The sequence below is a fragment of the Sturnus vulgaris genome, chromosome 3 (genome assembly GCF_052056855.1).
Source record: "Sturnus vulgaris isolate bStuVul1 chromosome 3, bStuVul1.hap1, whole genome shotgun sequence".
NCBI classification, from domain to species: domain Eukaryota; kingdom Metazoa; phylum Chordata; class Aves; order Passeriformes; family Sturnidae; genus Sturnus; species Sturnus vulgaris.
In genome coordinates, this window is record NC_142245.1 from 15,691,536 (window position 1) to 15,835,714 (window position 144,179).

At 41.2% G+C, this 144,179-nt stretch overlaps 1 protein-coding gene across 4 annotated transcripts; it reads left to right on the top strand.

Moving 5' to 3' along the window:
* Positions 1 to 7,529: 7,529 nt before the first annotated feature.
* On the top strand, positions 7,530 to 85,896 carry FSHR (follicle stimulating hormone receptor). 4 transcript variants are annotated; one of them, XM_014883248.2, is made up of 10 exons: positions 7,530 to 7,767; positions 36,426 to 36,497; positions 59,014 to 59,088; positions 59,478 to 59,552; positions 67,084 to 67,155; positions 69,353 to 69,430; positions 73,015 to 73,083; positions 73,202 to 73,276; positions 77,915 to 78,100; positions 83,921 to 85,896. In XM_014883248.2, exons 1-10 carry the CDS (start codon positions 7,616 to 7,618, stop codon positions 85,170 to 85,172), a joined length of 2,106 nt encoding a protein of 701 aa, XP_014738734.1. In that variant the 5' UTR covers positions 7,530 to 7,615; the 3' UTR covers positions 85,173 to 85,896. The 4 variants fall into 4 exon arrangements, with proteins under 4 accessions (XP_014738734.1, XP_088017159.1, XP_088017156.1 ...); XM_088161033.1 differs by lacking the exon at positions 77,915 to 78,100; XM_088161030.1 differs by lacking the exon at positions 69,353 to 69,430 and having other exon boundaries at positions 7,531 to 7,767.
* Positions 85,897 to 144,179: the final 58,283 nt, after the last annotated feature.

The window sequence follows — 144,179 nt, forward strand, 5'->3', positions numbered from 1 at the left end:
AAGGGAAATGATCACATCTCTCAATTTACCAGCAGATCTGCTCCCTGAACAGGCAGTGCCCAGCCTGCATCACTGCAGGGAGTTTGTCCTCCACAGGTTTGGGGCTTTGTGTTTGTCCCTGCTGGATCCCATGGGTTCCCCTGGTGCTGACAGCAGTGCGTGGTTATTGATGTCCGTGGGCAGGGCTCCTTGACTCCACAGTCACGCAAGGTTTTTCCTGCCTCACATCTCTGACCTTCAGGTAGCTTTTGCGGGCTGGGAAAGGCGTCAGAGGAGAATATATGATGCAAAGTGTGATCCTAGGCAGGCTTTGGTGTCTCCTGTGCATTATTTTGGTCTAGTCAAACCCACTCATGGACAGTGCAAAGAAAAAGTACTTCTATAACTGTGCTTCTACAGACATGTGATAGAAACCTAGCAGATGGGCTGCGTCTTTTATTATCGACTGGGGATGAACAGACCTGAACCCGAGGAGCAGCACTAGCTGGAGTGACAAAGATTATTCTCTAACTTCACTCTTGTCTCTTGCATATGTCTCCTGTGGTCTGAAAATACATGAGGTGCTTATATCCTCAGATTGCCTCAGAAAAATCACACAGATAAAGAGCTGAGTGGGAGCTTGTTAGCCACTAAAGCCGTACAAGTATTGGGACAGAGTGAAATAAAGTCACAATTCCCCTGTTCCTTCAGTCCATAGCACAAGCTCACTGCTGAGAAGGGTCAGCAGAAACATTAGAAGTGTCTGAGACACTTCCATGCTGGGCAATGTCCTTCCTGAGCTAAATAGATAGGTAGGACTGTTCACACAAGATCCTAATTTGCCTCCAAGGAGGAGGGAAGTAAGAGCCACAGTGCAGCTGCTTACTGCTGCATTGGATGTGCTCCATGTGATGTGCAGCTCTGGTTTCTGCAGGAATGTAGTTTAATAAGGGAGCAACTCATCACAGTCAGGTTGGGAAGCCAAGAGTCAGACAGTCACAGGAAATCGTGCATAATTTCATGCAATCTGTAATCCTTTCCCTTACTCGTGTGTGTTCTATTCCCGAGTCAGTGCACTCCCTCTGGTGGCTGATTTACCGTCTCAGCCTCGCTCCGTTTTGGAGTCGAGGTTTCACACGAGCAGATGGCTAAAGGAACTGAGAGAGCAGTAACACTGCCTTTATTAGGCTATTTTATCATTTTATGTTCTCGACACCGAGGGCACAGATACAGTCTGTACATTCAAATGTATTTAAAAATAATCCCCATTCACAGAAAAAGGTGAAGCTAAAAATAGTCTGCTCAGAACGGCTGTTTCTGGAAAGCACCTAAAACATTACATTTTTATCAGGTCAATGACCTGTTTGCCGCAATGATCTGCTGTTTTAAGACCCATGTTGGTCATTCACAAAAGGTAAATCAGTGATGTGCCAAAGTCCTTTTTAGTGATTTCCTCTAATTTCCTTTTAGGATGTGCTCCAGCTCACATTGCCGGCTTTTCTGGATAGAAAACACCTTTTTCTTCTCATAACATGGCAGTCAGGACAAAAGAATCCATCGCTGCTTGTAAAGCCACAGGGAGAAACTATGTGCTGGAAATCATCAAAAGAGAAAGAAATACCCACTCTGAAAGGATAAACCTCTTTTGGATGTGTTTTTTGTCATCTGTTCATGCAGGTGATTGATTTGCCTACACATTTTTAGACAATGCTTATTGTTAAGCAAAGCCGCTGATAAAGAGGCATTCAGTAATTAAACACTGTTCTGAGGCTGGGAAACATCAGTAGAAACAGTATTTACTTAATTAGCTGTCATGCTGTGTTTCAGAGGAGAGAAACACAAGCAGATGCTGCTGTGAACTTGCTTGCCTGTAGGCTGGTGCACTCCAGCACCTGGTGACCTTCCTGCCTTAAGAAAAAGAGCTGTTCCCACACATTCAACAGTCACATTTAGGTACTGACCTGGCCACATCTACATTGTGGTGAAAGGGCTCAGCAGTGCCTTTGAAGCAAGTTTGTTGAAGGCAAGAGAGAGAGAGAGAGAGAGTTGGGATGGCTCATTTTATTTCCCACTGTAACCTCATCAATCCAGGTGACAGCATGGCCCAGGACAGGCACTGCTGCTTGGTCAGAGGATGGAGTCTGCAGATCCCCTGGGTTCCTCTGGCTCAGTGCTTGCAAAATTCAACCAGAGCTAATTTTAGAGGCCAGTGCTGACTTTAGAGGCCAGTCTTATCAAGCAGACTCCCTTACTACCATCTTAAAAAAGATCCCCTGTTGACTATATAACCTTGAATTAACTGTTTGTCCCAGACACCATCTAATTTCGTAATCTGTAACATCATCATTGACTATCTGTCATAATTCACTTAATTGCATCTCTGTTGCTACAGTGCTTCAATTTGGGAAAATTTCTGTTTTCTTACTCACGAAAACAGTTTACACTCTCAAGACCAATTTGCCAGCTGGAGCATAGTTCTTCTGCAAATGGATGCGAAGATAAGGCTCTCATAAATATCTGAAAGCACCATCATCTCTGCATTTACACATTCAACAGCATGAATCTCAATGACAGTGCATCCTTGCTCCTAGCACATGATGCTCTGATGGTGGTCCCCCGTAACAGGTCCTGTGGGTTTTCAGGCATGGTCGTAGCTTCAGTCTGGCACTCAGGAATGACTTGGGCGTGCAAGTTCCAGGAAAGCTACCAGTAAGTTTTTTTGCCCCTCTTTTACAAGAATTTTCTTCCCAAGAGGAGATAACTCTGCTCCTGAACTGGAAGTGAGAGGATCACCAGCTGATTAATCCATGCAGGGGACTGTGCTGATGTGGCTGTGTGCCATTTGACAGTCATGTGCCGAAATAGGACAGAGTTTCTCAGTTCAAAACATTAATAGACACCAGAATCTATTCTTTAAGAGCTTGGATCCTATGTTTAAAACAACTCAAACATCCTTCTGAATCTTCGTGTCTCCTCAGGGAGTTCATTGTGGTCCTGATTTAAAGCTTGTTCCAATATGAATGAAATGTCAGTTCTGTTTAGCATACTAGCCTGATTTTATTGAATGTAATGATCCTTGCATATTTCCATCAAAGTCTTATCTCCACGGTATTGCAAGAGAAACTTGTAATCTGGATAAGGGTTTATATTATTTAATAATTGTCATCTCATTCTTAACTGATGAAAGTGAAAGTGGAGCAGTGTGTACTCTACTGATAAAATGGCCTCACCAGACAAAAACGGAAAAGAGACAACTTCCTTCAAATTTTTGTTCATTATGTTCATGATTTGCTACCAAGCCTGACCTGGTGTTTTAAAACATCTCTGTCTTACTAGTTGTATTAAAATAAAACATACTTATTATAATTCTGGTTTCCACTAATAATTAGAAAAATGCCTTGTAATCCTTGTGATATTTTTTATCTCCTGACTTTTACGTATAGAAGAATTATTGCTATCACCTGAAACAACTTTTGTGGTTTGATATATGAAACCCAAAGTTAATCAAATTGTGATGTATTCATATCAGTGAAAATTGTTTTGACATTCTGAGAATGTTACTACTTTTTCAACTATGTCATAAATATTACTATCCATTTCATCAGTATAACATGACCATTTATACTGATGTATTTTGGTATGAAGAGATACAGCTTAAATTCCTCTGTATCCAAATACTGTGCCCTTTATATTCCTCAAACAGTACATTTTGAATTTTGAGATTTTTTCAGCCTGCTTTTAGTCTATGACTACAGGAGTTAAAGGCTTTGTATTGAAAAGACAAAACCCCAAAAATTATTTGTCTTCCTGGCATTTGTTTAAATCCTGAAGTGTGTCGTTATTCCAACTTTAAGTGGGCTACAGTAAAAGTTTAAATAAATAGGAATTTGTTTGATCATAGGGTGCAGTTCTGCAGTTTTCATCCCATTGAGGATGAAGGTGGCTGAAGGTTTTACTCATTTCAGAGGACCTTGTAGGTTTAAGATCTTTCAAAGGAAAGGGAAGAGAGAGATAAGGAAAAAGTCACTAAGGTTGTAGAAACTCTTTTTCTGGCAGTCACTGTCATTCTCATGAAACTTATAAAAATGGACTCTGTTTAACACATAAAACTGAAAAGAATACTCTTACAACTCATTATAAGCCTACCATTGCTAGAAAAAAGATTGTCGTGATTTTTCCTTACTTCTTTTTCCTATGTGAATATAAATTCTCATCTTGAGTAGGCTTAAATGACTGGGGGGAAAATAACAAATATTTGGTACAATTGAGACAACTCTTAAATTAAGAGTTATTGAAATTATTAAAAAAAATATTAGTTTCCTTAAGGAACATCTATATTATGAGGCTTGTTTTAAAAGTGAGAATGCTGGAAACTGTCCCTGTCCCCGTGAACCAAAAAATGAGTCAAAGAAGCAAATGTCCAGCCTAGATGGGCAATGAGGTTTTGAAGGAACTTAGGAACAAAAAGAGGATGTATCATCTTTGGTAGGAGGGTAAGGTGTCTCAGGAAGAGGGCTGCTAGGGCATGTAGGAAAAAATTAGGGAGGGCAAAGCTCAGTATGAACTTAAAATGGCAATTTCTGTAAAGGATGATTTAAAAATGTTTATACAAATATATTAATGATTAAAGGAAGGATAAGACCAACCTTTGTTCTCTACTGGATGAGGAAGGGAACTTGGTAACTGCGGATGAGGAGAAGCCAGAGGTGCTTAACACCTTCTTTGCCTCAGTCTTTAGTGGGAAGACGGCTTGTCCTCAGGATAACTGTCCTCCTGGATTGGCAGATGGTGCCAGGGAGCAGAATGGTGCCCTTGTTGTCGAAGTGGAGGCAGTCAGAGAACTGCTGAGATGTTTGGAAGTTCATAAATCTATGGGACCAGATGGGATCCATCCCAGGGTGATGAGGAAGCTGGCAGATGAGTTTGTGAAGCTCCTCTTCATCATTTACCAGCAGTCCTGGCTCACTGGTGAGGTTCCAGATGACTGGAAGCTGGCCAACATGATAGCCTTTATAAAAAGGGTGGGAAGGAGAATCCTAGTAATTATAGGTCGGTTAGCCTGACCTCAGTACCAGGTAAGGTTATGGAACAGTTTATGCTAAGTGCCATCATGCAGAATTTACAAGATGGCCAGGGTATCAGACCCAGCCAGCAGGGATTTGGAGGGTAGGTCCTGTTTGACCAACCTGATCTCCTTTTATGACCAGGTGACCCACCTGGGTGGGTGTGGGAAGGGCCGTGGATGTTGTCTATTTGGACTTCAGCAATGCCTTTGACACTGTCTCCCACAGCACACTCCTGGAAAAGCTGGCAGCCCACGGCTTGGACAGGAGCAGTCTGTGCTGGGTTAAGAACTGGATGGATGGCTGGGCCCAAAGAGTGGTGGTGAATGGTGCTGCATCCAGTGGGGATCAGTCACCAGTGGTGTCCCTCAGGGATCTGTGCTGGGGCCAGTCTTGTTCAATATTTTTATTAGTGACATGGATGAGGGCATTTAGCCTTTCATTAGTAAATTTGCAGATGACACTAAGCTGGGAGTGTGTGTCGATCTGTTGGAGGGTAGGAGGGCTCTGCAGAGAGACCTGGAATGGTTGGTTGGATGGATGGGCAGAGTCCAATAAGATGATGTTTAATAAGTCCAGGTTCTGAGTCCTGCATTTTGGCCACAATAACCCCCTGCAGTGTTATAGGCTGGGGACAGTGTGGCTGGACAGTGCCCAGGCAGAAAGGGACCTGGGGGTACTGGCTGACAGCCAACTGAACATGAGCCTTGCTGGTGGCCAGGAATGGCATCCTGGCCTGGATCAGGAATAGTGTGGCCAGCAGGAGCAGGGAGGTCATTCTTTCCCTGTACCCAGCACTGTGAGGTCACACCTTGAGTGCTGTGTCCAGTTCTGGCCCCTCAGTTTAGGAAGGACCTTGAGACGCTCTGAGGAGGCACGAGGCTGGTGAGGGGCTTGGAACACAAACCCTGTGAGGAATGGCTGAGGGAGCTGGGCTTGTTCAGCCTGGAGAAAAGGAGACTCAGGAGTGACCTCATCACTCTCTACAACTCCCTGAAAGGTGGCTGTAGCCAGGTGGGGTTGGTCTCTTTCTCCAGGCAGCAACTGACAGAACCAGAGGACACAGCCTCAAGCTTCACTAAGGGAGATAGAGGTTGGATATTAGGAAGAAGTTTTTCACAGAAAGAGTAATAAAGTATTGGAATGTTTTGCCTGGGGAGGTGGTGGAGTCACCATCTCTGGATGTATTTAAAAAAAGACTGGATGTGGCACTTGGTGCCATGGTCTAGTTGAGATGTTAGGGCATGGGTTGGACTTAATGATCTTGGAGGTCTCTACCAACCTAGTCATTCTGTGTGATTCTGTGATTTGTTAATGCTTTTTGATTATGAAAGAAAAAGAAACAAACCCACACAATTTAAAAATCCATTACAAACAAGCTAACAGCAGCTTTTAACAAGATTAAGAAATCCTTCCAAGCAATAGGAAGGATTAAATGTGAGTCAAGTTCAGCAGAATCACCCATGGCTCCCTCACTTATTTAAAATGCACATGATTTATGAGCTCTGTGTGTCTGAAACAGCTATTTACAGTTTAAAAGAAAAACAAATTAACAAAACACTAAAAAAACCCGAAAAAACAACCATAACCACTTCCATGTCAAAATGCTCATTTCAGGTGTCTTGTAGACAAGTGCAGCTTGACTCAGTGACAGCAAAGAGTTCACAGGGCCCCTTCCTTAAGGATTAATATTTGTAGTAAGATGTTTTAGATCCATCAAAAAAGTAAATACAATAAATAGGGACTCAAAGACAAGATTCAACATCTTTGTCTTCTGATTATATTCTTGAAGCGGTTTTCCTCCTATTGTGTCACAAATAATCATTTGGCAATATTTCTGGGATTTCTGTTCCAGATGATGAAATTAGTTTACCAGTCCACAGGGACAATTTGGATTGTGGAGTTTTCTTCTGTTTGGGTTCCAGTAAAGGTGCCAAAGAAAAAAAGGAGATGAATCAGCAACTGCATGAAAAATAACCATAGTTTGTGGGGGGAAAAAAAAAAAGTGTTATTTAGCTCTGGCTCCAGGTCTAAAGAGCTTTTACCCTATGAAGTAGACTATATAAAATAATAACATCTTCCTTTTGCCTAGAAGCAATACAAAAGCAGGGGCCTTTGGATCCATGAATGGGAGCATAAATAGTGCCATAAATAGAGTGTTTCTCCTTCAGGGACAAAAAGGGTCTGGGCTGTAGAAAGTAAAAATGCTTTGTTGTCCTTTGGTCTCACCAAGCAAGACATGAAAAATAGTGTAGCTGAGAAGGAAGAACCTTTTCTCAGCATATTAAAAGAGCCCTGGTTAGTACAGCTGGGCCCCCTGATTTCAACACCACTTGAAATACAAAATGCTTGTGTCATTAAAAATCAGCCTTGCTCCTCTCTATCCCCACTCCAACGCCATAAGGAATTTGGGGTCATGGAGTCTTAATGACTTTGCTGGGAAGCCATCCCCTAAGAGCCACATGGTTTGTCCCAGCTTTTTGGGCGGATCTTCCACCCAGGGAGCTGGCCTGGGAGGTCTCCGCGTTCTTCCCTCTCAGATAAAGGAGCCGGGCACAGATGTGGAGGCAGAGATGTCTGCAGCCCTTGCCTGCGTGCTGCTGCTCCTGGCAGGCTGCCTGGGCTGCCAGCAGCGCGCCTGCCGCTGCCTGGGCAGGGTCTTCATCTGCCAGGAGAGCCAGGTGGTCCAGGTTCCCCGGGACATCCCTGCCAACACCACCGAGCTGTAAGTAGGGAAAGGGAGCGGTTGGGAGCAGCAGCCTTGTGGCTTGGCAAGCCAAAGGCCAGGTTTGCAGGGAGTCACCTGGGACGCTCCGTGCCAGCTGTTGGCAGAGCACAGCCCTCCCTTCCTCTGATGCTCCCTTAATTACACCTTGAGACGCCTTTCCATTTCTCTGGTCGTGCTCATTGAAAGATCCCTGTTAAGAAAGGATCTTGCACGTTATAAGGCAGAGTGCAGGCTAAATTTGAAGCAAGCATCCTTGGTGCTCTGACAGTAATTTGAAGCGTAAAGCCTAAGCTTTCCTTACAGCTTTGTTTTAGCATTGTCGGAACGTGCAGAGCAACTTGTCTGCCCCAAACAACTTGATGATGAGTGTTTGTTTGTACTGCAGGAGCTTTCCAAAGGTTTGTGCTTGTTTGTGAAGAAGCAACTTAATGTTTTCCCTTTGAAATCTCAAAGGCATTGCAGAAAGGACTCTGATAAACATTCAGAGAGGGATCCTCCTCCAGCAGAGGAGCAGTGTGGCTGTGGTTGGAGGGAGTGAACAACGTGAAGATAGAGGAGGGGTTTTGTCTATCTTAAAGTTTCTTACTGTTTTTCATAAAAGTAATGTGAGCAATAGTGTGTGGCAGCTGTTTTCTGTGTCAGTAGCACAGGCAAGCAAAGGAGTTTGCGCAATGGCAAGTATGTAACTGTAAGTGATTGTTTTCCTTTTAATAGTTTTAAGGCAAGTTATATCACCCTTTGCCAACACCCCCACAGACATCTGGGATTGTTACAACCTAAAGCAAAACCAAAAGGAGTAATCCTGGGTAAAGCCTTTGATTAATAAGTGGAGTGGCAAGTTTGAAGTGAGAATACAATGAAGAATGATGTGTCACTAGGTAGAAAAATATACCCCATGCCAGTTTTACACACCGCAGTATAGCCATGGTTATTGTGCCACAGTTTTCCTAGGGCAGAAGTTTTGTTTTGTTCAGAAGGAGGAGTTGTTATGCTCACCGACTAAGCAGACTGCAGTGAAAACTTGAGAGAAATGTCTGAATTAACCACAAAAGGTCAGTAAAAGTTTAAATCATTCTCACAACTAGAGGAAAAACTAATCCATCTGTGATTTAGGTCATCTAAATCCTGAGTGAACTGTGCTCCAGGCATATACGGCTAATTTTGTTTAATTTTGCTTTGATTGTTTCTTTAGATTACACAGTTAAGGTCTGCCTTCTAGGGATTAAGCAAAAGCATTTTTAAATTATTTCTGCAAAGAAGTAGAGTATCGCTGAAAAGCACCTGTTAGTAAAATGGGATTTGTTCTCTCCTTGTTAACTTCTCAAGAGTTTGTTGAGCATCCTAATCTGTGGGTTCTTAGCACGAGTGAATGTTATTCTCTAAAACAGGCAGTATGTAACATTAGTGTGACTGAAAACAACAAACAAGTCCTTTCTTCTGCCAGTGCTGTGTAAATACTGGAGTTAGAATCTCTCAACTTCACTCTCTTCTCACTTTTTCAAAATAAACCAACTTTTGGTTTCTCAGTAGGTAATTCAGGTCCCATTCCATCAGCATAGCCCTGGGAATGATTTCAGCATGCCTCAAAAATTTGGAAACTGCCTAGAGCAGCTTTGAATATACCAAACCTTGGCATTAGCAAAGCTAGATACATTAGCTGAAGAGCTATCAAGTGACAAATAAATCTTAGATTTTTCCTTCAGGATCAAAGAGGAACTTTAGAAAAGTGCTTTCCTCTGCATCTCTCCACTGAGTGCCCAGTGGGGTGATTCAGGTGACTAAAATAGGTTTTACTGCTCCAGATGACACTGCAGGTTCACTCCTGGTAGCAGAAAAATCTTGCTTTATGTTTTCTCAAAACGTCTCAATGAGTGAAAAGGGTTATTAAATCAGTGCACCAACTTAAGCACAGAAGACCATGGTGTCTATACAGGACACAAGCAGAGACTTCTTGCTACATACAGCTCCTGCAAGGTACTTTTTTCACTTAAGGGCTCATTCTGGGAGTCTGGATGCAGTTTGTTTTTATTTAATATAAAGGAGAGCGTTTCTTCAGTACACTTACAGCTCTTCACCTTCCCTTACATGATCTTGATTGCTTACCTAAGTTATCTTAGAGTCCTTCCCAAGTGCCTTTAAAATGTTGAATAGCCTACTGGTGGATGCTTTAACGTGAGAACAGGAGCCTGCTCAGCTTCAAGCTGTGTTTCTATTTCACTACAGCTGTGTCTGAAGTTGGGATACTGGTATGTGGCAGCCAGCTCTGACACTTGGCAGGAAAACCCATGATAAAGGTAAAAATTGGGCCCTCACTAGCAATTATCTCTTTGCCGTTGCAGATTTTTTTTAATTGCTGTTGTTTTTTAGTGTTTGAAGGTGGGTCCTGAACTCATGCTGCCATGAGGGTTTTCTTTGTGATTGGCTTCCCAACAGAGAGAGCTTAGGCTCCAAAGGAAACGTGAGCTCTGCAGTTTGGTGCATGAGACAGGGGTTTGATCCTGGCTGGATTGGCATCTGCTTTAGCAAGGGTGTTGCAAAGGGATAGCCTCTTACCGTGAGTGATTTCATTTTGTACTTAACCTTGTGGAAACAGAGCAGGGATCAGAATCCACAGGCTTTCATCACTCTAATTTCTGCCACATCTACTTTTTCACTTACAGGCCAAAACCTCATGAGAGGATAATTACAGCTTGGTTTGTACCTTGCTTTTTGCAAATTTCCAAGCAGTCTGCAGCTGACACATTCTGAGTGTTTACAGAGGAAGCTGTAGTTATTAGCTGTTTTGCTTTATAATCTTTGCCTGGTATTTTTTTATAGATACCAAAATGCCTGAGAGATGGCTCTGACTTAAAACTTTGGAGTCAATCCACTAGAAACCAGAGGCTCACCTTTGTCAAGTATTACCAATTAATTGCCTTGGGGGAAGAGGGGAGGGAGTAGACTCAGTAACAACTGCACAGTTTTCTCCTTGAAGATCTATTCTAGCCTTAACATCCAGTGTTGAGTTTTGTAATCCATCATCAGTATTCAGCAAGATTTCATTTATTTGAGGTCTTGGAAGTATTTGAATAGCACCAAGTAACAGGATAAGAGGAAATGGCCTCAAGTTGTGCCAGGGGCAGTTTAGGTTGAATATTAAGAAAAATTTCTTCTCTGGAAGAGTCTTCAGGTATTGGAATAGGCTGCCCAGGGAAGTGGTGGAATCACCATCCTTTCAAGTGTTGTGGATGTGGCACTTGGGGACATGGTTTAGTGGTGAACAAGGTGGTGCTGGCTTCATGGTTGGACTCAATTATCTAGGAGCTTGTTTTCCACCTCTAGTGATTTCATGATTCTAGGAGGCAGTTCAGCTATTGTCAGAGCAGTTTAGAGGTATGTTATATAGAGTGTTTTCTCCCAAGCATCTGCAAACTATAAACAGCAGGGTTTTTTACTTGCTTGCTGCATAGGTGTTTTTGTACAATTGCTCAAGGATATTTACTTTATACTATCAAGTCAAGGCTGAGTAGATGTCTGAGCACTAAAACATCAGCTGCCTAGAAATAGCAAGTCCTGTGTTATGTTCTGAGTCAGATGTGCTTCCCAGCGACTGAAGCTGCAAATGATGTGAATTGTAGCTGCAACACTGTTACTGACAGCTGCAATTAGGATTTTTTTTTTATTATTCTTTCACACTCAGAGTTGAAATTACACTGAAACCTGAAAACAGCTACACTTCTTGCTTGGGTGTTTATACTGATGGACTGACCTTAACTTAAAGGCAAGGTGTGAGAGGATAAAGTAAACTCGGGCAATGAAGACCCATGAAGCTTTGAACTCTCTGTGTTGTGGTGGTTAATCATACAGTTAATCAATAAACCCACATTTTTCAGGAATGAGAAGAGAATGTTTGCAGCAGAGCATATTAAGAACATATTACATACTGACTAAAGCCTTTTAAATTATTTTAGTTTTTAATTCAAACCAGCTTTGCATCCGTTAGGGTTACATTATTCTCTTCCTGAATTTATGTTCAGTTCCTGCTTTGAAAGAGAAAGCAAGAGAGTTGCTGTAAGATTTCTGTCTGTATATCAGTGCAGTGGTCCAATGCTTAGTCCGGATTCTGTATCTGACATTTTAATTTGGAGGATAAAAAGAAATAGATCATAAGAGAGGAAGAGAAAGAAACAGAAGAAAATTACACAAAAAGATAATAAACTCAGCAGGACAGATCTTGGCTGGTATAAATGACCAAATGTATATCTTTACAGAAATGTTCCATTTCAGAAGCTTTTGAACACAAGGAGTTATCACACAATGGAAGCTGCTTTGCAGTGCAGTACTCTGCTGGCTTATTCTTGATGTTACAAATAAATTCTTGCACGTGGCTCTCACCTTACTTACAGAGTCTGCAGCTTGATGCATGTATGAGAGGGGTATGGCCAAGTCTGAAGATGTACAGCTGTGTGTGTGTATATATATATGTATGTATGTATAAAATATATCTTTGAAACAAATGTGCATTAGCTTAAAATTTAATGACTTGCTAAATCACTGAGCTTTTTGCAGGGAAACACTGAAAGCCAAGACTTGATTTTGTTTGCATGCAGTATTGGGGGGGTACCAAGCTGATGCCCTTCACTGGAGTCAGCTACAGAGAGATTCTGTCAATGTATAAAGTCGGTTTTTTCCAGTAGTCTCTTTTACACACACACACACACACACACACACACACACACACACACACACACACACAAACCAGCCTGTGTCATATCCCCACACATCTGAAACCAGGCAAAATGGGCTCCTGGCCTGATGGGCTCCATATCTTGAAATAAAGCCCCCCTGTTAGACGTTTTAGATATGTCCTGCTTCAGTTCCTGCAAAGAATCAAAATGTGCCTACTGAATGAAATAATAATAAATTATTTTCTAAAATGTTTGGAAGATTTAAGTAGTAATTTTTAGGAGATATATTTTCTTGTCTCAAATATGGTGTCTTCATCTTGTGTGTCTCCCCATTCAAGTCATGAATTTAGTTAAAATCCCAGGAGAGTTTGACAGTAATGTTATTCACGAGATGGGATCTGCTAAATACCAAAGTTAGTGTTGAGGAAAGAAAATCGCTACTAAGATCTGAAATTAGTAGTTTTAAACTAAAGTGTGGTAAAAATTGAGAAACTGGTAAGCCTAGGGGACATTGCAAAGTAGGATGGAGGTCTATCTTTTACTTCTCCAACGAGAACATGAATCACTAAGCAGATTTGAGGAGTCATGAATTCACTGGTGTCACGCAGCAGTTAATTTCCTTTGCTCTGAATGCTATGTTAGGCTAAACACTTCAACAGTATAGATGATTTCCTAGCTTCATTTACTCCCCTTACGACAGTTTCTTACAACTCATCAATTTTCACTCTGCAGAAGTAAAACACTGAATTTCAGACTTTGTTGCCTTCTCGTGTCTAATATTAAAATGTATTAACTCCATTTCTCATCCCATGCAGGGACACTTTGGCACAGGGAATCCTATTGAGTATCACTCAAAGATGACTACTGCTAGCTGGGAGAGCAGAGCATAGTCAGGGCTCTAGGGAAATGCTTTCAAGAGTTTGAGTGACATTAAAGTGCTTGTGTGGTTCAGCCTCAGCTTCAATGAGCTGCCTTCCCATCCCTTACATAGGGAGCTCAGTGTATTTATGAAGAAAGGATGCAGAAAGGAGTATGTGTGTGGCTGCCACTCGTGCTCTGACAGCAGGGAACAAGTTGCTGTATTGTAAGAGCTGCCAAGCCAGGACAGTTCACCTGTTATCCCTGTATTTGTCCATGCAGTTGTGCTTTCAGGTCCTCAGGTTTATAAACGGCATCTTGGGAATTTGAGTTCATAATTTCCTAGATCAGATACTTAGCAGATTCATTTCAGCATCGCAGTCTTGAATAGTAAAGCTTATTATCTCCCTCAATATCCCAGGCCATGCAACTTAAATAAAAAATGAAATTTAAAAAAAGTTTCTCAAATACTTGATAATCCCAGATACATTTCTGAGATGATTTCTGAAGAAGAGATCCCCAGTGAGATGTGTTTTTAAAAGCTGCAAATCACATTCCTCTGGAAGAGTGTCACACATAAAATATGTCACCTGATAAGCCAGCAGAAGCAAGTCTGCTATGCACCTCCAGGGTTTTCTTTGCAGATGCTGGGGGGTCTCCTCAGGCTGACATGTCACTGTGAGAGTTTAACAAGTGTGACAGTGGAAGAGAGTGGATGAGGAGTGCCACAAAAACAGGAAAAGAATGGCCCAGAGGAGAGGTGCTAAGTAAGAATATACATCCCAAAGGGAGAGCTGCTCTAACTTCCAGCAGTTTGTGTGCAGGAGGGGGTCCTGCAAAGCCAAGCAGAGATATCTGCTGAAGAAAAATAAGCAAACCTGTGAGACACCCAACTGAGGAGCCAAAGAAACCCGTGCAGAGTTCAACATGCCTCACTCTCCCTCTCTTGTTGGCAGTTTAGTTCTTTCTGCTTAACTTTCCCAAGTCCTTGTGCAGGCAAGTTAACAGATAATTGGGGTAGACTCACAGTTAATTTAAATTGTCATAGCTTCATTAACTTCAGTGGAAAGAACTCTGTTCATTTTCACCATCTGGCAATGGGAACCTCTCTCAGCCATGTGTTGTTCATTTTGGCAGCAGCTGATTGGGAATGAGTGTGTGTGTCTCTCTGTGTGTATGTGTGTGTTCAGTAAACAAGATAGTTTGGGCACAAAAGACAGGTATTATTTTTCATAGTAGTTTATTACTTTTACACAGTGAGGGGCAAGCACGCTGGTAGGAAAAGCCACTTTGCTTTGTTTAAAACCTTGACCTTTTCAGACAAAATCTGTAAATTATTTCACACACTTTGCCTGTAGTTTGATTGGGCTGCTCTTATTAGCAAGGAAATTTAAGTCATTAAAATAAAGCTTATTTCAAATTATAGGTCAGACCAAGCATGGATTTCTTCTAATTGTCTCACATACACTATAATAAAGAGCCCAATTTCTGCCATTTACTTAGGTGTAATTTCTTTGATCTTGAGGGTCTAGGGTCAGAAAAACTTGTGGTTTGTTTACTTTTGCTTGATGTTTTTCTCCAACTCTTAAGTCTTTTAGAAGCTCAGCCTGGAAGGTAGGGATGCTTTTTATCTCCCATTACCTTATCAAGCCACCTACAATCATTTGCTCCTGGGTAGCTAGAAGAGAATTTACAGACTGTTATTATATGCAGAGGGAGATATGTGTCTGAGTGAAACAAAAACAGCCTCCAACCCAACTCAGCTGAACGAATCCTTGCTTTTCATAAATATATTGAGCTTGCTGAGCCTCCCTCTTTGCTTGGACTAACTAAATAATGCTGTATCCTTAAATGTAGCATACTCAGATCTTCCTATAGACAGGACAGCCTCAATTTTAAGCATATACCCACTAGGTGAGCTGCAAGCTGAAGCTTTCAGCTCTGCTCACTCTCTTATCTATTCAAGAATGCTATTACTAGTCAGCATTTTAGCATATTTGCCCGGAAATTCTGTTTTGTTAATGTCTATGGAATAAGATTCTGAGAATGGTCCTATCAACATAAAGTTTCCCCATATCCACATACATGAGGATGTACTTTCTGATATGAATCCTTGTCCAAATACAGACAGTTAATTGGAATTAATTTGTAAATATTTATTAGTCAGGAATCTGTGAATCTTCAGTGATTTTCCAAAAACACCATGTGCATAAATATGCAGTGGGGAAAATGTCCAAGTTTTCAGTGTTTGATTCATCTTTTGTTTGAGAGTGGAGTAAGGGGGGAATATACTTTCAAATGAAGATCAGAAGATTTTTTTTTTAATTTGAAATAGTAGCATGCAATGAAGAACTGGATGGACTGTGTGAAGATGGGAAAAGAAGCTGGTGCTGCTTTTCTCAGGAGAGTTTCTGGTGTCCTATATTTATGTTCTAAACGTAAAACTTTGGGATAGTTATAAAGACATCTTCCCTCCCTCTTACCCCAAAACTAGATCCTACCCCAAGAAGTGTGTCCACACATACCTGTGTATGTGCACAGGGTCTCTGTCCTTAACTTCTTCTTCCACCAGTTTGGCTCTGGGCAAAGAGGATGAGATTGGAAAACAGCAGCATGGATCTATAGTTGTTACTCCTAAAAGGGCCCAGGCTAAGGTGAGAGAGAGTAATAATGGAAGGAGGGACCCTCTGCCGTCCCTTTTTCCCAAAACCAGGAGCACAGGATGGGAAGAAGTGATACGTGGTTATTTGAGGTTGGTTTTCTTCACTGAAAAGGATTGTCACATAGGCAGGTTCCGAATTTTATAATGGTTTTCTTTTGAACACACCTTTGAAAGCCTCTTAATGGTTTCATATTCTGTGCTGTGTCTTGTGCTTAGAAATAATCTCTGGTGTAACAGTCCTGCCTACACTTGGCTTTGAGAGCTTTGGATTTCGGTGCTTACCTTCAGGCTAAGCTTTGATTTCTTTTTTTCACTTGTACCATCACATAGTATAAACACATTAGGCTATTGCCTTTAGTAGCCCAATAGGCATTTTTGAGGGCCAGGCCCTTTGTAAAAGTGGGTATCCTATTCCATGGGAAACGTTCATGACTGTGAGAGCCACAGATATTCACTGAGGTAAGAAAGCACATCTGTCTCCTGCAGTGGAAGCACCACCTGTGCTGCTTTCTCTGGTGTCTCCAGTGTCTCCATAGCTTTAAAAAAAAAGGAGCACAGATCAGCCAAATCCTTTTTTTCCTTCGTGATAACTACTGGGAAGCAATCAATTCTGAAGAGTCTTTCCTTGGAGTCCAGCCTCCCAGCAGGAATATTTATAGACACACATAAATCTCTGAACAAGCAAGGTATAAATAGAGGGGATATAAACCCATGGAAAGACAGTGGGTTGATGCTAAAAAAACTTCTCTTTTCCCCAAAGTTTTCTTTGGCCAACAGCGCTGCTATGGAAATTTTTGCTTTTCATTTTTGGTAAGTGAAGAGTCATAAAAGAAGCACAGACTGTGCTAGAAAATGACAGCAGACCAAGAAATGCCTTGGAAGAACAATTCTCTCTAGGTGGAATTACTGGTTTGGGGAAATACTTGCTGTATCTGAATCCCACGAGCTGTAATTTCCTATCTGCAGTATATTGTTGCCATGGCAGATGAAGCCCAGACCTCATTCTCCAGTCCTTTGAAATCAGCATTAGTAGCCCCTGTGAGGGAATACCCTACGAGAAAATCCAGGGTCTGATTCCACAGGCATTCATACACATCCTAATTGCTTGCCCAGGCAGCTCCACTGCTTCCCAGTGGGACAAATTGCAGGTGTGAAAGTACCTGTCTGCACATATTTGCAGATTCAGGACTTTGTGCTATTGCAGTAGACAGGAAACCACTGTGGGCAACAATAAAATGGGCGTTTTTGAAAGCACACATGAAATAGGTTAAAAAAAAGTTTGCATTTATTTTAAATTATTAGGGGGGATTTTAATTGTTTTGAGGGGCCACATGGAATTGATAAGACTGTCTTAGGGCTCACAAAGCTTTCTATAAATATTAACAGATTTCACAACATTCCTGGTAAGTATGTAAATGTAATTTTATCCATTATAGTAATAGCAAAGCTATAGGTTGCAAGAGACAAACAATTTCCCAAGAGTACAGGGTTTAACCCAGTGGCTTAACCCCACCTTATTCACCAGACTGTTCTCCTATGGCAAAATGTTTCCCTTTTCCAAATAGCAAACAAAAAAATTACCTCTTGCATATTAGTTTTTGTTTCTAATAACTATTTCTCAGCAGAGAAAGTTATAACTCTACTATTTTTTAATGTCAAGTGAGGCGTAAAGTTTCAGGGTTTTTTCCCTCAAATGCATTTTTATTCACTTGGTACATCTGCATCATCACCTTTTCCACTTTCTTCATTTCTGCACTTTTATTGTATCAGTTTCTGTCACTGTATTAGAAGAACAGCATTTCACAGTAGTGTTACAGTCAGTAATTTAAAGACAGCTGAGGTGGAGATTTTTGTGAGTATTTCAATTATGGCTAACTGTTGGCTCTGTTATGGTCAGTAGGGCTGCCTATGGAGCACTAATTGGAAGGTTTTCACCCTTTTATGAGTTTAATTGCTCTCTGTATATTTCTCCTTAGCTAAAGATCTTCACAAATACATGAATGTTGCATCTACAGGAATTTTAAAATATATATTTGCAGTATTCATATAAAAAACAGTATTTCTTTGACTTCCTTCACTTCTCGGCAAGTTATTGCCGTATTATGTCCGTGTGGCCGAGCACACTGCCTGGGCCCACACCCCAGACATCACGCTGGGTTTTGAACACTTTACCCTAGAAACTGGAGTATGTCCATCCAGAGCTTAACAGAGCACTGTACAGGCTGGACATGGAGCCAGCAGTCTCCATGAAATTCCCACTGAGGAGTGCTTGCCCTTGGATGTACTGATGCCCTGGTCTGGTGGAGACAGCTTGTAGCCTCAGGGCTGTGGACCACCCCTAGCTCAGGCTTTGCCATTTTGTTTGTCTGTCAGAGGCGTGGACACTGTCTGGAAGAGAGGCTCTGGCGGCATTGGAAATCAGGGAGACGGGGTCTTTGTTCAAGGCTTTGAAAGATTTTGCTTTTTTTTCACCCTCTGTGTCAGGCTGCCAGGAGCCGGCCTTGGTTCTAGGTGTGGATTCATCTCTTTAGTGTCCTCCAGGCTGAGTGCACACCGTGGTTATCAGCTAAAATAGGCAATGAGGCAAGGGGTGCCTCAGAAGCTCCTGCTTGCGTCTCCTTGAAGATTTTCTACATTCCACGGGAAGCTTCTTAACCTCTGATCTGGTGGGGTGGCAGACTGCTATTTTTATTAGCCTAACTTGCCAGCTAGAGTACATCTTAACAATGTCCATTGTATAAAGGAGTTTATAGATTTCCATAAAACACCACATGCTGGTAGCCTACTTTTATGAACAGCTTTGGGCTTCAGCCTATGTTGCATAGCAACATAGTTTTGTTAGTCTGAACTCAAGTGATTCAGGATGGCTCTCAATCCTAGAAACCCAAAAGTCCCAGAAGCCTTGAGCTTCAATGAGATGCCAAATGCATTTCTAAAAATGGCCCAAAGAAGGAAAAAGGGGCACCCAAACTAAGTAGAGGTCTCAATTTCACCTTCGACATCAACTATAGCATCAGTGTAGGACTCTCTGTGGCTTTGAATTCCTCCTAGAGGAAGGTCTTTTCCAGCCTCAGTGTCTGTATTTCAGCAGCTGCCTAACAGAAGCTACTGCCCATTTTCCTCTGCCAGCCTGCCTAGGAGCATGCTTTCCAAGTTATGCTTAGCTTGCATGGTCGTCTGAATGGTCTTTGCCCTTGCTGATCTTATTGAAGAAGTGGTGATGTAAAATACATTTCTTTCCATTTTCTTTCCAGAAAGAAAACAGTGTCAAACCAATCACTAATCATTCCCTGCTATCTCCATGCTGAAATAGCAATACTCACTGAGAGGCTACTTCTGCCAGATAAAGGAAAATCAGCCAAAACATCTGTGTGCCTTAGAAGATTACCCTTGAGTGAAGGAGATAGGAAAATCAAAAAGCATACACAAAGTGCAGAAAATATTTTGGTTGTGGCTTTCTATATTTCCAATGCTTACTATATAGGATGAAGAAGAGGCTGTGATGCTTAATTTCTTTTTTGCCTCTTTTACAGTAAGACCAGTTTTCCTCAAGGTAGCCAGCCCCCTGACATGGTAAACAGGGATGAGGAGAAAACAGACCCCCTCTGATCCAGGAGGATTAGTGATGTGCTGGGCCACCTAGAAACTCACAAGTCTTGGCACCAGGTGTGATTCACCCAAAGGCACCAAGGGAGCTGGTGGAAGGGCTCACCAAGCCATTTTCCCTCATTTACCATCAGTCCTGCTTAACCAGGGAAGTCCCAGACAGCTGGAGGTTGCACAGTGTGCCACATCCATCCACAAGAAGGGCTGGAAATAGCATCCAGGAAACCACAGGCTTGTCAGCCTGTTCTCAGTGCCAGGAAAGGTTATGGAATAAATTATCTTGAGTGTGATCACAAGTGCTCACAGTGTGAGCACATACAGGATAACTAAGGAATCAGGCCCAGTCAGCAGGGCTTTAGGAAACGCGTGTCCTGTCTGACTAGCCTGATCTTTTATGACCAGGTGTCCTAACTAGTGGATGAGGCAAACCCTGTGGATATGGTCTGCTTGGACTTCAGTACAGTCTTTAATGCTGTCTCCCACAGCATTCTTCTGGAAAAGCTGGCAGCCCACGGCTTGGATGGGAGCACTCTTGACTGGCTTAAGAACTGGCTGGACCTAGGGAGGGGTGGTGAATGGTGCCACATCCAGTAGGTGCCTAATGGTGTCCCCCCAGGGCTCAGTGTTGGGCCAGTCCTGCTGGATATCTTTATTGATGATCTGGATGAGGGTATCAAGGGCACCCTCGATCACAGATGACACCAAGCTGTGTGGGAGTGTTGGAGGCAGGAAGCTCTGCAGAGGGGTCTGTACAGGCAGGATAGATGGGCTGAGACCAGCAGTATGGGGTTCAGCAAGACCAAGTGCTGCTCCTGCTCCTAGACCACAACAATCCCATGCAGAGCTACAGACTGGGGGCAGATTAGCTGGGAAACTGCTCAGCAGGAAAGGACCTGAGGGTGTTGGTGACAGCACTGAACATGAGCCAGCATGTGCCCAGGTAGCCAAGAAAGCCAATGGCATCCTGGTCTGCATCAAGAATAGTGTGGCCAGCAGGACCAGCAGTGATTGTCCCCCTTGTACTTGTTGAGGCCACACGTGTGTCCAGTTCTGGGCCCCTCACACCTGGAAGACATTGAGAGGGTGGAGACACTCCAGAGAAAGGCAATGGATCTGGGGAAGGGGCTGGAGAGGGAGTCCAAAAGCAGCAGAGAATATTCTTTTAAACACTGCAGCCTTATAAACAAAGCCCTTGGAAATAAACATCCTTTACAAATGTCAAATTCAGAACAAATATTCATTTTCTCATTGCCAGAAGCATTCCTTAATCTGAGAAAGTGAGAGAGAATGACTGTGATCATACCTACTCTTTGAACAATCTATTTGCAAGAATAGATACGAATGTCATATTTAAAAAAAAAAAAAAAAGTGGTTGGCAATTGAGGTGAAATAATCAAAAGGGCTGAAATAACAAGCACTGAATCTCACCCAACAGGTCAAGGGGCATAAATTAGCAGCACATTTTCTTGACGAAGTAATCAGCTACAAAATCCATGCATTCTCACATTTCTTTGCAAGGCCAATTTGTCTTTGAAACTTAAAAGACTTTTTGCCATGTAAAACATGGAAAAAGAAGATTCTGCAAGGAAGCTGCAATTAGAGTAGAGTGATGATGCAGACCTTTGAAATAAATCTGAGGGAACACATAATGATTCTGGAAGGGTAAGTGTGAAACTTTGCAGAGACATTTCAGGTTTAGTGGTTGATGCTGACTGTCATTTTTGCTTGCCCTTAAGCTAAACCAAACATGGTTAACCAAGCATCTTGCAGCAAATTCTATCAGCTAGATAAGATGTGCAGCACTTAATGTACGGAATGTTGGCTGATTGTGGATGTCGCTGGAGAAGAATGTGAGGCCAACTCATTTTTTTTGTTAGAAACTCTGACTGGGACAATTCCATCTCAGCATGAAGAGATTATCACTGCACCACTGATTGGTTAACCTCTGTTCCCATTATTCAGGTTTCTGCATGCAATAAATTGTCTGTCCAATACATATTGAAAAATCAGTGGAAGAATTCCTATTGATTTCCATTAGATTGTGTCGTAAGATTGGGCCCAGTCTTTTACTGCATTGTTTTAGCACTTGGCCATCAGCACTGAAGGGTCAGCTAACAGAAGCCAAGGAGTCGTGGCAACGTTTTTCTCGTGTGACTCATGAATGGATGTTTAGAATTAAATGAGAGGATTAGAAATAGCCAAGTTCTTATACAACTTATACCCTTTAATTACCTTCTGTCACAGCAAGTTATCATTGTTTTTAATTTAGCAGACAGCCTCAGACTGGCAAGATGTGCTGTTTCATCCCTGCTGGAAATGTTGGTTTGTTGTTTTTTTTTTAATTTTAATATGAGACATCAAGGAGGTGGAAGGAGAACAGAGGTTTTAAGTACCCTGACATCCGGTACTCTATCTCATGTTTCCCTAATTCCGTCTTCAAGGTGAGCAGTTGAGATAAGCCAACGATCTGCAGCCCATCTAATTTGTTTTTCCATCATTTTCTTAAGTTGTCTTATGTGCAATAATCATTACAGTGTAAGTGACACTGCTGGGAAAATCAATTCTTCCTCACTGAATAGAAAATAAATTACACTACACTTGAATCATAATTGGTATTTTGTTTATTTTGTTGGACTTGAAGTTAACCACTGGGTACTTGCCCAGGAAAGTTCTGTGTCTTCTGGCAAAGGCACTGCTTGCTATAAACATTAACAAATCTACTTCAGATCGAAATATAATAAAAAATGTTTATGGATCTACACTGAATTTCCTGTCAGATGTTCAATACTAAGTCCTTGAAGACTATAAAGTCTCTGAATATTTATTAGCAAGATGGAAGTCTATTCCAGATAGGCTTTGAACCATGCTCACTACTGGAGCATGTGAATGACTTTCAGTAGTACACCTGTCATATATTCTATTATTACAAGATTACTATTCCTCTTCTGCTGTTTATCTATAATTCAACCACAACAATGAAAAAGACTCTTATGTGCTCTACATGAGCACAAAGCCCACATAACTGATGCCAGCTTTTTAACCTGAGGATGAATGGGAGCTAGCAGAGGTTATCAGCACCTTGCATTGTTCTCACACAGCTAGGGTGTTCTCCCAGAGTGTGTCAAAAACCTCTTCAGTTTTACTCTATTTGATAAAATAAATTCAGAACTGTGTAGTTTGTACTTGGCTTAAATGTAACAAAAAGTTTTATTGGAGGGGGAAAAAGGTGGGGGGTGTTTAAGTGCTTTAATTTTTCTCTTCAGAGCTGATGCTGGAGTGTTCAGGATAAAACCCCTGTGATGAAAGGGGAGCCTCAGTGACCAGGTCCTCCCATTAATAAACACTCCAGCTTCTCAGAGCAAAGTCCCTTTGGAAAAAAGAAACCAGCTAAGCAAACAAAAAGCATAAAGGGGAAAACAAGGTGCCTGTGTGCATCTATCCCCTCCCATTTCCCAAAGCCCGATTGAAGTTAATAGCACCTCCCTTGTTCCCCTCCCATGGATAACCTTCTGCTGAGCACTGGGGTTAGAGAGAACTTCTGAGTGTTCTCCAACACCCTTTCCTGACCTGCTTCTTGGAAAAAGCACATTTCCAGGGATCTGACCTGGAATCTCTTCACCTGAGAATTAAATCCTGTATAAAATGCAGGATACTTGGTGCTTGCTTATCTATTTAGTTCTGCCCTCTATGTAAAATTCTGCATTTATCTTCAAGCGCAAAAAAAAAAAAAAAAAAAAGGAAAAAAGGATTATTTTTGGCTTTTATTTATTATTTTGGGTTTGATTTTTCCTTCTGGGGAAAAGGAAAGGGAGTCTGTGTTTATGTTTGGATAACCTGGAGTATTTTCAGTATCCAGCTCTGTGTACAGCTGTTCTGGGAGAGATACTGAAAAGCTGCAAGTGGATTCTTTTGCCATCTTATCACATTCAGACAAGAGAAGACACCCCTTGGCTTATAATGATAAGCTACAGCCTTGATCGATTTGATCTGTGCTTTTGTTCTTCTTCATAATTTGAGCTATTGATTCTATTTATTAAAACTAATTTAAAAAACACAAGCCCTGAGTGCTCTGCTGTTCCAGATCAGGCTGCTCCAGGCAGTCTGATCTGAAGCTAATCCATTCACTGCTGATTTATTTTCACTTTGTTTTCAAGCAGAGTTCTGTTCTGTGTTTCATTTTTTTGGTCCTCTGTTTCAAAGGCATATTGTTTCACACCTCCAGTGCAAGCAGGGCGGTTTAGATTCCTTTTTCTGATAGATGAAGTGAACTCAGGAAAGTTTATCTGACTCTTTTTCATGCAGGTTTTGTTCAGAAGGTGGCCCACTGTGTGTTGTTCTCTGTTGTCTTAAACCAAAGCACTACCTTTATGCTAGGAAAAAAAAAAAGTATTTACTTAAATGCGCTCAGTCTTGCCATCTTGCAGTTCCTGGGAGTCACCATGTTCCTAAACTAAGGGCCAGCAGAGGAAATCCTTTCCCTGGATTCCTTGGGAAGCACAGGTTTGCCAAGGGCTGGTTGATAGTTCTCTAAAAATAAATACCTTTATTTAGACTTAGATAAATTGAATGAAGACCTTATTATTCCAAACAGGTTAAAAGAGGGACCTGAAGGAAATAGACACCTTTCAGCACCAAGCTGGCTTTGAGTTTCTGGGCAAAGATCAGCATTTAGTGACTTAGTGATATTTTGTTTACTGTTAGTGCATTTTTAGTGATGCTATTAGGCCTTCTTTCCCCCAGTTTAACACAATTATTTAAATCTTTAACCTCCAAATTATTTGGCTGGTTCAAAGCTCTTTGAGTGTCCTGCTTGTGCAGGGACTGCATTGTGCCTACTGCATCTTTCAGTGTTTGATGCTGCAATGTATTCTTTCCACGGTAAAAAAAAACAACTCGTAGTCAGTTCCTAATTTATGCTGAGGTCTGCTTGGTCATTCTCACAATCTAAAGCCTGCAATTTCTTTTGCAGTATGTCAGGACTATCAGCTGGAATCAATCAGGCAAAACATAAGCCTTGATATTGTCATGAAGGAAACAGGCACGAGGTAATATAGAGTAATATCCTTTGAAGCCTTGGTCTGGCTTCAAAACATTCTGCTTTGCTTCAGAATCAATATGGGCACAGCAAGATGAAGTCAGTGTTGCTGAATATTTCTTTGTAGGTTAGAAATGCCTTATGTAGTGCATTAGGAAGGTATCTTTGTTTTGACTTGAGAGCCACAGGTAGATTATTGATGGGATACTTGCTACAACCAACATTTAAGCAAAACCACAGTTGTTCAGATACAGTAAGAAAGAAACTCCCTGCAGCTTGTTTACAACATGATCTTGCCCCAAACCTTCACAGAGATGTCGCCTAGCCCAGAGAGCATCTTCTGCAAGGGGTCAGCAGCCCAAATTTGACCCATCAGCTCCAACTAAGGCCATGCTATTCCCCAGGTCTCCAGGCAGGGTTACAGCCCAGCAAAGGCAGATCATGCTAAGTTTTTCCTTCTGCAGGAAGGGACCCCCTCCTTTGCCTGCTCTCTCCTTGCAATATCAGCTATGTCTGTAAGTGAATCAAATATCCTATGCACAACAGGGAGTCTTAGGGTCTGCTAAGGTTAGCTTAACAATCAGACAAGCATTCAAGCTATGTTAACACGGTACCCCTCCAGCCTCCACGTAATTCCAGCCCAGGGGGTTGCCTGAAATTTGTGTTGAAGCATCAGTCCTTGCCCACCCTCTCCAGGACTTCTGTGGACCTGTAGCATCCCTTTGGCTTTCCATGCCAAAAAGTCAGAGTCAAATTGGTTATTCCTTTTACAAAAGTCTCATCGTGTCTTTGATCAGCATTAGTGCCCTCATCTTTACCTTTCCCAATCTCAAATACCCTTTTTGAGATGGAAGGGATCAGAACTACACCCTCTGTTTTTACAGTAGAGAAGAGAGAGAAAGGCTTTACAAAAGGAGTGCACCAAACAAGTGACACAAAACCCATAAGCATTTAGAGTATTATGAGCCTCAATTTGACTTCTAGTCCCCCTCCCAAAGAGGGCCTGGGAGAAGAGTAAGAGACAACTTGAGATTTTGCACTGGAAGTTCAATTTGCCTGATTTTACAAAGATTATCAAAAGTACGTAGGAAAAGAATTTGTGGCAAGCTGAAACACTCTTTTAATATTTTCATTATTAAGGAATGCTGAAACGTTCTTGTCACATTTATTTTTGGTAGTATCTTGTGGAGCCAATTCTGTGCAATGAAATGGGAGTCTGAAAGAGGTGCTGAAAGCATTAATTCCTATCAGCAAGTGCCACATCCACATGCCTTTTTTTACCCAGTTTTATGCAAGGAGATGCCTATCACAGTCATTTAGAGAGCTGATGTCACAGTCAAATCAAGAAATATGATGGAAGGGTGTGTAGGAAGGGGGCAAAAGTCTCATCCACTGAGGTTAGATGTTGAACAGAATATATTTTCCCAGGCATAACTGCTAAACTCTTTCTTAGAGGTCTTCCATAATCTGCAGCTGTGCCATGAGCAGGTCAAGTTTCTCCCATCTCTATTTCACTCTTCTATCACCCTTTTTAGGAGGACCATGTATGTTTATTATTTTTAAGTGTTCTGTGGAGGGTTCATGTTTGGGAAGCACTCTGAAGGTGAAAGCACAAAGCACATCTTTATTCTGAACACAACCTAGCATTTCAGTTGCCAGTATGGTCAAGGTGGCCTCTTTCTGAAACAATACTACTCACTTTCAAATGCAGTAAAGATCCATGCTTGACAATAGTGCAGGCTTTTTCCTGTGTATTACCTGTCAGTCTTAAAGGAAACAGTACAGTTAGTATTTTTAAGGGTAGTGGCACACTAGCTGCCATGCTATATTTAGTCAGGAGCATCATTTTAATATGTGAAAATAAATCCATTCCTAATGGAAGGTAGATAGATAAATTCAGCTTTTTGCAGTGGCAAGGTAATTCCTTTATTTGGTTTTGTACAAGGAGAAATAAGGAGAATTCCTCGCTTTTTCATTCCCTATCAAATTGGTGATGTCTATGGGGAAGACACTTCAATAACAGAGAAAGACTGTGAGGGAGAAGAGATACTCTTGGTAGAATGCAGGACAATATTGGAAGAGTCCAGGCACCTGCAGCTGATATCCTTGTTATTGTTTCCTGCAGCAATCTCCAAGAGATGAGCTGAGAGAAGTTCTTGACATGTGTGCTCTGTGATTGGGAAAGGACCAGTGATATGGGAGTGTGTGGTGAGCAATGGCAGTGAACAGGAACGTTTACAGGACTTGAATAAAATGTACAAAGTGCATTAAAGTGTAAGGACTGTGAGCTCTTCTGCAATCACAGGAACCTGTTCCTCACTTTAATCTCATGGTTACTCCCATTCTCAGTGTGCTCCGTGGTTCACCCGCTTTCACATGGAGCAGTAATTCCAAGAGCCAGCCCCTGAAAGAGTCGGCAGAGACATTCAGATTAGAGAAAGGCATGGCCAGAGGAGATTTCCTTTTTTTGCATGGTGCTGGAGTGACCAAAGTTGGGGATTTTTTCTGCTTTGTCACTTCTAGTGTTACTTCAAAACTTAAGCATTTAAAATTTAAATGTGTGCTTCAGTAGTTAAAAAAGAAGTAAATTCTCTGCTTGCTATGGTGCTGAAGAAGCAGGAGCATATGGCAGAGGCCCAGTTCATTTCTGTATTTCAGGATAGCTGTGTTAGCACAGGTCTGGCTGATGCCCTGGGAGAGCAGAGTAGGTGCTGTTTGCTTCTGGGACCCCTCTTTCCAGAGAGGCTGTTTTCCCAAGAATTCCAGTTGAGTTAGTTGTGTTTGACACTCATGCCGCTCGTTGGAAAATACAGCACGTAGTAGATAGCAGGGAGAATATTTACTTTTGCAAGGCTTATGTTCAGATAGGAAAGAGGAGTACAGTCGAGTCTCCAAGCACTGTTTCTTAAATGGTTTCTGACTGCTCTGGCATCGGGAGTATCTGATATCTCATTACAACTTCAAACAAGCCTTTGCATGTATCTAAATTAATCCAAATATTTGGTGGGGACCCTGTTACTTATTAGACTGTGTGCTAAGTAGGGAATGTAAAAGTGAGTGTCTTTCTTTTTATTTCATTAATATTCTGGGATATTTTATCTGTGTCCCATTAAGCAGCACAAGTAGAGTTCCTATGAAGGTATGGATAAGAAAGGAAATAAAAAGCACTCCAGCTGTTTCTAATGAATTTATCAAGATAAAGTGACACAGGTAAGTTATTTGGTGTTTTGCTATTCAGTGATGGTCCAGCGAGTTTTGCAGAAAAGCTTCCTTTTCTCTTTTACCTTTCCTAAGGCACCCAATTTAGGGAATTTTGTCTCTGGAGGATTTGTCTCAGTCCATAAAAATATTGTCATGTATGGTGGGCCTGCCAACACAGAAAGTCCCAAAGTCTTAGATGTAGAAACACTATGCACAAAGAACACTTGTCACCTCTTGGTACGGCCTCAGACAATGAACAAACCCCTGTTCTCTCCCTGCTATGAAGTAAGATCTTTTTTGACACATTCTTGGGACAGGAGGAGTCTAAGTGACTGGCTATGTATGAGCAGGATGGCTATTCTTGCACTGAATCAAAAGACGGGAAGAAAGTTGTGAAGACAATACCTAAAAAGCCTCCCATCTGATTTGACTGTGGACATTTTCCAGAACAGTATTTGCCTTGACAAGTTGCCCATGGGAAAGAACACAAAGTAAAACATTCTTTTTGGAAGAACAAAATACCCAGTACTTGTACAATGTTCCTTTTGTTAGGAAATTATGCAGAGATATTAATATAAATAGATGTAACACCAAGAATGTGCTCGGAGTGAATGAATTTTTAATGGCTCCTCCTCACCATAAAGATGGTGCAGATATCAAGGTCAGGTTTTAAAGAAGCTGTACATTCATCACATGCTGTACGTTTCTCAAAGGTCCCTGTGAGTAAGCTGTGAGGAGCAAGGATGTGCTCTTCTAAAAGTAGCATAGTGTCTTACAGGATAATCAATACTAATAAAAGCATAGCTATTTGTAAAAATAAAGCAATCATCCTGGCTCTCTGTAACCAAGATGGGATAACTTCATTCACTTGTGTTACTTATCTTGCACAGAACACTTTTCACAGCATGCCTTTGACATTAATAGAAGCAATTTTAACTGTGCTGTCAAGCTTACTGCTGGCCTTTTTTGTGGTAACTCATTCCAAGCAGTTAAACTCTTCCCAGATGTGAACATGACTGTGATTCTTCTCAGAGGCCTAAAGAGGACTTGTTTGTTGCAATTTGTGCTCGGCAGCAAACCCTTTTTCTTTATGTGTGTATATACTGTAGAGGAATCCAGAGCTCCAGCTTTGCTTTACTACAGCTCTGGGCAAGCTTAAAGCAGGGAAGAGAAGCTTTCTGCCAAAGTAATGCTTTACAGCATTACTTTGCCTGCTTTACCTGATGTCATCTGTGTTTGGGACACACCTTGTGCACTACTGCTACTTGCACCTAAATCTTCAACAGAGTTTATTTTCAGGAACTTTACAAAATCAGTTAACACATACAGGCAGCTGGTCTGAATAATCACAACTTTTGTGCCTCTCCAGCTTTGCCTCAGTGTAAATCAACCCAACCTAAATACACTGAAATAACTACAATAAGTATAAACCATTAAATATGTCAGAACGAGTAAAAGTCTTAGTGTTGCATTCCTTTTTCTAATTGTGAGTTTTGCCATACTTTTTTTTTCTTCTGTCCTTTCATATCTAGATTCCTCCCACCCTATTCGAGCAGAGCTATTTAAAAGCACCTTGGAGTTTTATTTTTAACTGGCTGCACGTGTGACCTCAGCAGGAAGCTATCTCTGTGCTGTGGGGGAATGTAGCAGTGCTACTGAGGACAGTGTGTGCTTTGTCCAGAAATGAAAAGGCTATCAGGGCTGAGACTAAACATGCCGTGGCTTTGGAAAACTAAGTCAGGGAGGAGGGACAGTAGGCTTTACAAGCCCGTTGCTTGACCACTTTTACAGTCTTTTAGATGCCTGGTTGTTTTTGTTGGGGGTTTTTTGGGTTTTTTGTGGTTTTTTTTTCTTTTTTTATTTTGTTGGTTTTTTCTTTTTTTCTCAAGAGTTTTCTGTTTCCTTATCTCTCCTTATCAGCTGTTAGCTGCCTACAGGCACTGTGTGCAATTAATTAGCTGACCTAAGCAAGGTCCTCGGGGAAAAACAAATCCCACAGCAAATTTGCTGTGTGCCTGTGGTAGCAGCATCACAGCTCTGCTGGGAAAACAGGCATGTTGTTATCCATGCCGTGGTGTTGTGGGCACTCTGCAAGTGAAAAGCCTACATGACATTGGGGGTGTGATCTTAAAATGCTTCCCTGCAGCTTTTTCTGGCTGGGAGGCATTATTACACTGGGTAAGTGTTAACTAAATTTAGAATAGGGATGCAATCAGTACTATTAATTATCCTTTTAATCTAATTCCAAAAAGAAAAGGAAATTGATTTTTATGGGAGGCCACTGATAAAGATTAAGGAGTGATTTTTCATCAGCTGCTGCACTTACTGCCTTTTAGATTCTGACCTGCAAAGCAGACGGACATCACTAATAACTTCATCATCACTTCTAATTGTATTTACTTTACCTGTAGAATAGTATATTTAATAGCTCACAAACCAAAATATTTTCTTTCTCACAGATGCTCTTTACATCACTCACAGACCTGAAGAGATTCCCAAGTAGCCTTCCCTCCCAGATTAACATTTTCTATCTTCTTCATGAAAGGAGCATTGCTTAGATTTTCCTTGGAATACTCACCTTTACCAACTTTTATTATCCCACAAGAGGAATTAAACCAGCTGCACTGCCTAGATAACTACTTTCTCAAGCATTTAAAAGGGATGAGCAGCTGACTTAAGCACATTAGGTGGATGCAGTGATCAGATGCCTCAATCCAGATTGTGCATGTTAGCAAGGGATTATGGTCTTTCTCTCATAAGTGCATTTACATGTGTGTGAAGTAGGGCCTCTCAGACACACAAATCCATGGATCATGTCTCAGTTGAACAAATGAATTGCAAAGCTCATCCTCCATTATTCGAGTGTGCCTGCCCTATCAGGTCTACGCTTTGAAATTAATCTATAGTTACATGAATAGTCATTATTAGAAAAATATTCCATTTAGCATTGGTTTTCTCTTAAAATAATACCATATCTCTCTGAAAAGGCGAGACAGCAGGATGGTGGGAGATGGTTTTTGTCACGGCTTGTGCCGTTCCTCATGATCCTGCTTTACTCACCTTTACAAAGTCCCTACTTCAAGATCCCATGGAACTCAGGTGACTAATCCAAATTTTTCCCCATTCTTAAATTAAAGCCTCACGAGTATTGAAAATAGCTTAGCAGCATGATATGCATCCTCTCTAAAGACTTTAAAATCCAAAAGCAAATAAACCCAAGCTTTTTGCATTTAGCTTGATGGTTTTTGAAGCCTGATGTTTTAGCATCCAATTTATGACTTTTGTACTCCTCTCTGCCTGCTGCTAGGAAAGGGAAAATATAGCTTCTTCTGAAAGCACCTACAACCTACTTAATCTATTCCAGAGATTTTCCATCTATGCAGTTGAGTAGGGGAAATACTTTAATGTTCACATACATCTACATATGCCCTTTCCCAGTGAGATGTTCACTAGAACTGGACCCTAGTCATAGTGAAGTCATATGACAGTGTGGACCCATTTCAGTGAGCTGGAGGCTTACAAATGTTCTTCATAAATTTAAATTAAAGCACATTTAGCTCTAAAGAATCTCATGATTTATTCTAGTGAGAATTAGAACAGAAGTTTAGGGCCAAAGTGACATAGATCAATTGATTTACATTATCTGGGATGAGGTCTGCAGTATCTATTTGTCTCTTATTACAGCATGAAAAGCAAAATAGTCCTTCACTGTTGTATTGACTAATCAAGCCAAAACAGAAAAAAAACCCCAGCAGGATGCAAGATCTTGTTGATTTGTGCGTTTAATCAAGAGCATGTTAAATAGGTCATAGAATCACTTTGTCTTCCCCTGACGTAAAGCAAAAATTCATCTGTTGCTTGTGCTGGAACCTCCAGCACATCTCCAAAGCAAGAAGCAAAAAACAAAAAAAAGGACAACAAAGAAACAACCAAAAAGATTTACAGAGAGTAAATTAAATTTCACTGTAAATCTTTGTTTGACAAAATGCACATTGCTGCAGAGGATTAGAAGTTGATAGCATCAGTCTATTAGCTCGGAGATTAAAGTAAAAATGTTCTTCAAAATCCTATCACATTTATTTCTTTGGAACCAAAGTTGGTGATTTAGCATTATGGTCACTGAATCTTTTTGGCTTTTTATTTTATTTTCCTTTGGTCTTTAAGTTATAAAGTTTATAGTATCTGCTTGATATAGTTCATTTTAACATCAAGAATTTGTAATTTACATGAGGTAGGGAAGATAATTCTGCAATGCACACAGTTTTCTGATTAACTGTGTGTAACTTAAGTAGATCTAAGAAATGGGTTTTAACGAGTGTTTTGAAAGACCTAAATTCAGCCAGGCTTTATGATGCAGAATTATTTTTTACTTTTTTTTATAACCAGTCTAATTTCTGATAATCAGTGCAGTTCTTTGTTGTGCAAAGTTATTGCCAGTGGCAGGGAGAGGCCTTTGCCAAGGAAGGGGGCTGGGAGGAGGGGAGACCAAAGCAGTGTGGGAGCAAGTTCTGGTGGAAAATTTATGCCAAAGAGCGCCTTATTAATTGTTCAAGAAAAACTTGTGGGACCAGGGTCTGAGAATTCATTTGAGGAATATGTAAAATACACCATTCTGAACATAAATGGCTAACCTCACAAACACAGTGAACTTACATTGGCTTTACTTCTCACGTTTCCTTTGCATCTTTTTTTTCGGAGACAATTAGCGGAAATGAGCTGTATAGGTCCACTTTTTTAATCTTCTAATTTAACAAGTCTTTTTAATCACCCATACCTTGAGATATTTGAATAATGACATCCAGTTCTCCATTCTTTTGTGATGAGGTCAATCTCCTTTCTATCACTGGAATCATGTGGGGCTGGATGAGAGAACATTAATTTTTCTGAAGGTTTTTTTTTCTACATGTCTTATACTCTGCCTGTCTGAACTACTTCAGCTGAAGAAGACTCTATTTTAAGAAAAGATCAATAAATCTCATCATAACTGGAAATGTTAGAGGGTTATTCAGGAACATTTTAGCAGTACCTGCTAATTTCTGTTCTTTGCATCATGTCCCCTATAGGCTTTGAGATTAATTTGTCACTATGATATTTCTGTGATACTGGACACAGCCATACAGAGACAAGATGCATTTCTATTGTTAGTTCTTCATTGGAGTATAAAGTACAAGTCATCTGTGTCAGTGGCTTCATATTAACCAAGATGCCACTGTTTTAAACATCAGGTTTTGATTTATAAATAAACAAATCTACAGGAGATAGTTCTCTCCTCGTCCTGACAGGTCTAGCTTTAAGTAGCAACATTTTTAGTAGCTTCATAACAGAGGAGTTTACTCACACCCATTCATGAGACAAACAAAAATTATATAATAAAGAGATATGTAAAGCAATTAAAAGTGAGAAATTGAAAAGGGGACTTTTGCATGTTCAGTCCAGAGAAACATAAAAAGTACTAGTGTGATTGTATAACTGAAGCCAACAGCTTCAGTCCCTACCAAAAAACTCTTCAATAATAACTTTCAACAGATACTTAAGTCAGGATTTAGAAACCTCTTCTGGACATCAGGGCATGTATTGAAGCAATGGGCCAGACTATCCTTTTACATCGTGAATAACAGTAGTTAATATTGCCATTTTTCTATTTCCAGCTATGTATATTGCCTTCACACAGTGCAGGATAACCATGTAACCACTTGCTTCCTTTTCCATGCTTCCTGCTGTGTCATTTGTTAAGTTTTGGGTGGCTCCAGCGCTGGAGTCCTTTCCAGGACTTTCTCATGCCTTGTGTTGGGCACCTGCCTCTGGGTTTTCAATTCCACACTGTTCACTGAATGTTTAGGCCTTTCAGTACTTTCCTTGCTGATACATAAGCACCAACATAAATTTTTAGGACCAAATATTGCATCTCTCTCTTAAGCACACGTTTTTTAGAGGAGGCTTTTCTTTACTTGCGTCTCTTGACATGAAATATGCTTTAGCAAACTTGGGCTGTATTCATTTATTTGACCCTAAAATAGCACCAGAAACAAAACCTGGGAAATGCTTTCCATTTATTTCTCCATGTACCTCAGAAAGAATTGGTACTGCACAGCCAGTATCTCATGTTAAGTACAGATTGATTCTTGGAGACTAATTGGTGGGATTTATTGACACTAGACAATTTGGCTAGTTATAATAGATTCTATTCATTATACAGCTGATAATTCAACGAGTAACTGATTCTAATTTTCACTGTTAGTTATGCCTATAAGTCTGACTTTATATAGCTTGCTCAGAGATGTTTAAAAACAATTAACCTTAATTTTTTTTAAGTGGAATATGAGATTTCAGCTATTAAACTTAAATTCTGTTTTAACTGCTTCAGGGCATTAGACACATGGATCCTGAATTCTGGCACCTTATTAACACAGGATACCAGGGTCTTCAACAAAGAAATTCAAGGTCTGATTTTTAGTTCTATGCAGATGTGGCTTTTCTCATATCGTTGGCCCCATCTGTGAATGAGATTCCCCTCTTTTCATTAGTTTCTGTATCAGACTGCAATTTCTTGTTGTGGTGAAGCACAGCATAGGCCAGTGTTTAATTAAAAATTGCAAATGTCCCGATGACCTGTGCCTGCACAGAAAGGATTCATTTTAGCACATTGACATGAAAAAATGATAGGTGGCTTTTCAGACAAAGCCCTTTTTCTAGGACTCAGAAATTAGGCATGCATTTCTACAAAGCAGAGTTTGAGAGAGATTTCAAAGCAGATCAAAGTTAAAGGGTTTCCTGATGGTTGGGCTTTGTAGCACTAAGCCTGCTGGGTGTTCTGCAAGGATCCATTGTACCCATCCACTCTGAAGCACAGCCACAGCTTTGCATGCATTACACCAGCCCTGTTTTCAGTCGGGTTTTACAAATTGCCTAATCCAGGTTAGGCCTTTTCTGGAAGCTCTTTTATCCTTCTAACATTTGCATAATGATCTCAATACTGTAATTCTTGTGTGACAGTGTGTTGAAGCTTTTTCTGATTTGCATTAACGATAGTACAAGAATAATGAAATACCAAGTCGACTTCATCATCTTTCACAACTGAGAATACCATAAAGTTCAATGTTTAAAAAAATTTGTGGAACCAAGTTCACTCTAGTTCTCTAGAACTAGGTGAGGCGTGCATTGACTTTGTCCTGCTTAAGTAAATATTAACTCATGAGGGGCTAGATTCTATTAAAGATGTACCATTTAAAAATGTGAACTTGTCACATTGGTACTCTGACAGAATAATAATTTTTTTCCCCTAAAATTTTGATTAAAACTTGATAATTTCCCATGAAAATTCTCAGAAATAAAACACGGATGGGGATGTGTTAATACTTTATGTGAATGGTAAGGAAGTAAGTCTCTAGTTTTGAGGCATTATGTTAAAATTTGCAGGACTACACAGCAGGTAATACCAGGCTGAGTTCCCATTTCCGTCCTCCTGCAGACCTTATAATGAGGCAGCATATGAGCTGAAAGGTGATCCCAAACAGCCATGCATAACCAGTTCTGAAATGATGAAAATTAGGGGTGGTCTGGCAGATATGTTTACCGGAAAAAAGACTTCCATGGTAATGAAAAAAAAAATCATCTCAATTTCCACAGAAAATAGACTGAGAAATTGAATCACAGGGTGTGATGTATGTATGTAACATGTTCATATGTGTAACTGGGGTAAGTGGGGTATTTTAAATAAGAAAAAATACTTTTTAACAACTGTCTCTTAATGCAACCAATATTATCTGATGTCTTGTGATGAGCAGGTCATGTTAATATATGCCTTTGTTCATGCTAGCTTCTTATCAATTATTCTATGTGTGAAAGAAAACAATCATGCAGATAACATCTTATTTATCTGAGGAGCTCTAGAAACCCTATATATCATTATCATTTGCTGAGTGCCATTAGAAGTTTTCTAGTCCTTTTTGTTTATTGTGACTAAAGGAGATGACTCCAGGTTAACAAAAAGGCTTACATGGTATTTCAAATGTGTTTTCTTCATAAACCATGTTCTGTGACCTTTAAAAATTATAAAAATGTTGTCCTGGTGAATGTCTGATTGAGTATTCCAAAGCCCAAATTTGTGGCACATTATGAGCTAATTAGAAGAGGTATTGTGAGAAGCCATAAAGGTATTAAAGTTGCAATGATGGGAGACAGTGGCTGATTCCTTCAATTATCTCTGCCTCAGGTTAAGGAATTTTCCTCCATGAGCATGGATGGACCACTTGACAACCTTGAGTAAACACCTCATCCCAGTCTGACTCCACAGGGATGCTTCATCCTGTGCTTGAGCATCACTCAGAAGAGCAGTTGAGATGGGAAAGATGCTGCTCCCTCTCAGCAAACAGAGAAGCTGCAAGTCTGGATTTCTTCCTGAAGCAAACAGGGAAATGGCAACTACTGATGAATGTTTTTTCCCCTGAGGAGCCCCAGGGATGTGCTGTAGTTTTGGATGTTACAGCTGTTTTTAGATTCCAAAGCCTTCAGGCTGGAGACCATTCTTGTGCCTGTGAGAAAGGCCTCTCCTGTGCTGGCAAGGCTACTTATTGCAGAGTTCTGTGTTGTGAATAGTAAATAATCACCCCATTTTCTCTATTTTCAGGAGATTTGTCCTCACCAAGATGAGAGTCATTCCCAAAGGAGCTTTTGCAGGACTTGTTGACCTAGAGAAAATGTACGTATTTCGTCAATATTTACTAGGAAACAACTATTTTACTCCAAGCAGCATTTTCTGATTGCATCTCCTTTTACAGCCTGTGAGCAAGTCCTTGTCACTGAGCTTCATATTATTTTATCTTTCTGTTTAAAAAAAAATTGACTGCTTTTTCATTGACACCTTCCAGAACAATGTTGTCATAAATACATTTTCATATCAGCAATCAGACAGTCTTCAGTCAAAGGGCTGGTTGAGCATGGAGTGTCATTGCACTTAATAAATACAGTGCCTTAGCAGAAGATCACAGCAAACTGATTATTTTGCGGGTTTTGGAATGAAACAGAGGAAAGAGCTCCTGTTAAGCTAATTCCTGGTCAGCTAATTCTCTTTTCACCAAGGAATAAATAGGATTGTTTTGTGCATGTTCAGAGGAAGCTGGCAGGATGTGTGAGAGAAGTTTCTTACGAGAGATAGATCTAAAAAATCTTCGTACACAAAGAGTGTAAGCAGCTCATTTCTGTGAATTTTAGTGATCAGCCTGGAGATACAATTGTGAGCACCTTTGATGAACAGATGTATCTTACATTCATTAGTACGCTATTGTGGAGGTATTGCAGCTCCACCACTGGAAGGGAAAACCCTTGGTAATATGTTTCCTACTTCTCTTTAACAATAGAAAATCTACTGCTTAGCTGGTTCTAGCACCAGAAATTATAACCCTCACTGTCCAACCTGAACTATTCTGCCTCGTGTATGATTTTTCCGAAATATTTCCTATATGGGCAAATCACATTTTGCTTAGAAACAGAACAGCACTTACACCCTGATAGGAGAGGATCACAAACAGGCTGCTCACCCAAGAGCAGTCTGACTGGGAGTGGGGAAATGTACTTAAAATGTAGTATCTTTTTCAGTACTGCGTGTATAATGGGAAAACTCCAAAGAACATTTCTCTGCATCGTTTCTACACTTCTCCCTCGTACTCTTGCATAAATAAGGGATTTAGCAAGAAGGTGGTGAGGGCTCCTTTTAGCCTAGTCCTTATGGAAAATCATTGAGCACTTTGGACTGTGAAATGGGTTGAAAAGTGCATTGTGAACTGCTTCTGTTATCTTTAATTACTCAGAAACCATATGTCAGATGTGTATGAAGGCATTGAATGGGATATTTCTAAGTGGTGATTTATTGTTAACCAAAAAAAAAAAATATATGGAAATGGGCTCAATTTGAAAATACATCCATCTACTAGTAGTACATGAAGGAGAAATGGGGACAGTCAGTTTATAGCAAAACATCCTTGAAATGAAAGTGTGATAAATATGTAAATGAGACCAATCAACATCAACAAAACTGTGGTATTTGCAGATGATATAGCAAACAGATAAAATTTGAGATAGCTCACAAATCCTAAACCTAACCCATAAAACATTCATCAGAAATTCATGATAATGTAGAGACAAAAAAAGTGGGTAAGCAAATAATAGATTTGCATATAAAAACACAGCCTTTGTATCAAAGCCTTTTTACTCTTGCAAGATCATGCACAGAAAGAAAGATTAAGCAAACTGTAGCCTATTTAAGGAAAACAGCTATTAATGATGTGATACCTCCATATGGTAAAATGTGGATGGACTGATGTATACAAATGAGGCACTTCAATGTAGTTTGTGTGCTCCCCTAGAACTGAGTAGTCTAAAAATGAAGAGTGACAATATTTCCTGAATGTGTTACTGAAGAAAAACAGTATCTTCTGCAGTCCAGCTTAGCTGTACTCGTGATTTTCATCGCTAATACATCATTCCTAAGTGTGTTTCTGAGGATAGGGTAGGTGTTAAAGCCCAGAATTTGGAGGGAAATGGTGGTCTTTGGAATCACCCATAGGGGATGAAGCAGTTGATTACAAGTTGGTCAGAGGCTGTCTTGGTCATAGCAGACTTTGACCTGTTTAGGACACTGGTTCAGAGAGTACTTTGGGAAAGAGTCCTGAATTAGAAATAAGTTCAGAAAGGCTGGACATACTTCAAGAAGGAGATCTTAAAGGCACAGAAGTAATGTCCTTACATGCTAAAAGATGAGTTGTTGGGGAAGAAGACCAACTTGGCTAACATGGAGCTTTCTCAGGAATCCAGGGGAAAAATAAGTTTTATGACCTTTGGAAAGGATAGGGAACTCAGGAAGTATACAAGGATGTTGTTAGGTTATATAGAGAGAAAATTAGAAAGGCAAAAGCTCAATTAGAGTTCAATCTGGCCACTGCTCTGAAAGGTAATAAAAGGGGTTTTATAAATATATTTACAATAAAAGAAGGGCTATGGAATGTCACATTCCTTTAGTGGACCCAGGTGGAAACACTGGCACCAAGGATGAGGAAAACACTGAGGTACTTAATGCTTTCTTTGCCTCAGCTTTTAACAAAAAGACTGGTTATCCTTAGAACATCTCCTGAAAGGAGTTTGTAGCCAGGTGGGGCTCAGCCTCTTATCCCAAGCAAACAGGACAAGAGGAAATGACCTCAAGCTGTGCCAGAGGAGGTCAAGGTTGGAGCAGGGAGAATTTCAGAATTTCCAGAAAAGGCTTTAAGGCATTGGAACAGGCTGCCCATGGAAGTGGTGGAGTCACAACCCCTGAAGATGTTCAGGAAAAACTGGTTTACTTGGCACAGTGGTGTTTGATCAAAGGTTGGACTTGATGATTTTGGAGTCTCAGTGATCCTTGGGGGATCCTCCCAACTTAGAATACCCTGTGAAATATCTGCCTTTTCCAACCTTAATGATTCTGTGATTCTAGGTTAAATTGTAGATGAGTCCTCCCTAAGAATCCTAACTCTGTTATATTTCCCTTCAAATTTAATTAAGGCTTTTGAATTTTCTGGTTTTCAAAGAAAAATAATTCCTTGATATTTTCCTGTTTTCGCTATGCATTTTAGTATCTTCCCAAACATTCAAATTACCTTTAAATAGATGTATTTTGCCAAAAAATGTCAAATACTTCTCAGTCAGAGTATCCAGGCAAGGTCTCATTTATTTTCTATTTGGACTGTCCAAGGACTTTCCAGAATGGACACTAATGACCATGATTCATAGTGGAAAAACTAGTGTAACTTGGAAATGTTGATCTGAGCTCCCTGGTGAAGCTCCAGTTTTAGTTACCAAGACAAATCTTTTGGGTTTCATCTGATTTTTTTTTTTGTTGGGTTTTTTTTTCTTTTTTTGTTGGACTTTTAGGGGGCTTTTGGTTCATTTTTTTTTGGTTTTTATTGTTTTGTTTTGTTGTTGTTTAATATGGTGCAACAAGTTTCCGAGAAGTATGTTCTGGGAGAAGGATCTTTTCTTCTTAAATAAAATGTTCAAAGTTATGAAATAAACTTATGGGCTCTAATTATCAGAGACTTCTCTTGCTAGACATGGAACTTGAATTTTTCTACAGAAAATTCTCTCAGAATCCCACAGGTCTGAGGAACAGCCTTGTCATCTTGTTGCCAGCAGCTCTCCAACTCCTGCACAACTCTGGCTTCATGCTAATTTAGCCAATAGGTGTTCAGAAAAGCAGACTGGTTATTTTTGCTACATGTTTAGTCTGCTCCTAGGTCTTAGTCAACTGGAACGTGGCACTTCTTCTGGACTTCTGCTTACCCAACTTGTTTACTGTCCCAGAACTAATTAACGCTCCAGTTACTAAATTAAAAAGCAGTCCCATGCAGGCACATACCTGGCAAAATCAATCTGGCATGCTCTGCAGCAGCTATGTCATCCTCAACCCGCACAGAAAGAGCTTAATTTGCAGTAGAGACAGTCAGAGGCAACACTAAGTCTCTCTTTTTCTGTTGCTGAGTTTCCTGCTGTTATTACAAGGTGGCAAAGTAGATTTGTGAATCTCGATCCAACAAGGCCTGATTCGGGCATCATATTTATAGGAAGTTTAGTCTGATTGTGTTACCCTGTGCCAACAAAAGAGGCTTCATGTCTGTACCCTGAGGCACAATCCCCTTGAAAATCCATCATCAGTTATTTGTTCTTTTTGAAGGGTTCAAACTAAAACATAATGCTTTGGTTCATCATTTGCTCTCAAACCCATCCTGTGTGCAGCCTTAGGCAACTCAGCCGTGAGGATGAAGTACTTCTTGAACTAGAAGATGTCACCTAGGGAAAAAACACCATTACTGGCCTTGTTTTTATTTTGCAGTAATTGGAGGGAGGCATTTCTTTAACAGATACTGGCAAAGTCCCATTTTAAGACCATGAACCATGGGATGGATAACAGAGCTTGATGAGCTAAACCCTTAATGAGCCCTGGAGATCATGGAAAGCTAAAGCTTTTAGGGTTGAGGGAATTCACCAGAGCTGACACTCTTGGAAGCAAAAGTTTTCTGTCCGTGGAAGACAGCAGCTATCTACTGCTTGCTTCCTCACAAATTTGTAGAGAAAAATGGCCCTGAATCATGTATTTACTCAATTTCTTAGTGCATTCAAGATTTTCTGGTTTTCTCTTTGCTGAGACTGTGGATCCAGTGATAGCTCCTAAGGACAAACGCTGCTGCTCTGTGACCTAGATACACAAGCACCAACTTATTTCATAAGCAACAACCAACCTGATGGATGATGCTAAAATCTCTCCTGTTTGCCCCTGTAGGCTAAAAGGTGAGTCACACTTTCCTTTGGCTCGTTTAGATCACACTGAGTTACCTTTTATGTTTTATCTAAACTCAGAGGAGTTACTTGCAGGCAACGGAGACCAGAAGACAGAATTTTGAATCAAGGGGTGTCTCTCTTTCTATGGCTGGGAAAGGACCAGAATTCTTGGCTTGGTTATAAGTCTCACCTAGAAAATTTGGCATAATGCAAAGACTTCACTTTCTTTAGCAAGTTACAGCATCCTGGCAAATTCATGCATTCACCATCCAGACCTTCTTCAGCAGTAGCCATCAGGCTGCCTGGGCTAGCAAGTGGCCAACCCCTCCCAAGTGCTCCTAAAATCAGCTTCATTAAGCCCTTGCTCCTGGCTCTGTGTCACTTTTCAGCGTAGATCCCAAAGACATAGGAGGGAAGGTAGGGAGGCAGGAATTGCAGGATCACCTAAGGATGGGCATTCTGTGTCTTCTGCTACCAAGAAAGCTGTTCAGCATTCACAGCTTCTCCAGTTTCTCTTGTATTGTATGCTGCCTCCTTTGATATGCAAAAGAGTGGTCTTAGATAAGTTCATTAAAGCTATCTTGAGAAAATTGTTAGGATTCAGTGTAGCCAAAGCATTTGGAAATTGTATCTAGGCAGGAGTTGCTTTCTACCTTTCATTACATCGTTTGGATTAACCTGCTATTTATTTTTTTTGCAAGAGGAAAAACATGGATTTTTGGGATCTGCTGTGATATATAAGTTAAATAGTGCATGCTTATAAAAGTATTTATTTACATCCTTAAGGTGAAGGTGGTACACAGACCATTCTGTGTACCAAAAGACATGCTGAATAAGGTAAAAGTCATCCTTTGGTAGCAAATACTCCAGGATATATTCTCAAGGTGCAACTCTATGGATATTAAATTCTAATTTACATTATAGGAACTTCTGTGTAACTTCCTGCATCTTAAGGGCAGGCCTTCAAAATAAGTATGCTACATAATGCATTTAAATTAGTCTATGCATTTTCTCTCAGGGAACAGAGAACTACTGTTCAAAAACATTAAGGCAAGTAACCAACATAGGCAAAGAAATTCAGAATTCTAGACACAATAAGCAGTGAACAAAGACAGGGTGGCATTATTATAATCTATAAACCTTTTGCTGTATCATCACTTGGTATTCTGCTTTTCCCTGCCGAAGTTTATCTGTTGAAGAGATCTTCCACTTGCAGTTGCTGTTGTCATCCCTTGCACAATTACAAAAACTGAAGGAGAAATTTATTATCCATGTCAGTTATGCCGATGTCAAAGAGCAGAGATTTAATTACAGTTTTTCTATATTTCAGGGAAAGGTAATCTGATCTCAGTCTTTTGCTAATGCTTGGGTGGAAGAAAATTATAAATAAAGTAAAAACTCTTAGAAAAAGAAGCTAGAAAATGTAAAATCAATTAATAGTGTCCATATCAACATTTTCTAAATTTTCTATTCAAAAAGTCCCAGAAAAACACGCTAATATTTGCATATTTTAATTGAAACACATCAGAGCACAAGAAAGAAATATTCCATAATTCTTTCTATGTGGCTTAGTATCTTGATGCTTGCTTTCTTTGATAAAATAAATTTAGAAAGAAAATACATTTTGTCATTACTTGCTTTTGTTGAGCAAGAATGAGCTTTGTGGTAATGAACTGTTAGCAGAATCTTTATTTGTTAACTGCATCGATGTGAAGCCAGCATTAAAGACTGAAGTATTTAATGGGAGAATCATCTTGCACATCATTTCAGGTCCCTGTTTTACGGCTGTCTAGACAGAGATAGAGAAAAAAGGGGAACCAGCTTGTCTGAATGTATGCTAAATGCTTTAATACCTCTCCCCAGTGACATACTGTTCAGATTACCTGAATTCATAGAACATGAAACGTGGGCAAAAGCTTGTGTGAGTTCCCACTCTCTTTTAGGCAAAAACTTTTATCCAGTGTTCTTCTGCCTTCCTCCATGCTAACAAAACAGATAAAATTAAGTGCATGCTAAATTAAGATAGCCTTTTTGCTTGTACAAATGTAGGCTCTCAAGTAGCATCATCCATCCAAAATGAGATTTGAGGGTGGAATGCGCAGTTCTTAAAGAAGGTCTCAGCCCAGTGGTCAAAAATAAAAAACAAACAAAATAAAATAAATTTAAAAAAAAAAAAACACAAAATACACCCCTGCAATTAAAAGTGCTGTGAATTACCGAGGCTTTTTTCCAGTTAGTAAGATTATTTCTCAGTTGGCTTGCCCTGTTCCTAGACAGTTTGCTGGGCTTCCCCTGCCATCACCAGAGCAGGAAGCTGTGCCAGGCGGGCTGGAGGTTCGGCATCACACGGAGAAATTTCCTTCCTCTGGATCATTAAGTTTTGCAAGGCAGCCCCACTCCAGGTCCTTGCATTAGAGGCATGAAGCTGATTATTGTGACTGGCAAACCTAGCAAGGAGCCTCAGAATTGATGGCCGTCCTGTGGTGCAGAATTAATCCCATAATCTTTCTTCTTGTCTCCCGTGGGTATGTTCACTGCATGCTGAGGAGGCTGCTATGTCTGCTTTCTGGACAGCTTTTTGACATTCACCTCAGGTGCTTTTGGGCGGGTTTTTTGTCCCAAGAGGGAAGGATGGATGCTGGCAAAATCAAAACTTTTCCCCCAAAATCTGTCACTTCTTCAGTTTTCATCTCTTTCCTCCAGAGGATTCACTCTATTTGGAAAAAAAGAAAGTTTCAAGTTGTATTTTATTATGAGATTCATGTGCTTTCAAGGTAGAACAAGTTACTATCTAAGTAACTTTGTAAATATAAAAATACATATTTACTAATTAACATAAAATAATTCTTAAGGTGTCTGAGTGGTACATTTATTAAATTTATTTGCATATACCACAGAACTAAGAACTCGGAATTGCCAGTTATATTTTTATTTTATATTATCAAATATAATTCATCATTCATACATGAAAAAATATATGTTTTGTCTCATGTGATGTGCCAGAATATTGTTCTGAATTAAATAATTATCTTTTTCTTGATAAAATCAGTATATTCATTCTAATATCCCTAAATAATTTACAAAAAAATGTTCCCTTTTGTGTGCTAGTTACATGTTAACTCCCTAATTTCTCAATAGAATTCAGAATTAAAATGTACTGACTTGAAAACAGAACTGTAAATACAAAATTTAGTTTTTAAGAAAAAAGAGAAAAAACTAAGTATTTTCTAACTATAAAAAAGGTTTTTGTAGGACTTTTTTCTGTTAATCTTGTTGAATGTATTATAACTGTACCAGTGAGTGAATGCAAAAGGTGAGACCTCCTTGAAATTGTGCCCAATTTGCTCTAAATGGGATTTGCCTCAGTATTTATTGTTGCCACTACTAAATATTGTTTGTGGAAGGAAGTCTGGCACCAGCTTGGAAATGGCAATTCAATTTTAGGAGGATTTCAGGAACATCTTCCCATATTAATTTTATCCAGCTTTTCTGTTTATTTTAGGAATAATGCTAGTGGAATTGACATATTGCAATGAAGCAGTGTTTCCCATTGCTATACAAATGCTGATATAACCCTCAGCATTTATGGAAAACAAATGTTGAGATGAAGTCAAGACATTTATTTTCTAAGCAGGAGATGTTGATTCTCTGACAACATTATATTGCACAGCCTTTATTTTTATTATGCCAAATGATTGATGTGGATTTAATCATTAGTTTGATGGCTCCTTTTCTCAGTGGAGAGGAAACTGAGCATTTTATCATTATTAGTGAGCTGCATTTTGATTTTTCCATCAAAGCTCTGCTGGCCCTAATTCATCCCAGGTGTAAAACCAGACATTCATTTTGCCCATTGTTTTGTGACCAAGCCAAGAACAATTTGCTCACAAAATACTGTGAATATTTGTTTTGATTTCTAGAGCAGGAACCTGTTTTGGATGAAGACTTCCATATATGTATATGATTCTTTAAAAATAAGTACCTTTTGTGACTAAACTATTCACCACATGGCAGAGTATATATACTTATGTACTTAAATACGTGCATGTGTGGTGGTATATACATAGAGAGTAGTCTGGGAAACATTTAAATTGCCAGGATTTAGAATGGTAGACAGATACTAAGCCAGAAAATATTTTGAATGTTTGGGGAGCCAACACCACAGATGGAAATTACAAATGGTTGTGAGAGAAATGCAGAAAGCCAGAGAACTCTTGGTGTCTGTAAATTTCCCAGAGTAGTCAGCAGAAGACTGGGAGCTGGGGACAGGGACGGGCTTTTGACTTTCCCAGTTCAGAACCTCGCCTCTGAGAGCTGCTGATGTCACTTTCTGAAGGAGGATGTTCAAGAGAACATTTCTGGAACAGTTACGGAATAGTTCATTCACATGGAGAATATATTTTGTCCACCTCATAGGGTACTTCCTCCTCTGAGGAGAAGAAATGCACATAATAAATAGGAGGTTTCTCAGCACAAACACCAGGAATGGTTTCTCCATTTTGTCTTGTGCTTAGAAGTTGCCTCACTAAAAGCAGGAATAATGCAGAATTTCATTTGGGGACAGAATTAAACCGGTTTTGGTTATTTGGAAGCATTGTTTACTTCTGTCTTGCTTTTCTGCTCAAGAATACAAAGATTTACATCTTTATCTGGGAATGTTTATCCTTTCTAGTGTAATTATGAAGTGAAGGTGCTCATTAGACATGTCTAATCCCTTTGTCAATCTTATCTTTTATTTGGAATTAGGTTTTCATAGTGATGATTTTCATCTTTATTCCCCACACTTTTAAGGCTTCTTGTGCTGGATTTTTAAGATTTATGCTTTTCCCATGTATGCTGTGAGAATGGGTGAGCACGATGCAGTGAAAAGAACGTGCTTATTTATTATTTCTGTTTCCAATTAGATGAGGCACTTTAGGAGAGCTGGCAGCAGCAGAGCTCCCTGGGGGATACCCTGGCGTTGGGTATTTCCTTTGTGGGATAAAGGGGCTTTGCAACTTTGAGGGGCTGCAAGTGGTAGGAGAGTGAGAGCCCAGAGATGGATATGTGTCACTCAAGGTCTGCCCTGGGGAGCAGGGAGCAGCCCCAGGGTCATGGACAGGATTTACAGGAGATCTGAGCATAGCTTACTGCCACTGGGAACAAGCCATAGAGGAACTTGGCCCTTCAGTGTTTAGAGATGGACTGCACAAAAGAGGGGGACAAACTTTCCACCAGTGCCTTTTGCAACAGGACAAGGAGTAGTGGTTTTAAACTAAAAGAGGGTTGATTTAGATTACATATAAGCAAGAAACTTTTTACTGTTTGGGTGCTGAACCACTGGAATGTGTTGCCCAGAGATGTGGTGGATGAGCCATCCCCAGCAACATTCAAAGTCAGGTTGTTCTGGCAACCTGCTCTAGTAGTCCATCTGGGAATGGATGACCTTGAAAAGTCCCTTTCAACCTGGACTATCCTATGATTCTGTGAACTCCAATCCTCCAATGGCACTGGATGTCAGGGTAGGGAGGATATAAAATCTTCCCAGTTCTCTTCCAATATCCTGTAAGGTTCTTCTGCTTTAAAGTTAATTATCCTAGTTGATATTCTAATAAAAGCTGCCTTTTTAAGCTTAAAACCCTTTCATCCTTTTTTGAGACATCCTGTGCAGAGGAAGGTCAAGACATATTGCCTCAAAACTCATGACTTGAAGTGCCCTCACACAGCACTGTCCAGACTGTTTTGTCATTACATTTTCACCATGTGCCACATCCTGGCTCCTCCATTCCCTGATCCTGACCCTCTGTTGGGGGACCCAGTGCTATGAACTGAGACTGGAGGGCAGCAGAGGAGTAACCTCCAGGGAGGAACAGAGGACAGAGCCAAGAGGCAATGAATTTCTACAGAGGAATGTAAATGGATTTCAGTTCATCTGCGACAGCCATGTGCCCAGGCATAATTGACAACACAAACTGTTTATTTAAAAATAAGCTCGATTTTGCCTGTGTTTCTTGGTAGCAGACCTAAACACACTAACAAGTAAAGTGGCTTTTCATGAGCCTTCATCTGTCAGTACCAAGGATCCTGTTTTGTATTCCCAGGACCTAGAGCAGCTCTGAATAGCACATTATATTTCCATCCTACTGTGCTGCCAGGCACTGTGCTTTCAGGCTAACAGATAACATGTTAACAGCTGAAACAGGCTGTAAAAATGAAGGGGGAATTGTGTCAGCAGTGGGCAATCACTCTGATCTCCAGAGGGAGGGCCTCCTAATGGGATCTCAGCTAAGCACTGCACAGGCTTAACTCCCAGGCAGCACCTTCCTGTGAACTGGACAGTCTCCAGGTTTCAGGCACCTTTCCCACATAGAGAGATTGATTTCATATTGATAAATATCTGGGACATATTTGTTCTTGATTTTGGTGGTATGCAGTCAACATCAGTCCCAGCAATGTGACAGTAAGGTGTCTTTTTATCTGCACATATAAGGATTCTTCTATTCCCTGTATTTTGTGAATCTGTTGGCAGGCTGAAAGCTCTCTGCACTCAAGTGGCAAAGCTCTCATTTGCACGACTCCTTTGGTTCACAGGAGAGTGAGTAATGGCAGAGCAATCATTCTTAGGGGGAAGACCACCATTCTTTGAGGAAGACCATCCAGGAGCCCTCTCTTCCTCTTCTTGCTGTTATTCACTCTCAGTAGCCTTTTTAAAAATCTGTAGAGCTTACTCCAGCTCTTACTCTAGCACTGACCTTGTCTAATTGTATTGATTGTTAGTAACTGAAGGCTAATTAGGAAGCGAGTTGCTATGGCAATTCTTGAGTCATACATATAAAGAGAAAATACTGCTAAAACCACTAGTGCGTGGTGACTATTAGCATAGTTAAACAAATTAAAAAATATAATTCATTCAGATGTATGCTGGAATTCAAATGAAGACCTAATATGCAACAAGGAGGTTTTTCCCCTGCTACCACATTTTCCTCTTTTGTGGTAGTTTTTTTTCTTTTATTTGTATGTTGAATGAGTTATACATAATTTTAGGACTAAATGACGAAGTAGGCTTTGGGTTGTTCTCCACCCCCACCCAGCAGCCCACACAAAATATGTCACAACAAGTTTCATGCAACAGGAGAATGGCTCAGGCAGAGGGTAATAGGACTTGGAACCCCTCCGATTTCTGGGTCATTTGTTCATATCCAGTCCGCATGTTTGTGATGAATGTTTTATTTTCACATGGGTAGGCTGATGGCTAGCATACCATGAGAGGGGGATCTCAGCCTGTGCCCTCAGGAGATGGTGATTCATTGCAAGCTAAGGCTGCCACAGCTGGTTGTCAGCAGCAGCAGCCTCTTTTGGCCAGACTTTGAAATGGGGTCTCAGTGGGTGTCCACACTCCTTTGTGGGGCACTGTGGGAAGGTTTGATTGCTTTGGCTTTGCTGTGCCTCATCTGTGGATAAATGGAAGATTTTTGACGTCCACATCAATAAAGTCTTTTTACCTCACTTTTAACTAAATATGACCCAAAAGAAAATCAAGTGCATTCTCCCTTGTTTAATAGGGGCCTTCCTTCTTCTCCTTTGGCACCTTCCTAAGTAATCAAAGTCGCTGACAAATCTGAGCTCTCCTAACAGGTCTCTGTCTGCACATCTTTAAGGAGGAGGATATAAGTGTGCATCCTGGTGCTGCCCTTCTGGACTCTGACTGATGAAGCAAAACTTACCTAGGGGAGTCACAGGTATAGATGGGAGAGAGTCGTGTCCTGAGTTCAGGTCATAACTTGAACTCCACGGGAGTTTCTCTGCCCCTCTCAGTCTTCAGTAGATGAAAGTGACTTAAATTGACTAAATTGACTTTAGCACCACACAGAGAAAAAAGTGAGAAGTGGAGTAATTTTGTAGCATTAATCTCTTTTAACAGGTCTCATAGATAAATATTCTCTGTGTGGCTTCTTGGGACTTGCATGCTCACAGATGTTCATTCGTTTAACTGAAAATAAGTTATAAAATTGATTAGAAGTGTCTTTCAGTTGAAAAAAGACAACAGCAATAAACAAACACGCACACACAAAAAAAAACCACACAAAAAAATCAAAATGCACAAGTATGTTTGAATTCATTAGGATCAACTAAATCTGGAACATCTGATGTGGGGCTTTGTGTGGTCCTGAAATTAAATAGCTGCCACTGTCCTGACCCTGCCATTTTGAAGTACCAATTGCATGATTTCAGTAATTCAGCCCCCAGGGCAAAGAAAAAAATTAAAACCCCACATACTTAAGGTGCTGCATAATCTGTATGTGCAGCACAAGGGATTCATTTGGGGAATCTCTTAGCCAGAGCCACACTGCAGAGCCATCTTGGAACTGATGGAAAGAGTAAAATGCAACCCTATTACATTTGTGTAGAAGAACGTGGTGTGTGCTGGTGCTGCTGGTTGCTTTCTGCTTGCTGTATCTTTCTACGTGGAAGAAAAATGCCCTTCTGTCCAGGGATCTGGTCCAAATTTGAGTAATTTCAAGACAAAGTATCTTTCAGAGAGAATTATGATCATGTTCTATAATATTATGTTATATTTGTTTCTTCATTTTGCTATTAAAATAATTCAAAAATGCATGCTTTTTCCCCCATCTGGCGGAAAAAGAAACAGGATATAATTTTTCTTTTAGTTTTAATTCAGTATTTAACATGCAAAAAACATTCTTTTAAATCTGAGCTAATTTGCTGTCAAAGGATTGTTTTTAAGTCTGTGTACTTCCGTGTTCTGCGCATTGAGCTGTGTGCTTTCTAGAGAAAACACTTACTCAAAATTGAAGGAAAATATGCACTCCTATAAAATGTAGAATGTTAATGTAATACAGATCCACTCTTAAGACCAATGGATTTTCATTCCTTCTGCTGCAGAATCTGAAATCTTCAGTCTCAACTAAAGCAATGATATTTATCAGAAATTACAGATTAAATTTATTTCTTTTTTAAGTGTGTTTCATCAGCATGATCGATCCAAATATTAATTTTTATGGTTTGGGATCTCTTCAGGAGTTTTTTTTCTCCTTTATCAGTAGTATTTTCTCAAAGGGTTTTACTGGAAATACAAAAAGGTTTTGCCAGGCTTGCATGCTGTGAAAACACTGTAAGTTTCATTTTATTTACATCAGTACAGGAAGTCAGAAAAAAAATATAAGTATACACAATACTGTTCAGCAAAGGAATAGACACAGCAACTTTTAAGGAAAACGTTATTTTTTTTTATTCAAACCACATTTATTTTTCAGCCTCTTTCTCTAGTGCTGTGGCTAGAGGAGAAGATTCCTCTTTTCTCTTGATGAAGAAGGAAGAGCTAATTCCAATAAGGCTTTTTGCATCATCTCGAGGTCAAACTTCCTTCTGTGCCCCAATTATATATGACCCAGGATAGTGGGGAGGAGAAGGGCTCCCAGGTAGATCAAAATACTCTGACACAGGGGGAACAGGCTGTTCCCAAGGGGCCGAGAATTGCCTCTGTGTTCTCAAGGGTTTTGCCTCATTCCTATGGAATGGTTCTTCCTGAGGGCTCCCCATCAAAGGGCTGGGTCCAGCCTGAGGATTTCCTTGTGAAAGCCCCACAAGAGCAGAAAGCCTTTGTTTGTTTGTTTGTTTGTTTGTTTAGTGCTTCTCCAGAGTGGGCTACAGAGCAGTGGTGGCAGCAGCCTCCTTGTAAAGGGGGTGAGATGTGAAGACAGGCAGCTGCTGCCTCCTTTCAGTGAGTAAGAGTCATCCTGTGGCCACGGGTTTATTATTTGTATTGCTTTTATTGGAATATTGTGTGCATACACACACGAACACAGAAACATACTATTATAGTGAATTTTGGCCCAAGTTTTACAGCATCTTCCCCCTGTTAAGACTTTCTTATCTGCGTGCAGCCTTGCAGTGTTTGCTGATAAGGGTTGTAACTCAGGTGGAAGCATATGATTTTCCAAGGCTTCATAGTGGACAGCTGTTCAGTTATTTGTAAAATAAGACTCTAGGTATTTTGATTCAGGCTCCTTTTACTGCCTTTGTCTTTGGCAAAAGGGTTAGGGATTGTGCATAATTCCCATGTTTCCATGTCATCTCCACATCCTCCAATATAGAACCCGCACATTTTGGATTAACAGTAATATTTTCTGCTCATGATGGTATCATAATCAGATAAATAAGTCTCATTGCACACTTGTTTTTAAAGCTTTTGATTTAGTAGTTTCTTGGTGGTGCATGTATTTTCTCTGGCAATCTGTTGTACGGCAGAGGTTTGGATTTAATTTCAGAATAACCTTTTTCCCTGGTTATGCTATATGTAATCATGCAAACATTTATGTGGTACTGTCTTAGCTGAGCCTGGTGCCAAAGCTCAAGGATAAGAGTTTGTAGGGTCAAGGCTTCAGTTAGACACAAAACATAAGAATAGTAAGTAGCTTTTATGGAAGGGAAGAATGAATGCAAATAGAAAAGAGACAAGGAAATCTCTATGCTGGAAAAGAATATTTCACAGGGAGAACTCTTAACACTGAATAAGAGAAACCTATATCCTTTCAGGAGAACATTTGAAAGATGTAGTGCATGGTGCTGGCAGCTGTTGGATGATGTCTATATTCATAATTGGGCTTAACGTTAGGCAATGCTAATATTTGTCTTATGATGGGTCAAGTCATGGAGATTTATTTTCACTGAAGTGGGTGTATGTACTATATGATTTGCTCTGGTGAATAATAGTGTTCTGAGAAGATTTTTAATGTAAAAATTGAGGAGTAAAAATGTTGGGTTTTTTTTTAGAATTTCCTCTCTTAGCTAAAATATTTGATTGTGCCTATCTGAGGCACTTGTTATTCTTGATATTCCTGTTTCTGTAATGTATTTGAATTAGTAATGAACTGTCCTCCAGAGGACTGTTGTGAATGTGTACTTCCTTAAAGCATTTCAAAACTGTCTGCTGAAGAGTCTGGGAACATCTGCTTCAGGATGATCTGTTTGGAAAGGCTGTCACACTAGACTTTGGGTTCTGGAAGCCACATGTTCTCCCAGTCCAAGACAGTCTGCCTATTGATTTTTCCCAGAAATTATTTGCTGCACTTCCTCATTCAGCTACTCTCCTGAATGATTGTCTCAAATCTAATTTCTTCATCTGCTCAGGTCATTTTAATAAATTATTCATCATTATCTGGCTACTAAAGCCAAGAGAGCAGTAATAAAAGATAAGTGGCAATAAATGCTGCTATCCCATTTCCATGGAAGGAGTTACAATTTAGAAATATCAGCATTTCTGAAAGAGAAGGTCCCTTCCTCACCTGAACATCCATCTCTGTCTGCCAGCATGGTCTCAACATCCTCTGGAGCCCATCATGCCTGAGGGGGAAAAGTGCCATTGTCTGAGTGGATGTTTCTATTTTACACGTTTTTCTGTCTTCCCTGCAAGCTTTCATAGTCAAAGACAAAATTTAGTAATACTTGAAGCTGGAGGCTGCAGATACATCTGTCCCAGAGGCTGGAGGGCACTGAGTTCTAAGCCCCATCTCTCTGCCTGTGTGGAACCACATTTCTGTGGAAAGCTGCCATTTCCTCCAAAGACCCTTTTTCTTTTTTGACCCTACAAAGTTTCATGCATTTTCAGCATTGCTGGCAATAAACTAAAGGGAGTATAATACACTCTCTTAGTGTTGGAATATGAGGAGATATCTATCCCCCCCAAACTGTACTGATTATAAAATCAATTCTTATAATGATGTAGTTTGGTCTGTTGGATCTGGTTGTTATCAGCCCCAATTCTGCAGACTAATTGCAAGCTTTTTCAGATTAGAGAGACCAATTTAAAACCATTACATGGACAATTAATTTGATGCTACCAAACTCTCCACAGACTTTCATCTGGATTGCTGGCATGGTGGTAAAGCACCGAGAGAAATAAAATCCCCTTTGCTTCTGTCTGCCATGCAGAAATTTGCATTTTATTTTTTTCCCGTGCCTGCAGGGATTTGTTTGAGAACATGGTTTCATGCACTTTGGAGAAGACAGGAAGGCACAGCACTGGTACCTCCTGATAATCTCCCTCGAACACTGATGCATTCACTATCTGGCTCTAAGTGTGGAGTTGCTATTAGTGTTCAGTTGATTAAATGGGTTTTCCACTTATTCTGTAAGGCCAGTACAACACGTGTGTGTATCTTCAGCAAAGTAAAGAGATGATGAGAAGAGTCAGTCCTTGATTTCATTTCTGAAACATCAATATCTGCTAAAAGATATTACCCTGTAACTCCCTGGTGTTCAATAAATCATGGTAGGGAGACAAGTTTTTCATGTTCACAAGGAAAAGTGACAGGAGAAAGTGTCAACTATCTATTTTTTAAAGGTCAGAAGTCTCTAATATTTTTAAGAAAAATGGCTTTTCTTTTGTAACCTGTTTAAATCAATGTAGTAGCATTTTGCTGACACTTCAGAGGGAAGTTTTCAAAAGTAGATTTTAGACCAGCTTGTTTCTGATCAGGCTGAAGAAATAAGAGCCACTCCATCCATGACAGAGAGACAGAGGAGACAGAGGTAGCCCGGGGTTTAATTTTTCAGTTCAGACACGTCTCAGGCTGGTCCCGTGGGGGCTCACCCAGTGAATGCTGGGCAGGATTGCCTGGGCAACACCACATTTACTTCAGAAGCTTGACATAAATTGTGGCATCAGTCAAACCACTGAGTAAAACTGACCTGGAAAATTGCTCTAAAGAGTATTTATATTTGTAGAAAGGGGGGAAAATAAGCATTGCTGGCCTTTTCTCCCTTCTCTTTTCCCTTAAATGAACACAATGCTGTTGATACGTAGCAGTACAGAGAGCACAGTGAGACCACCTGCTCTGGGAATCAGTACCTTAAACCTCCAGTATCACTGCTGATTGCAGGTACCTATAGAGTGAAAGAAAAACATTCATGGGAATCCACAGGATAGCTGTGCCACAAAAAAACTGCATCAAAGGTGAAGGATAATAGCCAATAAAGACCCAATTATAATGTATCACAGGAAATACAAGGTGAACAGATCAAGTGTACAGCCTGTCTACGCACCTGCTCTGGAAGGGAATTTAAGGAAGGCTGTAGGAATTTACAGGGATGGAATCACCACCAGGACCACAGAGGACCGTGTCCCTGGAGAGGGGGAAGTCCCTGCTTCACAACGTGTGCCACATCTGTGGGCAAGGTGCACACACCAAGCAAGGACCAGAGAAGCCGTGACAGACAAGACAGTCCTCTCTGTTAGTCCACCACGGGGAGAGGAAATGCAGAAATCCATAAATCCCACCTTTACTGTGGCCATCAGACAGCCAAGCTCACCAGGTGGGCAGCAGTTTGTCTCTCTCATTCCTGCTGCTGGAATTACAAGGTCTTCGTGCTCAAAATCACATATCCCTGGGCATCGTGTAAGGGGCTAATGCTGGTCTAAGCTGCTTTTCTGCCTCGTGTATGCTCTGCTCTTCTTTTGACACAACTTACCACTTACTGATTTCTATTAACCTTTTGTATCTGTATATAGGCACGCCTACATAAATACACATTTTTTTTAAAATAGTCCTATTTCCAAGCAGAAGAAGAAATTACCCTATACCCTATCCCCGTGTGCTCCACTCTGATCCTGAAAAGAATTCCTATCATAAAAACCGTAAGATTCTAGTCTATTATACTTTCATTATTTTGAAATATGAGACCACCTGGCCCCAAGGTCATTTGTTTGTGAGTTTAATACAGTCTTGTTTTTTCTGTAAGGCTTAGGTTAGTCTAAGAGACTTTTCCTTTAGTGGACTACAAAGAAAATGCCATGAACTCAAAGTCCCTTGCTAACAGAATTGTTTAAAAGGCCATTTCAATATATCTTGATTTTTACTGGTTGTGCTCTGAGAGCAGCTGGTTTGAAGAGGAATCCCTCCTATGGATCACATTGGGCTCTGCCACAGATGTCATGAAATTGTACCCCTGGCCTTGCCTAAGGGCAGCTTTGCAGGCAGATTAAATTATTTTCCATCTCTCTCTCTCTCTTCTAACACAGGTTCTGACAGCCACATGTGGAAATTATACACTGCACTCATTTGCTGGAGAATGGGTAATATCTATTCCAGTTTGCTGCTTCAGTGGCAAATTAGAGGAAATCCCTTAATCATGTGATGTCACATCTTGGAATATTACATTGATTTTGCTGAAAAATAAAAACAGTTTTACTTTGTGCCTTTGGAAAATGCGTTTACTGAATGCTTTTTCATCTTTCAGGCTGTATTTGAGTAAACAATTTATGCTTTCAAGGATCACTGTTGATTTCAGTATAACTCTGCATGCAGTGAAAACTAAGCTCAGGCAGATGCCTAAGCACTTTGCAACCACTGAGTGGTTTGGATGTTTGGGGTTTTTTTAAGAAATTGCCCCTGACTGTTTTGCACACTATCTATTCCAAGGCTTGTCTGTTTCAGAAGTGGTGCTGGGATTGCTCTCTGGGTTTCCTGCCATAGCTACCAGTAGCACTAATAGTGTCATTCATTGCAAACAAATAATGTAATAACAGCCCCATCTCCTCTCTTGATGACATATAATCAGATCTGCATTATGAGCAATCATCTGTTGGTGTGTGTTTATACTGTAAAACAAATCACTTGCACAAACACTAGCCAGCAATCCCTTTTTTCTCTTTGTAGCTGCTGCCTCAAGTATTATTTGCTCTCCTCTACAGAGGATCTGAATCTGCTGAGTTGGTTGTTTGATGTGAGCAGCAGTGGTTTGCACTTTTAATGTCATAGATACCTGTATCCAAGACAGTGTTGTTTGGGATTTCCAGGAGCAGGTGTGCACTTTTTGCTAGGTATGAATAAATAGTTCACACAAATTATGCAACCAAGCCCCAGATTAGCGCTGCCTATTGCTCACAGTGTGTGACTGATCTCCTAAACAGAAAGGTTTTATTTTATTTATCCTTCTTACCTGAACAACAGCCCTCTCAGGTTTACGTGCAGCCCAAAACTGGGATTCATCTGCAAAGAACAATGACAAGTAAGGTCATCACCAACACGATTTCCTGGAGAGAGTGTAGCAGAGGATATAGTTCATTGCAAGGGACAGAGGGTCTTTTCCCTCACCACTGCAATCCCCTGAACACAGAGGATGCAGCCCAGCACTAGAAGGGCTACTGCCTTTTGCCACTGACAATTTTCCTTTCTGTTCTTTTTACTGATCTTGAGATGCTCATAACCTCAACAGCTGAAAAAGGGGTTTTTCTTCAGCTGGAAGACATAACAAAGTCATTGTATGTGGACATATTTATATATGGTATTTTCATTACCTGTTTAAAAAGAAAAAAAAAAGACTGTCACCTTTGTACCTGTGAATGGGAATGTTAGAATGAAAGCCAGGTCATTTCCCACATCTCTGAAAGCCCCCTCACACAGATGTTATTTAATTCTGTTTAAAACTTAATCTCTAAAAAACTTACTATTTTAAAAACCTAATCTTGCAAAAACAGCTTAGAGATTCCTATCTTCCTTCATTCCTTTCCTTCACCATGCATTCTCCAAGCCTTCCAGAGTGCCATGGCCTTCTTGTGCCCTACCTTAATCAGATCTGTATCTTCCATTTCTTGAATCGAAACAAAGCCAAAAACCTACCACACTCCTAGGAAGCCAAAACACCTCTGATGTAGAAACATTCGTTTTTAAGCAATCTTAAAAAAGCTGTGTCATCCAAGTTGCTCCAAAGTTAGATAGCAGATTGGATGATAAAAAATTATTACCCTCAGCAGCACTATCTGCCGGGTGAGGACTGTGTTATGGTTTCTTAATAACTCTTTTTTTCCCTGTATGAGGCCAGCACATCAGCAACATTTTTTCCCTGAATTTCTTAGTGGCATGAAGTGTCTTCTGGCTAAATGTATTTGTTGGTATTAAACACGTTGCTTTTTCTGAAGATTTTCTATTTTCTAAACAACTGACTTTTTGATTGTGAGGAATGGCAAATGTGCACCTGATCACCCAAAAAGAGCACAAGGAAAACCAAATCAAACCTTAAAAGTGTAAGACACCTCCCATGTTGTTAAATCTTTGAGACTGTAGTTAGGCAAGTGATTTTATATTGTCATATAAATACATCAGAGGGAGTGTTTGCTTCTATTCTATTCTATTCTATTCTATTCTATTCTATTCTATTCTATTCTATTCTATTCTATTCTATTCTATTCTATTCTATTCTATTCTTCTGGATATTTCTGCTTAAATCTTGTAATTATTTTTAAAGAAAATCAGAAGATGATGAAAAGTCTTTGAAGCATCCTTTGCAATGGCTCTGTATCTTGCACGGCATGAAAGAATCCCTGTCTCAGTTGAAACATTTTGTTTTTGCTGAAAATTAAGTAATAAAGAGGAACACACTCATATGTGAGCTGGTGGTTCAGCACTGCTAAACAAACCCAGTCCTTAATGCACCAGGAACCTATTGTCAGTCCTCATGTACTTTTATTTTCTTATTCTCCAGCCAGTTTAGAGCTCCTGGAGCAGAGCAGAGCTGGATTTCTTCCATAAAAAAACTTGAGGAAACAGGAGAGAAAACGTCTTATTAAACTAAAAAATATTAAACCACTAAGGCATTTTTTTTAAAACTGAAAAGGTCAGGTGAAAAGCATATCTTCTTTTGCAAGGCTTTTGTTTGTCTTAAACGGGCAGGTAATCTGTCAGGTGTGGTTCAGCTGTTACTTAGAAGAGAGTAGAATACATTTATATTTCGCTGATTAATTTTTGTGATTATCTTTTGACTGTGCACCTGACATTACAATCTCTTGTTTTACCTCAGGCCTATTTGAATCTATTTGCAACCATCATAATTTCAAAAGAACAAGATATCCAGTAGCAAATGTCATCCAGTTTGCAAGCTATTTATCCAAGGTTGCATTCCAAAGATGTGCACAGTTACCTTATGATTAAAATGCAATAGACCATGACACCATCACTGAATTACAGCTGTATTACAAATTTTACTTCCCACAGCTGACCTCAGCCTGAGAAAATAACATTTTGGCACCATTTAAAAAAAAATGGCAGTGAGGAATCTTTTGGCATGGCTTTACCTCAACCTTCCTGGTCAGTGCCAGGATAAGTGATGTGACTGGGACAGGGGACACTGCAGTAATGCCCACTTGATTCACCAGGAGAATTCCTGAGCTCTAAATTACACCAGAGCCTGAGCCATGTCTTTGCCATCCCATAGATTAAGGAAGCAAAGAAATATGTGCTTTGGACTGGCAGAGGATGCATTCTGGTGTGGTGTTAGCAGTAAACTGGCCATTTATAGTCTGCAGTTCTCTGGCTGTTGAGTGGGCATTAACTGTGTACAGACCATGTCAAATAGGGTTTGCTTCAAGGTGTGGAGGACTTCCTCACTTCTATGGTCTCCAGCTCTGTTAACAAGGGCACATCTGCTGGTGGTTTAATTTTAATCTCTGTACTTCCCATTGGGTCAAGACAGCAGTGACCTGTTGCTGAAGTTGTGTCATATTTCTTGGGAACTTTTTAGCTGGTTTTGTTTTCAATTGCCTTCACCCCCTCTTTTCTTCACTGAGTTAAAAGGTCTCATTAAATTTCTGTCAGTAATTAGTAATGTCAGAAGTCCAGTAGCCCATGATGGATAGACTCTGACTTCTAATACACAGGGAATGGTGACAGCAGGATATGCAGGGCTGATGCTGCAGATACAAACTCCAGCCTCAGATCTCTGTTTCTGACTGCTGTATTGCTTGCCACAGCAGTACTCATCAGTGTGTTTTTTTTTTTCTCATATGACATCCACCTTGTTTTTAAAACTCATCAGTAATCTTTTTCTCAGATTTGAGAGTGAATTTTTCACTTCTCCATTTTCTGCTTCACCATGACTTGAAATATCTTGACTTCTAAATTATTTTTCAGAGAGATCTCACAGAATGATGCCTTGGAGGTCATAGAAGCAAATGTGTTTTCCAACCTTCCCAAACTACATGAAATGTAAGTAATGAGCAATCTAAATGCAAAGGAGACAATTATAAAGATTCATTATAGGCAAGTATCAAAGGTTTTGCAGTTTGGTTCAGGTAAGCACTGAAGAATTTGTAGCATTGTAGGAGCACTTGAAATCTCCCTTTGTCTTTTCCATCTTCTTATCTAGCTGTCCCTTTCTTTACCTGCTCAGGTGAAAATTTATCCTCAGATCACTGCCAGGATCAAAAGGTGGTGGGGTCTGCCTGTCTATGGTAGGCTGCTCCCTGAATCATCCAGATATTCTGCTGTCAAAAAGAAAATCTCACCATATTGTTCCACTACATCGTGGTGCAAACACAATTTTAAGATCAATATATTGATGTATTTTTCTCTGATGTTTTATTTCGTCTTTGCAGAAGAATTGAGAAAGCCAACAACCTCGTGTACATCGATAAAGATGCCTTCCAACACCTTCCGAGCCTCAGATATTTGTAAGATCTTTTGCTCTTTTCAAGTCCTAGAGCCACTTTGAATTACACACCTGTGTGTCTGTCCAGCTGGTGCTGAGCACTTTGGGTGATAAGACAGGATGATTCCCTCTCCTCACTACCAGTTGCACATTGTCAATACACATTTTCATGCCTGCACAGTCCTCAGAAAAGCTGAAGATAAAAGCTTCCACAGAGGAGTCCCACACACAAGTTCCTCGAGCCTTTCTAAGCAACAGTTTGAAAATGAGTGATGAGAAGAGGAGCTGGACTTGTCTTACTTCTATGGAAACAAATGTAGGCTGAAATTCCACCTGGGAGCTTAGGGACCACAAAAAAATATCTCATCTGTCTTTGCTATGGTGCTGCCTTCTGTTATATATCACATACATGGTATCAAGCATTCAAATTATTTTTTCTTTAGCAAAGGTAATGTTATAGGCATGGTCTTCATAAATGCCTGATGTGAGATGATTAGATTCCCAAAATACAAACATATTGATGTATGGTACAGATTTATTTACTCAGCCAACCTCATCAAGAATGTCATTTGCACTGCTGTGGTTGCCACATCTGCTTCTATGGAGTTGCCATCAAAATTCAGTGGTAACTGAATGCATCCTTAAAGTAAGCTGGTTATTCAAATACATTTTCACAGCTTTTAGGGCATGGTTTTAATATGACAATAATCTCTCCTCTTTGTTAGAACCCCAGTGAAGTCCAATGAACGCCATTTAAAACTAGTTGGTTTTAATGGTGGCAGCTTATACAGCTCAAATGGTGCCCTTTGGTGAGCAGGACACCAGTTTATTCACCCAGCAGGATACCAGCTTAACTTTTGTATGCCCGTCCACCTGAGCACATAAACCCCGTCTGATTTTCCTCACTGACACAAGAAACCTCACTCATACAAGAAGCCTTGTTTTCCTTACTCATGCAAGAAGCCTGGTCATGGTTTCTACATATCAGTGCATAAAAGTAAGCATTTAATTGTCTGGTTAGAGATTTCATAAAAGTATGAAATCAAGTCAGTGGTCTGATAAGCACAGCTCCCAGTAAGCCAAGGAGTGTTTAACGTCTCTGAATATCACTAGTATCTGACAGGTTCTGGGCTCAGAAATGCCTTGGGGTATTGCTTTGAATTTGTACCTTAAGATTTGAGACTTAAGACTTGGACTTTAGGAGATAAGGTGTATTTAGCACTACAGAAGCCATTACAGTTTAAACCCTCACTGAACTGGAATATGTGGCTAGATTTGGAGTAGGATTTTCGCTCTTCCCAGTATTTTGACTGATTTCCACTTTATCAAATTCATCAGGCACCTTGGTAGACTTTAACTTTTGTGTTTGCATAACTGAAACATAGATTTTCTCTAGACAGTAGAGAAATAAAGCTCTAAGTCTGCATCGTCTGCATTGAGGAGAAATCATGTGCCTTTTTCCTCCCCTTTCAAGCCTGAGTCATTCAGCAGTGACTTTGGCCACCTAAGAACAAAACCACGGCATTTATTTATCCTATGTAAAATCCCCAGAACAAGCTGCCATGGGGAGTAGAGTTGTCAGACGTACAGATGGGTAGAAAGAATGAAAGCACATTTATCTCATGCAAAATTGAACAAGAAATGTGGACACAATAAAGAACACACTAATTTCAGTGATTGTTTAAATATGGGACATTGAAATCATAGGTGAAGGTAAATTCACACTTTAAATATCTGAAATACTGAAAGTTTTTCTCTTGGTACTAGTGGATGTTGTCTTTTCTGAACACTTGCCATTCCACACTCCCATGCATGTTGACTCAGACATTCAGAGATTCCATCTGTAAAAATTCAGCTCCATCAACAATCCTATGCCCTATAGAAGCAACAGATTGAAAATGCAGATGATTGCTTGTCTACTTGACCATCCCCCTGTCCTCTTCAGCTATTTTTACTTGCTAGGTGATATCAGATGAAACTGCATTTTGAAGTTTTTTAAGGTTTTTTTCTCTTGTGATCATGGAGGGCTAGAGAAGACTCCAACTGCTGTATCCTATTTCTTCCCAGATCCACTTCATATAGCCCATTAATTAAGTGCTTTATTGACATTCTTGATGCTCTTCACTGTTTCCTGCTTTCCTCCATTTTTCAGGAGAGGCTTTTTCCAGAAATTCAATGATTTGGTGACTTGAAGATTTCCTGTAGTTTTATTCATGGCCCTTTAATTCACATTCATCCTTGTGCCAAAGCTTTTCTCTAATTTATGTTCATAAAATCCATCTTTGGAGTTTACTCCACTAAAGGATTTATGCTGCATCCCCTCTGTGCCTTTATTTTAGGAGGTAAAACCTCTCAGTCTTGCATGACTGTAGATAGCACAAGAGGTGCAGGTTTCGTGGCTTTGAGGTTCTGAACAGATGAATGTGGGTTTTTTTCTAATAACAAGGGTTGAGGAAGATGTGCTGGGGGTATAAATATGTGCAATATTGTTGGCTTCAGTGGAGCTGTATCGTTTCCCAACACAGGGACCAGGAGTAGGACACAAAGTTCTTGTTGGGGACTTTCTACATCCAGTGAGGCAGGCATGATGCTGAGTGACATCATGCCCACGTCATCTCTCTACATACAGCCATACCTTTGTGTTCTCTCCTACATTTCTGGAGAAAAGATGCCATTTTCTCCATCCCCTGGCTCCACTGACTGGTGCTTGCCCTTTTGGAAACTGAAAAGGCAGAAGGCTTTGCTGTTTGAAAGGGTAGGATAGTTAATTTAATGAGAAAGCAGAAACCTTGATGGAAGGCTGTAAAACAGCATCTGGTAAAGGTAACCCAGTCCCCATATTAACCTTCCTGTGACATGCAAGGAAGAGGCAATCCTGAAAATATAAGGTAAGATGTCGAGGAGGTTAATAGACTGATGGTTTTTCAGTTCAGTTAGGGGAGTTTTTGTGGTGGTTGTTCAGGGTTTTTTATACAATACACAAGCTAAAGGTTGTAACCATGGGACTATAGTTTAAAATAATTCATAAAAGGGTAAAGCATCTGTGTGGAACAGCTATTGCAGAAATGATAAAAATTCTAAGGCCATGAAAGGAAACTTGTAAAACCTGGAAACTTGAAAACCTGTACATCACTGCCTAATTTTCACATTAATTTCTGTAAGTTAGGAAGGACTAGCACATGGTTTTGTCAATATCTTGTCACATAACTGATTAGGTGATTCTGTCTGACTGTGTAAGGAAGTACAGAGAGACCAAGCTGCAACCAGCATCTCAAAGCACAAGGACTTGGGTACCTTCCCATCCCTGGGTCATTGTGGTTCTTCTGAAGCTCCCAGCTATGGGGAGAGTCTGGCAGGGTACAAGACACATGCTCTGATTCCTTATACAGTTCTGTGGCTGTAGCAGAACTCTTAAAACACAATGCAGAAAATCTTTCAGAAAAATAATTGTTTTTACTGGTGGTTTTCATTTAGAAAACACAGAGAAAAAATTATTCTGTCTCAGTGTTCAAAATTGAGCCCCAGGTACTACAGCCCATTCATTTAATGACCTTTGCAACACATTGTTTGCAAGGCTTTCTCTGTGTTTCTACAAAAATAGTTGTATAGCCACTAGGTCATGTTTATGGGCAGGCAAGAAGGTCTTGCTAGCCTTTTCAGTCCCCTCATCAGCTTCATAGGCTCATTATGGTCACCAGCTGTTTAATATTAATATGCTTTTATCTCTGTCAACTTGGAGACAGATAAATTTCCTCCTCAGCCCACTCACTTTGTCTCCTGCATCATCATTACCAGTATGGCAAAAACACAAAGGAGAGGAAAATGCTGAAAAAACTCAGTGCTGAATAGCTTAAACCTGCTAGAAACAGGCAACCTTAACTTTCTCACCAGTCTTTCAGAAGCATTGAAGAGAATTGCTAATTGGTCTTCCTGGGTATATGCCAGAGAGACTGACTGCTTCAAAATGGTAACTAACTGACCTTTTCATTATAAGATTATTTATCTGGCTCTCATTAGGGAGACCTGTGGCATAGTCTCTTTAATAATGTAGTGATGGCTTTTCAAACCCATTTTCTTTCCAGAATTAGTTCTCATATGTAATCTATGTCCTTTGGTTCATTTTTGAGGGGTGTCGATGTCCTGTATTAAGCAATCTCAGCTTAAAATACAAAGATCTGAATGTAACACTCCTTTCAGGTTAATTTTGAGGGCATACAGCTGAATTGTTGGAGGGGAAGGGAAATGTAGGTCCCAAAACAAGGAGTTCTGCCTGCAGAAGGGGAAGAGCCCAGCCCCAAAGTCTTGCAGCTGCTTGTACGTGCCTAGTGCTTCCTAAACACAAATCTGCTACAGGTGCAGCAATTCCACGGATTTATTGACCCTTTTCTTGGAGTTGAGTCTTCAATTTAAAAAGTAATGGTCCCCTCCTTCCTTTGGCACGGCAGCCTCACAGTTAAAGAATGTGAGGAATGCATTCCCCCAGGAATGGGGGCTGCAGATTTAAGAAGCCTGGAATACATGAAGCAGAGGAATGTCTCACTGGAATCAGGCTCAGACGCCATCAAGTAACCAGTGTGATTAAGGGACACAAAGATAATGCTTCCTGAGTGAAGTTGCGTTTATCTCTGCCTACCTTGAGTTTGCAATTTAGCAAATACTCACAGTAAAATGATGAGGTAAACTGCATTCCCAGATTTGTCAGAATAGCTCCTACAATTTGGCACAAAAGAGAGCAGACGTGTTGCTATATCTGGAGATAAGCAGCCAGAATCTTCCAGGAATTAGTTTCTGAATTTTTTTTTTCTCTGCTGATTGTGATGCTCTATTTTTTTAAGTGCTGACTCCAGTAAGCCTTTTCAGAAAGACAATTAATACCTTGGAAAGCAGCCATCAGCCATCTGAAAAAAAGGCTCTCACCAAGCTGTTTATGCATGGCAAGGGGGAACTCAGTTATAACACAGATTAAAGAGGACACTTGTTTAAAGTGAGACTACTAAGGATGTATACATTGTATGGTAAATATATTGACAAAGCTGTCCTGCAGGAAAGATATTCAGTAAATTGGATTATCTACATTCTACAAAGATTATCCACTTAAACGCCTCTGGAGATTTGCTGGTGGAATAAAAAGAGAGGGAAGATCTAAAATGCAGTTTAGCTAAATATTTTTTCAGTTCTTTTTCTGCACTTGATTAAAAGAACATCCTCTCCTGCTCCTAAACACCATTCTGTGCCTCTGTGCAATCAGTGCCTTGTACCACCTGTAGATTTACTTCAATATGTAATGATTTGTCAAAGATGCTTTCCTCATCAACTCATGCTGCACAGTTGACACCAGTGAAAATTGAGCCCTGAACACTTTGGAATTACTGGAAAGATCAGAACTATCCCAAGGCATTGGGAATGTTTTTTCTCATGTGTATGGTGAAAGCTCTGATAAGCAATGTGGAATTTTGATATGCTGGGAGTAAAATGCCCTTGGGAGCAGTGTTTGAATAGCAGATGTTACAGTCCTGTCACCTTTCATTGCTGCTCCATGAGGACTGAGATTTTCTCAGGAAAGGACTGTAGAAAGAAAAGCTCCTTATGTCTTCTCTGTCCCGTAGCTGCCACGCACTACTTGGCAGCAGTCTCCTCCTTCATTTTCCTACTAAGAGAAATGTATGCCATAATTTTTGTTTAAAGGGGGCTTCTAAAAGAGGATTGCATGAATTTTTAGCATATGAATCATTTCAAATTAAAGGCAGCATTCCACTAAAACTCTGTATATCTCCAGTAATTTAGAGAGTGTATTTTAAAATACTGTAAGGGGGAGTTACAGGTTCTTCTCCTATTGCTTCTAACTTTTTTCAGCTAAGTCCTTTTACGAAGTGTAAGTGCAGAAATATTTCAAGTAACAAGGGCCTTGTGTAATCCACCTGCTTCATTAATCATGCTTTCTATTTAACTATATGTAATAGTTTTTCAAAGGCATTTTTGTGGAACTTTCTTCGTCACATGTGACAGCTGTTATTTTTAAGTTAATGCAACGTCAGACCACTCTGAATCCTGAGACGAAACAGTCTTGATATTTCAGCAGCTTTCCCAAATTGGCTTCTTGAATATTCACTAATACTACTTTAATTTTTCCCTGCATATGAAGTATTGCTTTCTTTTACAAGATGAGAAAGATCAAAGTTGGCTTTTCAGCATCTGAGGATACCCAGATACCATCTCAGGGAGCTCAGAGCAGTACTTATGCAAGTGAATGACTTTTTTATGGACTTATGTGTCACCCTGAGTTCCCAAATGTAGGATTTGGTTGTCACATGGAGGCGTTCAGTTTCAGTTCGAATTATGAAACCTGAAAGACTGCAACTCTCCTGAAATAATCTAGGTTCATAAAAAAACATTATATGAACAATGTTACCTTTTTCCAGTCTCAACCAGTCCTTTGATCACAATTCAGCTATTCAGGAATGATTCTGTTAAAAAAAAAAAAAAAAGTCACATCTAATAATAAAAGAATATTGTTCTAAGTGCCAGGATTTAAAAAACTATGTTCCTTAAGAAACTAATATTCTCAATGAAAGGTTACCTTCTCTATCATCTCAAATATTAAAAACACAAATGATACAACAATATAATCAAACTTTCAAGAATCCAAATTTTCTCTTTGGTTGGTTGGGTAAACATGAGACTTCTTGGTGCCTGAAAAAAGCTCCCAACTGTTCAGAGGTCAGTCCAGCCTAACTCCTCCCTCCAGCACTCAGCCCTCCTTCCAGCCATCAGCAGCCACCAGTCATCTCCTGCTGCATGGCAACATCGCATTTTTCCTGTCCTTGTTACTGCTCTGGGTAACAAAATTTGTCTAAATTAGACGTGTCCATCTCTGTGGATACTTGTGATCTCACTGGCTGTGAGCACAGGGTTGTCCTTCAGAGTCAGCAGTTCTGGGGTGGTGTTTCATGGGCAGGAACCAGAGTGCAGAGGCCAGTGGTGGTCGGTGCAGTGGGAGGATAAAGGTATTTAAGGGCAGAGGCTTGGGTCCATTTCCAGCTGCACAAACTGCTGAAATGTTCCCTTGGGTTTGGCTCCTCGCTATCAAAGGTGCTGGGGAGTAAAATATCCTAATTCTCTCCTAATTTCATCGATTAATTTCCCCTGGAATTAATGTGTCCCCTATTATAGTAGAAGGTTAAAGTTGTGGTGGGTCAATAATTTTGTCATAAAACAGCTACTATGAAAATAATTATCCCATGTCAGTGCAGTTGATTTCTTAGAATATTGTTGGGAAACTAATATGGACAATTTACCGAGATCATCAGGAGGGACTGCATTATCATCCAAGGTAAGGTTTCTCCCTTTACCTCTGCTGGGCACAATTCAGCTTGTACTTTGGCAGAAAACCTTTTTAAATTACAATGTCAAGTTTCCTACTTGAAACCCCACTTTTGTGGCTAAACTCTGCCTTTTGTGACTACCATTTTAAGTCCAAGGTTCTTCCTTCTTCATTAATTGCTGCCTTCTTTCCAGGGGCAGACTGAATAATCTTCATCTTCTCTTCCCCTTAGGTTAATATCAAACACTGGCCTTCGGTTTTTACCTGCTGTCCACAAGGTTCACTCTTTCCAGAAAGTTTTGCTGTAAGTTTGAACGTTTGCTTTTCACTTTTTCAGTGCTGCCTTTGGGTGTTCTTCTACTCCAGCAAAGCCTCTCAAGACATGATTTGCCCTGTGTTCATTTATTTGCTCCAGAGTGGTGTGTTGATTGTAATTTTGCAGGCATTGATGATAATGTGGCTCAGAAGGTCTCAGTCCTCTCCAGGTCTCCCTTCTACAAAGCTTTTGAATTTGCACTTTACAGACCACTCTTCCTTTAACTGCAGTGTGAGCACGTGTCTGGGTGGCCCAGAGGACAGGTAACAGCCTTTGACTCCTCTTTCAGAAGTTGAAATCCAAACCAGGATAGTGGCAGCGGAAATTTGTTGCCACCTGGTGAAAATTTTCTGACCTGCTTGGGAAGAGTCACTGGTCTCAGAGCTGAGCTCCATCAGAAGTGGCCACACCAAAGAGGAAAGAGAAATAACAAAAAATTACCCAGAAAAAAAAATCCCACAAACAAAACACCAGACTCAGGGAATTATCTACCATCCCCTTTTCTGTTTTCCCCTGGCAGTAAAACTGTCCAGAGTATGAAATTTTTCACTATGGAAAATTCCAGTGCCAACGAGGAAAAAAATACTTGTGCAAAGTTTTGTGTGAAAACAGGCTGTTAATTTCCTAAAGCACTTCTTCTATAGAAAAAATGCGTATCAGAAAAACCTGGTTTCTTTTCCACTGAAAAATATTTTGACATATATTTCTCAATCAGCTTCCAGTATAACCGAAAGAATTCTTTTGGACAAGATTTGTCATTAATTTGCACACAAAATTCTGCGTTTTCAGATCTTTGATTAGAAGATTTCAACTTGCAGAAACATTAATCCTGCAATTATTAATTGCTATCTTAGTAATAGCCGTTAATATCAATAAAATGCATATAAAACATAGAGGGGGATGCCTGAATATAGTATACACACATATAAGAAATCCATTTCAGGAGTACATTTAACATAGGTAATTCTGAGATCTTCCATTCATTGCTCCTCAAAACCATCAAGGAAATGCAACAGCTATGGCACTACAGAGACTTTCACCTGTACGCCTTTGTGTTTATCATCAGTCTTAACTGGACTAGAATTACTGTGTCCTGTACCAGTAGAAGCTTTTAGTTTTTTTAGGTGCAACTCCTCACATCCCTGTAAGACTAAATAGACCTTGATACTGATTGAGACCCAAACTAGACCTCGGTTCAAACCTTGGTCTCTCTGAGGTCAATAAGAAAATTCCCCTTGACTTCAGTTGTGCCAAATATTTAAGTCCCAAAGACAGGTCTTCAAATGTATGAAGGGCAGATCTTTAGTAAAGGAATACAGTTCACTTACATGGGTGCTGTGTTCCCTCCCTATTCCTGCCTCTGCTGCCCTCAGTTTGCTGAATGAATCCTCTGTGTGTCACTCAGTGCAGAGTTGTAGCTGTATGGAGCTGTCAGCATGAGATAATTTTGGAACCATGCTTAATTTCAAGCTTTGCGGATAATTAATTTTGCTCCATGCTTTCCAACAGAAACAGCATGGAAACAGCCATATCCCAAGTCCAAATTATGAGTAACACTATTTAACTTCTTTGAGGCCTATATTGAGCCAGCAACAGAACTTTCCTCGTTTTTCTTTATATCAATCACGACTGAGGAAAGATGTAAATTCCTACTTGTCCATTCAACCAACTGCACTGACAGAGGTCCTGCATTTAAGTTCTTAAGCACATACAAAGCTTATAAGCAACCCTGTTGACATCAGCTGGGGAATGATTCATGGGCTGGCAGGTACCCTGCTGCATCAGGCCAAAAAGGCTAATGGCTTTCCTCCTTCTGGTTGGGAGGCTGGGAGAAGGGGTGGCCTTGCAGCCCCTCCAATTGCATTTTCTGGGGAGTATGTTTGCTGGAGGAGCTATTTCATCCACCTCAGGGTTATAGACCTGAGCTTTTATGCATTTTAATGTCTTCAGCCTATTTGGGAGGAAAGTATGGGGGTGTTGGAAATGTTTTTCTCCAGCCTTTTTTATCAGGAAGGTTTGTGCTGTGCAGGAAAAATGTCTTGGAAACTTCGGTTATTACCCTCTGTCTGTAGTACTTCCTCAGATTGAATATAAGGGAAAAATACTGTGTTTGAAGCAGCATATTGTATTGAAAGGCTCATAGAAGTACAAAAAGTTGTTGTTTCTATTGTATTTTATTTTTCAGAGATATTCAAGACAATATCAATATACGTACAATAGAAAAAAATTCATTCATGGGCCTGAGTTCTGAAAGTGTGATTCTGTGAGTAGACATAGCAAACTCATTATTCTCCTTGTTAGCTCATTTCTTTTCCAGAACAGGGTCAAGGATACCAGGAGTTGGACACTTTTTCATACACTTCCAAATTCAATTTGAGATTTTACATTTTTCCTTGCCCCTGAGATCTCTTTATTCTATTTCCCTGCCATGAAACAAATGAATGTTTTTGGGGCTTTTTGTTGTGGTCTCGTCCTGCTCTTTATTTTAGAAGCACATGAGAGACCAAATTCAGTAATTACCAATGTCAGGTTTAAACACCTACAGCTACAGTTCCCTGTGATACAAATGGTGTTCAAAAGGATGGCACGACTCATAAATATTTACAGTCAGACACATCACTCAAAGACATTTATTACTTTGGCAGAATGTATGAAGATGTTGTGGAAATGTGCTTTATTTATACCCAATGTTAATGCATTGGTATGGGTGGGTTCACAATGCAGTTTGGAGCTGCATGGTTAGATGACTACATTTGATTTGAACAGTCATGTATTTTAATGAACTAGCTGGGTTCTTTGATCCTTTCTCTCTGTATATCAAAACACACTATTTGCTTGCTAACAAGCTGCCTTCCTTTCACTTAGCTAGTGGCGAGACTGGAAAAAATTCCCACCATGTTTGTGTGATTTACCTTGCACACTGAGAGAGAAAAGCAAGGTTTGAATTGACTGATTGAACTCACATCGATTTTGGGGGGAGCAAGGCCAGACCATCAATAATAAAGAGAGGCCAGTAACAAGTCATTTAGCTTTATCTCTTCCTTTGCCCTATCAGTTATGCACAACCTCTCTCTACTCCAAGTTCTGAAGTTTTAAACACATCCACACACGTACATGCAGACTTCTCTCAAGTGTATATTCCCAAAGCACCGTACAACAAATACTGTGTTTATTTTCATAATATCACCAAAAGGTGAGTTAAATATCACAGAATTTTCCTGTGTTTTAACCTCTTTGGGCCACTTGATCTGCTTGAAGTTGGTTTGCCCCTCTCTTCCCAAAATGTTTCATTGCCTATATCAGGAAGAGATCCTTTACTGTGAGGGGGTGAGGCAGTGGAACAGGTTGCCCAGAGAAGTTGTGGCTGCCCCATCCCTGGAAGTGCAAAAAGCCAGGTTGGATGGAGCTTTGTGCTGGCTGGTGTAGTGGAAGGTGTGGCTGTCCATGGCAGAGGGTTTGAAACTGGATGATCTTTAAGGTCCCTTCCAGCCTGAACCTTTCTATTATTCTGTGATATGATTATTGCCTGGGTATTGAAGGACACATCTCTGGGGACTGGTTTGCTAGCAAAATTGTCCTGGTGGGGGGATCACGTCCACTTCCAGCTGCTTTGCCCTTCCTCCTGCAGCTCCCCATTGTCACGGGCTCCCCACATCCACCAGTGTGTGCAGGAGCAGCAGGAGCTGTGTGAGCAGCCCTGCCCTCCAGCACCCTGGTCACATAATATCCTGGCTTTGCTCTAGTTCTCCTGAGAGGAATTCGGGACAGAGGCCCTGCATGCACCATTTGAGAGTCCCTGATTAGGCTTTTCTTGTGCTGTGGTGAACTTAGTTCATTTTAGGCACAAATTTGCCATTTTTCCATACAAAAGTGAAGTCCCAGCATCTCAACTGACTCACAGTAACATAATTTAGTGCAAGCAGGTGTATCAAAATGATTAAAATCACTCAGGACCCATTGAACCCCCACATTCTAGAGAGAAACTATTTCAATAGGCTTAGCTGTGGCAGGCTCCAAGCACATTTCCGCCAGTAATTTGGATTGCATCTGATCTTACACTGTGCATGGGATCAGCACAGGTGGGAACTGAGGAGACATTTGGTAATGAAGTGCTAGAAATTTATGGAAAAAATTCATCTTGCTTCCAGGTCTGCATGCAACTTAGGCTGTAAGATAGATCTTTCCAGATCTGAAATAGGGTGTAAATGGTACCTCAGGGGCAGTGACCTCTGCAGTGGGTGAATTTTAGAGTTTTAAAAATCTACTCTAGCCATGCAATGATAAGGAAAAGCCCCCATGTCCAAGCTCTGTATCTCCGCCTCCATTGTCACCTTGCTAATGTAAGAGTTAGTGGAGTCAATAAGGAGGCTGGTTGAAATGAGGGGAGAATTTGCATCAACAAGAATTTATTTATGTGTACTATAATGAGGTCTTGGGATTTGGGTAATGTTTTTTGCTCTTTTTACTACTCAGATGCTATTAGTCAGGTGACAGGAGTATATAGTCCACACTGTATGGCCACAGTGACTCTGTTTTACAACCTTAGTATCTCATTGCATTAACATCGTGTTCAGTGAGAGAATGCAGTAAGTCCTAATAGTGTGATTAAAAACATATCTATCAGCCTGGCAGCTACAAATTTATAAGATCAATGTAATATAATAAATGTTTCAAATGCTGTAAGCAGGGACCCGTCTCTCCTCCGTGCCTGCTCACTCATGTCTAATAGTGCTGGCAAGTGAAGGGGATGGTGACAGTTCTCCTGATCCAGTCTGACAGACATTATAGACACAGAGCTATGTGCATCTGCCTGTCATGGTCAAAAGAGCAATCCTTTCAGCCAGACCCATGACTGATTTCCATGCTGACCTTAGCTCACCACCTCAGACCTCAGATAAGTGGGTCACTTGCATGCTCAGCTTTCAAACTGCATTAGAAAAGAGTCCAGGTTTGCTGACAGTTTAATTAAATCAGGCCATTTCTGCCATCAATCAGATCTGTCATTGCCTGTTGGAGAGGGCGTGAGCTGTGAAGTGACGTTTAAGGCGAGATGAAAGATTGCACCGTAAAGATGATAAATATAACTGACCTAAATGTAAATTTTTAGGACCGCGAAGGGACAGAGGGAAGGTCGTTAAACATTAATCAGTAATGCACCAGAGTAAAAACTTGGCAGAGAGCCCCAGGAGCTTCAATTGCCAGGTTCACTACCTGTGGTCTCCTCCTGGGAAAAGGAGCCTGGGGAGGTAGGACTGGGCAGCAGAGCAGACAGGGAGTGTAATTTGTCAAGGCAGCAGTGTAGGAGAAATCACTTGCTTTCTGGGCAGTTCTGCCCCCTCCTGCCCTCCTGCCTGGCTCAGTGACTGTCAGCCCCCTTCTTCTACCTGCCTGGCCGTGGATGTGAGCCCATGGCACACAGCAGGCTTTTTCCCCTAATAACTGGCAAAGATGAAGCCGTGGCCCAGCATTTCGAAAGCATCTTGCTGAGAGGAAAACTGAGTGGCACTGACAGCACCAACAGGAAAGACCCTGGTCTCCCTGGCTCCTCTGCTGCCTTCCCAGTGGAGCCATGAGCAGTGCAGGCATCTTCACCAGCTCTGCCCTTACTTCAGGAACTTACTCCAGCTGCCATCTCTCATGGTAGCACTCATCCACCCTATTCGTGTGTCCCCCCTCCAAAGCCTTCCTCCACCTATTGAGATCTTGCAGGCTAGGATTTGTAGAAATTTCACCATTTCATTGTCCATTTAATGACTTTATTTGTTTGATTCTCTGTTTTGAATTGCATACATTTTAGTCATGAAGCATAAATAAGAACACACTCTCTTTTCCTTTTTTCTATTGCAGATGGCTCAATAAAAATGGAATTCAGGACATTGAGAATCATGCATTTAATGGAACATACCTGGATGAGCTGTAATTATTTCTGTTTTTTGCAAATCTGAAAAATGGAGATAGTAACTTCTGCAAGTTTTTTTTTGTTTGTTTTTTTTGAGTCTCAGATTGTTTCATCATAAAATACTGTGTTTTTCAGAAATCTAAGTGATAATCACAACCTACAAAAATTACCTAATGAGGTCTTCCAGGGAGCTAATGGACCCGTTGTTTTGTAAGTAGTTTTTGGATAACATTTTTCAATATTGACTCCTTAGAAAAGGTCAGAGAAGAACATATGAATGCCAGTCTGGATTTCAACATCTTGCAAACCTTGGAGTTCAAGACCAGAGTCTAGTTCTGAATAAAAAAATGGAAGCCATTACTGAAATTTCAGTCTAGAACTTTATTTTCACTTTGTCCTCAAGTTTCTGAGAGTACTGAGGGTGAGAGATTTAGATCCAGGTTCCTCTCCATGGTTTATTAAACTGTGCAAGAGAGGAGTCATTCTGCTTTGTTTTTTTTCCTCTAGAAAAAACTGCTTTTGGTTTTCTGTTTGGGCAAAATCAAGACTGGGTGAGTGGTTCTTAGTGCTGAAATCTGAATGACTTGCCACTGAAGATCTGCCCCTTCATCTGAGCAGCTTAATTCTGAAGCAAAAGTTCCATCCTACGGGGATGGGGATTGGGATAGGTAATCTATGAGATGCATCCCACAGAGTTACTGCGGGATGTCCGTGGTGGGTGATGAGCTGGGGATCAAGAACTCAGCAGTAGAAAATTCAGCAGTAGGATGCTCATGGATCTCAGCCACCATTACCTCAATCCACAGTTTGCCATAGGGTCCAAAAATATATGAGTTTGCACAGCTGCCTGGGTTTCTGAGCACAAAGTACCACCTGTAAGGGCTGCAAGAGAGATGTGGGATTCTTTTTTTTTTTTGTCTCACTGATTCATCAGAACATTTCTCTCTTTGCATCTTATCCTAGTTGTCCAGAAAGGTCTAGAAGTCACCCTGAATGAGTGAGAGGGGTCATTGGAACTGTTGGAGGATTTCACACAGATGCTAGACTCGTTCAAAGTCTGAAAAAGAGGGAGAAAAAATGAGTTGGGTCCAGAGCTCTTCTTTGCAAGCTATACTTGATACAATCATATTCTGGAGGTTTATCAAATTGATTTGCCTGTAGTTGAGATTCATTTGATAGTTCACCTTCTATCACTGAGTTATTTGTGTAAAAAATTTTCTGTTCCATTACCAATACATCCACTATTCCATGGATGGAAAATTACCTTTTTATCCTGGATGAGATCATGAAAGAAGAGCCTTCTTATTCATCCATCACTGTAGTGTACACCAGGGATGTGCTTTCACTTGTGGAAATGATTGACCCATAATCATATCTTTGCTGGGACAAATCATATTTTTGCTGTTGCAATCAAATCCATGTTGCAGACAGCAGTGTTTTAACAGAATGAACATCAAGGTGGTTTAACTCTTGATCTCCCTGAACCAGTGTTATGGAGTCAATTAATGCCAACTTCTATTTTATAATTCATCATATTAAAGAAATGTGAAAGAAACACAAACACAAATAGACAGCACCAATCATAGGCCTTGTACAGGCTACAGAGTTTCATAAATTAATTCCTCTGTCAGACTTACAGCTCTTGGCTGCATTAGAATCTCTCTTTGGGAAAGACATCAAATTTTGAGTTAAAGGATTTTGGCATTGGCAGTAGGCCAGTAAATCAAATAGATGGTAATTCCCACAACTATACATATTCTTTCTATACAGCTATACACTCTGTTTCCAACTTGGAGTTTCATAGCTTCAATTTTCAGCTGCACTATTTCACTTAAGTGTCTGGTGCTCCTCTCAGACCTGTAGTGGCCTGCACCAGCCTTTGCTGGTGTCCTTAGTTCTCTGGCTGTGTCCTGACTCTGAGCAGGGTGAGGTATGGCTGTGGCCCATCCCACCTTTGCAATTTGTCTTCATTGGTAATCCCACACATGGAGGCTGCAGGAGAGCTCCAGTAGATCCCCAGCTCAACAGCCGAGTCCCTGAAGTGCAGCAGGAGCTCAGTTTAGATCCAAGCACAAAGAAAATTGTTCTCCCCAATCCGCCTACCCTGCTCTGATTTCTGCTCCAGGAGCTATTTTTTTTTTGCCATTTCTGTAGGTGCCTTTCAGACCTCATCAGCTGGTCAGTACTTTTGCTAATCCAACAGAGACTCCCAGTGGGAAAGAGAAGTGATTGGAAGAGAAGGTAGATTCATTTTGTTGTTCCTGCACCAGCTGCTGTCAAGGTTGATGTCTCAAAGCCAAGCAAAAATAACACAAGAACACGTATTTCAGTTGCCGATGCCTTCTAGTTTGATTTCCTACTGCCACTTTACAATGATGTTCATCAGGCTTATTTAATTTATCAAGCCTCTAACTAGAGAACAGCATCCCAAAGAACCTCAATGCTGAGGTGTGTGTGGGGGGTAACTCAGGGGAGTAATTTACTAAACCACCTGCACGATGTCTGTGTTTGCTTTTTGGGGCTTGTCAGTGGTGTATCCGTAGCTATCCCTCACAGACATATTGAAAAAAACCCCACAGGAGTATGCAAGGCACTTTCCCTAACTCACTTCTGTTTATGTTTGACAATTTGCATAAAAAGAAAAGTTTCTTAAGTAAGAAGAAAAAATTTTTGTGGAAAAAATATTTAATATCTTTGAAACTATTTAGAGATGATGAACGATTCACTGAACTTTTAGACATTTTTAAGTGCTATTCCTATTCATATTTGCTTATTTCCACACAGTGTAAAACCAGTTTGGATGCAGTAATGCTTTTTAGCTAACAAGCCACAGAAAACATTTTCTGTGCTCTTGTTCAGAACTGTGAAGTTACACATTCTCTTAATGATGCCATGAGTGATGCTGCCTGTGGATTTAAGCAGAAACCTGCTGTTTATTTTTTGACTCATGAGCATATACTCTGGATGACAGTTTTCATTAGGCAGAGCACTGAGAGCAGTAGTCAGCACAAGTGAAAATTGAGGCTGCTCATTGCAGCCTAATTACCTCTTCAAGGGTCCAAGATAGAAATCGATAGCCTAAAATTTCTCATCCCCTGCTGGGTTTAGCTCCTGTAGAAACAGGCCCAGGACCTCAGGACCTCTTCTGTCAGAGGCGTGGCTTCTCTCAGCCTGCCTTGCAGAAGTTCGTAGCACTTTGGAATACACCAGTATGTCTTCCAGTAAAAGTCACAGTCCCCAGGTGGGGCAGCAGAGCAGAGTTTGAATTTGCTCCTTTGCTGCCACAGCCCATTGTCCAGTTGTTGAAGGCGGCACATTCCTTCAGAGCCTGGATGTATAGCCGTAATTGTGGGCTCAGCAGGAACACAAAGTTCATCTTTACCAATTTTACAAGCTTTATCATTTGCCTATGAACTTATTAGGCTTGGCTGGCGCTCAAGGAGAGCCCTTTCCTGGTATTAATTTTGCTTTCTAGACCAGAGAACAGAGGTGCAAATGTGTGTGAGGTACATAGCAACTGTCTAAACTTTATCACATGCTGCTAAAACCTGGTCTCTGCCTCACAAGGCACCACTCTCCTGTATTAATGTGATAATAAAAACAATCTGTGCATGTTGGGTGATAGAGATCAAATAACACATCCTGACATCACACTATCAAAGATGAATTGGAAACTGTAACTTCAAGAGGACATGGAGAAAACTGCAAATATTGCCAGTCCAATTCCTGCATTAGGGAGAAATCTTTTTTTTTCTTGGAGAATAAAGAGCAGAACAGCCTCAGCAAACACTGCATCCTGGATCAGTCTCAGGCTGTGAGAGCACAGGGCTTAAGGAAGGGTGATATTGTGCAGTTCACTTTTACTTTTGCACTTCAGAGAAAGGAGTTATCTCAGGCTGTCATGATCTGAGGGACACGGTTTGTGTCCCAGTAAGGGAAATGTGGAGATGTTTTGCCCGAGCTGTAACAGTCTGGAGCTATGGGAATGGATTCCCAAGTATCTAAGCCTGGAGATGGAGCACCCTTGGTCCTTCATCGCCTTCTTCACTTGCATGGCACAAGTCAAGATTAAGTGTTTGCAGAACATGTTTCCTTTTAAAAGCCCCTCTCATGCTCTCTTTAGTACCTTCTGCTGATTCCATCGCTGCCTCTGATAGTCTCACAGTAATTGCCTTGCACATAAACATATCTCTCCTAACCTCCTGCAATCCTGCCCCTTTCTTTGCTTCAGTCTGTGCTGCATTTGTTTTCTAAACCTCTGAGAAGGTTTTGAGATTTTTTTTGTTCCTAACAGCCTGAACAATGCCACCCCTGTCTCTCTTTAATCGGTTTTTCTTCCTAATGAGTACAAAATCTGATATCCCCAACCTGTCCTCACATCTGTACCCACGTGTGAGCTTCTCTCTTTGTGATTTATTGCCTTTTCCACAGCAGCCTTCCCATGATGTGATGTTCATATAACAAACTTGTATTGTGATTTCCTCAGCCTTTTTTTTTTGTCCTTTAACAGTATTCTAGGATGATTGCTACAGTTACTGGATATTTATTAAACCCAGCATCATATGGCAGTTGTAGTTTATATGACTGCTAATTTTTATCCAGAACATTATGGGACATTATCTTTTGTTCCCACAGACTAACATCACTTGATTGTTGTTTGCAATGGTATTAGCTCAGTTTGCTGGAGGAACACCCAATTTAGCACTGGATCATCCTTCAGTGTAGATCTCCAGCTAATCTGTTTCTAGTCACTACTCTGAGAATGAGTAGGACAGTCTAAAACACATATCCATTGTTGAGCAGAAGTAAATTTGCTTTTTACCAAGATTTTCATATGTTTTCTTAAAGGGATATTTCCAGCACGAAAATCAGTTTCCTGCCAAGTCATGGATTAGAATTCATTAAGAAGCTAAGAGCAAGGTCTACATACAATTTAAAAAAGCTTCCTGACTTAAGCAAATTTAGATCTTTGATTGAGGCAAACTTCACCTATCCTAGCCATTGCTGTGCATTTACAAACTGGAAGAGACAAAAGTAAGTGATTTAATTTGTTTTTCTTTTTGGTGCTTTTCAGCAGTTGATAGTGAATTAAATAAAATTCCTCAAAATGTGGATAGAAAAGGTCTCTTCAGTTCAGGTAGGTAAATGGATGGAAATAAATGAATACACAATACATACAGGCTTATGCATGCTACACAGTGCACTGCCTCTCCATTGCAGGGAATTATTAAATTTTGATAGCATCAGCACTTTCCCCAGACACAACTTTGCTCTCACTTGTCATAAATCCGTTTTTCACTGGGACCAGCCTGGAGCCACAACGAAGACATTAAGCAGAAAACATTTGATAACATTTTCAGAAGGTAACAAGAGGGAAGGCTGTGTTTGCAGAGAAGCTGGTCAACTCTTGTTCATCAGTCCAGGAGGGCAACAGGACCAATGAGTGATCCCAAACTCTTCTTTCAGAAAGCCCCATTGATGTTGGAGCACTGTCCAGCCAAGCATCACAGATACTTTATTTGTTGAGTTCATATTCACAGCATTTCTGAGCAGATCCATTTCACACAAATCAACAGGGTGGGAGCAGGGTGGGAGGCTAAGGTGTCATTTTAGACTCCAGAGGTAATTTTTCATGCAATTTTTAATTTTCCATTAGCAAGTTGCAATGAGACTTCAAGTATCAGTGATTCTCATGAAGTATTTTCACCTCAGTCATACAATCTTGAAATGTTCACATTTAGTAGTTAATGAACCTCCTGAATCAGTGCCATTGGAAACCAGAAGGAACTGGTACCTTCAAAAACCCTTGTTAGTGTTTGAAATTCTTCCTTTACTGGATGTCCTGAAAGACTTGGACGTTGCCATGGCAGAAAAAAAAAACTATGAATCATTGTTATAATTCCAGACATCATCTTCAGAAGTGGCATAAAACTTCAAAGAAAAGTAAAACCATGCAGAGAAAGCATAAACTGTTAGTTGCTTCTGTTTTAATACCCTTCATAGCCACTTATTTTACTTTTAGCATTGTATTGTCACCAGACAAGGGAAGATAACTGAGTTTTCTGATAGCTAATAAATATCATCTACATGTGTTTACAAAACTGTGTAAAGAGTGCAAGTGTGATGACGGAGACTGTAGTGATAACAGAAGTGTCTGACAGAATCCATCCCCTATCACCCATTTTTGATCCAAAATGCTGTTTCCACTCGAACAGTTGATCAGCAGGCGATGTTTTCACACACTTGTGCAGTCTTATGCAGACACGGTGCCTGGTGGGTCCAGTCCTTCCAGAACATGTGGCAAAGTGCTATTTTCCAATGAGTCCAGCGAAAGCATGTTTAGTTCTGGATCTGCAAAGGAACACTGATATCGCTGTGATTCATATTTTTGAAGGTACTTGGCTTCTGGGCTGCTTGGGCCTAATCAGGACCCAAATCCCAGAATCCACCCCTTAAGTTAGGAACTGAACTTTTCAAAAACAAAGTAAGAGTTGCTATTGAAGGAAAGCTGCAGGAGGAAATAGTCCTGACCCTGTGGTAAGCTCTCAATATCTAGTCCCCTCATTTGGGCTTTGAAAACTTCCATGCCACACACTTGCTACACGGAATTGAAGTCCACAGCAGTCACTTCCCCCTTAGTACAGCCCCACTTTTGGATCCTTTCTCTGGCTAGCAAGAATGCAAGGAGAACATAATGCAGCCCTTTCCATAGCCTGGTTAAGTGTAATTGTGCAAAGAAATGCCAAAAGATCTGTGAAGATCTCGCATAACCCCAGTGTGGATGCTCCAGACTGGGCTGGAACACCATGCCATTGTGGGGCTGCTTCTGGAGCAAGTCTGGTCACAACTGTACCACCCTGGTCAACAGAACAAAATTGAACATATTTATCCATATCTTTAATAGTTACCTGATGTATTTTCTACCAAACATTAAGCATAAATGCAAAATTATGAGAACCTATTATTTAGATGAACCTTTCCTGTCAGCTTCTTTTTAACATAATTCAAAATTGTCATTTCTTTCATACAGTCATGTCTCTTGTACTGAAATTGGTGTGAAACTGAGATCCTCTCTCCAAATTAAAGAGAGAAAGTGAATGCATGTGTTTGGTTTGAAGACTGAAAGTATTACCACACACTTCAGCAGAGATTAGTCACACATACAGTAGCTACACCCTCTTTCATTTCAAAGCAGTTTTCGTGACAGCTGGCACAAGCTGCGTGTGCACTGAAGGCTGCTCAGGCTGTTTAAAAGTTATTAATAGTTTGCACAGTGCTTGATCACACAGTGTGTAATATTCCTTTGGTAAGAGCTGTGCTTGGCTCGGAGCAGCAGGCATTGCTTGTTGTGGTGGGAGCCTGGTGTGACCTGCCTTGCCGTGCACCTTCACAGGAGGTGGTCATTCCTTGTGGCCACTTGGCTCTCAAAATACTTCCAGGTAGTCCAGGGAGTATAAAAAGGATGCCTCATCACCCCCAGAAGGGCATTTCTAAGGATCACGGCAGCAGTTGGAGTTCACACGGGAACTATGGGAAGGAATTAAGACAGGGATTTGCAGCCCCTTTCTGGCTGCCCGTTTATGTTTGATTTCCCCTTTTTGAGACTTTTTCAGCACTCAAAACCCTAGATAAAATAAGTTACCATAGTGGATCATACTCAATCACGACTCCAAAAACTGTTTGCAGCAGTGAACAGGTGCTGTTGTGATAATGGAAAGCTTAAACCTGTTACAGCAACAGTGCTTTCTAAGTTTTGGAGGATGCCACATGCCGCAAAGCTGGCATGGCTCTGCCAGTCTGAGACACACATTAAAACATAAGACAGCTTTGATGCTTTTTCTCATTCCAATAAAGATTAAATGCTAAATATTGATCTGTAGTTTGAATATTGTGGAGCTGGCCTAAGAGAAGGTAAGCTGCATTCTTGAGACAAGTCTAGTACAGTATGTTGAACTCTCCTCACGTTTTTCTGTGACTGGAAAATAATATCCTTGAAGTGTGGATAGGGCAGAGGCCAGATGTTAAAACCTTCAACTTGACATAGACCATTATGAACTTCAGCAGGATTTTGGCTTTCTTTGACATAAAGATCACCTTCTGCCCAAAAGAATGGCATTGATATGACTCTTTCCTACACTTGATCATTGTTCTTTGGAGGAGCTGTCACTTGAAATCCTACTTTTTCAAAAAATGTGGCAGCATCAGTAATGGTGTTTAGGCCTCGTCTCAAAGAACATACTATCAGTTCCTCACAACTCACTTAGTGGCACTTTTTGGTGAGGATGATTGGTTTGAGATAGGACTTATTTCAGAGCACAGGTCAAGACTATTTACTCTGCTGAGCATGTTTCTCAGCACACAAGATGCTGCTGCCACCAGATCCAGATGAGGCGCATAAAACAACAACTTAAATAACAACTTGTACGAAGGTAGTAATTACTGTTTATTTTTGTCAGAGCACTCTGCCAATTTCAGTTTTGGTCTCTAAGCTGCCCTTTCTCCAGTTTATTTTTCTAGTTTACAGTAAGAAAAGTTTACAAAGAGAGGGAATAAATTAACTGCATTATGACACTCACGGTCTCAAGAGGAAGCAAGGACCCACACATCCCTTGGCAAATAATGTTTTAACTTGTAGCTCTGAGTGCACTGCACATCCCAAAGGGTGAGAAACACCAGGCAAAGATATGACAAGGAGTCAGTATCAGAGGATGGCTCTTCCTTCCCTTGGGAGTTTCACCTTACCTGCTCCCAATACAGGAAGTCAGCAGGACACTCCTTGTTACCCTTCCTTGGAGCAAACAGCTTATTCCTTGAGACTCTGGTTTTATTTGGACACTGGCTGTGAAAATAAAGCAAGAATTGATGAACTGTAATAATCAGAAATATTTAGTCCTTATGTAGCACTCTTGCTATTTAGGTCCAGGCAGTGCCTCCAAAATTTTAGAAAAAGTTTCTTTTTACCTCATACTGAGAAATGATTGGCTACAAACATTTCCCTCGGTTCGTTTTCAAAGAACCACAAATTGCTGTAGCTTTCAGTGCCCCCAAGTGCCTGTTGCACTAAAACATGAGGGACTTTTTCTCCTGTTATTGCTCCTTGGAAGCCTATATTTCCTTTCAGCCAGAGAACAGTTGATATATTGATCAATACTCTGGACCTTTCACTCATCCTTATGCGAGTAGAACACAGGAGAGCAAAATGTAATGCCTTCTTATTGCTACTGTGACCTTCCTAGTGCATATTTGACCTCACAGAAAATCAGTTTTCCGACTCAGTTGACAGGCAAGATAAAAAATATTGATAATAGTAGAGGATGTTCAGAATCTCATAGGAAATGTTCCTCACCTTCTGGTGCTGGACCTTCATTAGTTTTCCTTTCTTGTAGACCCTCTAAACTCAATTTTCCAAAGATGTCGTGAGTGCAGAAAGTCAAAGGGTAGAATTAGGTTACAAAGAAGAATTCTCCCTTTTAGGCCTCTACCAGTTGTTCAAAATTTTAACTTTACTTGCCCAGAGAGTTCTTCTCTCAACTATACTCTGAGTCAGGGTGGAAGATAAGCTGGGATCCTGTCTTACAAATTACACACCTAAACTGCAGTCTGGTTTGTAGCTGAATGTAGGCAGAGCTGAACTGCATTGGTTTTACAACAAAATGTCAACTGTTTTATTCTGTAATTCAGATTGGGTCTGCATCCACAACTGTGAATGCACATTCATGGGACAGCCAAAGCCTAAGGCAGCCAAAGAGCTGTTGTAAAAACTCACCATATATTTCATGTTCATACTTCATATTTCTTGATAATTACAGTCTTATTTGAGCTGATAATCTTTCTATCATCTCAGCCAAAATATTTGTTTCTTCTGTAGGTCTAGGCATGAAGAAGGACACAGAGTTAATACTCTACAAAATAAAGCCAAACACAAAACTACAAAAAATTAGTATTTATCTGTGTTGCTAAAATGTATTAAAAAGTTTTAAAAATACTTTCTCACAGAAACAAAAGCAACTAATGCTTCCATTAAAATATTCAATTTGGTTTGGTTTGGTTTGGTTTGGTTTGGTTTGGTTTGGTTTGGTTTGGTTTGGTTTGGTTTGGTTTGGTTTGGTTTGGTTTTGCTTCACTTCACTTGATTTCTAATGGACTTCTTTTAAAAAACAGGTTTTAACAAAAATGGTCTCCTGTTCCTTGTGTTTCTGTTGGCGTCTGTCATCTAGAGATTATTTGGAATCCTGCATGTATTTATTTGTGCTATTTTCTTGTGTTACTGGCTAGTCACTAATATGATATGAGGTACTAAAAATGAACAGCACAAAATGGAGTTATGTGCCCTGCCAGAGTTACAAGACGATGGTGGCAAAACCTTTAAGAGAAAGGGAATTTGAGAATAACTCTAAGAGACAGTAGCATTATTGTGGTTATACAAACTCCTTATGAGCACAGCTGACTTGACTCATTCCTCAAAGCTCAGTCTTACATTGGTGTTCATTGTCATGCATTTCCCCCATGCACAAATCAGCTTGTCAGTGACAGCTTAGGTGAGAAATTTGTTTCAAATGAGGGAGGCTTCTTACAGAGTGTGTTTTCCAGGTGGATAACTGCATTGTGAGTGTTAGGCAAACATTAGATTTTCCTTTACCATGAAGTTTATGATGTTTCCAAGTAATTTACAAGTTTTTGTAATATTTTATAAATAAGGACCAGCCACAGTATTAATTTCAGGCTCCAGGGTAATCTATATAATCAGCTAACCAATAAAACTGATCTGCTATTGGAAACTGGATGATTTTGTGTTTGTTTTTTGCCTCATACCGTGTCTCTTAGCTTCCAACTCTACTCTTTTTACAATTTCAGGACAGAACTACATCCCATATGTAGCATATCTCAGATGAAGCAAGACTTTGAGGAGAAGCCTGGCAAAATACTACGGAGAAGGTCTACAGCTGAAGATGATATTTACAACTATGGCATAGGATTTGACCCAGCAGAGAATGAATTTGATTATGGTTTATGCAATGAAGTAGTTAATGTAGTCTGCTCTCCTAAACCTGATGCTTTCAACCCATGTGAAGATATCATGGGATACAACATTCTGAGAGTCCTGATATGGTTCATCAACATTTTAGCTATCACTGGGAACACTGTTGTCCTCATTATTTTAATAAGCAGTCAGTACAAACTCACCGTTCCTCGCTTTCTAATGTGCAATCTCGCCTTTGCAGACCTCTGCATAGGGATCTACCTGCTGCTGATCGCCTCTGTAGACATCCAGACCAAAAGCCAGTACTACAACTACGCCATAGACTGGCAGACTGGGGCAGGGTGCAACACTGCAGGGTTTTTCACGGTGTTTGCCAGCGAGCTGTCGGTGTACACGCTGACGGTGATCACCCTGGAGCGCTGGCACACCATCACCTACGCCATGCAGCTGCACCGCAAGGTGCGCCTGCGCCATGCCGTGACCGTCATGATTTTTGGCTGGGTGTTTGCTTTCACAGTAGCACTCCTTCCCATATTTGGGGTCAGCAGCTACATGAAGGTCAGCATCTGTCTTCCCATGGACATAGAAACGCCCTTTGCCCAGGCTTACGTTATATTTCTGTTAGTGCTGAATGTACTGGCGTTTGTCATTATTTGCGTCTGCTACACCTGCATCTACTTCACTGTGCGAAACCCCAACGTCGTCTCTTCCAACAGCGACACCAAGATTGCCAAGCGCATGGCCATACTCATCTTCACCGACTTCCTCTGCATGGCACCAATATCCTTCTTTGCCATATCAGCCTCACTCAAGGTTCCTCTCATCACAGTCTCCAATTCCAAGATCCTCCTGGTTTTGTTTTACCCCATCAACTCGTGCGCTAACCCTTTCCTCTACGCCATTTTCACGAAGACTTTCCGCAGGGATTTCTTCATTCTCTTGAGCAAGTTTGGTTGCTGTGAAATGCAAGCCCAGATTTACAGAACAGAGATCTCCTCATCTGCTCATACTTTCCACACAAGAAATGGCCATTGCCCTCCTGCATCAAAAAACAATGAGGGTGCTATTTATCCTTTAGTTCCCCTGAATCGCTTGCATAAATCTGTTTCTGAGGCAGTGTGCTAATCACTTGCAAGTACATGAATTTGAATAATGACTTCAGCATAATATGCAAACTTATGTTTTATGAGAAAAAAATTATTTCTGCTTTCCTGTTTTGTTCAATGAACAACCATCAGAGATGACAGACATATCATTTTTATCAGTTCTTGAAGAACAAAGGGCCAAAGTGTTCATGTAGAACTGTCTCAAGAAATAAATGACATCATAAACTAGTATCTCCCACCATGCAGGCAGAGATTTCCTTCATTCTAGGGACATGTTAGTTGCTTATTGAGAATTAAGTGGTGGTTATTATACAGTTTCAAAAAATATGTAGAATTAATTTCTTTTCCTGTGAATTGTGTTATAACAATACAGATAATTAGATTCTTTTCATTTATCATATCTCCTGGGGTTACAGGAGACAGAAGGCCAATTTAAGCCCTTCTCCAGCACAGGCTTCCTCAAAATGAGAATATCTCGTGACGTTTCCATTTCTGTTGAGCACAGCAGGGAGGCAGGAGGCATCTCCAGCTGTGCTGGATCTTTGCTGTTCCACACTGTGTGGACCTGCCTTACTCTGCACAAGATGGTATTTGTGTTAATTTAGATTGGCAGGCTCAGAGAGACCTGTTTTGTCTGAGTTTGTATCAAAGAGCTGGTTTGGTATAGGGTTTGTTTTCAAGGTAAGAAAGAGCAAGAATGAGGGCAAAAGAAACCCTTCATAATAAAAAGGGTGTTCTTTAAAGTTGTCTTCACAAAGTTGAATTCATTTGTGTGTCTGGGAGCCTTGGATATGCCAGCATGCAATGGGCTGCTCCATCAAGACATGTGAGGCAGGTTTGCCATACAACAGCATTTGTGTATTATACTGCCTGGGCTGCACAAAGAACAATGGATATAGATGTGGCTTTTAAATCCCTGCACAAAAGTTCATGTGAAATCCTAAATTTTTGCATAATCCTTTTAGGATTTCTCCTTCCCTTTAAAAACAAACAAAAAAAGAATCCTTGGCACACACGTTATCACATGCTGGTCCAGACTGGAACACCTGAAATAAATTATAAGCTGCATATGTTGAAATAACAACCAAAAAAAATAAAAAGAGAGAAAGAAAAAATTAATGAAGATTTCCTGATTTTACAGAGGTTTTTACTAACATCTCAATGAATATACAGACTTTTTACATTATTTGAATATCTGATTTTTGCATGGTTCATCATTCCAAATTGCAACAAAGATTCATGGATGGGTAGGGTTTTCTCATGCAGATTATGTATCTGTATGTGGATATGTGGGCATTAAGAAACCACCAGGGGACCAGTCTGAGCTTCATTCCCATCTCACAAACAACTCACAGTTCTGCCCCATGAAATTATAAAAGCTTGGAGTCTTCATGGTTAAATGTGATGTGCTTTGAATGTTTCCTACTTACAGCTCATAAAATTTCAGTAGCAAATCTTGATGCTTCTATCCATAATTTCCCCCATCATCAGCTTCACATTTCAGCATCTGAATCTTATGTGAATAACAACAGGAGGTGATTATTCATTCAGTCCTAGCCAGGGAAGGAACTACCAGCTCCCTAGTGCATAAAACAGGGGAGATCAAAGACAGTGTGTTTTGTCGGGGGAAATTTCATTACTGAACACAAGTAACACTCCCTCCAAGATCCAGGAAAAGGAAGAATGAAAGAGAAAAGTGGGAAAGACACTCCATTTCTGGGAAGATCATCTGACTACTCAGAGGAATCATTTTTTTTTACAAATGCTTTATATCACATACAGTGTGCAGGTGTGTAGCCATTAAAACCCATCCCGATGGAAGTGACTGAATGATGAAGTTACAAAATTACAAATAATCTAGTTATATTTTTAAAAGGGTCCTGAATCTATTATTTGGCTAAAAATTAGGGATGTTCTTTGGTAAACACTACCCCACTTTTGATGCTAAATAGAGAAAATTCTTGCAGTGTGTCACGTCACGCTTTTTTGCCTGAGCTCTGTCCATTTTCCAGGAATGAGACCTGGCAGCTCTGGGAAGCACAGGCATAGTAGTCTAGAAGCCAGCCTAGTAAATCCTCTCACAGATACATCAGGCACATGAGCTTGATCCAGACCACCTACTTCGTGCAAATCCATTGCCCAGACATTTGCAGCATCGGGACACAGTAAAATATGTTTTTCTAATTAACATCCCAGTAAAGAGACCTTGCAGGGTTGTGTCCTGTAGCCAGAGTCAGACCAGGGCCCACGGGATTGAGCCACTTAGCCAATGGGTTTTCCTCCAGAGGACACATGAGCTGATACTTGAGGAGCAATTACAGCCTGCACAGCTGGACACCTTGCCTCATGGGGGACATGCCATCCTGCCCACACATGCTGCTCTGGAGCTCTGGTGGCAGATCCAAAGCTGAGAGATCGACTGTGCAGTTAACAAGACAAAATTCTCCCTCTCCTAGTCCTTAGATCTCCTTGGCTTTAGCTAGGCTTTTGATTTTTATTTTAATAATCCTCCAAATTGTGAGGGACATTGTGGGACCTGTGTCATTCCGTGTATGAGATATTGGTCTTTTTGTATCATCTTTTTAGTAGTGGTTTTATTTGAAGAAAGCAGTATAATAAAAAAACCCCTCAAGATATATTTTGTCCATGCTTGTAATGTACATAAAAGCCTGCTGGTGTTTGGTGTGGATTTCCTCAGCTCTTGAACAACATGTTTATGTTGCAATCTCTAAACTATTTTACATTTCCGTTCCTGAAATCTATTTTAATAAAACCAATATCAAAACAGAGTGCCTTGAGAGCAAGTGTGCGGCCAGAGATATGTTGACAAAGTATGCAATAAATGTTGCTGCTTATCTGGAGAGTTCCATTTATGCAGTGCAGCCCCCACAGTCAGGTCACTGTGACCTACGGATGAGAGACTCTGCAGAGAAAACCCTCCTGTAGCCTCCTGGAGACTTAACAAAGCACAGAAAGGTGTGCTTGAAACCTCTTCAGCAAATGACACAGAAAGACTGACCTGGCTTTGTTTTAATAAATCTCTTGTATTAACCCATATTTCTTATTAAATAAGATATTAACCATTTACAGAACTCAGGCATATTTTTCCTCTTTAGTTCATATGAATGGCTCTTCTTATGTGATGCATTCTAATTTTTTTCCTCTTAATTTAAAAGACAGAGCTTGTAATTCTCTTTTGTTTACTATTTTGCTCAGACAAATAAGTGCGTGTCTGTGTGTTCACTTACGGTCTTGTGAGTAGGAGAGACAAGCCAAAGGTAACAAGGAAACTGAATCAAAGCCTAGCTCTGATTCACAGGAAAAACCTGGGAATTGGTCTATTATGGGTAGAATTGCCATGCATTGTGGCCATTCATTGTGGCCATTCATTGCATTTTAGTCTCCACCAAGCCCCCAGAAATGCTGAGCCAAAGAGTTATGATTCTCTTTGCCCTTATGGTGCCGTCACCAGAGTGACACAAAGAGACTGTACTGGCAGTCAGGACACAAAAAGCAACTTCTTGATCTTTTTGACAGAAGTGCATCATTCCTTCAGGCATGTACCTTGTGGAGAATGCAAACCCGACCTCCCCAAGAAACATTCATCAGGTATTGTGATGGGAAATGAGAAACCGGGCCACTCCAATTCGGCAGACTAAAGGCAGCATGATGAAAATTGCCACCGTGGGTAAAGGTAATAGGAACACCAGGAGCACCTGGTCAAAAGTGCCAATAAAAACAAAAACTTGACTCGGTAGAGAAAATGAACCATGATCCATTTTCTTTACAACTTTGCTCTGGGGGTTGCACAGATATGCCAAGCAGAGTTTGCTCATTAGAAGGCAGGTCTGTGTTTGAGCTTGTTAAGAATTCAAGATGAAATTTGCATCCCATTTAGCAAGTCTTCAAATCATTTGACCACATTTCTTTCCTGTAGATTCCCTCCTAATCATTCCGCTGAGGACACAGCAGATAATCTTACATTTAATTTATGCAGCTTTGTTGTTAAGAAGAGTTAATAATGCGAAATTATTTATCCTCAAGGAATAATTTAACCATCTCTGGATGAAAGAACAAAAAAGAAAGGTAGGTCCGGTTCAAATGGTCAAGTAAGCACATACAAACCTCCTCACAGATTTGCATCTTTAATATGAGCATATGCAATCTCCCATTGTGTATGCAAATGGGAATTGCACACTCACACTCTTCCGTGAGAGCTTTTGTCTAAGTACTTAGCTACAAGCACATATTTGAAAATCTGGGCATTGTTGCTTTAAAATATTCAAGCACAGGAGTAGGGTTTTATAGCTGTCATCTGGATAATTAAACTCTTCATTAACAGTTGTTCACAAACCAGTAGGTGACCTTTAATTAGGGATGAAAGTACTCAGGAATGGATTTCAAACATTAAGAAACTGCAGAGAAGCCCTTTTCCCTCCAGTTCTCCGAGTCCATTGAAAGTCTTTTGTAAAGCATTGGTTTTCCAACAGAAATGACGCTGGGTGAGACAAAAATATGTTTCCAGGCACAGCTCATCAGATATATGCTTTGTTTAACTTTGCTGTAACTAAAATATTGTGTTTTTTATCTCATGTAGAGTTTGCCATGTGTTACCTGGGTCTTTGTTACCCCAGCCTGGACACCTGCACCAAGTCGTACCCCCACCAAAAAAGAACAGGAGAAATCAACAAGTTCACAATGAGAGCAGTGCACAGATGGGAACGTGCTGTATTTGTGAGTGGGTGGAAGATTGCAGGGCAGAATTGAGCAATATGGACACTTCTGTTGAGTCATTTGAATATCCAGTGCTAAAAATCTGCATTAAAGGGGTAGTTCAGCTGAAGTATAGTTCCCAGGAAGAAAGTAATAGAAATTTGCATGGAAAAATCCTATGGAGAGATAAAATTTAAAGGTAAAATTAAAGTCAGTGGGTTTTAAAAGCAAAAGATCAATATAAGGAGAGAGTATGTGCTATCTCTGGAAAAAGAGATAGCAGCTCCTTTTGGGGCCATCCAGGCACCACACTGCACCATCACCAGTCACCTTTGCACTGCAATTCTGTATCTTTATTGTGAGCTACAAATGCCTGATTAGCTTCAAATGCTCACAGTCTCTTTCCTTGGCTATGATGTGTGGACAGGCACATACCCCTTGGACATCTATACTCTTGCCTCTTCCTTGCCTCAGCTTTACCTCATCTTGTCCCTTTCCACAATGATGGTTTGTGCTGTCTGTGCTTGGAAGTGCTCTGCTTTTACCTGCAGTCACATAGGGAACAGGATCCACATCCCTTAGAAACACTTCTTCAGAAATTAGCAGTTGGAAGACCAGAACGCTGCTCTTAGCTCTCTGTTCTGGGATGTACAAGTCTTCTTATGCTGCCTTCCAGCTTCTCTCTCTCTCTCTCTCATTTTTGGTTATTTGTTTGAGTGACTACTGTGAGGATAACTGGCCCTTTGCCAAGCTTGAGACAGTCTGCTTTGAAATAGTCATTGTTTGAGCCAGACAATTTCCAAAAGTCAGGGTGATATGAATAGATCTCTCTCTCTGACTCTACGTATTCCCTGCACTTTGTTGGGAGGAAAAAAACACCAATTTTTACATAGGTGATTCACAGTTTTCCTCTCCCACGTTGCCAGCTGCATTTTTGCCTTGTCCCACGGAAGTCATGGTGGCATGAGGCAACTCTAAGTGCCCTGGGGAGGCTGCAGAAGGAGGAGGGGGGAAACACAATCTGGATAAAGTGGGGACATCAAAAGTTAGAAAAGCACAGCCAAATTAGGGCAGTTTTTAAATGACTCCCCAAATGCTCCAAGAACTACCAAAGCCATTCTATTTTTTTTCATTCCTGCCACCACAGCCTGCAGTCAGAGAAGATTCACTCTGATCCATGGGGTCTCTGAGTATAACCATGGGGTCTGTCAGGAGGCTGTGCCAAATACCAAGTTTAACAATGGCACCAGAAACAGTGATTTTGCCAAGTGCTGAAGCACTGTTTCTCTGTGGAGTTAAGAGTCTGGACTGGGCAAAAATTGTGCTGAACTAGACTTTTTTCTAGAGGTGGCATATCCGTGGTACTGTTTTCAACCACATCGATTTAATCAAGGTGTGGAGGTTTTTTGCCAGCAACTTCTCCTGCTGCTCAACATTACCTTTCTCCCAGAATGCTTGTTCTTCCTTCCTTCAAAAACCACTGCTGCCCACAATCACCACTTTTAGTAATAGTTTTCCTTCCTTCTGTGGACGGTGATGTCTTTTCGTTGATTACACTGGAGTCAACCAAAACACTTATTAGTCACTGAAAAAGCCTCTAAGTCATCAGTACTCTATTTTATCCCCAGAAAGGTGTTGTTTGTCTTCATGGCAACACTCAGGATATTTTTCCACACATTTAATACCATCTTAACTAGTGCTCAGCTTCAGTGTCTGTCCTACAGCACGCTATTATGCAAACATGAACTTGGTGGTGCTCTTGGTCTTGGTTTCGCTGTCCTTTCTGCCCTTGAGTAAATCAGACAAGTGTCATCATTCTCAGATCCTCAGAAGAGACCTCCCAGTTTGGCTGCCCTAATTTTGGGTGCTAGTCCTGCTTTAATGTTCACCAGAAGAGACCTGCTTTCGTCCCTGAGGAGGGCGATCTGTGAAGTCATGAGAAATTCAGGAGGAAATAGGTGGCCTGTGTTCAGAACAGCCTCACCATCATTCAAACAGCTCGAAGGACACTTGAAGGGCAGCCAAATCTCACGTGCAAACATATATAATAACAATTTTGCCTCTCTCCTTGTTGCTGTAGATAAACCTCAGTGTATCACACAGCACCACCAGTGCTGCGTCCCAGAACTCACAGTGCTGGAGCTGCAGTTTGGAAAGCACAGCGGGACCTCTCCTCTAAAACATGCATGCATGCATTTGTCACCATGAGTCAATAAAGGTCTCTAAGAGTTAACTAGTTAGGCAACCAGACAATTAATTACGCAACTAATTAGGTCTAACCTAATTTCTGGAAAATAACCATCCTGGAATCCTTTGGCTTGTTTCCTCTCTCAGAATAATTCATCAGGAAATACATTTATTTACTTTCTGCGTAGAGTCCCCTTGTGAGTTGTAGCCCAAGTGGCTTCTGGTTACTTCTTTCATAATTAAAGACCCTTTGTCACTTTTTTCAAAAGGTGAGAATCACCACCGGTGCCGTGTCTGGCGTCCCCTTGCCAACCAGGCACAGATGGCAATGCCTGAGGCTGTTTGCATAATGCAATCTCCACACTTCCCTCAGGTCTGCAAAGCTCCAGTTAACACTTGCATGTAGACAATGGAGAACAAGGTAAGCAGAGAGCTCCAGAGGGACTTCAGCTGTCCAGGGCTCATGGACATTCATGGGGAAAACTCCTTTGGAGGCTGGAGGTTTAGCACCTCTTAGTCTCAGGAAACTGTTTGAGGGAAGAGTTTTACATGAGACAAGATGATGATCTGCCCTATTTTAATTAATACTTGCTGACTCAAAGGCAGGTCTCCAGCAGTGCCCTTCGAAACCTCATGGTTTTCTTTTCCTCCCAAAAGACCAAAATAATAAAAAGACTTTTGAAGGGTAAGCCTGGAAAAGCACTCACTGCTACTAGAGTGAGAAGAATTCCAAACAAGGGAGGGAGGGAAGGAGGGAAGGAGGGAGGGAATTGGATGGACGAATAGTATGCAGGAAAACAAGGTGCACTTAATGGAAGCTTTTGCCATATTTCAGAAGTAGAATGATTTTCTTAAGGCTGTAACCAGAAACCAGATGGTATTGAAGCAAAATCTTTCATATCCCGTGCTCTTCAGCCAGCAAAGAGAACATGGCTGTCTGAGGAGAGTCTTAGTGAGGCTTTCAAAGGCTTTATACTTCTTTTTTAATATTGACGAACTCTGAGGAAAAAGTGTTGGGGAAGGAAGGAAGAGGATGACAAGGAGGATGAAATTTCTCTCATTTAAAGCAAAACTACACAAATAATTCTTATGAGGGGAATGAAAAGATTTACACTAAAGTGGCTCATTAAAAAAAAAGCAATGTTTAATTTTTTAAGCTGGGCCTACTAGAGCGAACAATGCTCTGCACAGAGACCAATATCCATCCCTGTTCAGAGAACCAGCACAAGGGCTATTTCCACAAAAAATGACCTTTTAAAGTGAGGCTGACATGATGTGTAAGTTTTGTGCTGGCCCTCTGCACTGCAGCAAATTGCATGTTGAGGAGGGAAAGCTTGTCTTTCGCCTATGAAAAATGGCCCACGCCTGCCCAGTCACCCCCAGCCACTCCTAACACACATTTTTTTATGTGCACTTTGGGCTCCAAGGCTTTGCATCACGGAACAGCACCAGAGCAACACGCTGTTTGAAAGTAAAATGCGTGGTAAAATCCTCCCCCAAAAGACAGGTGACTCCTGCCTATTGCCTGGGATCAAGGCAGTCTTTTTTGAGCTGAAAATCACAGAAAGGAGGCAGACAGGCTACAAGAGCACCTGAGCTACTATCTGTTCAAGCTGTATAAAAAAAGTAAAAAACGAACCCAACAGAGGGAAGAAAGCCTGAGCAAATGGAAGGAACATTTGATTTGAGAGTCTTGGTTCTCAGCCTCTTCAAGCCAACAGCCTTTCCTCTGCAAGAGGGTGGTTAAAGGGCTGGGAGATCATGAGACCCCCACCAAATCAATCTTGTGGGCTTGTCATTGCTTCTGACATGGATTTGTATATGCTCTTACTTAGAAACAAACCAAACGAACTCCTCTGTTGAATTACAGCCAAATTTACACACATATGCAAAAAATACCCTCGTGTTTCATCACCAAGCACCACTTTCACCATTACTGAGTGGAATTCTATCACTGCTTCATAACTCTAGGTTTTACCTCTATATTTCCTTACAGTTTTATTGAAAAAAAAATCTTTTCCTAATCAAGCTAGTGCCAGAAAGCCTGTCTGCAATAAGCCACTCCTGCAGTCCTCCCATGTCCACTCAGGGTATTGATATCTCGACTAGTGGCAGAGTAAACTCTTCCTGCCTCATGCCTGCACAGGACAGGCAGTCCAGGAGACCTCATCCCTCTCTGCTTCCTGGGCAATGGTATCAAATATCAGCAATCAGGGTCTGCAGACTGACTCAAGCCTCTACTTCACCCCTCAGAGGTCACCAGAGCCATGCAGCCTGGCAAACCTAAAAATGTAAATGCAAGGCGTGCTTTCCCCTGAGTGGTAGGTGCTGCAAAATGAGAGCAACACCTCGGTGCTTTTGCAGAATTGCTTTTGTTCACGCTGTGCATCAGAGCAACTTGCAGAGAAAAGCGTGTGAAATGAGTGAGCACATATTGTCCCACCTGCTGTGTGGGCATTAAAGCCAAACAGACAGTGGGGGCTGTGTGGAGGACAGCAGGCAGTGGGCTGGAGAGTCCCTGCCCTCCCCTGTTTCATACAGGTCCCTTGTTCTAGTGCAAAAAATTTTTTATACAGGTGTATATGATGAGCAAGAGAGCAAGACTGGAGCTCGGGAAATGAGGAAATGAGCATGCTGTGCTTTGCTAGTGCACTCCTCTTGCACCTTGCTAAGAGCAGGACACCGAAATAAGGTGGTGCTTGAACACCTTTAACTACTCAAGGGCAAGAGGTCAGGGTCCATGAAAGCAAGCTGAGCTCCACAGCTACTCAAGGGCCCTGGCTTTGGGTGGGGGGAGAGATTGTCCCCCAGGACTACATATTCTTTGTGCACAGCATTTTGAAATCTAAAGCATTCACTTGTGCAGAGCAGAAGAAAGCACACAGTCAGTCTGGTTACAAGGAGCAGGAGGCACTTGCAGCTCTGCTACCACTGCAGCTCCTTCTTGTCTCCTTCATTGTTCACCAAGTTGCGCCACATTTCTCTTCTTCTCTAATCTTCTGTTTTCCTCCACCACCTCCCATGTCCTCTTTTCCTCTTTTTTGCTCAAGTGCTTTCTGTTTCTCCCTTTGCCTCTCTGTTAAATTTCTTTGAATCAGCCTGGATGTTTCACTTCTGACAGGAGTATTCTGTTCTCCACAGGCAGCTGAGAGGGGAGATTAGAGAGGCTCAAGGCAGAAAGCCTGAACTTGATCAAAAGACTGATGTGTGCAACAATTTTTTTCTGAGGGACTTAGAAGAAGAAGAGGAAGGATAAACCTTGGCCTAGCCCACAGGATCTGTCCTGATTTGGGATAGACTTTTGAAACCAAAGACCAAACCCTTCAGAAGGACTAGGTTTATGTACATTATGATGGAGAGGCAGAGGTGCTAGCAGTTATGAAAACACTGTCACATTATTTACAGGACATTGGCTGGCATTTTCCAGCTAATAAGAGGAATAGTAAAGAAAGCTGCTGTGCTTTAAAAGCACTGCCAGATAAAAAAAGCACTGCTAAGCAGCCTCCAGCCACAAATCAGGCTGACTGGATATATAAACCCTACACTCCACAGGTGGTCCAGCCAAGCTCCTAGGATTGAGAAGCTGCTCCAGAAAGCAGAAATGCCAGTTGCTGGGAAATTGCCGTGAATATGAAATTTTCCCTTCTTTACACTCCTATCTCTTTGCGCGTTTTCTTTCAGCCTGCTAAGCCCTGTGGGCAGAGAACAAGGGCACAGCATCCCAGATGGGGACCTGGGGATGGGCTGTCCTCACCAGCTGGGTGTGGTGGGGCCAGAGGACAGGGCAAGCTTGTGCAATGCACCTCAGCCCTCTGAGGGCACCCTGGGGCTTTGTGGCCACCTGCTATTTTTGTATTTGGAAAGTTTTGTCATGGTTTCTTATCCATTCCCTTAATGGGATTAACTCACATTTGCATAGAATACCCAGTCTCGACCATCCATATTAATAATTCAGAAGCTTCCCTTTCCTCTTAAAGTAGAAAGCAGCTGCCCTGGATTTCTACAGTATTGGGTGTTTAGCATATGAATGGGATGGCATTAGCTACCCTGCTGCTCAATAGCTGCTTGTCCATCTAGATTCTACCTGTGCATCTGCTAGGAATGGACTTCAGGCTTTCCAGGAGCAGTATTTCCTTCTCCTTTCTCATGCCTCAGCCTCACCAATTTTTTTCTGGACAGCTCATTTAATCCTTTCTCTTCCCATGACTGAAGGAAAAGCAGCTGCTAAACTCTTCCTCCAAACTTCTCTTAGACCAAAATTATTCCTCCCAGAGCTTTTTCTATTTTATTTGGAAGAAGGTTGTGACATTTTAGTATAGCCTAATGAAAATGTGCACAATGGTACTAAAAGAAAAATCTGGCCTTGCTTGTTGCTCTGAGGTTAGAGACCAACAGTCTTCACATAGCAACACAAACTCTATATTCAGTCAAGCTTCCATTGACCTCTGAGCCATTTTGGACAAATGGCATAAATTTTTCTGCAGAGACTTAAGGTCCTGACACATTCGAGATTGTTGCAAAGTAAAATGTAGTGACTTGTACAGCTCCTCAGGTCAAAGATCCATTTTGACTTCTGATTTATTTTTCCATTTTAGAAAGTAAGGTTCCGTAGAGTTGCAGAGAGGTTTCTTTGTTTACTAGCCAGTTCAATTGGTAAAAATATTGTGGATTAGCAAATCCTATGCTTTCACACCTCAGGAAAATGTGCTCATTATACCAGAGAGCTTCGGACCTTGCAAGGCTTTTAGGTGAAGCATTTAAACAAAACAAACCACCACCCCTTTTTCAGAGTAATGTCCAAGTGCTGGCTGCTGCCAGGACACTGCTGGGCACCTCTTATTCTCCTCTACTTCAGTCCTCAGGGACTCCAGAATTCCTGGCACATGTGCAGCAGCTGGAAATGCTCACTCACTGCTCTGCTTCCTGAATATTTTTGATCAGTTTCAGGCCATCGCATCCCAGGAGAATTTATCATGATGGACTTTCACAGCAGTCACTTTGTGCTAGTGAAACAGTAAAAATACTAATAAATTCTGGGCTTGCTTTGTGGCAATACAATAGGCTTTTATGCCCAAGGCTCAGGCTCAGAGAAGGACATGAAAACCAAGGCTGAGCAGCAGGAGCTGACAGAAGTTTCTGAGTAACTGAAAACTTTTGAACAGCATAAAAATCAGACGTTTTGCCTATGGGAATACAGAAAAGCTTGCAGCCAGGAAAGCTGGCATACAAATGATGGGCATGGCCCGTGGCAACATCAGGCTCCTGGGGCAATACAGGCATAAACAGAGCAAGCACATCATGCCAAAGAGGTGGGTGAGCAGCCCTCCAAAGGGCACGTCCAACCTGCTTGGAACAGAAGGGTGCTTGGGCAGTTCACCTTTATGAACCTCTTCACTGGAGAGTGTTTCAAGCTGCTGAACATCGAGTGAGATTTTTCCCATTGCCCACAAAGACACTGACATTTCCATTCCATGCCTCATGTACCTCAGGCTTGCAAGGTGGTGGAAAGGACGGGTTTTGGGTTTTTGTTCCTGGGAAATTTCCCACAGAGGGCACAAACTGGAGGGTACAGCAGCTCCCTGCTGCTGCAGCTTCTGGCTCAGGAGGGAGCCAGGGAACCAGAGGTGAGGTGAATGAGCCATGTAGGACAGCCAATTCCACAGTGCTCACTCTGCCTTATTCATAGAATGCCTTGTAGGGAAGATTTGCCTGGATCTACCATCGCTCCCAGATGGCAAATAGCAGGCAAAGCAGCCTCTGGCATGGCACTGTCTCCTGGCTGCTCCCCCCATCCAGGTCAGCCCTGTGCCAGGGAGGTTCCTGCTCGGCACTGCTGTGCCTGGAAAATGAGTTTTTCTGAGACTGACATCGTGGTGTGCTCCCACACACAGCTGCACAGTGAGCTATTTAACTGCACAGGCATTATTGAGGCACAGACTGCAATGCCTGTTTCCTTCTGAAGTGAAAAAAGGAGCATTACATCATGCCTATACTGAGAAACACTCCTTCCTTAAGGACAACAGCACGAAGTTTATCTCAAAATGCGTGATTAAAATGCACTATTAAAATGCAACAGTGCTCACAGATAGGGAAGGGAGAGGCTGGATTCTTCCACCCTGGCTTGTGACCTTGCCCTCATTATTCCTCAGCTTCTCACCTGTGGGGGACAGGTTAGTTAGGAGTTAGGATGGGGTGTGCAAGGAAATTTTTGTAGTCCCACCTATAGAAAAGCAGTGAGGCACCCCAGCATCTCCTGGGGGGTCTGAGGAGAGCAAAGGACTATGAGGGTCCCTGAAGTGCATACTCAGTTTTGGCAGGGGAGGGTGAGAGGGAACTTCAAGGGATGCTCATATGTTTGGGCTTGCCCTATGGCCAACCCTGTAAACCCATCCCTGGAGGGACCTCAGCACAGGCAGGTGATGAGAATTTAACCCCTCTGCAACCATTCTGCAAGTGCTCAGCTCTTTGCTGCCTTCTGCATGTCAACTGGAATGTGCACAGGGGAAAAAAAACCAAAGTGTAACAGGGTTGAGTCAGATCACTGGCACCATGGCTGTAGTTTCTCCTGTGCTGTGTAGAAGACCCCCAAATCTTAATCCTGCTTCCCCTACTGTTGAAGCTGACAGGATGCATTTAATACCTGGTGAGGAGTTGGAGACAGTCCTGCACACGTGAATGAACCCTGACAGGAGCCTGACAGAAGAGATTCACTCACAGCAAACAGGCAGATTTCTTCTTGATGCATCTTTGGCCACGTATTGCTGCAAATATGTCATTTTTTTGCCATCTCTCCTCCGTCTCAAATAAATATTGCACCTAGAAGGAAATTCAGAGAAACAGATTATTTCCAGCCCTGTAAAAGATGCAGATTCACTTCAGGATTTCTCTCTCTGCACTGGCAAAGACTTACACTATGCTTTCAAGGACTTTTTTTAATGCATTTCTGGATTTTTCCATTTATGGGACAAAAGATTAATTGTATCAATAAAAAGACAACGTGCCCTGTGAGTCAGTTCTGCTATACTGAGGTTACAACTCCTGTATAGATAGAGGTCAGCTCTCCGAGGTCCCAATAACTACAAAACACTCCACATGCTCAGGAGGAAGAAGAATCTCTGAGTTTCCTGGCGAAGACTGTGGAAATAAGTATTTTCCATATGTTCTTCGACAAGAGTTGATGCCCAGGTTATCAATTTTGAATATGGGCAGCTTAAAGGGGCTGCGGTGCTGGTGCTCTCCCTTAGTTTGCTTAATGATATCAGATACTCTTTGGTAATTACACTTAGAAACTGGTGTTAAATATTCCTTAATAAGAAAACTTATTTTGATTTTTCTGTATTACTACCTATACCACTATAATCAATTGATAAAATACCAAGAATATAAGTATCCTATATTGGCCTAACATGTTCACACTTTATTAATTATAACAATGTCAGAGATTATTTATTTGCAAGAATTGAGAAAAGTCTGAAAATTATAACAGCAGCAGCGAAACCCCCACAAAATGAAACTTGAAACTCCACCGTGTTCCTGGAGCTATTTCTGGAAAGGTTGTCATGTTTGTGTGAAATCCTGGGGAGGGAATGTATGCAAGCATTCTGCTCATCATGAACCCCAAACACCCACAACACTGCTAGATTCAATGTAATAATATATTCTGAAAGAAGAAACGCTGCAAAGCAAACTGAAAAACCCTTCAATGCTTTTTGACACCCAGAAGGGAAAGGTGCCCAGGGGGTGTTTTTCCACACAACACACCAGACCCACAACAATCAACCACAAGGCTCCGAGAAAAATGTACAGCCAGGTTGCCAACAACAGCAAAACCCGACCATAGAAGGGAGAAGTCAGTGTCTGAGGAACAAGGGGGTCATTGTGGGATGGTTCCTGCCATTAAACCTGTAGGCTATGGTCTCCAGGACCATAGACAGAGGCTCTGCCCTGGAAAATATTTCTTTCCTCTTAGAAGCAGTGTTAGTGAGCATCCATGTCTGCTGAGGAACATACCTGGGGGTTTGTGTAACAGGAAAATCAGAACATGAAATATAATTCCTAGTTTGCTGCCTTTCTTACTGCATGCAGACTAGAGACTTATTCCAATGGGATTGCCTGAATTGTATTAGTTAGAAATTAGTAAAGGAATTAGTAAAGGAATATCTGCAAAAAAAATTGTGCTTTATTCATACACTTATAACATATGTGGTTTTCTAGCCCAGAGGGTGGCTGGGCACTGGAACAGGCTCCCCAGGGCAATGGTCACAGCACCAAGCCTGACAGAGTTCAAGAAGAGTTTGGACAACAATCTCAGGCACAGGATGTGACTCTTGGGGTGTTCTGTGCAAGGCCAGGAGCTGGACTCCATGATCCTGATGGGCCCCTTCCAATTCAGCATATTCTATCATTCTGGAGTTCCTTAGTATTTCCTTCCTGTCACTGATCTTGTAAGAGTACTGAAGGCTCGAGGACAAAGGACATTCTACCTCACATCACATAAATATGATTTACCCTATGAACATACAGAAGGTCACCCTAACATCACAATCAGGGCACAGGGCTAACCTTAAATCCAGGAACAGACAAAACTGGGCAGCTCATTACCTAAATCATGGTGTAAACCTGGACTGAACTATCCAGTTCTCCATCAGGTATGCACAGAGTGCTTTTCAGATCTCTGGAAGACTATATTCCTCTTAGGGCTATCTCAAGGCTCCTCAGTTGTTTTGCTGCCTCAAGGATGAGGACAGAAATAGCAAATGCAGGCACAAAGTGGAATGGTCCAGATCTACCCAGAACTGTTACTCCTAGCTAAAACAAGTCAGACTGATTTTGAAAAAAAAAACTTTATTCTTTATTATCTGCTTGATTGGAGGGTCATAGGCAAAAATAGAGTTTTTTAGAAATATTGCTACACATTATATTATTGCTTTTCTTCTAGAATCTGAAGTGACTGGCCTGTCTTTATTGGAACAGATGCTTTACAGCATCAAAATCTTGTATTAATTGTCTCCCTGCACTTAATCAGTGTGTCCATTCCTATAGGCAGGTTGGAGAATTGTGGTTTACAGACCTGGGCAGCCTTCCATATTCAGCTCACTGGGGGTATGAAAAACACAAGGAAATAAATAATCTGGTACATAACAAATATCTAAAAGGAACTGGCATGGAATCTATTCTATCAGCGCCTGTATGTGAGCTCTGAAGAATGAAAGCCCAGAATACTTGCCATATGGATTTTATTAATGATCATGAAACAAATCAATGGACATTCTGACACAAGAAATTTGTGCTGCTCTGGAGGCAGCTAAATTATTCCATTTGCAATTTATGCCTAGGATTTGCAGTCTCTAAGAGATCTCAAAGAAAGCCCTGCTGGAGCTAGAACCAGAAGCCAGTTGAGTATCACATGACTTTTGGGTATGATGGAAGATCTTTCTCACTGCTGGATAGAAGAGAGTTACTGAGTTTAAATATTTCAAGCTGCAGCCATAAAAAGGAAGAAATTCAGACATATTTGTCTTTGCTTCACAACACAGGGAGAGAGAGAAAGAAATAAAGGGGGAAAAAAAGGAAGAAAGCTGTCCGAACTGCTGTCAAATCGTGCTAAAAGGGTTTGTTACTGTTGTTAGCAGAGTCTGACTCGGTGTAAAGAGAATGCTTTAAATGTGTGAATATATTCAGCACATCTGCATATGAGCCCCAGTTGTTTATGGTGGCTGCCCCCTGAGGATAAACACTCGCTGGAGCCCGAGCTGCATGGAGCTGCAAACCCTTTTTCCCAGAGGGAACACATCTCCTGGTCTCCAGCAGAGACGTTCTGCAGAGATGCTCTGCCAGCTCAGAGGCAAAGGCAGACACATTAATGATGTATTAGTGCACCGAAGACTATTCTAGGATTCAAAGCTGCACTCCAGTGATGTAGTTTAACCACAGGAGGCTTGTGCTGAGTATTGAGGTTACACAAGGATTTTTCTTTCAGAAGTAATCTCACTCTCCGTTTATTTTGCTTGGTTTCAGTGTTTTGTTGGATAACTTAGGAAATTGTGAGTTTGTATTTTTTTTCCCAGTTTATGTTTGATCTGAAAATTTATAAGAAATTTGTTTCAGGTCAGATCAAAATATTTACATTTACCTGAAAAATGTCACAGGAGAACTCTAGGAAACATATATTCTGGAAGAGGTAAAAAGTCATATTTGACCTAAAACTCAAATGCTTTGGTTATAGTTTTCTGTTGGATATAGTTTTCTGTTATATAATTGGGCCTTGTATTTTAAGCAAAATTTGTGTTAACTTTAAATGAAAAACATGTTTTGTGGAAAATTTAAAAAGTAATGTAAAGCATTAAAAAAATTCTTTCGTTTTAAAAATAAATAATAAATTAAAACCAATTCTTCAAAAACCACGGTTTTTTTTCAGTAAATTAATTTTCAGTGGGTTGGTTTGTTTTGTTTTTTTTTCCTTTGCTCAGTTGTCTGCTAATTAACAGCAATGAGAAATTTCCGGTATCACAAAGAGGAAGAGGTGATAAAAATTGCTGTGATCACTGTTGTAAGCACTCAGCACAAGTCACCAATAATTGTAATCATCTCAAGGAAAACCACAAGTTAGTCCTGTCTTACAGATGGAAACCTGAAATCACTTTCTATGGTCATGCAGGACATCTAAAATTGATCAAGTAGTACAGCCCAGGAAGAGTGGAGCAGTGGGGAGAAAAATCTGAAGAGGTCCATGATATTTTTGTTGGGTTCAAAGCACCCACATGGATAATCCTTGCTGTATTTATTCTAGTCTGGGCCCATAAAGCTGGACCTACATTCACAAGCACAGTGCATCAGGTGCATGTTCAGAAAAGGCCATGTGGTCCAAAACTACTCCACAGTGGGAAGTAAAGGTAGAGTGAGGAGAAATGGACAGGAAATTAATTTCAAAACACACTCCAGTTCTACTTGAAGATGCTAATGCAGATACTGCATTGTGTGTCCTAAGAGAGCCCAGGTCTCTGAAATGCTAATTCTGGACTCACTTATATAATTTTCTCACTTCTAACTTGCAAGAGGTCTATTGTGAAATGGTTTGAGTGTTTCAGTAGTACTAGCCAAAAAATGTAAGTTTCAGGAGTAGTCACACTCTCAGTCAGTCAACAGTTACTGCTCATTGCCAGAAGAGGCAGCCTGTCCCAATTCTGTTTTTCAAGCACTCTTTTCTTGGTGACATCACTATCATCGTAATTATTTTTAAATGGGCTTGAAAGCACATACCAAGAAAATAACAATAGTTTAAAAATTGTACTGATACAAAATCAAATAGCCATGAGTGAGTCAAGAACGAGTTCAGACTGGAAATCGGAAAACTGATTGTGATTAATAAAAAAAAAGGAAATTGAAACAGCCTACATAGAAGATAGTGGGAACTGGGACCTCCCACTGTTTTAAAATGAGGGTGATATACTAATGGGATTGTATAATGAAGGGATTAAGACACGAGATTGCTGTATCAATCCTGAAACTTCCAAATTCTCAATATCTGGAGAGCAGGGAGTAGATTGGATGTCACTTGTTAATAGTGCTTGTTCACACTCTATTTATTCTGCACTTATACATGCCTCAAATCTCACAGAGGCACAGGGGTGTGGGAGTTTCTTTTGCTTTTTTCTTCCTGTTTATACACACACAACATGGGTTCTGGAGGGCTGGTCTTCTTCCACCTTCTGAAGCACAAGAGCCTGTCCACAGGAGACAGTGCAGTGTGTGGACAGTGATATTAAACCCCTCCGGTGGCTTCAGATTAGTTCAGGGTTAAACTCATCACCTGGTTTGGAGTCAGACCCTTTTTTCTAGAGATCACTTTGCAACAATCATTGTTTCCTGGCTGACTGTTTTTAGTGTGTTTGCTTTCCATCTTTTTCTATCGCTTGGTATGGGCCCCTTCTCAGGGCAGTCTGGGATTTTTCTCCAGCTAAAACCTCACCTTTGAAAGTCTTGGGTCTCTGGAAATGCCCTCGGGTGTCCTGTGACACACTGTATTTGGAGGTTTTGGTCTTCCACCACATTTCTTCAGTTTATTTTGTAGCAGGCTAAGCAAGCAATAAATGTAAGAGCAAAGGGATGCTGGGACAACTACTTAGAGTTTTGACCACAACTCTGAGCCTGAAGTGAGTGGAGATTAAACCCAACATCCAAATGGGACTGAATTCTGGCCAACCCAGGGTCTGAAGGCAGATTTGTGACACACTGCAAGTTTTAAAAGTTCTAGTTACACCTCTAATTTATTCTGGGAGTGCCACTGTGAGACACATTTCTGCTGAAAGGTACAATCTGAAGGGGAAGTCAGTGAGGAGTACAGATCAGGTCTGATGTTAAAGGGTTATGGTACTAGAGAGAAAGGGACCACCCCCTCTTTACATTTCTCATGGATTTTGCCAGTGGTGGATAATGTCAAAGTACCACTGAGCACTGTGCACATGCATTATTCAAATCATGCAGGTTTTTGTGGTAATTGTTACAAGGAGGAAGCAGGGATGGGTAAAATGTGCTATGTAAACAGTATGTGGAGAAATTATCAGTATGTACACAATGATAATATTAGGCAGTAAAGGTGCTACCAAAATTGATTGATATGCCTTAATAATGCCTTTACACCTTCCTAAGGGAGCCAGAAAAAAAATGGAGCCGAGACTCTTCTGTGTTGGAGATGATATTTTGTAAGTTCATATTTCTTTTCAATCACTTTCTAGGAAAGTGGATTTTGCACCGAGAGTATAATCTTCTCTTAAAGAACTCTCCAAGCGTGCTTCCCTTTATGAACCGACATTAGCTGTTATTAAAATACATATTTATTGACATGGAACTGAAAACACTCTTGTTTCATTTGGCCTCTGGTAAACGTATCAGGTCACTGTGCTCTTTGCATGAGATTATCTCTTTTTAGATCCTGCTCACAAATATAGGAATAGATTAGAGCAAAATATATTTTAATACATAGCAAAATGGAAAGTGCTCAAAAATAAAATAATTCTTTTCAAATTGCTTTTTTTGTTGTTGTTTTTAATGAGTTTTGCCTAAGGGTTTGGTTTCATAAAAGTTAGATGGGTATTCTGCAGTTTTTGCCATCCAAAGATTTTTATTGCAGGGATGAAGATTGTAAAGGTGGCTTGAGATCTCCAAGCTGAGCACTTGTGTTCAGAACAAAGAACCAGCTTCCCATAATTGCAAAGTTACATCTGTACAGGATGATTAAAATTCTAGAGGAGAAAAAATACCGTGTGATTCTGTCAGTGTAAGCAGCACTACCAGTGAATTCTTTGTCCAAAGAGTCCAACCCTTCCCAATATTTAACTGTCCTTAAACCCAAGCCTGCAGCAGATCCCCAGCTTTTTGTCAGCTGAGTTTACCTCTTCAGACTGATGCCCCTGCTCATTTAAACCAGCAAGACATTCCTCATTTCTAAAATGTTAAGACCAGGAAGGCAGTACTGACAATGGTACCTCCTTGGCACAGACAACCTCACCCAGCACCACCTGCAGCAAATTTCCAGCTTGGGCTGAGTCCCCTGGGAAGGTAACTAAGTATGGGTAGAAGTCTAAGTGACCCCAACATAAAATGGGTGATTACATCACTTTGAAGAGAAAAGAAAGGAAAGCATGCTTTAATATATTTATGTCCATCCTGAGTAACCTGAGTAATACCTCTCCTATCTCTGTCCTTACTCTTTTTTTCTGCTGCATTACAGAGCTGGCTTTTGCCAGCAGCTTCTCCTCTAGCTAGGGTAGGATTTATACAGTGTAAACTTACCTCTTTGCCTTGGATAAATGACACACACTCTAGTAATAAAAACAACTTTAATCTCTCTTTTTAAAAAAGGGCCCACCACGGTATCTCCAGACTACTGTTTTCATCAATATGACAGGTTCCAGTTGTTTTTCAAAAATCAAAATGTACTGTATTGACATCATTAAGGTGAGAAAACTGGTATTTCATAAACCTAAAGCAACACTTCTGCTATTATTTTTCTTTCATTACTTATGGATCCTCTTCTATTTTTACATTATGTCTCCTCCAGAGGTCTGCTAGATTAATTCGTCTGTAATTTGCTGGGTCATTTGATTTACCCTTTTAAATTGTGACATAATACTAGCCCTGGCATCTCTCAGCCCTCTTGCTCCAAGACTTGCTAGAAATCAGTGAAATCAGTTCCTAAACCTCCTCAGGCAACACTTTCAATGCTTCTGTATACAAGCACTGTAATCCTGAGATTTTAAAATGCTTAACTTCAGTAGTTGCTGTTTAACATTCCCCCTAATTAAGAACAGAAGAGAAAATGTTACCATACATGTTCTTAACATGAAACCATCATCCTCCTTTTTTCTGGGCAAAGAACTATTATTGAACAGTCCTGAGGCAAAGCTTTTGGAGAGAAGCAATATCTTTGTTGGACTATCAAATAGTTTTGATCATGCTGATAGCAGATGTAATAAAAGGTTTTATCACAGCCTGAAAAATACGCTTTACCTAATTCTTTAAGCTACCATGGTCCCAATGGCATCCGCATGATAAAAATTTCTGGTTTTCAGTATCAAGATAATTTTATCATCCTTCTCTATGACTCTCCATGTACCAATGTTAAGGTTTCATCTGTTCCTCAGGCTGTTCAGCACTGGCTTTAGCCTCTTTTATCAATATTCTGAATTTTATGTTAAATTTAAGATTCCCACATTCCAATTTCCTATCTCGGAATGTCTATGAATGTGTATACACCCATTTGGTTTCATTTACAACCACTGCTCTTCTTTGTAAATGGCAGGAGGTTGTGGCCTGTTTTTCCATCACTGCTGAATTGCAGAGGCTTGAAATTTAATAAATATTACTTGAAGAGTTTTCTATTACTGTGTTTATTCTGGTGTTTCAATTTTTCACATTATGATTTTGTCTTTTGAGAATTCCTTTTTAAAGCAGAAAGGAAGCAAAAGAGGAAATTGCTGGATATGTCTGTCTTCCAGTTAGGATCAGCAAATGCAACTGGAGTTTTCTTAAATTATATTTAAAATACATTTGGGGTTCTTTGTACTTAGGAAACTACTTGTCATATTTAGAAACTCTAAAGTTATGGTGTGAATGGAAGAATGTACACGTGCTTTAAAATTTTACCTCCTTTGCTGATTCCCTCTGCTTAACTTACTTAGGTTATAAGGGGATGGTGGCCTCTTGGTGACCTCCCAGCCTTTCTGTATCTATGCTGTGACCATCAGCATGTAAGAACCCTTAGCGTTTTAGAAATAGGTCACTCTGGGGTACAAATGGCTTTTTGATAGAGAGAGCTGCTTCCAGCCTGTCACAGGCACCCAAAACACACACTTCTCTGCACAATTTAATGTTTCTACAGAGGTTATGCTCAGTATTTGGTCACTCCAGGTATTTTGGGCTTCCAACCAGCTCTCGGTACTCCTGAGGGCATCCAATTTCTTTTCATGTATAATCCCTCTTATTTATTGCCCAAGCTTCTTGTGTTGGTAGGGAGGGTGCAGCAGATCTACTTCTCTTTAAATGTGTCAGTGCTCTGGTTCTTTACACTGCTGTAATCTTAAGTAACACAACCAGAGCGAATGTGCTGTGTTAGCGTTTCTTAATTCTCTCTCGTTTGTACACCTCTTTAAAATCCTTGGAGTCACTTTGGCCAGGCAGCTTCCTCAGAAAACAGACAGCTGTCTCAGACCCAAGGCACACATCTTCCAGCCACTCCCCTGCCACCCCTCTGGTGTGCTGCCACTCACAGCTCTGCAGTGCCAACACACACAGGGATGGAACTCTCCCTCTCTCACTTAGAAGGCACTTAAAAGTAATGGTGTAGATGATCATGATGAAACCCCTTCTTAAATACATTTCCTCCTGTACCTTCATGTCTCTAATATACATTTCATGATGCTAAGCCCAGCTGTCCCCTCCTCCTCCCAAGTGCATTCACTGCAGAAATCTTCTGGATGCCCCTATAGCACAGTGACATGCACCTATTACACCGAAATTATTAACAGTGCTGGTTTTGCTGACGACTATTTGTGCAATTCACTGCTGTAGCACATAAGAAGTGCCTCCAGCCCCATTAATCGCATCATTTCCCCAGAATATTAGGCATTATGACCACCAGGATACAACCTGCTTCTCCCCTTATAGCTGCAGGTTATGGGCAAGCCACCTTATCACCATGCAAACTCACAGCATCAAGAGGGGCCTGAAAGACTAAATATTCATTCCCTATTATATGAAACCCACATGGAGAGCTCTACCCTCCCCCAAGCACTGCTTCTCGTGGTCTCACTGCTGTTATAAATAAACTTCATGCTGGCTATGCTGCCTTCACAAACTGGTGCTCCTCAGGCAGCTCTTCACAGCCTTGGGATGAGCTGCAGAGATTAGCTCGGGGTGTGCAGCCCTCAGGGATGTACTGTTGTCAGCTTTTCTCTCTCTTTTTCTGCAGGGGAGAGGAAATTTGACAAGTCCGTCTAGTCCTGATAACAAAGCCATTATAAGAAATCGAGTGAGAGTGGTGCCAGTTTCTGTGTTGTGTCTCCCTCTGTTCCCCCGCTGCTTATGAACTTATTTAAATTCTTTCTCGTGTCCACAGACCAAGTGTGGCACATGGCACCCTTGCAAAAGCCTCCTCATTTTCACATGGTAAAACAGGACAAGTCAGTGCAGAGTATTGGCTGGGCCAGGGAGCCTGGCTCACTGACTGAGGCATCTTGAATGTTTTAGCAAAGCCACCTAGAAAAAGTGTTTGTGTCTTAAGGCAGCAGCGGGATAAACACTCCCCTGGCTCTCTACAGCAAACAAACATTATCTTCAGCAGGACAGATTCGCAGATAATCAGTTCAGTGTGAATTCTTAGTATAGCACGGTGGTCCTGGACAAACACATTCATTAGGTGCATAATTAAAGGTTATTGATAGAAGCAGGGAGCTTAGATTTTCTCTGCATATGAGACTTACCCATCTGTGATGGAAATGCAGCATTTGTCACTCAAAAAACTCTGAAGAACTGGAAAATAGCCTAAGAAATTTCCTAACAATTTTTGAGGGATTTGAAAGTAGGCTTACAAAGAACCAACTCCGGGGGATCCAGCTATTTATCCCATCAGGCCTGAGGGGTTCATTGGATAGGTTCTAAAAATTCCTACCTAGAAGTCAAATGCATTGAATACTAAACAGCTGGAACCTGAGGCTAGAAAAAATGGTGCTCAAAATCCAGTACAATTTTTAAACAATATTTATATTTAACCACTGGATCAATTTCCCAAGGTAAATTTGATTCTCCACCACAGCAAAATGTTGCATTAAAGGGGGAAGGGTTTGTTTGGGTTCACTTATAATTCAAGTAAGAATTAACTCAGGGCAGTCTTGTGGCCTTGATGGTTGCTTTGGTCTTTCCAGTGTATGGAATTTCTCTTCCTGACCTGCAGAAAAGGCAGAGAGCTGTCCTTCCCTGTGCCATTCAGCCCTCCTGTGGCCTTCTGCCACACAGCCAGTGCAGATCCCTCCATGGGAAACCTCAGGAGGCACAGAAAGAGACACAGCCACAGCATCCCCTTCTCCTGCCACTGCAGGCAGGGGAGCCCCTCCAGGTCTGGTATTCATGCCCTCACTCCCTTTTATTTCCTTTCTTTCCACCGTGCTCTGACACTTCCAAACTTACATCCCCATGGGGCTCAGCTCCTTCTACACCACCACACACTGGCATGTTTTTTCCTTGAAGTGGTTAATGCAGGTCTTTTGTCACTCTTTAACCCTGCCTATAGCAACAGGCTCAGGCTTAGAGCTTCTGTAAGAAAACCAGACAACGAAAAAGGCAAATAGCAAAATTGCTTGTTCATCCCCACATGACTATTCCTGGGGTGAGAGGTGGCAGGAACACTCAGCTGTCCTCCCCTCCTGTTTGGCTGGGCAGGGCAGAGCCTCCCTTTTTAGGGTCTTTTTAGTGTTTACACACACACTCAGGAAGGTCAAAGCAAGCCTACTGCAGGCAGGAGAGGATGCACATAATTCAAAGCACATTCAGTCTGCAGGAAGATGCTGAGGTGGCCTCAGGGTCCTAACACATTGGCTCTGCAAGATTTAGCTGGCATAACAGAGGACACTGCCTTTTCCACCTGCCTGTCCTCTCTGTTTATTCCCAGCACCGAGGCAAAAGTGCAGGTGATGGAGAAGTTCTAATTCCTGGTGCCACAGTTCATTGCCCCAGGAGTTAATCCAAACTGCAATTGATTGTGTAAGCAATTAATAAGACAGAGTGATAACTGCTGCACTCACTGCAGAGAGGATGAAAGCAGGCCAAGTTATGACCCTGCTGGAAGAACTCTCCAGCTAGAAGAGGGAGCAGCCTGATAATCAGTTAAATCTTCCCCACATGAATCACTGGAGTTTGTGCAGCAGAGTTTTTAATTCACTATAATTTAATTCTCTTAGGCATAAACCACAGAGATCTACAGCCACTTAAAACTCCTGAGTGAGAGCATCCAGGCATGCTATGAATTTTCCCATGTCTTCACACCTCCAGTTCAATTTCTACCTCTCACACAGACGTGAACCTAGAGCCATTATAATTCCTTTGCAGGCTCAGATTCATGCAAACTCCCAAGGAGAGGTCTGGCCACACAATGTCTCATCACTTTGGCCAGAAATGGGGTTTTTTAAAACCTGCACATGTGACTCCTGCCCTGCTTAGCTGATTACATCTTTTACCAGTCCTGCTGTGAGAGGTGCATTTTCCTCTGTTTCTGTGATTAGGTGGGAAGTGCTTACCTTTCTCATTTGGACTTGATATTGTCTTCTGCAGTGATCTTTTACATGATGTAGGTATACAGCAGAGTTGCAATTGATATAAAATTGTAAATTTTGAATGCATATCTTCTTAAAAATTGAGTATCCTTAATAAGGTATGGATCATCAGCGCTTCTTCTGTTTCTCCATATCACTAAAAACTCCTGTGAAGACTAAAGCAGCAAGGTTTGGAATTTTATTTTGATCATTATGGGTATTTTATGGAAGAATTATTTTTTAAGCGTGCTGCTAAACTAGCTGGGGTTTAAGGATAACATATTTTGATTTGTCCTTTATTCAAACTCAATTAATATTTATGCTTTTAGAGAAGGCTAAAGCTAGGCTTTAAGATGAATGAATTCTTCATAATTAAAGATATAACTTGCAAAGTTATCCTTATCTTGTCACAGAAAGTTGCTTCTTTTTAACTGTAAAGGTTCTGCTTCCCTGTACACTCCTTTATAGGGAAAATATAGAGATGGTGAAGAAATGTTTAACTTCAGTTAAACATTTAAACAGTAGAATTTAATCAATCTTAGGAAAGTTGTTATGCCTTTATGTTTATTTCAGAAACTTGGGTTAGGTATTCAGCTGGGTTTTTTTAAGAATTTTTTTCATACATCATCAGTAAATCTCTCTGAGCTTGTAGAGATTACCACAATGCAAAAGTGGCTGATATGTACCAGTCAGGAATTTACAGTCATATATGTAAATCTGCACTAATGCAATGAGTAATTCTGTCTGTTCTTATCTGATCCCTTATAGAAGAGGAAATGTTGAAATTAAACCTGGAATACCACAATGGAAATGTCAGCTGCAACTGAAAGGCAATCAGCAAACCAAGTTAATCAGCTATTTCCAAATTCCCTCAACCAACAACTTTCCTCTGAAAATCCAGTGTTGGCCTACAAGAAGAGGAAAAATAAATTGGCCCATAATTTCCAGAGCAGCTGATGAACCTCAGACACTTTGCAGCAGATTTCTGCTGGCTCATCAGCTTCCACCTCTGCCAAACTTCCAAGGCAGGTGCCCAAGCAGTGCTGGAGAGCTGATCTGTACCACACCAGCACTTCTGCAGCCTTCACCCCAACCCCTGCTCTTGCCCCTTGTTTCTCTACAGCTGGGGACCCCCAGCCTGACATTTTCTCTAGGGTGGGAGCAGGAGTGCAGCAGTGACTAAGGAAAAGCCTGGGCAGCCAAGGCTCGCCCTTCCTCTCCCTGCAGTCACCTGGTCCTGCTGTTTAATAAGACTTCAGAGCCCCAGGAACAAACCTCTCTGGAAACAGACTTAGGTTTTGTCCTGATTCCACTGCAGCACCCTGCTGACAGATGCTGTGAACAAGCTCTTACAACTTGTCTCCCCTTTCTGATTAAAAGCATTATCTTTATGTTAGGCTAGTATTTAAAGCATCAGATTGGAGCCCAGCCACGGCTAAGTGACAGTGCTTGCTAGATAAGTTTCCTGAAAGTTTTGCAGAGGGTTTGCTCTTCTGAAACAAACTGTAATGATACCATAAATAAAGAGTACCACCACACAGGAGGGCTCAAATTTGATTTCAGCCTTAGCTGGATGATAAAAGGATAGCACCTTTTAACTAGGACACGAGAAACCTTTCTGCAAGGGGTCCTCCAGTAATGAAATCCAATAAACACACACAATTAAAAGACAGAGAGAAAAGCAGGTAGCTTTGCAAGGACGGATAGTTTTCTTAGGGAGAGTGGAGATAATAAGAGAATATGTAAAATACCCAGTAACAAAAAAATACACATGAGCACATCAATCACTTTAAACCATAATCCTCAAGTAAATTCTAGTCTTTTTCTCACTTCTAAAAATAGAAGGAGATTATTAACCACATCAGAGGAGTAGATAATAACCACCAGGGACTCAGAGAAACTTGACTACCAACATTAAAATTCTCCTCTCTGTAAGAAACAACAGAATTTTAGCTTTCCAAACGTAAATAGAGAATGGCATAGGGGAAATCATAGTCTGCCTGAGGGAATATTTTTTCTGGGTGGGGTGGTAATAGTTTTTCAGCCTGTATCACTCAATTAATTGAATTTCTATCTCTGGCTTTACACTAAACTAGACCTCACGAACAAGGGTGATCTAACAAAAAATAATACACTTTACAATAGTAGAATCAAACATTTGAAATGTTGTGTGGGAGAGGAGAAGCACAACTGTGGGAAAAGCTTCTCTCGCATACATCCATATAAATGAATGATTTTACTAATGTAAAGAGAGGTCTACCACTGTTTAGCCTTGTCAATAAGATCAGAGACAGGGCCCTTCTGTCTGCTCCTTAAAGCAAATTATTTTTTTGTTAGATCACCTTTGCTCACAACATGGACATTGAGAATGTAATGTTCTTACATATTTCACTGTCAGACTTTATTGCACATTCACGAAGGAAAGTAATTTCATCAAGTGATAGACTATGAACGATACTAAATATAGATTTATTGAAAATTCTGGTGGAAGGTAAGTGAATTCTTTCTGCCAGCTGGAATAGAGGGCTACAGCCAAGCTATTTTCTTACCTGTCGATCATTCTCACTGTAAAGAAAATTATGAGTGCTAGTTCTAAAATCAGATTGTCACAGCCATGCCTATAAGCTTATTTTTCAGTACTCAGTTTTTGCCTTAATTCTAGAAGAAAACCATTTTTGGTCTGTAGAATAATTATTTGGTCAGAATTTACTGATTCCAGCAAATTGCCAGAGGAAAAGAAAAAAATTCCCTTTGCAATGAGCTCCAGTTTCTGCATCTATACAGAATATATATTTGCTATATGGTATATTAATATATACAGTAATATATTTGCTAAGATAGTATCATCATACCATATTAAACAGTTGGTAACTTGTGAGGATGACCGTGGCTCTGAACTATCAGAGTGTGGTTTTTTCTTTTGTAGAAAGTTCAGCATTCACTGAAGTTTGCTTTGAGCAGATTCGGGCAGGACTGACTTTAATAGGTTAGAATCCAAATTTGATAAATTTAATGTTTCTTTCTAATACACCATGAGCTTCTTTTAAAATAATCCCCGGAATATTTTATTTCCTAATTTTTCTGCTGCTGCTTTCTTTTTATATGTCCTGGTCCACCAGCTGATGCCTCACATGTTTGCACCTCTGCCCTGCAGGTTCACTCTCCATGGGCCATTCCTGAAACAAGACACAGCTCCAATACAATACACTGTACCAAGGGGACAGCTCTGATTCCCAGGGCCAGGAGAAGGCAAGTTGAACAAAGAAACCAAGTATTTCCCAGTGCTCTCCCTGTTTTATCATTTCTTTGTGACCAGGCAGAAACATCCCTCTAATCTGAAAAGAGCTGCAAGACCCAGCCATCCGTGTGAAACTTTGCCTGAATGTGGCTGAAAATGCTTGTGCAAACCCTCGGGAGGTCAGAGCTTGACTTGAGAGCCCCTTTCTGCCTCTGAGGAAGAAATATCATGGTTCACCAAGAGTCTGGGTGCCCTCCAGTGCCTGAGTGATCTGGGCAGCCCAGTTTCATGGCTTGCTGGCAGGCAGCCTCAGGGCTGGCCTTGCTGGGCCAGCCAGGGGCTCTTAGCTCATTGCCTCTGACAGTGGCCAAGAGCAAAGGCTTCCAGGAGAGCACAGAAACAGAGAGAAGCAGACAGCACTGCTTCCCAGTCCCCAGGGATGCCCCAAGGAGGGCTCTCTGAGCTGCCTCCCTCCTCATCCCTCTGCCTACCCATCTCCTTCCCACCAGAGTAGCTCATGGACTGACCAGCAAGCAAAGGCTGACAAGCTGACTACAGCTTCAGTTAGGGAGGAAGTCTCCCAAAGTGATAATAGGGTGTAAAACAGAGTGGAATTCAGAATACAGATTAACACCTGGTGTCTTTTCCGTGGGATACATCCTGAGGTACTGCCCCATGGATGTTTTTCCCAATTGTCCAATGAGCTCCTGTCCTGTCCTAGCTCCACGTAATATGCTTTAAATATGGGCTGTCCGTTCAGTAAAGTGGCCTTTTTTCCCTAAAGAGGTCCATGTGTGTTGCTGTCTTTTCTCTCTCTTTTTTTAGAGCAGTAACCACACTTCTGTATGCCCCTTTTTCTTCTAAAATATGTGATTGAAAGAGAGGAAGCTGATTGCTTATGTCCATTGCTGGTCTGTGGAGGAGAAAGAGGAGAATCACAAGGGAACAGATGTGATGTGGAAAAGGAGTAGGTGACCCAGAACTAAGCCACAGGGCACAGAGGTGATAACCAGAGAAGAACTGTGAAATTAGGGAGAGGGAGGAAATAAAAACGAAGAAAATAGTGAAAGAAAATAGTGAAGAACAAGAACATGAGGTGACATTGCTTAATCCAAAGCCAAATGCTCCAGCCAGTCACAGAGGGGTCACCTCACTGACAGAAATTCCCCACTCACAGATTTGGATCTGTGAGTCAATCACCCACTCTTTTACTGATAATCAGTCAGCTCAAGACTCTGAAACTGAAGATATAAACTGATACATATACACTGGGAATTAATTTTAGAGTATTTTAAGGAATTAGGAGTATTTCAGGAATATGATACTTGTCTCCACTATCCTGCACCTCAGTTATGCACAGCCCTTGCACATGAATATGTTTGAGAAAGAAACCTGCTACTTTTGAAATGCAAGGAAGGAGGCTTTGGCTTGTTTTTTGGGAGTTACTGATGACATTAATCATCCAGTCCACTGTCCAATCATTCTTATTTTCTGCTATCATCTAGTTTGAAAAACCTATAAAATAGGATTTATTTCATTTAACTTCTAATAGATAGAATAATTAATGTTTTTATTTCATTCCATTTTCATGAACAGTAAGGAATATACATGAGTGCATCTACCTCAGATTTTATCACTTGAGTTAATGAACTTAATTTGAACTAAGTTACCACATTGGTAAAGGGCTGATGTAGATTCCAAATATCACTTCCAGATCAGTAAAGCTAGTGATTTATCCTAAGGCTCTGCCTTGGGCACCAGATGTGCCCACCCAAACACTCCATTTAAAGAAGGAGCTCTATCATCATCATAGATGCCTCCAGAAACCCTTTAGTGGGTGAATGCCACCTACTCATTTCTTTCCACTCCACTAATTTTATCTTTATCATCAGATACTCTCTTTCCATGAGGATGGTAAATCTATCCCAAAGTCAGCATCTTTATTTGAACCACAGCCAGAACTGTGAGAAGATCTCCAGAAGTTCCCAATTCCTAACACAGCTCCCCAGCTAAGTCTGACTGGTACCACCACAGAAAAATACCAGTTATAAGAGAGAGGGAAAGATGCACTAATCAACTTAAGGGGAACAACCTCTTCTGTTTAAAAGTCAGTATTCAAAGTACTTCAGGTGCAATTTATTTTACCTGTACAAGAAAGGGTTTGAGCTCCACCTGGAGACATTGGAGCGCAGCTGAAAGGAGTGACAGGTTGACAGAGCACCACACTGTCCTTCTAATACCAACCCAAGAATCAGGCAGTCAGATCTCATCCTTTCCATGTGTCACCATGACAGCCCAGTCATCCTCAGAGGCTTCCTTGAACTCTCACACTTCCCACACATGAGGTCAAATAACAATTACTTCAGTTAATGGCATCTACAACACACCCGATGACAGCACCATTTCCAACAGCACCCAGTGAAGAGATAAGTTCTGTGGAGAGATAGAGCCTGGTGCTCATAAACCGAATTAATTGCATAATGTAAACCAAATAGCTGAAAGGCTGTCTAGCTGCCAGATTTCACATCCACTGGGTAGCCTGGAGGCACATGCAGTAGCCACCAAATCTGACCTACACCCAGTCAACATCAGCTCACATTGGAGAGCTGGCAGGAGCCTGAGAAAGAAAAATTAATGTTGCTATCATCTGACTCTATCAAAAGGAGTTTTATTACAGAATTTTATCTGTTGGAGATGTGATCTGAGAAGAACAGAAGATGTTAGAAGTCTTTTCAAAGAGAAAGTGACAAATTCTTGCAGGGAGGGATTAGGGAAGGGGAAGCAAATGTGGGATGGGCACAAGGAGAAAACAGGATGTGTGACAGGTTGAAAAACTCGGAGGACTCACATGAAGAATAGAGGGGCACATAAGGGTAAAAATAGCTTGAAAACAATGTGACGATAGGAAGTTGAGCAAGATAGGAAGAATAACAGGAGAGCAACTTTTGTGCTCTACTTTCCTCTAATTGACAAACAAAGGATGGGGGTTTCTTGTAAGATCTTGGACCTAAGTGTCCTTGAATCAAGGAGGTTTCTGTTTGTTCCCTTTTGTGAGCTGGATTTGGGAAAGCACATGCATGTGACTATATGCTCATGTCCTGCATGTGCTACATGTGCTGTGTCCCCTCCCTGAGCCCCATCCTTGCAGCTCCACAGACTTAGATCTGGAAAATCCTTTCCCATGTGTCCCAGACTGAGTTGCACACTGAAACCATGTTTCCAATTAGAGATTCAGTCCCCCAGCATTCAGCTTAACTCTGTCACATCCCTGTCAGGAAGGAAAAACGAGAGCTGCTCTCAGCAGCAGCTGAACTCCACTAGCCAGTGTTCAGCTCTTGGGGTCAGGGCAGAAGAGGAAGGAGGGGCTGCAAGAGGCAGGCAGAGAGAGACCTGCATCAAGTGCTCAAAATGTTATCACCATCTCCCATAGAGTAAAACAGGCAGGACTTTTCAAATGGAGAAAGTGGTCTGTAGAGGATTTTGGCACATTTCACTACCAGGAGAGTATAGACAGAAGAGGGTGAAGAACACTTGAAAATTACATGGACCTTTCACCCCTGCTGTAGCATGAACTGAAAATATATAATTTATTTATATATATAATATATAAATATATAATATATAAACTATATAATCCTAACCCTTATAAATAATGATTTCATGCCTACCAGAGAGAAGGAGGGATTGATTTGCAAAGAGCTGAGGTTGGTGGATGGAACTTTTAAATTCAGGAAAAGACATGTCTTGCAAATCAGAAATCGGCAAATGAATGTAAATCCACATAAGACTTTAATTCCACTCAGTCAGAATGGTGCCTCTGGATTCCTTTTTCACTTTACAGTGACTCTGCTTTTGAGCTGAACTGATCATCATGAGCCAACATCCCCAGACCTGTAGGCTACCACTTTCTGCACAGAGCTACTGAATGCAGAGCACTCTGTCCCCCCTACAGCCCCATAGGCTTTTGCATGCAAGGCCACTGAGGCTGAGCTTTACTTGATCTAACCACACCAGCAACTCCTGATCCCTCCCCAACCAACTGCTGGCATTTGCCCTTGCCAAAAAAGTACTGTGCCTTTCTATTTCCACAGCTGTGGTGAAATTGGAAAAGGCACACTCATTCCTTCTAGGGACTCACCAACATCTTTACTGGCACAGTGGTCAGGCAGAGGGTTGTGGCTTTCTAGATAATTTCAAGTGGAGCTGCTCCAAAGTGCCTACTCACTATGCAATGCCACTGCCTGCAAATGCAGCTGGTGTGCTTGCCACTGCCAGGTTGAGGGAGACCAGCTCACATTTGCATCTCTATGATTTGCTACTGAGCTTGCAGAAATGTGGTATTTATAGGTACAGACCTTCTGGGAGGACCCAAGCTCGCTGAGGTATTGGGCAGAGTCAGCTAAGTTTCTTATTTGATCTAATTTGAAACTTGCTTGTAAAAGAGTGTGGCAAAAAGTTTTATCGCAGCTGTTTGAATTTGCAGGCGTTTTAGGACCTAATATATGGGGGGAAAGAAGTAGAGAAGGGAAGAGCAAGATAAATTATGATGAAGTCTGAAATGCAGTTAGATATTTCATACACAAAGGAGATGGCTGTGCCAAACTATCCTTCTGGGCATGGTCTTTTCCTGATGCAGCACATACAGTTCTGACCTGGAAAGAAAGCAGAGATTTATATTATTTCCTAATTAAATTAGGAAGAATACTTTAAACGCAATTTACATTTGTATTGCAGAAGAAGGGGCTGGAGGCATGTTTCAATTTGAGAGCCATAAGAGGCCAGGTTGGGAATTGCTGCTCTCGGGGCATGCTCGCTGTGTAATGCCCCAGGAGTTGTCACCTGGGCCTCGGGTGTCACTATGCTGCCACAAGGCAAGCAGTTTATTTGGTCATTGAATATCCTGCTGTTCCAAGCATCACTCATGGTGCAGGATGGTACTGCTGGTAATTTTTGCATTAGAAGCACACCACCAGTTTCCCGAGGTTATTGAGGGGAATTAAAGCCTAGTGTCCCCATCCTGAGCCTTTGTGAATAAAGACTCCTCTTTCCCTATAAAACCTTTAAAAAGCATTTCTACCCCCAGGACTGCCCCCTTTTCTCTTCAGAGGCACTGTGTGATGTTTTGTGTCGTGAAGCACAGCACTGGGTACTGTCTGTCAGGTCATGTTAAGCTAAAGGAGTGGCCTGCAGCAGAGACTCAGAGCGATTCCCAATAAATTGTCAGCAGACTGGAAAGTAATAGTTGCCCATAATTTGAATTTCATGCCAACTTGTCACGGAAATCTTATGTGACAGTTTGATGTGCCCAAGAGCTTGCTCAAATAGATGCCTGCATCCTCAGAAATTCTGTATTAGCTGCATCTTGTTGCCCACATGGCTTGCTGGACGCTCGTTGCACAGCTTAACGTTGCTCTCCCAGCATCATGAATGTTTAAAATTAAAACCTCGTCAGTCATTTGGAGGGCCCAGCTCCTAATTGTAACAGCTGTGTAGAAGAGCAAAGCTGGAACTGAGCTTTAACTTGGCAACAGGAAAAAATAAATTGAGATGGTTTTGTCCTGGCTCAAGCAAGGCATATGTGTGCCATCCCTCTGGGCTGCCACTCCGGTTTAGGCTCTGGTGCTGCCCAGGAGAGGGTCTTCTGGCCTCTCCAGGGGGAAAATTCTTCTATGAGTCAACTTGGAGCTCCTGCTCCAAGTCTGCAGGAGGTCTATCCAGCCTGGGTCATATTGAAATTCGACTATTCACACAGAAGAAGAAATGAACGTGGTACAGAACTATGTTACCTGCTGGGAGAAAACACTGAGGTCATTGCAAGGAGCCGTAGTCTCTATACCCAGGGGTCAAGGAGTTTCTTGTGGGTAACATGGCCTAGGAGAGCTTTTAAGTGGGATTTAAAGGAAGATAATGAGGGGGTTTATGAATTTTTACAGGAAGCATATTCAGGAATGAAAGGGAGAAGACAGGGAAGCATTTGCAGCGCCAATAAGGCAAAGATTTTGGAGGCAGCTGCCTTGGGCAGGAGAGGCAGGAGTGACATCTTAATGAGAGATAATACTTAAGGGTAAGATCTGTCATTCACTGAAGTGAGGACACATAACAATGTATTTACTGCTTGACAGCAAAGGGAGAGCTGTGGAGAAAGACAAAATGAAATACATAGCCTAAGGGATTGGTTAAGAAAATTCTCTCTGCCACAGCACCAGGGACTGATACCTGCAAGACATAAATAACGGGCAGTGCTTTCCTATTTTGCATACTTTACATGGATGAGAATGAAACCGAGGATCTTTCATTCGGAAAAATCCCTGATTAATTCTGTCCTTCTCACATCATTTCACAGGACAGCTAGAACACCTCCAGGTCATTCTGGTTTGTTCTCCAGACTTTTAGGGTTATATCTGTTCAAGCTTTTAATTCCAGCATGAGCAAATTCTTCAGGTTTCATTTGCTTGTAAAGGAGCTACCAGTCGCTCATTCCAGCCAACATTTTTTCACTGCAGCCTGAACTCCTTTTTTGGCCACCCGTTGATTAGCTAGTTGAAGGAGAAAGCAAATCTCAAAAGCATCAAGAACTCCTGACCAAAGCACTCAGAGATCCTTCAAGCTCTGTACAACACTACCATAAATTCAATTCACAAGCCAATTAAAATGATGACAAACTACTTAACCTCAGCTTGCACCTTTCCTGAACTTTTATTTAGGGAAAAATCCAGCCGCCTCATGAACAGAACTGAGACCGGGCTTTCAGGCACAAATAAAGCACTATCATTATTGCTGAGATGATTTCTTCTACAACTAATAGTTCTTTAGAAATGAGACATGTAGTGCACCTAAAGGTGAGAATGCATCTGAGATAAATGGCCATCTCTGTTCTCTCTTGCTGACACAAGGCAGAAAGTATGTGCCAGCTCTTTGCTCAAGATAATAAGCAGAGGGCAAGTGGCAGCTCCCCATTTTTCCAGGGAATACAGAAGGTGTTTTTCTCTCACATTGCCAATGAACAGGTTGAATCTGTTTATGATGCCTTGTAGAATGCAGGTGGTATCTGCTCGGGGTGCCAAGGAACAGGTAAGTGGCATCTGCTCATCATGCTACCCAAACTGTGAGTCAACTAACATTAGGGTGGATGTTTAAAATGCTTTAAAATGTTAAAATGAGAAGCCAATTATATATTAAAAAAAAGCAAAAACATTTTTATCCCTAATTGTTTATATCTGACAATTTGGAAACCATTTCACTGACATTCCTCAACTTGTTGCAGGTTACTGTCGAACCAAACTCCTTTAGAGACACTTCCTGCAAAGTTGATGACCCAAGAAACTGATCTAAGTAGCAGTATCTGTGGAGGTAAGTACTGCAAGAGTTGCAGAGGGTAATGTGGTCTGGTCTCTCTCTGCACCCCCTTTTTTTCATAGTTCATAGTTTTTCATAGTTTCATAGTTTTCATATGAAAACTCCAAATGTTAAACATATCTCATGTTTTTCCTTTGTGGTAGTAAAAGGCAGAAGGCCATAAAGAGGGAACCCAGTGCTTTGTTAGTGACATGCACTCACATAAATGGCTTTCAGACAAACTCATATCCTTGGATGGAACATAATTTTCCCACATACCCTCTTCCAAGAGCAGAAGCAGTGTGAGAAAACTTCAGGCAAAATTATACTGAGTAGCAAATTTTTTCAAAAATCAAAATTTAGTATTTCCCTTGGTAGCCAAAGCTGCACTTCTAGGTTATTTAATTCTTTTCTAGCACTACCAGTTCCTTTCACCAGCTTCCCAGCTGTTTCCAAAAGGATGGATACTCTTATTCAGCTTGTGTCCTGGAAAATGATAGCTGTTTGAGCACCTTGCAGTGCCTACCAGATCACCTCTGTGTGTTTCAGCTCTGGCTGGGGCTCACCCAAACCCCTCCCTGGGCTCATTTGGGAAGGGGCAGCTTGTTCCAGCCCCAGTACCAAGTGGCTTACACTGGGAAAAGACATTTCAGCTGACGTGGTATTTAAATATAGGCCAAAAAGGAGTGGAACAAATGCTACACCAGTGATTCAGGTAATCAGACGCTGCCTTTTCATGGCCAATAGTCCCTTTGGAGGCTGCAGGAGGCTTCAGCCAATGCTGGAGGTCACTGGTGGAGAACAAAGCTCAAGCCCAGTTTTTAATCACATTGATCTTATAAGATCACAAACTCTGTTTCAAGACCCTAGAGAAGCTCACTCAATTTCTGAGCCCCTAGAACAAACAGCCAGGAGAAATATTTATTACACTGAAAATAAACTCCCATAGGCTCTTCCATTTCTACTTCAAAAACATGATTAAAAAATGGAAGCAGTCTCGCAATTTGAGGGTTGTACAAACCATCAACCTTTTAATTAAATGTTTTATCTGTTAGCAAAACCACAATTATTTCAGGGGATGGTTAAGGCCCTGACTTGTAATGTTAGCTCAGCTCATCACCTTCTCAGGACTATAAGAACAGACCAAAGGGATAGACTGCTTAATTTTTGATAAAAGAAAAGTGAAATTAGCTTAAGCCTTCAGGTTCTGAGACAGCTTCCTCCCTGACCTGTTCTCACACCTCTGCCACAAGCCAAACCTACATTTAATAAGGAAAAACACATTAAATTATACAGGTTCAGTCCACTATTAGACAGACAACCAATATAAGGCTAAATAGAGCAGACAAAATCAAGCAGAAGCAGAATTAGCACATCCTTTTCATGAAACATCAGTATGCACTAGCTCTGGTAGTCTGTGATTTACAGTACAACTGAACACTACCTGTATTTGACAAATACACATTTGAGGCTATCAGCTCAAATGAATTTCAATGCCTTCAGAGGAATAACTCCATTTATTGTTCTTTTAGTCTTTGAATACACATATCCTCATCAAGTGAACCACACCAAGCATTCTTGAATGTGATATTTCCTCATGACTGTACAGCAGTAATTATTGCTATGGAGTAGAAGCAATTCTGAAAGATGCTTTGAAATTTTAAGGTGCCGATTATAATTACATTTTCCCAGCAGTTTAGCAGAAAACGGGTACTTCAGCCTGACATCAGCTCCCTTCTCCCCTGCTCCCAGCCTCAATGCTCTAAACACGCACAGACACACTCAAATGAATAGGAAACAAATCTTGTTATGCTAGCAGGAGGGGTTCAGGGGGCTCTGATTTTTAGATCTCTGAGATGCTATTTGGGGACTGGAGGGGGATGTGAAGAGAATAGCAAGTTGGAGTGCCAGTAAAAACTCCCAAAGTTATTTGAAATCCCTTGTATGAGTTGATAAGATCTTTGAGGAAGGGCAGCATATTGCTTCCCTTTTTGAGGTTTGCCTGTTTGCTGTGCTGCAAGGTGTGCCACACATTTTGCAGGAGTGGAGGAATGTAACCTGAGCTCTTGCCCAGAGCTGTTCAGAGCCATGGCTGCCTCCCATCAACAGGATCACAGGGTACAAAAAAGTCCTTGGCGTCTCCTCCCTGTTCATAAAATACTCTTCCTGCTTTCTGCCTTTTTTCCGGGGTGAGTGGAGAGAACAGGAGATCAAAAGCTGTCATGGTTCAAGCTCTCTGGAAGAAATCATGGCATGAGTCAAGCTCTCCCACCACTCCCAGAATTACATCTCTGCTTGCAAAGACAGGGCCAATACTATGCTTCCACACCTCCCAAACATCAGAAAAATAAACTTGAGCAATCCAAAGCTAAATAGAAATAAAATGCAGGCTTTGTGCACACAGTGAATTATTTATATTTTTTAAAAATCATTTTTAGCAGGGTTGCTGCTGCATTCAGCTTGGATTTCAGATAACTCAAAAAAAACTTAAGCACCCTCATTTATATTCTTAACAGCTATTCATTGCAGCAATGTTGATTTCCCATGATGTTTGGTATTGGCTACAATAAAGTTTTGTCTGGACAGATTAGTGCAAAAGGATTGTTCTTCATGCAAGCATACGTTGATCCCCACAAGAAAAAATTCAGCCTGTAAACAAGATCACATGCGATTAATTATTTAGCAAATGCTATCTCCCATTCTTCCCATTAGAGAATTTTAAATTACTCAGCCAGAAGCCAGAAATTACTCCATTTAAGGTAGCTGGTCTGTTACACAAAGGTAACAGTGAGACTGAACTGTCTGAAATCAACACAAAATCTACAGACACTTAGCTCAGACTGCGAAAAAAAAAAATTAAGAATACATTGACAGAAAACCCCTCTCATTTCAGCATTTCCATGGCTGCAAAAATCCAGGAATGATGATTCCATATAAGTCATTACTGCAATATGGCACAACACATTCTTCTGCAGTCCTGATGAAAAAACAGGATTGTCACCCACACATTTCTCCACCTATCATTGCCAAAGGTACCATGCATATTCCCTGACACTGACTGTGACTTGAAGTGTACATGGAGCCACTTGCCAAGCCCAGCTGGAGGGAAGCCACTGCTTTACTCACCATACAAGTGGGCTGAAACCACACAAGAACCACCACATATCTGCTCCCATCTCCATGAGCTGCCAGATGGGTACACATCCAGGCACTGCCTGCACTCCTCACACTGTGAGTTGGTTTGTTTTCTCAGCCTGTACTACATTTGTACTTACATCTGTTCTACAGGATGAACCCACTTACCACGTCCTGCAGAAGATGGATCTTGCTGCCCCAAGGATGAAACTCAAGGGATTTTTCTTGATCATGACCCTCAAATTCATCCCAGACTGAACCACCTGGCAAAGCTATCTGCATTAGTACTTCTCCACTTACCCCGTTCTGATCAATTTTTGTGGTTTGTAACTCACCAAATAAGTAATTTCAGATGAAAATCCTCCACAGTGAAAACATGTGTAACTCTGTGATAGTAGCCTTTGTGATAGTAACCACCTTTGTGGTAGAAACTACCTCTAACCCTGAAAAATTAAATCAAATAATTATATGTAGAATGGTTGTATAGTCAGGAAAAAGGCTGACAGTTTCAGGGTATGAAAACTGAGTTTTTATGTTTATTATCAGGCAGTAACTGCGTTTTGTCAGAAATCCTTTTGGTTGTCACCCCAGTGTCTATTTCCCCTATCATTTTAACTTATCAGATGATTACATGGGTTTTTAAAGGTGTATCTTTTCACAAGTTTGGTCAAATTCTCAGTGATAACTATGAAAATTAAATGTTTCTTGGGTGACTATTGATGCTTTACTTGGGCTTCTCCAGAAGGCAACTAACTAACCATTTGACTAATTCCTCTGTCACCACTAGAAACAGCTGCTCCTTTCACTGGTTAGTATGAAAGGTTAGCAAAAGCCCATTCTTGGGGGAGAAAAAGTGCTTACCTCCTGAATAGATTATATCAGAAACAGAGGTTTTCATAATATCTTCAGAACCACCAGTTAACTTCCTAAAGTACTTTAATCCCGCTTCCCTCTTATTTCTTTGGGGGATGGATGGTCACAGAATTTAGTGGGGGATTTTAATCCCTTTAGCAAGTATTCTAGCTGCCCTGTGCAAATATTGCTGCTATTCAGGTAGTTCTCCCCCCATATAAGCCAAATTATGTTCCTATGTAGGAGCAAGAGGGAAAGTTTAGCTGATGTTGAGACCCATTGGTCATGATAAAACTGATCCTCTCCTCTGGTTCAATTCAGGACAGCAGAGCATTCCTTAGACATTTGAATATTACTTCTGCAGGTCTTAGAATAATTCAGTCTTTTGCCTTTCTTCCCCTAAGGCATATTTAATATATCCTCTGTGTAAGTCATTCAAAGGCTCCCAGAAATTACTTCAGAGCCTGTGTGAGGCTCACTGGGCTGCAGAAACTGGCCTGAGGCCATTCTACCTAGTGCTGTGATTCTGCCTGATTTTGCAGTCCAAAATCTACATTGGGTTGGTAACTGATGGGAGGGAATACGTGTCAGTGTGGATGCCCAACAGCTGTTGAGAAAACTCCTGTAAGCAGAATAGATCTTATGAATTATAAATTTTATTTGCAAAATTTTAACCCACAGCTCTGATGGGGAGATTTCTTCCAGAGTGATATCAACTCTGAATAGTCCTGTTTCTGGCTTTTCTGCAGCCCACAGTCATGTAAAAATCCATGTCAGCCTGCAGATTTCTTTATGGTTTCAGCAGCATCTCTGGGCTGTTTATTTGGAAAAGGATCTTGCAGTGGTTTTGAGGGATTCAGCCATCTGGACATCTTCACTGAGCACTGAACACTGTATAACAAGAAGACATACAGCAAGAGGCATTCCTGAACTTCCAACATTCTGCTTGACAAGAGCTGATCTGTCTGCAAGCTGTGCCCACAGAAACTATTTGCACCATCTCCAAGTCATATACAGGCACCCTGATCCAGGCCAAGTGCAGGCACTCCATTAATTTTGTATATTAATTGTAATTCCTCTCAAATATTCCTAGATTATCCTAGTTTTATTTGGAGCTGAACCACAAAACTGAAATGGAAACTGAGCAGCCACACACTACTGAAGTGTCGAGGAAAAGCAGCGAGGGTCCTCACAGACTGCTTATCCCTTCCTGCAGAAGGAGCAGGGATTCAGGAAGCTGTGACATGATCTCCATCCACATGATGAGGATCATGGCTGGATGATACCAGATCAAGGCATCTCAATACCCAATTTTCCGACCCAGAAGGGCTAGAGCCTCCCTGCCCCTTAAAAAGCTGTACCCCCTCCCCACCTTTGCCAAGCAGATTTCCAGTGGCACTGGCAATGAGGGCACCCCCAGGTGCCTGGAAAGGCACAGGAGCTGTGCTGACAGAAGGCTGGAGCTTGTGCAGCCCCAGCTGAGAGCAATAGTCTGGGTGTGCTGAAAACCTAACTCCCATGCCTCCATCTGGGTATGCAGATGGGGATATTTTTAACCTCTTTCCCGGAATAGCATTTTATGATCAGAAAAGTGGAGTTATTGCATGTCCAGGTGAATGACATAAAAATAAGTACCTTTATGTTTTTGAAGCATTTAGGTACCGTAGCAATGAACATTAAAGGAGAGCCCAGGAGGAAAATAACAATTGTTTGCTGAGTAAGGTTTGAATGGTGTGTGCAAGTAATTAATGGGGCTGCTCAGGCAACAATGAGAAAAACAGACTTAGCAAACATCCACTCATCCACTTTGAGCACCCCTCTTCTGTGCACTGAAAATATGGAGAACCTGTGGAAAAGTAGTGTGCAGGCAAGTACATATTGCACAGAAACTCAATATTTGCATTTGAGCAGGTAGTCTAATTCTCTAACTTCTTTTACAGGAAGGAAAATTAAAATAGTTGGGTAAGCAGGTGAAATAAAAGAAATTATATCAGACGTGTTTCCATCATGCCTAAAACTGTTTGTGGCCATCCATCCCACAAACATGGCTTTGCAGCACTTCAGTCCCCAAGAGTATAGAAAAAAGTTTGCTTCAAATTCGGTTTTCTGATGCAACTTAATATTATTAAGTCCCCAAGACAGCAGAAACAAGATTGTAAAACAAGATTCTAAAAAGACATGTGCTAGGTCCTTTGTTGATGAAGGTTAGCCAGTGTTCAAGGACTTTTGTTAGAGCAATTCTATACAGAGAAGAAATGCTCCAACGAACATCAAGATTTTTTTCTTTGCCTTTCTAACTGAGTACAACATCTATTTGTACTAAATATTTTGTGCTTTGAAGTGCCAACTTTTTGTATTTGCTGATGAAATAATATAATTCTGTTGATCTATGCATCATTAATTTATGTTATTCCATTGAAAAAAATGCTGGATTTGCTCAAATATTTTATTACCAAGCATTTAACATATGCTGCAGAAGGAAATCCAAACTAGATATTAGTGCAGGAGACAGACCTGAAAGAGCAGGTGCTCGTGGTCTGTTCTGAGTCATTAAAATCAGAGGAATTGCTGGGATTTATTTCAACAGGACCAGGCCAGCACATTCATAGAAGAAGGATGGTTTATGCAAAAGGGACCCATAGGCCTGTTCTCTATTTTTAGCCTGACACAGAGCCTCATTGCAATCCTGATTTAAGTCACCTAATCTGTGGTGCAGCAATATTAATCTTGTGCTTTATAAGCTCACCTGGCTCCTCCACAAATTACTGTAAGCCCTTTTAGAAGACTTAACATGTTTCTGGCTTTCAGTGATCACACTCCAATCCACAGGCCAGGAACAAAACATATCACAAAAGCTCAAAATCCAAGGAAATATGGATGGTGCAGGAAGAAACACCAACTGCTAATGCCAAGAGATGCACACACTTTTCCTTCTTTGGGACCTTTCATCCTCTAAACTTTGTCACCTTCGCCACAGGACACATCCTTGCCCATGAAGTTCCTGTTGGCCCCAGCCAGGCACAGCACTTACCAGGTCTGATCTCTTCCCCACTGCAGCTCTGCAGAGCAGGGCAGCAGCACAGCCCCTGAACCATGATCTGAGAAGAAGCATTTTGTGTGCATGAAAGGTCCAGCCTTAGACCAGCTTCACTGCCTGGAAAGTTAGTATTGATATCAACAGGAGGAATATATAATGCTGAAGTTCTCATTCAAAAACCTTCTCAAAAGTCCTCATTAAAAGCCACAGCACCTCCCCATTTTGGTTTTCTAATTTTTCTTAATTTTTTTTTTAATACCACCTGATTATACTGCATTTATTCGCTGTCTCTCCTGCATGCAAGGTCCTGATCATGTAACTCTCTGACTCACACGTGACTCAATCCACCTCAAATCATAGTATTTCCACAAAAGTCAGTGCTGAAAAATGATCCCACTCTTAGTCTTCCCTGGCATCAGAAACTGTGGAGTTGTACTGGCATGACCCTTGGTCTGTATTTTCTTTATAGACTTAATATGAAACTGCTCCTTCCAGGACTCTCCAGATTCTCCCATATGCCAGTACTCTCCTAACTTCCAGATCTGTATTCCTGCAATACAACTTTATGAGGAATTTAAACCCGTTTACTAGTTGTTATTCATTGCACAGCACGCTCTTGGAGTTTACTGGCAGGTTCACAGACACAGGACTCTCCATCCTGCATGCTCTCAGACACATTTCTCTGCTGAATTTGATGAGGCTCATCCAATTTCCTTCAAAAGAGGTAGTTCCTAAACGGTATTTATTTGTTTTTCTGCTTATGAACAGTTTGAAATTCAAATATTTTTCCTAGGGAGACAGTAGATATATATTCTATTGGGTTTTGTGCAGTAAAATTAAAAAGAGCTTATTTTAAACTTATAACAATGGTGGTTGTGCTAAAGAGAAGTAAATTATTAAATGAAGGTAACCATAAATCTGTCAGAGTAAACTGTAGGAACCATTGCCATAGGGTTGTAAAATGGCTGTGCACTGACTATTGTTTTACTATAACAGCTACCATTAAACTGCAGTTTTATCACCACCATTATTGATTTATTTTCCTGAACTTCCAGAATACAGCCCTGTTAAAATCTTAATTCTGAGTGTATTTCTTCTTTGTTGGCACTGAAAGAAGAGTATCAGGACTTTCCCCTTAGGTCAGAGGTAGCTGTGTCACTCATACTGGGCTGCAAAGAGCTCAACAAAATAATACCTCAGCTTTCACCTGGAACTGAAACTCTCGGCAGGAATTCTCCCTCACTCAACACAGAAAATGAGAGGAATGTGTTGTGTGTTTCTGCCATGAAGCAAGGACTAGGCTGTGACTCCAAAGGAGCTCAGTCACCACAGATCACCAGCCTGGACCCCTGCTGGCCAGGCTGACCAGAAACCTGGTAATACCAGCCAAAATCATCCCTATCCGTGACACCTGAACTTGTCCAAAAGGTGTGGTGCAAATGCCCCGTTACCCAGCCAGCAAAGCCTTGTAACAGGCTTGGCACCTTAGGGGCATTCTTGGAGGTTTTCTAGATTCAACTAGCTAGGCTAGAAATGGATGCTGAGTTTCCAAGGTCAGCTTCTGGAGAAACTCAGAGCATCAATAAAAAGGTTATTTTTGGCCTATTACACCTAAGCTTTGCAGAGCTGTAGACCAAGCAATTAAATCAATGCAGAAAAACCAGATAATTACCCAACTCTGTCATAACCCCTTATTTTATATAAACCCTGATGGGTGTGGGAGGAGTCTTCCTTCATTCATCCATGAGCATATTGCAAAAAACTCATTCAAACCACCCTAAATTTTCTATTAACAATGGCAAGGCCAGCAGTGTATCTACACAAACAGAAAAACTAATGAGAAAAAACCTAGTGCAGGGTCATCAGATGATAGATCTCTGCTGCTGCTGTAAAAGCATGAAAAGGTAGCTAGCTAAGTAGGAGAGAAAACTGCTTTGCCTTTGCTACTCTTTCTGTTGCAGTGCCCTTTATATATGCAGGCTGAGAGGAATGCATCATAAAAGGTGACATTTTATAACAGCAGTTTGTAAATTTTACAGAAGCTTACTGCCTGTAAATCACACAGCTTATACCCTCACTGACTTTATTACTGCAAACCCAACCATGGATAAACTCCATGCCAGTTTACTTTAAATTTATCTTTTTTATTCAGACCTGAGGTCTTTTAATATTCCTTTCTTCTAATGATAAAGCCATCTTGATAATCTTATTTTCCTGAGAGACATTTTGAAGGACTCTATTGTATCTTGAAAAGGCAATTCCTGGTTCTGCTAGTTCCTATCTTAGCATGTACTTCTGCTGTCAAAAGATGTGCTTTTCCCCTTTATTTCAATTATGTGTACTTATTTGTATTCCAAATCCTCTCATCACCTAACTCTTTGACTTGCTTTACAGCCAGATATCACAGAATGGTTTTTGCAGGATATATACACAAACCTGTCCTTTATTTGGTAAAATCCACGTTTATTTCATAGCAGAGCTACACAATTTACTCTCCCATCTGTGCAGTGGATATTTCCATGGGTAATCTTCACAAGCATTAATGGAAACCAGTGGCATTAATTCCTTGTGCATCAGTGAAAGTTTTGTGAATTATCTTGTTTTTCAAAGAGCTTCATGGAGCAGAGTGCCCCAGCTGATGAGTTTCTTTCTCTTTTAGACAGTTCTTATTCTCTGCTTATGGTCCTGTTCATACTTCACTTTCAGCCCTAATAAAAGTCAAGACTAAATTCTGCTCAAACCTCTGTTTCAAGGGTGGAGAAGACCACACTGTTTGGAAACCAGTGGAGAAAGGTATTTCCTCAGAATGGTTCACAATGCAATTGTTGGAAACTTGAGACCTATTTTCCTTGGCAAGTCGAGCAGGATTCGTAGTCAGGTTAGATGTAGTGCTCTCGTCTGGAGCTCAGGAAAGTGTTGGCTGTGCCAAGGTGTTGATTGCAGTGGAAATCTGTCAACATGGAGCAGCAAATGACATGGCTGCTCTTCAGGCTCTGCTGCTGGCTTCGTGCCTGCTTGGAATCACATCACTTTTTAGCAAGGATGCAGTGATGTTTACCCAATATACCCTGGCTTACACTGAGGGCTTGGCACCAGAAGCTGGCTGGTGTCCAAAGTCTCTCAAGACTCTCAACAGCACCTCTTAGCCCCTTTTGGACTCATGAAACCCTTTCCTCCTTCGCTACAGAAGCTCTGCAGTTTTGGGGAAGATGTTTCATTTCATGGAGGAAACCATCTGTTCTAACCAGCAACATCAGACTTAAAATTAAATTTTATAGAGCCTTGTTGTCTTTTCAATTATTTACCATGAATAGGGGGGTAACTTGACCAAAATAAACATTAAATCACATTTTCTCCAACAAGCAGCTTCAGCATGTTGAGCTTTGTAGTTTCATGGCTCAGTAGAAATGGGGTTTTGACACCACCCAAGCAATAATAATTTGTAAAGATGATTGAGATGTCTGCTAGAACTCTGGAGTATAATGGCTTAAAGACACCTTACTGAGAGATTGAGATGTTTTTAAAGAGCCTTTTGGTCTTTCAGATGGAGGGCAATGCCTGCTGGGATATTGCCAAATCCCAGGAGTTAGATTTTTTGCATGCTGAGGTTGAGACCTGCAGATAGTTTGCTAGGTTAGCATGAGAGTGACTTTCCTTTCTCTCATCATATCCATTGACCAATGACCTCAATACCTTGAAAAGATGCGTGTCAAACACATCAGGAATTCCTTTAGTCCTCATCCACAAGGATGAACAGTCTCTGAACACACCACAGAGGACTATCAAGGTGTACAGTTAATATTTACTGCTGATATGGAAATGGAGATTGCATTTCCCAGAAGACATCTTCAAAGTATCCACATGCAGAATCCATTTACTTCATCTTTGGTCCTCAGAGATTCATCAGCATATAAAGGCATTTAATTGCTGCATTTTAAATGCCCTGCTTGGAGATTAAATATTACATAGAAAAATGGATTTGATAAAACAGAGCACAAATCATTACAGTTCCAAAACATAAATCTCTTTGTTACTGCTCTTTTGCTGCTGCTGCAAATTGTTGGCATGTTTTATTGGAGCTCTTCTTGTCTGTTTTACTTTTAAAGTCTGTACATAGAAAAGAGGGTGGAAAATGTAGGTGGAGAGTGAGGGCATTTTTTTCAGCTGGCTACAGTAAGATGAGGAAATATGTTTGCTTTATAAAATCAGATTTTTGCAGGGTTCTGGTGACATATGGGAAATAGAAGGGGTTGGATAATTTGGAAAGGACTTCCTAAAGATATTCCAAAAGAATGAACTTTTGAGATCATCTATTCCATGTGCCAGGATATCTTTTTTTTATATGAAATTTAATCAGCATTGTGCAATGACATTACATTTTATATTGCAAATGATATATTGTAATTACCTAATTACACATTGTACATATATTATTACATGAATTTGCACAAAAATTCATAATTACACTTAATTACACTAATTGCATCAATCTAAACTAATCAACTATAAAATACAAGGAAAACTCATGCAAACAAATCTAAAAAAATGAATATTTTGAGAGTGAGCCCACATTCCCAGAATACCCAAAGACACAACATTGCCTTATATCTGGAAATAAATTCATAAGTTGACATGTGTGGGAAACAATTTCTCTGACCTAAAGATGTTTTTATGCTCTCAAAGAAATCACTCCTGTTCCAAATTAGGACAGACACACCTCCAAGTTTTACAAAGACTTGGGAAGGTTGTACTATTGAGGGCTTTTTTCCCTTTCTGTATAAAATTATAAAAGACTTCTCATCTGCTCCAGATGGAAGGGATTTGGCTTCGCTGAACTGCCAGTTTCCACCAGAAAAGCAGATACATTTGCATTCCAGCTTCACCGAGAGCAGCGAGTGCCTCACATCCCTTAAAACCTACTCCTAAATCTCCCACTACAGCAACAGGGCAGGATTTATCTTTGTTGTGCCGGGGGCAATGGTCAGCAGAGAGGATTTAGCACATCCTTGTTCATTTGAGGTTCATGTGGCAGCCCAAGTCCTAAAATGCCCTTTCTTACAAAATTAACACTGGCACGTTCCATCTCCATTAGCGTGGATCTTGCCATGCATGGTTATAATTTACTTTCTTTATTAATTAGTGGCCCATTTTTCTGTGGGACGCTTATTGTGACTCCAGGAAAGGTTTTAGTCATGGAAACATATACTGCTTTTGATGCATTTTCAGTAATTAAAACTCATCTTGCATATTTATATACATTTCATTCCTTTGGGGAACAATTCTGAGGAAACTAATGAAATTCCTGGTGATCAGAGACAAAAATAGGCAATTATGGATCATCCCTTTCTTTCCTTCCCTTTTATCCCTTCTGTATCAGTAATTAAAACTGTTGTAGTGTAAATATACCTTTACATATCTCAAATGAAGAAGAGTTGTTGCCAATAAAGCCCACAGTGTGCCCAGGGAGTGTCATGGGGAAGGAAACAGAGATGAAGTGCATTTCTCCATGGATGCACTCTGGAAAGTCCCATTAATACTCATAATTAGATGATGGGATGGGTGAGAGGATGCTATTTCAAGGCATTTAGAGGTGACACAACTCAGCTCAGGTGTAGTATATGTGCTTTAAAGTGTTGCATCCCTTCTCCAGCACTCTGTTTCCTAGGAAAATTATCTTTCTGGCAGTATTTCTTATTTGCCTAATACATTTTAAAAAGGAAAGAGCCTTTTCTCTGCCAGCAGCGAGAGGTGAACATCTACCCTAAGTGCCCTCGTTGAGATGTCCCCTCCTTTCAGAAGCAAGACAGCGTTTTGCAGTAGATGTGCTGTGACCCTGGGAGTGTCTCTGCTGGCAAGCAGGGCACTGGGAAGTGCTGGAAAACAGCCTCTTAGTCCAAAGCAAGGAGCACCTCATATTCCCACACCCTCTATGTACTGCTGTCTTTAAAGCCTTTTGTAAGACCTGGCGAGCTGTACGGTGTTACAGTCATTCTCACAGATAAAATCGTAAAATTTAATGAAAACGTGAGGGAACATGATGTTTGCTGTTTAACCAGAAGATCCTATCCTGATAGAAAGCCACTACAATAAATATTGCTTATGTTCAAAATCAGCAACATTTCATTATCTACTGCCTCTAAACCACCATCAATCACACAAAGTATTTTCAATAGAGCTAAAATTTATGGTGTTTCTATTCAAAGATAGGCACACCTGAACTTAAATTAATCCATGTAATCCCAGTCCTTGCTATGTGTGACGTAGTCTTCAAGCACCCAGTTACACATTATATCTTCTAGTGGATTTAAACTCCTTGGAGGTCTTCCACAGGGCATCCCTGCTTGCATGTTAGGCCTTGATCTGCAAGGGGACTTAAGATCACAGAGCACAAAACCAGGATATCTTCAAAATCACTGATCAAAGTCATTGGTTCCACCTTGCCTGGGAGATATTCCAAGTTCTCAGAACTTAGTTATTCCACATCTGTCAGTAAATATCCTTAAGGCCTCAAGGCATTCTCTGAGGGATGTATGTCCTTATAACTTTGAGAATCTTTGCATCTCCATTCCCAAACACCACTAGAATCCCATTGGGATCTGGGAGCAAACTCATCGTTCCCCTGCCTGCTTTCCCTGAAGATAGCTAAAGCACATTTACGGGGTCAATCTCCTCACAAAAGAGAAGCAGAGAAGTGCATTTTCCCATTTTCACAAGAGCTGAGGACTCAGAGGTGTCACACAAGGTACACAAGACTCACATGCAGCTCTTCTCCCTGCCCAAAAACATTTGACCTTCTCTCTCCCTTCGCACCAATGCTCAAAGCAGGTAACAAAGGGAACCTGCTGCTGCTGCTTTGGTCTGGTTTGTTTCACTGAAGCAATTTCACTGTAGTGGAGTCTAATCCAACACATTTCCAGGCAGAAATTAAGCAACACCAAGATTCAGGCTGTCTTGCTGTGACATCCCCAACAGGAGTGGCAGTGCCAGGCACTGAAACCTGCAAGCCTTTCCCTGGATCTAGAGCTGACACCTCTCCAGCTGAATTTTCTCACGGATTGAATAAGGTGAAAGAACATTATTTCACCTGGCAAAGATGGGCAGGGAGTCATGGAGATGAAATTATCCAAAGTAGCAATCAAATTCAGGTGCCTGTTTGCTCCTCAAGGTGTTTCTTTGTTAAGTTCAGCCTGGGTTAGTTATTTTAGGTTGCTCAAACCAGTCCAAGCTGGAATTATCCACAAGTTAGCAGAGGAAAAGGAGGAAACACTTCAAAAGCTGATTTTCCCCAGGTAGCCTGGATGCACTCTGCCTGTTCCACACACAACACACCAGAGCAGACTTTCAGATATCTCTGGCAGTGGATTTGCACAGAAGTAAAAACGTGATCTTTGCCTTTTGTTCACCTGACACTCCATACAGTGTTGGTTTAAAGGCCTCCTTAGCTCTGTCCCACAGATCAAGCTATTTTGTGAGGTCAGGAGTGAAGCTGATGACTACAGTGCTGGAGAAATTGTTTCTGCAGTATTCTGCTCTCACAGCATCACATTCAAAGCTGGTTAAAATACAAACTGATTTTCATTTTAATGTCTGTTCCTGAAGGAAACATACTTACATACTCAGTCAAATTAAACTTCTCATTGTGATTTTAAGCTAGCATAAACACTTTAACACAAATTTTTTTTCTGAAAAGAGAGCTATTTTGTGTAGAGAAATGGATACATTCCAACTGTTTTCTCAGGCTGCTTAAAAAAAAAGGTAAAACCTATTTCTCAAAAAAAATTAAAAATCCATATTAAAATATCTTGAACCATGCTGCTAATTGTGGTGAGCTTTCAGAGAGGTTTACAGTGCCTGTCACCCTCAGGTCTAGGAGTGATGGTATCAGATACCTTTGCATGTTCACTTCCTCCTCTGTCCAGTCTGTATGCTTTAGACTTCCTGACAAAACCACTGAGAGAAAGCTGATCACAAAAGCCTCAGCAGCCATTTCTGAGTCCAATGCTGTACCCAGCTGATAATATTGTCATAAGATGTATGAAGCTATGGATATTGAGAAAACATCTCCAGGGATAAATGTAAGACAACAGGATATTGACTAATTCTATGTAAGGCTGTTCTGCATTGTTCTCTGAAAATATCAACTCAGTTACCATCAGGAATCAAAAAGGCTGTAATATTTGGAAAGGAAATGAGAGGACTAAAACTCCAGCATTTTTCCAAATTGTATTCCTTCATGGCAGGTCATATCTTGGATATCATGCAGTCCTGCTACCCTTTTCTCTCAGAAGAGGAAGCACTGGGAGCATCAAAGCTCATGGCTGTGCCCAAGTAGGGAAGGGCCTCTGCAGAGGAGCTGTGAAACAGGTCAGACTTCTGCCTGGACAAAGGATGGCAGAGGGGACGTGTGGCAGGTTAAGCTTGGCAATCACAGTAACCACAGTAAAGCCAATCTGGAAAGATTTGCAACTGCTGCTCATAATCCAGGAACTAGAGAGCACCTAAATACAATTATTAGGCAGAAGGTTTAAAGAGAAGGAAATATTGTCTTCACATAGTATAGAATTAAAGCACAGACCTCGTCACCATAGGATGTTGAAAGAGCTGAAAGTATAAATATCCATGGTAGAAAGTTTATCTGAGAGTGTTAAACTGGTGGATTGAGAGGCATGTCTGCCTTGCTGATGGATGAAATTTGGGTAGGTAGTTGATTTATATATTTTTCCTCAAAATGTTTTCTTAAGTATCTGCTGTAGTCACTGGCAGAGGAAGGGCACTGGGCTGAACTGGTCAGAACATGTCCAAAAGGGCAGATGTGGAGTGAAAGCAGGTGATGGAGACAGCGTGGACCCCTGCTTTTGTTCCTACAGTGAAGCTCATTCTCATTTTATTTGTCTCAACAAAGCCAGACAGCTCAATTTGCATCCAGGTGTAATAACCAACCTGCCTTTCAGAGAGCCAGAAAAGGAAGCACCTTAATTCTTCCTGCTGAGGGCTGAAAACCCTGGCACCAAAGATGAAAGCCACAGGAACCAAAAAGCACTTTCAGAATTTCATCCGATTAAGCAGAGACATCCGTTTCTCTCCATAACAAGCAGCAAAAAATGATTAGCCTGCCAGTTAATGGGAGTGCTCGTGGCTCACTCCTCTGGCTCACACAAACGAGGCGACAGCGACTGCAGAGTTTGAGTCGTTTCCTTACAAGCACAGCTGGGCAATCAGACTCCTGCCTTCCTTTGATGGCTAGGCTGGGAAACCAGGGAAGGAGGCTAAAGGATCATTTGGGGGAAGGGGATCATTTACTACAGTGTGTTTCGGTCAAGCCAGTGTTGCTTTATTATTTTTAAATTGCATCATGCAACATTTCTAAATGAAATCCTGTTTTTCTAACAAATTTTTGTAGATAAATGCCCCCACACTGCTCCTTTGCCCAGCCCTTTTCTCGAATTCACCACACATAAATAGTTTCACTCTAAAACTGTGGATTTTGATAAGTAAATTATTTTTCCAAATGTGTTCATCTGAATTTTCCCAAAATTTCTTCACTCTCATTATTTCAGCATAGCTGTGTTAGAAATAGCATGTCCATGCTCTCTTTCTTTGGATTAAAAAAAAAAAAAAAAAAGTATTTTCTTTTTAACCTACTGAAAAATTGTGCCTTTGCACAGCGGCTTTGATCCAAAGCTGTGTGAAACAACAGGAATCTTTCCCTTGACTTCAATGGTTTGGGGACTTGGCCCTTATGCTTTCACTGAGGAATAAGCAAAAGCTATTACTTTGGCAGTGTGAGATAATTGTTTCTTTCGTCTGTCACGGTGCCCCAGCACACCGAGCCAACAAAGCCCAGCTCACATCTCGCTCAGCACAGCCTGAGATGCATTTCAGAAAGGCCTTTGCCAGAGCTTTATCCAATCAAAGCGACAAACATGAGACAAATGTCGCTGCTATATTCAGCAGCACCAAACTCCGCTTTATTAATACGTATCCGTGGCTTGACCAAAAACATCCATGGGCTTGCAAGTCAGTGCTGGTTTGAATACACAAGGCAGTGCAGAAATTATGGAGCTGCTGTCAGCCACACAATAGAAGCAGAGCTGGTTTTTGGGGCTGCTGGGAGCGAGCTGTGCAGAGGAGCACAGGAGGTTCATTGCGGCTCAGGACTGGGAAGATGATTCCACAGAAGCCAAACGCTTGCAGTGTGTGGGGAACACAATAAAAACCCGCATTGGAGCAGACAGCAGGTGCTGATACAGCGACTGGCACTCGCCAGCCAGACATGGACTCCATTTTATGACTTCAATTTGTTTTACTTACTCGTGCTGCTCATGGTTTTAAAGAGCTGATCTGAGCAAGGCAGGGAGACCAAGGTGCGTATTTGTAGCAAAGCATTCCCACAGCAAGGGTGAGGGAAATAATAAGTTTTCAGTGAAAACAGTTGTTCCCCAGGGGAAAAAAAAGCCAGCAGTAATTGAATCCTCATTTTAAAAAGAGTAAAGACCACAAACAAATGTTTTCTGCAACAAATCCCTCATTATGAATATGAAGGTTTTTGTGCAAGACAGCGTGCTGCTGTGTGATTGCATGTTTCTGCTGCTGGCTGCTCACACTGGGGTCTGGGGAGGTTGGGTCTCTGCTCTTGGCAAATGCTGACTGTAGGTACCACAAAGAAACCAGGGAGTGTAAACCTGGGCTATAATGTCAGTGAGTCATACCCCGTCCTAAATCTCCCACTAGACTGGGGCATGGTGTAAATTCTCAGCAGAAATCAAAATCTCTAATGTTATCTTTAGGGAAATTAATTGAAAGGAAACATATTGCAAATATGTTGGTAAAGACCTATGAAAGGTCTGATCTGGCTCCAGTGATGATTTCACTTCTCCCCAGGAAAATAAGAGGACTTTTCACTACACATCAGGGGAAAGGTAGGGAAGCTGGGCATCCAGGATATGGTTTTTAATAAAGGAATCAAACAGAAATGAAACCCTGTTTAGGCTTTTCAGTTGAGCTTTTTATGAGTTCTTTGACTCAGAAATTCCCCACAGATAGGTTTCTCAGTGTTGCCCATAGCACAGCAGGTTAGTAAGGAAACTCAGAACAAAGCAGCTCTCTAAGAAATCGGTGCTTTGGTAAATTAGAGACACTTCCCCATAATTTCTTATATGAGACAATAGATAAAAACCTCATGTATGAGCAAAAAAGTATATATAAGCACATTTTCTTCAATAAAAACATTTTCATGTGCTTATATATAAAAATTCAAATATTCTAGTGGTTTCCACCAGACATCATGACCTAGAGGGTTTGTCGAGGTTGCAAGCACTGTTTTTCTAGATTTACCTATCTCTTGGGATCAAGCTGCAGTGGGGTATTTTTCAATTTCAGAATGTCCTGTCCCCCTTTCCACTTCCTCCTTCAGATAGATCCTGCCTTGAGGTAAAATAATTGCAACATCCTGGGTTCGTGTACCAGGAAGACGTCATTAGCATGCAGAATTTATGCACACGGACAGGTTTCATGCATCACCTTCTGAAACATCAGCTGGGCTGTGCTGGGTCTGTGCTGTCCAACACATTCATAAGTGCTCTGGGAAACAGGTGAAGGAAGGAGAAAAGGGGTGGAGGTAGAGGGCAAAGGAAGGCAATGGATTGGCACAGTTTTCTGATGAAACTCAGTGATAAGTTATGAAAGAAAATATTCAGTGTAGAAAGGGTGAATTGTCTAGGAAGAGCATCTCCCTGAAGACCTTGCCAGACTGAGTGACCAAGCAGTAAGAGATTAACAAAATACATGGCTAAAAGCACCCCAGAATCCTAACCTCACTTATAAAATTATGGCTTCTGAGCTGAGCTTACCACCTACTACCATGAGGAGTAAAATCTTGTGTTCATGGTAGATCATAGAATGGTTTGGGTTGGAAGGAACCTTTAAAGTCCAACCCCCTGCAGTGAGTAGAGACATCTTCAACTAGACCAGGTTACTCAGAGCCTGGTCCAACCCTGAGCGCTCCCAGGTGTGGGCATCTGCCACCCCTGGTCCGGCAGTTCAGCAACTTCATCATCAAAACTTTCTTCCTTATACCTAGTCTGAGTATACTCTCTTTTAATTAAAAACCATCTCCTTGTCCTTATCACAGCAGGCCCTACTAAAATGTTTGCCCCCATCTTTCTTACAAGTCCCTTTTAAGTAATAACAAGCTGCAATAAGGTCTCCCTAGAGCCTTCTCTCCTCCAGGCTAAACAGTCCTAATTCTCTCAGCCTTTCCTTACACGAGAGGTGCTCCATCCCTCTGATCCTCTTCATGACCCTCCCCTGGATTCACCCTGACAGGTCCATGTCCTATGTATGTTGGGGACCCCAGAGCTGGATGCAGCACTGTAGGTGAGCTCTCACCAGGACAGTGCAGAGGGGCCAAATCCCCTCCCTCGCCCTGCTGGCCACGCTGCCATTGATGCAGCACAGGATGCAGTTTTTTCTGGGCTGTGAGCATGGCCCACATGGCCAGTTCATGTCCAGCTTTACATCCATCAGTACCCCCAGTCCTTCTTGGCAGAGCTGCTCTCAATCCACCCATCCTCCAGCCTGTGTTGGTACCAGGGTTTTCCCTGAGCCAGGTATAGCACCTTGCACTTTGCCTTGTTGAACTTCATGAGATTCCCACTGGCCCACTTCTCAGACTTGTCCAGGTCCCTCTGGATGGCATCCTGTCCTTCACCACACCACTCAGCTTGGTGTCATCAGCACACTTGCTGGGGATGCCCTTACAGATGATTGATACAAATACAGTTCGGTTTTCATTACAAGCAAGTAATTCAGAATATATACATCATAAGGAAAGAATACAATCAAAACCAATGTGGCCCCGCTATATCTTGAACTCTACTAACATTTCTAGGCCATCTGGCAGGAAAACTCCATAGCCAGAGGGAAGAAGGACAGAAAAAAGGAAGACTTCTGGTGAGTCTAGTGAGAAATGAATATCATATTAACACCAAGATATATTCCATCCACGTCTTAATCTGCTCAGCCCGAGGTACCTTTGCAGCAGGTTTTGTACTCACCACTCTACAGAAGGAAGAACTGATACACAGAGATTTAGCAATTGGCCCAAGGTTACACAGGAAGGCAGAAACAGGTCTGTGCTCAGATCTTCAACTTCTGTCTACAAAACCCAACGTAAAGTGTTGAGACAAGGGAAATGTTCCCAGAGTGGTACAAATTAGAGCATGGCACACACAGCGTGCCTCATTGCAAGCCTGTAAATGAATGTTAAACATTGATTTTTGAATGCAATTACTCTGCCCTAGCCAAAGAATACATTTTGAAAGGCTAACTGGCTGTCTCGGTTTGAAAGACAGGTATGGTCTAAGGAAAGGCAAGAGCCCCTTTTCTGCGATGCAGAGTGCAATCCCCCTCCCTTTTAATTATTTTAGGTCCAATTCAGACACCTTCAGGCAGGAGATATGGGGATGAGAATAACAGTTCTTTACTGGTATTTAACAAAGCAGAAAAAAACAACAACAGCTATAAAAATTGGCAACAGAAACAGTCTAGCTCCGCTCCAGTCCCTTCTGGCCGCAGGCCGTCTCCCTGTGCTCAGTTACCGGTGCTGTGGGGGCAGGGCAGGTCCCGCGCAGTTGAAGAGGGCTGGGTGATGGCGGCCGCGGCCCAGGGGAGAGAGGGGATGGGGAAAGTTACTCCCCCCTCACGGTGTCGGTCGTGGTGCTCAGCAGAGTGTCCGGAGGTAGTAGGGTGAGCTGGGAGAGCCGCGGAGCGATGTCCAAAGGCAGGGAGCGTGGATCTCAGCGCTGGGATGACAGGGGAAGATGCCAGAGCAGAGCCCAGGTTGTCTTCCCACTCCAGGAGCCAAGCGAGAGAGCGTCCCCCACTCCAGACCCCCCTATCCCACCTTTCCTTTTCCGGTTCCCCCCCCCTCCCCCTCCAGCCACCCCCCTACGAGAGAACATTATCTGTCGTTTTAAGGTGTAGCCACAATTAATTAGCATAACAATGGGAGAAATTCCACAGAAAGAAAAGCGAAGCATTCAACCCCCAACATTATCCACCCCTGAATTTCTCCCATACTAATATGCTATATCAAATTAAACTGTTACATTATATATACATACATGTAGTTAGAGACATAGGCACAGTACTATGGGTATTTCACCCTAAAACAAGGTCTCCTTGGGGTATGCATCTGGTCTCTCCATTCTTTTGCATCACCCACCAGGTGCAACCTGGTCCTTGAGCGAATACAACTCCATGGATGGGATTGTCTTTGCTGGAGGCAGGATTCACCCAAACAGTTTTTCCTAGTATACCTCTTATGTGTACCACTGGAACCTTATCTCCATTCGATATTCCCAAGGGCTCAGATTGGGCAGGGCCTGCTCGGTTAGTGGAACCTCGGGTGTTCACTAACCAGGTGGCCTTTGGTAGATTAATCTCCCAGTTCTTGAAAGTTCCCCCACCCAGTGCCTTCAAGGTGGTTTTAAGCAGGCCATTGCACCGTTCAACTTTCCCTGCAGCTGGTGCATGGTAGGGGATATGGTACACCCACTCAATGCCGTGTTCTCTAGCCCAGGTGTTTATAAGGCTGTTCTTGAAATGAGTCCCATTGTCTGACTCAATTCTCTCAGGGGTACCATGCCTCCAAAGAACTTGTTTTTCCAGGCCCAGGATGGTGTTCCGAGCAGTGGCATGAGGCACAGGGTAGGTCTCCAACCATCCAGTGGTGGCTTCCACCATGGTCAGTACATAGCGCTTGCCCTGGCGGGTTTGAGGCAGTGTGATGTAGTCAATCTGCCAGGCCTCTCCATACTTATATTTGGACCATCGCCCCCCATACCAGAGGGGCTTCACCCGCTTGGCTTGCTTGATGGCAGCGCATGTCTCACAGTCATGGATAACTTGAGAAATACTGTCCATGGTTAGATCCACCCCTCGGTCTCATGCCCACTTATATGTGGCATCTCTGCCCTGATGACCTGAGGCATCATGGGCCCATCGAGCCAGGAACAACTCTCCCTTGTGCTGCCAGTCTAAATCTATCTGCGACACCTCTATCTGTGCAGCCTGATCTACCTGCTCATTGTGTCGGTGTTCCTCATTAGCCCGACTCTTGGGGACATGGGCATCTACGTGACGGACTTTCACAGGCAACTTCTCTACCCGGGTGGCAATGTCTTTCCATTCATTGGCAGCCCAGATTGGTTTTCCCCTACGTTGCCAGTTAGCCTTTTTCCACCTTTCCAGCCATCCCCACAGAGCATTGGCTACCATCCATGAATCAGTGTAAAGGTAGAGTTTTGGCCACTTCTCTCTTTCAGCAATGTCCAGGGCCAGCTGAACAGCTTTGAGTTCAGCAAGTTGACTCGATCCACCTTCTCCTTCGGTAGCTTGTGCAACCTGTCGTGTGGGGCTCCATACGGCTGCTTTCCACTTCCGGTTCATCCCCACGATGCGGCAGGAACCATCAGTGAAAAGAGCATAGCATGTTTCATCTGCTGGCAGTTGGTTATACGGTGGGGCTTCTTCGGCCCGGGTCACCTGTTCCTGTTCCTCTTCGTCGGCAAGGCCAAAGTCTTCCCCTTCCGGCCAGTTGGTAATAATCTCCAAAATCCCAGGGCGATTCGGGTTTCCAATACGGGCACGTTGTGTGATGAGGGCAATCCATTTACTCCATGTGGCGTCAGTGGCATGGTGGGTTGAGGGAACCTTTCCTTTAAA

Coding starts and splice junctions, on each gene's coding strand:
- FSHR (XM_014883248.2), top strand. CDS start 7,616: ATGTCTGCAGCCCTTGCCTGCGTGCTGCTGCTCCTGGCAGGCTGCCTG. Junction 36,498..59,013: donor CTTGTTGACCTAGAGAAAAT/GTACGTATTTCG, acceptor ATTATTTTTCAG/AGAGATCTCACAGAATGATG. Junction 59,553..67,083: donor CTTCCGAGCCTCAGATATTT/GTAAGATCTTTT, acceptor TCTTCCCCTTAG/GTTAATATCAAACACTGGCC.